Source organism: Vicugna pacos, chromosome 20, assembly GCF_048564905.1.
Source record: "Vicugna pacos chromosome 20, VicPac4, whole genome shotgun sequence".
NCBI lineage: Eukaryota > Metazoa > Chordata > Mammalia > Artiodactyla > Camelidae > Vicugna > Vicugna pacos.
The window spans coordinates 3,282,981-3,427,159 of record NC_133006.1 but is presented as its reverse complement, the minus strand read 5'-3'; the positions used below and the strand labels follow the sequence as shown (position 1 = coordinate 3,427,159).

Below are 144,179 nucleotides of genomic sequence, written 5' to 3'. Positions count from 1 at the left end.
CCAGACAGAAAATAAAAAAGGCAACAGAGAAATTAAATACTACAATAGAAAAATTAGATTTGGTGGATATTTTCAGAGCATTACACTCCCAAAAAATAGAATATACATCCTTTTCAAGTGAACATGGAACATTTTCCAGGATCGATCATGTACTTGGACACAAAAGAAACCTCAACAAATTTAAGGAGATAGAAATTATCTCAAGCATCTTTACTGACCACAATGCCAAGAAACTGGAAATCAACAACAGAGAAACAAAGGAGAAAAAAAGAAAAGCATGGAGATTAAGCAATATGTTATTGAAAAAACAATGGATCAATGAGGAAATCAAAGCTGAAATTTAAAAATACCTTGAGACAAATGATAATGAAAGCACAACCACTCAAAACCTTTGGGACACAGCAAAGGCAGTGCTAAGATGGAAGTTTATAGCGATACAGGCCTTCCTCAAAAAAGAAGAACAATCTCAAATAAACAAATTAACCCACCACCTGAATCAATTAGAAAAAGAAGAACAAAAAGCCCCAAAAAGCAGCAGAAGGAAGGAAATAATAAAGATCAGAGAGGAATTAAATACAATAGAGTTTAACAAGACCATAGAAAAAATCAACCAAACCAAAAGCTGGTTTTTTTGAAAAAGTAAATAAAATCGACAAACCTCTGGCCAAACTCACAAAGAAAAAAAAAGAGCACAAATTAGCAAAATAAGAAAGGAAAATGGAGACATTACAACAAACAAAATAGAAATACAGAATATCATATGAGAATATTATGAAAAACTATATGGAACCAAACTGGATAACCTAGAGGAGATGGACAAGTTTCTGGAAACATACTGTCCACCAAAACTGAATCAAGAAGAAACTGAACACTTGAATAATCCAATCACTAGAAAGGAAATAGAAATAGCAATTAAAAACCTCCCTAGAAATAAAAGTCCAGGACCGGATGGCTTCACCGGGGAATTCTACCAAACATACAAAGAAGAACTCATACCAGTCCTTCTCAAACTCTTCCAGACGATTGAAAAGGAGGGAATACTCCCAAACTCATTCTATGAAGCCACCATCACCCTGAGACCAAACCCAGGCAAAGACACTACAAAAAAAGAGAATTATAGGCCAATATCACTGATGAACATAGACGCCAAAGTCCTCACCAAAATTTTAGCAAATAGAATCCAACAACACATGAAAAAGATTATACATCATGACCAAGTGGGGTTCATCCCAGGGACACAAGGCTGGTTCAATATACGCAAATCAATCAGTGTAATACATCACATCAACAAGAGAAAGGACAAAAACCACATGATCATCTCAATCGATGCAGAAAAAGAATTGATAAAATTCAACACCCATTTATGATAAAAACTCTCGCCAAAGTGGGTACAGAGGGAACATATCTCAACATCATAAAAGCTGTATATGACAAACCTATAGCCAGCATAGTTCTCAACGGTGAAAAACTCAAAAGCTTCCCACTAAAATCTGGGAGAAGACAAGGATGCCCACTATCACCACTCCTATTCAAGAAAAAAAACTAAAGACATTTTATGATTAAAGGAACAATACAAGATGAGGATATTATAATCATTAATATATATGCACCCAACATGAGCACCTAAGTACATAAAACAACTACTAACAGAGATAAAGGGTGAAATTGATGGGAATACAATCATTGTCAGAAATTTTAACACCACATTAACATCACTAGACAGATCTGCCAGACAGAAAATAAATAAGGTAACAGATAAATTAAATGATACAAGAGAAAAATTAGATTTAGTGGATATTTTGAGAGCATTACAACCCCCCAAAGTAGGATATACATTATTTCCAAGTGCACGTGGAACATTTTCTAAGATTGGTCATGTACTTGTCACAAAAGAAGCCCCAACAATTTTAAGAAGATAGAAATTATCTCAAGCATCTTTATTGACCACAGAGCCATTGAAACCAGAAATCAACTACAGAGAAGCAAAGGAGAAATAAAGGAAAGCATAGAGATTAAACAACATGCTATTAAAAAATCAATGGGTCAATGATGAAGTCAAAGTTGAAATTAAAGAATACCTTGAGACGAAAGTGAATTCACAACCACACAAAACTTATGGGACGCAGCAAAACAGTGTTAAGGGGAAAGATTAGGGCGATACAGGCCTTCCTCAGAAAAGAAGAACAATATCAAATAAACAATCTAAGCCACCAGCTAAAAGAACTAGAAACAGAAGACCAAAAACACCCAAAAGTCAGCAGAAGGAAGGAAATAATAAAGATCAGGGAGGAAATAAATAAAATAGGGTTTAAAAAAATAAAGAAAATAATCAATCAAACCAAAAGCTAGATTTTTGAAAGAGTAAATTAAATCGACAAACCTCTGGCCAAACTCATAAAGAAGAAAAAAGAGAGAGCACAAATTTGCAAAATAAGAAAGGAAAATGGAGAAATTACAACAAATAACATAGAAATACAGAATATCATATGACAATATCATGAAAAACTACATGGAAAAAAATGAATAACCTAGAGGAGATGGACAAGTTTCTGGAAACATACAGTCCACCAAGACTGAATCAAGAAGAAACCGACCACTTGAACAAACCGATCACTAGGAAAGAAATCAAATTAACAATAAAAAAACCTCCCTACAAATAAAAGTCCAGACTGGACAGCTTCACTGGGTAATTCTACCACACATACAAAGAAGAACTCATACCAGTCCTCAAACTCTTCCAGAAGATTGAAAAGAAGTAATATTCCCAAACTCATTCTATGAAACCACCATCACCCTGATACCAAAACCTGGCAAAAACAACAGCAAAGAAGAGAATTACAGACCAATATCACTGATGAACAGAGATTCAAAAAGCCCTTACCAAGATACTAGCAAATAGAATCCAACAGCACATTAAAAAGATTATATATCATGCTCAAATGGGGTTCATCTCAGGGACCCAAGGGTGGTTCAACATATGCAAATCAATCAATGTAATACTTCACATCAACAAGAAAAAGACAAAAACCACATGATCATCTCAAAAGATGCAGAAAAGCTTTTGATAAAATTCAACACCCATTTATGATAAAAATCTCACCAATGTGGGTATTGAGGGAACATAACTCAACATCATAAAAGCTATATATGGCAAACCTACAGCCAGCATAGCACTCAAGGGTGAAAAACCCAAAGCTTCTCACTAAAATCTGGGACAAGACAAGGATGCCCACTGTCACCACTCCTATTCATCATAGACATGGAAGCCCTGGGTAGAGCAATCAGGCAAGTAAGAAAAGTAAAAGGGGTCTAAATTGGAAAAGAAGAGGTAAAAGTGTCACTATATGCAGATGACATGGTACTATATCTAGAAAACCCTGAAAGGTCCACACAAAAGCTACTAGAGCTGATCGAAGGATTTATCAAGGTAGCAGGTTACAAGATTAATGTTCAAAAATCAGTAGCATTTCTTTACACAAATGATGAATCAACAGAAAAAGAAGTAAAGAAACAATCCCCTTTAAAATAGCACCCAAAGTAATAAAATATCTAGGAATAAATCTAACCACAAAGGTTAGAGAATTATACACAGAAAACTATAAACCATTGGTGAAGGAAATTAAAAAAAATTTAAAAAATGGAAAATTATCCCATTCTCTTGGATTGCAAGAATCAATATTGTTAAAATGGCCACACTGCTCAAGGCAATCTACAGATTTAATGCAATCCCTATCAAATTACCCCGGACATATTTCATAGAACTAGAACAAATCACAATAAAATTTATATGGAACCAATAAAGACAGAATTTCCAGAGCATTAATGAAGAAAAAAAGAAAGAGCCTGGAGGAATAACTCTCCCAGACTTCAGACAATACTATAGAGTTACAGTCAGCAAGACACCATGGTATTGGTACAAAAACAGACATATAGACCAATGGAACAGAATAGAGAGCCCAGAAATGAACCCACAAACTTTTGGTCAACTAATCTTCGACAAAGGAGGCAAGAATATACAATGGAATAAAGACAGTCTCTTCAGCAAGATAAACATAAGACAAGATACAATAAACCTCCTAGAAGAAAATACAGGCAAAATATCTGACATACATGTCAGAAATGCTCCCCTAGGGCAGTCTACGCAAGCAATAGAGATAAAAGCAAGAATAAACAAATGGGACCTAAAGAAACTTACAAGATTCTGCACAGCAAAGGACACCATAAGTAAAACAAAAATACAACCTACAGAATGGGAGAACATTTTTGCAAATGAAACTGACAAAGGTTTGATTTCCAGAATATATAAGCAGCTCATATGACTTAATAAGAAACAACAAAATAACCCAATCCAAAAATCGGCAGAAGACCTAAACAAGCAGTTCTCTAAGGAAGACATACAAATGATCAATGGACACAGAAAAAAAGGCTCAGTATCACTAATTATCAGAGAAATGCAAATCAAAACTACAATGAGGTATCACCTCAAACCAGCCAGAATGGTCATCATTCAAAAATCCACAAATGTCAAATGCTAGAGAGGCTGTGGAGAAAGGGGAAACTCCTACACTTCTGGTGGGAATTCAGTTTGGTGCAGCCACTGTGGAAAACAGTATTGAGTTTCCTCAAAAGACTAGGAATAGACTTGCCATATGACCCAGGAACCCCACTCCTGGGCATATATCCTGAAGGAACCCTACTTCAGGATGACACCTGCACCCCAATGTTCATAGCAGCACTATTTACAACAGCAAAGACATGGAGACAGCCTAAATGTCCATCAACGGATGACTGGCTAAAGAAGTGGTATATTTATACAATGGAATACTACTCGGCCATAAACACTGAAAATATAGGGCCACTTGCAACAACATGGATGCTCCTGGAGAATGTCATTCTAAGTTAAGTAAGCACGGTAACAAGGAATAAAGAGAAGTTACCTCCAGGTACAGTTATTTTGATTAAAATATCCATACAGAAAGCAAGTCACCCCCACGACTGCTGCCAGGAGGAGCAGCTGAGTGTAATAACCCAGCCAAGCAAAGTAGATTCCGACCTTCCCTCTGTAGAATTTCCTGCAGAAAGACAGAAGGTAGTTTCAGAAGACACACATAATCTCTCTGTAACTTCATCCTCATGTTAATTTCTTTTTTCTTTTTTTTGTGGAGGGGGCATAATTAGGTTTATTTATGTTTTTAAATGGAGGTATTGGGGATTGAAGCCGGGACCTTATGCATGCTAGGCATGCACTTTACCACTGAGCTATACCCTCCCTCCATCATATTAACTTTTGATTCTAAATCAAGGGGTCTTTAAGTTTAAACTTCTGACTCAATTCACACTTAAAACATTTGCGTTTTCATAGCATCCCCCAAATTCTACCGTAAAATAAGAAGTATTTTATGTATTATAGAAGTACAGATAACTGGTTCACCTGCTGAAGAGAGATAAATGAGAACAGAGCAAAGGAGGGGACGAGGTCGACTCTGGAGCAGATGCAGGGGATCATCACCACTCACTGGACAGTCAGGCACATTCAACAAATCCCCACAAAGTTCATTCTTAACAGGCTTGACACAAGTGGACATAAAAAAGTGGCTCAGTCATCTGCTCCTGCCTTATTTCGGGGACTTCCCTGGAGCAAATGCATCGTAAACCGCAGATAATAAGGAAATGTCTGATAATGATAACAACTGGGAGTCAATGTCTCTCTGAAAAAATATTTATAAATCTCATTGTGGGAATGGGAGAGGGCAGGAGGGATGTGACTGAAGATGGTACTGCCCTGTATTCTTTGTATCTAGCACGTCTGTTATTCGTAGGTTTTAAAAACTATTCAATGTTTCTCAGCTAATCTGGAGTAGATGGAACAGGCCAGGGAGGCAAGATTAGAAGAAAGGAGGTAGGGCATGGAGCGGTGCCAGGCTGGTCCTGAAAGGGAGACAGACACAGACAGGCAGACACAGATGGTTTAGGAATGAGGCAGAACAATCAGACGGCGGCTCAGGTGTGTCTTGCTGTTGCTGATACTTCCCTCAACTGGCTCATTACTGACTCGGCAGTGCTGGGTAAAACCTGTAGATTTCCTCAGCTCTGAGTTCTCTCTGAGGCTTCCGGCTCAGTCTGGAGCTGAGATGAGTCCCATGGGCTTAGCCTATGGGGGACTCAGCTCTGAGAACAGCCTGGAGTCCTGGGAACTTCACGCAGGAAACCCCTTGGGCTGGACCAGCGCTCACAGGGCTGCTGTGAGACCAGCTCCATCATCAGAGACCTGGGCGTGGACCATTCCATGGGGAAAAGGGCTGAGCCCAATGCCAAATCAGATAGGAGAGACAAAGTGTATTCATTCTCATGTGACTGGGCTTTGTGGCCTGGCTCAAAGATGGCAGGCTCAGGATGGTGTCTGGCAGAGAAAACCCTGGCAATGGGTTTGAGATGTCTTGGACTCTTTCTTGTTAAGCTTTTTGTAATACATTCTTATCAACTTTCCGTCCTGAAAATGCCACATTCAAAACTGAAAGAATGTTAGAAGCTGCCTGTTCCAACTGCCCAATGGTAAGCACACCCTGCTACAGTTAGAGAGCTGGTCAGGCAGCCTCTGCCTGCATTTTAACAGTGACGGGGAGTTCATTATTTACAAAGGTTACATGTCGGTAAGAAGGTCAGACAGAATTTTTGAACCTTAAACAGATGTCTGCACCCTAGTCCTTGCTGAAAGGCTAGGAATAATGAGGATCCCTTCAAATGTATTTTGTCTGATTGTTATCCATCTCTGTCAAAAACACCCCAATTCTTAATATCAAATTTTCAAAATTCATCTTTGATTTCTTTTTATCAAAGTTATACCATACATTCATTAAAGAGTCATATAGTTCTCGAACACCGATTCTAAAAAGGAGCAGTTCCCAACAACCGCCCCATTTTCTGGCCAGAAGCAACCACGTTCAACTCCTACTGCTGACTCCTGGAATAATTACTCCCTATCTCTGACTAATATCCTTGTAACGCAGCCTACTGACTTTTTCAGCTTTATGTATCACCTATTTAACTTTGTATTTTGGAAAATGAGGATTAAGCTCTCTTTCAAACCCCATCTCATCTACACACCCAAAACTTCATTCTTCCAACCTTTTGATACAATTACATTATAATTTTGATCAGATCAGTAGCCTTGCTTTACATTATTAACTCTCTGTACAGACTGTTCACAGCTGTAGCAAGTTGGCTGCTAGGCTTACTTTTTCCTTCCCTACTTTGTTTTTCCTGGAGTTAATAATTGTCTTGGTGGTTCATAGGTTAGATTTCTGTGCACTTAACAATTCAACCCCAGACCTTCCCCTAATGAATAACTTTCTCAATACTTTCCAATACATTGTGTACAAATTTCATCTCCTTGAATAAATCTCTTCCGATCTCCTTCAATCTTGATTAATGACATGCTAGTCTTGTCACAGAACTCAAGGGGCCACTAGTGGGAAGCAACAAAAGGAACACATGGACCAGGGGCAGGGAACAGATCAATATATTTTCCTTAGCAAAACATACTTAAAATAGTGGGAAAATTGTTTTCTTTACAAACACAGACACAAACACCAAAGCCCATAAAGAATGATAAAAGAGCCGTCAAACCCATTGCCCTGCCATCAAACTCTGCATAACAAAACAAAAATAACAAAAGGAAAATATCATATAAATATCAATCTCAAGGTGGATAGGGTACACTCAGTGGCAGAGTGTGTGCTCAGCATGCATAAGGTCCTAGATTCAATCTTCAGTAACTCCATTAGAAAAAAAAATTTAAAAAGTAAAGAAAAATGTATCAACTTTAAATATTTAGATATGTACAAACATCCTCTTTTAAAACTGTGTTCTACAGGATAACCCAGGTTAAGGAGAAAGTGCCTCTTCATGACTGTGATCCTGCTGATAATTGAAGGAGGAAATTAGTGTATGAACACATGAAATAAAATCCCTTATAAAATAATGACCCCAGGTGACAATCATTATTGGCTGCTGTCATCACAAAAAAGAGAGTCAACTGGAAATTATGTACCTTATGACAGGAGTATAAAACTTCACATAACAAGTATTCTTGCACAAAGTTGAACCTCAATCAGATCAAGCTTTTAGGGGAGGATTAAATCACTTAGCTAAAGCAAATACATAGGATGGAGAAACAAGTCTAACACCACAGGGGGGAATGAAATCAGCTAAACAGGAAATAGAGAAACCCCTCAGGAATTTCAAGGAAAATGAGAAACAGGAAAATTTTTTATTAGAACCCACTTGAGAGATATGCTAGTTGCAATGTCTCAATCTAGTCTGGATCCCGATTTCAACCCCAAAACTACTTAAGAATGTATTTTTGTGACAATCAGGGAATTACTTTGTAACCCTAAATAAAAAAGGAATATTCCATTTGTATTTGAAAGAGACCTTGTCATTTCACTAATGAAAGATTAAGCTATGTAGGATTGTCTTCAAAATGATCCCGTAGTGGGGGAGGGGAGGAGGTGGAGATGAAAGATGCAACAACAGTGACTCTGAGTTTATAATTCTGGAGCTGGGTGACTGATACAGGCAGGCTGGCTGTGCTGTTCTCTCTACTTCTGTAAATGTTTGAACCTTTCCATAAAATGTGAAACAAACAAAAAGACTTCAGTGTTTTAAAACCCTCACTTTGAAGGTTAAGAGGTTTGCCCAAGTAGGTGGGCACCTGCATGGGGCACTGAGATTAGGAAGATCAGGCACCTGGCTCCAGGCCGTCCTGGGCCTACCTTGACCCTCCTCTTCTCCTCACAATCCACAGCCAGCCCATAACTGTATCCTGTCAGTTCCACTCCCCAAACGCATTCATCCCTGGCTCCCACCATCTCTCATCTGGCCCAATCCAAGAGCCTCCTACCCGGCCTCCCTGCTTCCTGGGTCCCTGCCATTCATTCTCCACATTATCTTTGCAAAATGTGAGAGAAAATTACTTCAGTGCTTAAACAACCATGACTGCTTCTCACTGCGTTTAGAGTCTACACTTCTTTCCGTGCTCCTGATGCCCTTCTAAGCCTCGTGTCTCATCCCTCTCACCAGCGCTGGCTCCAGTATCTCCTCAAACCTGCTGAGCACATTTGTGTCTCGGGGCCAATGGACAAGCTGCCTCTATTCCTGGGGTGACTTTTCCCAGATCCTCAAAGTCCAGCCTCCTTATCACCATCTCAGCTCACATGTAACCTATGCAAATATAGCTTTCTTGACTCACTTCCCCCCAAGTCTCCCATCTCAACACAGTGTTATTTCCTTCATTTCAATGTGACATTGTTTCCTTATTTGCCCAATTATTTTTGTTTGCTCGGTTGTCCTTGGCCTCCCTCTCCCCAGCAGCCTTGCCCAAACAGCATAAGCTCCCGTGGAGCAGTAGGCACTGCTGCTCTAAGACACATGCTGAGCGCGACATTACAGTCACGTGGTGTAGTGAAACGGTGTCGAACAGCAGATACAGCAAAGCAGTGAGAATTTCTCTCTTATTTTATGATTTAAGTGAAATCTAACATTTACTCCTGTTTAATGAAGAATTTGGTAGGTCTTTGGTCCCAGTTCCTGGAGGGCAACACCTAAAGCCTTGAAATTTCCCAAGATAGGAGTTTCTTTGCTATTCATGGTGGAACGTTGGATGGCTTGTGTTCATGAGATGACTCAGGATGGGGACTGGCCAGCCAGAGACACCAACCATGTGATTAGAGGAGTGGGGCTTTGAGCTTTGTGACAAGTGAGTGACCACTAGGAGAGGAAGGGGCTCAGCGGTTAGGGCTAAGGAAAGGTTTGACTTAAAGTTAGGATTTGGGTTAGCCATGTCGGTAGTGACCCAATAAATCATGTCTTTGTTATAAAGCCTCCAGTAAAAACTTGGGGCAAGAAAGCTTAGAGCTCCTGTGAGCTTCCTGGATGGTAACACTCTTGGAGGACTGTCAACCTCAAATGCCATGAGTGCAACCCTGAGCCCTTCCCACTGGAGTGCTCTCCACAACAGCTCACCTGAGGAGATCTAAGGGCTGCTTCTTCTCTATGCTTTGAGGAGGATCCCATTCCCTGTACAGAAGGCCCTGTTCTCTGGGGCAGCTGAGGTCCTCTGACGGAGGCTGAAGTTGCACTGGGAAGCAGAAGCAAACAGGTGACCATCACTATCACCACGTGGTCACATGTTCTGTTGATAAAATGTGGTGGTAACACTTCGTGGTCATTTGTAAATAAGGGGCCATCACTTGCCAGAAGGGATGGAGGTACCATATAATTTTTCATAATTCTCACCCAGGATTAATACTAACCCTTTGAGGGTCATTTGCAAATATGGGTGGAAAGGAACGCTTGGATGTTACAGTCCTGGGGCCACTGTGGGTACCTGGGGAGACCCTTGCAGATGCTTAATGTCCTGCAACCGGACCAGTCTCCCACAGCAAAAAAACTAGGCCACCCAAGTGCCCAAACTACTGCAGTACAGGGACACCTGACGGTCCAGCCCCCTCCTTGGACACCCAGAGGAAGCTGGACTCTGGCTGGTTGGGGGCAGGGTCAATTCTAGATCCCAGGCTTTTTTGTCCCCACAATTCAGTAGTTATTTGGTGACAGCACATGGAATATAAACAACAAAGAAACTTGACATGATGTTATATATTTAGCTTACTCAAGAAACAAAATTTAAATCCAGTCATTCTCCTTCCCACCTGACCTACTTTCCTTTCTCCTGTACTAGAACCAGATTATTACCCACCCAGCCTTAACATGGGTCCTGACTCCACTTACCTCCCTCCCAAACACGATATGAGATGATTCCTAAGCCTGGATGTGGGACCAGCAATTACAACAGGCTTTAGTGGAAAAGAACTGGTTGTGCGCAGATGCCAAATAAACACTGTAGAATCCTGGTGTCCCACATTAGTAATCATGACAGCTGTTTGCAAGTGTCCCCAAAGTTCATTTAAGACTCTCACTGCTTATTTTGCTGGGACATAAATATGAAACATGTGGACTGCTTGGCTGGACTGCTATGCTGTGTCTCGGATCCAGGAAGCTCAGTGTCTGCTCCCTGCACCCAGCTCCCTGTTGTGTTCATGCATGTACATCAAGCAGCTGTTTACTGTCCATTTTAATACCTTAAACAGTGCATTTCAGTATTGTCTTCATCCACAAATACGTGTACCACTCAGTAGTAACGATCAATCTCAGTATTTGCTTTCTTTGGTCTTAGAGTCAGATAAATAGATAGCAAAGATAACAAAGTCATAGAGCTCTATGATATAGTATTTCCTTTATTTCAAGACAGGATTTATTTAAAGAGCTTAGATATAACATCCTTACATTTATGCCATCATTAAGCGTCTGAAGCTGTTACATTATAAGCAGTTAATTTCAAGTGAGATGTTATCTGTTAGAGAAGCACTGCTGAATTTGAGGGGTTGCTGTCATCTCAGACGGAGTCCCTAAAAAATGTCAACTCTCTGCAGTATTGCCATCATGACAAGAACCCAGACAGATGAAATTTGGAAAGTCCTGTGGCTTTCCAGTGCAGACAGAAAATGGTATTTCAGAGGGAAAAGCCTGAATTACAGAAAATGATAAATCAAATGGTCTAACATGCATTTCCGTTACAAAGAAATAATACTTCTTTGGTCGATAATAACATCTGTCAGTAATTATGAAAAGAGCTGACAGATGCATAGTACTTAATATTAGCCAGGGCTATTCTAACATTGACACAGATTCATTAATCCCCACAGCAACTCTACGAGGTGGGTACTACAATTTTCCCCATTTTATTGATGAGGAACTTGATAAACACAGAGGCTAAATAACATTTACATGGTCGACAGGGAGAAACCAGCACAGGTATTCCAGCTTGAGTCTACACTCTTGGCCACTTCTCTTTTTTTTTTTTTTTGGTGGTGGGGAGATAATAAGGTAATTCTGGTGGGGGGTGGGGAGGTAATTAGGGTTATTTGTCTATTTTAGAGGAGGTGTTGGGGGCTGAACCCTGGACCTTATGGTTGCTAAGCATGCACCCCATCACTTGAGCTGTACCCTCCCCTCTCGAGTCTATGCTCTTAGCTGCTAATCGTCACTGTCCCACATGGTAACTCTGGGAGAACTACAGTTCATTCATTCACTCATTAAACTCAGCCTTCCCGGTGCCTGGGATTCAGCAGTGAACAAGGCAACATGGTGCCTGCCTTAAATGAGCTTGTCGCCTCCTGACATATTATCTTCATTTTTCCCAGGAAGAAACAAGGTCAAGAAGATTAGCCTTTTCCTGTGAACACCTGAGGAGACATGAGGTGCTTTATTTCATTTCTGCCATTTGATACACCATGGGGAGGGAAAGCTGCCTTGCAGATCCTGGAGCTCACAAGCCTATTAATCCCAAATTTTTTTTTTAACAGTGTCCTTTACTTGATACTTGATCTGAGAAAGGATGAAGTAAACCTAAAAAGATTCTAAGAGAGCGTGTGGTTTATACAGGGTAACTAACCAGCCACTGTTTACTATCCTAACAGGAATCTGTAGGCATATTTCTTTTCTTTCTCTTTTTTCCTTTTCATGGGCAGCTTTTAAAAACCAAACCAAACCAACCAAACCAAATCACTGATAATTCAACAGCAGGTTCTAAATCACCCCCAAGACAGCAGCTAAACTTGGTTTAGACTTACGATGCGGCTTCTGGTGGCTGGATTGAAGAATGTATCTCTATCCTGAATATAAAAGTCATTCACGGAGCTCTTCTCAAATAGGGCAATGAAAAGCTCTTGTTCCGGTTGTTGATACTTTCATCCACTTGAAGGACTTTCATCAAACAGCTGAAGTTACCAAAGGCTGAGGACCTGGTTTTCAGATCATTGGGCTTCAGAGGCAATATTATGTGAAGTATCTCAGCGTATGTGCAGAACACCTCCCACAGGGGGTGTACTTTTGCAAATACAAGCTTGTCATCCAAAATCTATATTGGGAGAATGAAAACACAAACCAGGAAACTATTTTCACACTTTTAGTACACAGATTTTTCTTACGTTGCTGGTAGTTAAAGCACTTGTGTAAACACACACATATGTGGCACTTGTAAAAGTGAAGATATAATAAAAATAGATTTGCAAACCATCATACATTTTTGCCTTAAAGATAATTTCTTGTTTGAAATTACTGAAAAGTTATTTGAAATCGTTACACTTCATTCATAAAATAACCAATGTTTTAGATGAAGAAAAGCAAACTTGTTAATTTTTGATCCAAATTAGTAACTAAAAATAGAAACACCAAAATATTCTTTGCAGTGATATTGTAATGACAATTTTTTTAATTTCTGAAACCTAGGACTATTTACATATCTGTTCAATATAGTGTTAAACAGCCATTAAAAGGGATTTAAAAGAATTATATTTATTGATATGGAATACATAATAAAAGAAGAAAGCAAAAATTATGTGAAATAATAACGTTCCTTTTTGGAAGGGAAAAATATCTTCATTTGAACAAAAAAATGTTTAGAAGGATTTTAAGATCCTTTATGTATAATTAAGGTACAGATGATTTTGAATTCCACTGTTCTTTCATTTTCAATTTTTGGGGGTAAATTTTTATAATAAAAAATTTTAAAAATGTTCTTGCATAAATACAATAATAGATATATTTATGACTACATTCTCTGGCTATTAAAAAAGATATCCTAGCTTTGGATCTGAAACATACATTCCATAATGCAGATTCTGACTGACTCACCTCCCAGCCCACAGAGAAGGCACGGCTAGTGTGACATGTTTCAAATATCATTCCAGGTATCATGCAGGCTCCCAGCCAATGGCTGAAAAAGAACTGACACCGATCTGGTTGCTCCCAGCTGCAGACCATCACAGATGAGGTTAGATTCATACGCTCATGTTTTCTCTGTCAAAAGAAATCAGAAAATGTTAGGCTTTTACTTTCACCAAGGGAACAAGAAGTTGTTTGATTTTTTTAATGCAAAAAGTAACAACAAACCAATTTGAACCTGATGAAAAGACATTTGCTCAAAAGAGCACAATAGCAATGAAAGTGCTCTGGCTGACAGGGACTTGTTAGATTCCCGTGAGTGCTGGACTCCTCACATGGATTTCCCTTGGCAATCCAGAAGGCCTGTGGTTGTCCCCATGGGTTTGTGGCCATATATGGCACACAAAAGTCTCTGGCTTTGCCACAATTTCAAAGCCTTTTTTGGCTTATGAAAAGTTTTGCACTCAAATGGAGTTTTCTTGAGACCACACACTGATGTCATTTACCAGAGTTATAATCCAGATCTGACATTCTAGACTCGTAAAATCTTGCACACATTCAAATGGTTCAGGTTTGGATGTGTATTCACCTCTGGAGGCCTGGACCAAATTCGATAAAGCCACCCGGACAAGTTCAGCAAAATGCAAAGAAATTTTTCTCTCTGCAAGACTGATATGTCTGTGAAGCTATAAAAACTTCTGCATCTACAAAATTAGGGAACTAACTCATCAATAACCTATCTATCCATAATGCATGGACATTTAAAAAAATACTGTATTTACTCCTATTAAATTCTATCTGGCTTTTGCCAAATTGTGTCATAAACTGTAAGGAAAGTATATAAATGTAGAGAATTTTTGACCTTTTAAGAGAAAAAGGAACCCTCCTACTCGGTTTTAGGGAATGTAAATTGGTGCAGCCACTATGGAGGACAGTATAGAGGTTCCATAAAAAACTGAAAATAGACTTCCGTGTGATGCAGCAATCCCATTCATGTGTATATTTCTGGAGAAAAATATAATTCAAAAAGACACATGCACCCCAATTTTCACAGCAGCACTATTTACAATAGCCAAGACACTGAAACAACCAAAATGTTCACTGACAGATGATTGGATAAAGAATTTGTGGTATATTATATATATATATATATATATATATATGTATATATACATATATATATACACACACACATATATACACATGAACACACACACACAACGGAATACTGCTCAGCCATAAAAGATATATTAATGCCATTTGCAGTAACATGGATGGAACTACAGCATATTATGCTAAGTGAAATAAGTCAGAGAAAGAAAAACAAATATTCTATGTATTAACTTATATGTATATCTAAAAAATAAAACAAATTAATGACTATAATAAAACAGAAATAGACTCACAGGTACACAGAACAGACTGGTGATTACCAATGGGGAGAAGGAGGAGAGGGGAGGCAGAAAGGGGGTAGGGGATTGACAGGTAAAAAGTACTACGTATAAAATGGATAGGTTACAGGGCTGTATCATACAGCACAGGGAAATATAGCCATTATGTTATGGTGATTTTAAATGGAATATAATCTATAAAAATATTGAGCCTCTGTGTTGTACACCTGAAACTAATATGATGTAAATCAACTACTCAATTACAAAATTTTTAATCAAAGTCTTCTTTTCATACTATTTGCAATAAGTTAGAAGCCAGCACTGTCAATAGAAACATAGTGCAATCACAATTTTCCAGTAATCACATTTAGAAAATAAAAAGGAACAAGTAATAATTATATTTATGCCAGAATATCCAATATACTATCATTTCAAAAGTGTGATTAACACTTTTAAAACTTATTAATAAATATTTTACATTATTTTTGTTGTACAAAGTCTTGAAAATCTATTATGCATTTTCCACTTATAGAACATCTCATTTCACAATAGCCACAAGTGCCTGGTGGCTACCATACTAGACAGAGTAAATTACACCATTCACACTTCTGATAAATTACCTGCTCCTACTTATTTAAAAAACTTGCAGAAAAGGCTTTAGATATTCCCTATATCAAACAAAGCAACCTTGACGGGTGGGGAGTATCTTCATTATAAAGTGAAAAAATAAAGGTAAGAGAGCCATGGTTACATGTACGTTAATGTAACAATACCTTCTTAATTCATTCAGGACTTTACAATCTTTCTTCATATGCCAAGGATTCACTGTCACTGCACAATATTTTTCACTATTATTATCTCTGGAATTGAGAGGCTTCCGATTACCCTGCTTTGTGCATCTGTACATAAAAGAAAACAACAAAACAGAGAAAAAGACCTTATTAAAGATAATTTAGGGGGGAGGGTATAGCTCAACTGAAAGATCATATTCTTAGCATGCACAAGGGCCTGGGTTCAATCCCCAATACTTCTTCTAAAAATAAGATAAATAAAAACCTAACTACCACCCCCTGCAAAAAATTAATTAATTACTTTAATTAAAAGTTAAAGAATGATAATTTAGTGCAGGCTTATCAGGCTACAAGAGCTACAATGAATGCCCCTCCCCCCATTAATTTAGAAGAAGTCTCACATTATTTCCCAACATGAATGCTAAAATATAATTCAGAACACTTTCTGATGGTCAGCATGATTTTAACAAAAAAGTAGATAATTACCTCCCTGGTGTCAAAGATCTTTCAGAGATGGGCACAGAAAATTTAGTAAAAATGATTTTGCAACTACCTTTGAAAGAAATGCTGAGAAATGATCTTTTTTGTTGGAAATTAGTGTGCTTTTACATTCTGCAGTAGGCATACGTGTTTACAAACCAGGCAGGAACTGGATCATATTTTACACATACTTTAGAAACTGATTTGAATTTTGCTCTCTACCTGCAAGGCTATTTCTTAGGTAATAACATAAGCTGGCCAATATACTAAATTTTGTTTCCCTGTTTGCTTAATCCTCACAACAACTCTGTAAGCTGCTATTATTACCCCCATATAACAGATAAAGTGCTTGAGGCAGAAAATAATTTGGGTAACTTGATAAATGGTGGAGCTGGATAAGACTGCAGCCAGTCTGACACACAAGTCCATTCTTCTCACCAATGTCTGATACTGCTACCTACATTCAGCAATGACCACTGATTTCATATTTAAGTGTGTCATTTCTAAAAGTGCAAAGCTATATTAGTACTGCTGTGTAAATTATTCTTTTCAGATGTTATTGCCAAAAACCAAAAACAAATAAAATCAGGGTTCCACTGAGGGGAGGGCGAACTGCATATGGACGGACAAAAGGGGAATTTTTGAGGTTAGAGTTGCACAACTCAAGATATAGCTAAAATGGCTGACTTGTACAATTATAATGTGTGAATTTTATGGCCTGTAAATTACACCTTAATACAGCTATCAAATTAAGAAACTGGGATACCAAATTAAGACTAAAACACACACATATATATATATATCACACAAAGAACAACAGGCAAATATCATTATTTACTGCACCATTTTCCTTCATGCAACTTCCTTTCCTCACCCGTTCCTGAAAGGATGATTCATTTTTAAAATAGTCTTTTAATTTATTCAGCAAATAATTTTTGACTGCCTACTATGTACCCAGGAATAGTCTAGGCACTTGGAATAGATCAATAAACAAAACAAAAGTCCTGTCCTCACAGAGCTTGGTTGGAGTCTAGCTGGGGTGGGGGGTGGAGATGACAATTCACACAACAGAGTAGCAGAGGAGGTGGCATGTTAGGAAAGAGAAACCATGGAAAAATGAAAAAAGGGCAAGGTAAAGAGAGTGGAGTATATGGGATGAGGGTGATGTTGTATTAAATACCAGAGCAGGCCACACTGAGGACTGAGGTTAGAACAAGGACTAGGAGGTGAGAAGTCCCAGGTGGACGGAATAACCATCACCAAGGCCAGCGCGCACCTCGCATGTTCCAGAATGGGGGCACGGCTGGTGCTACAGAGAAGGGTCAGTGCAGATCCTGTACGGCCTTGGAGGACGTTGTAAGGACTGACTGTGGCTTTTACCCGGAGTGAAATGGGGAGGCACTGCAGAAGGACGACACAATCTAACTTAGGTTTTCAAGGCTCACTTGACTGCCGGGTGAGAATAGTCGAAACGGGTCAGAGATGAAAGGTGGGAAGCCTCTGAGAAGGGCTGTGCAGGAGGAGAGGACAGTGGCTCAGGGCAGGGAAGCAGCAGTGGAGGCAGGAGCCATGGTGAGAAGTGGCTGGGCCCCGGATATGTTTTAAAGTCAGTGTTAAACCAGATCTATTGACAGAATTCATGTGGTATGTCAGTGAAAGTCAGAATAACTCCGTTTTTTGACCCAAGCAGCTGGAAGGGTTAAGTTTCCACTAACTGAATGGGGTAGGCTGCAGAAAGGACCAGTTTTGGGGGTAGGAGGACCAAGAGCTCAGTTTTTACACATGTTGGTTTTAAGATATCAGAGTTCCAAGTGAAGATGTCAAATCAGCAGAAGACTGTAAGAGTCCAGGGTTGGAGATAAAAAGTCTAGCGGGAGACAGAAATGTGGGAATCATGGGTCACACAGGTGGTAGAGGAAGACATGAAACCCAGGTACTCAAACATTAAGATAACCTGGCATTAACCATAGAAGTTGTCCTTGAGGGCCTGCCTACTAGGTGTGGATAACAGTCCTATTTCCCGACCACTCGAGTTTTAAAAAGGAACTTACAAATGAATTCGTGCAAGACACTGCCTCCAGTGGGTGGGTCCAGAGCTGGAGTGGGAGAATGGGATGGTGCACGCTACTCCGTATGGCAGAATGTGTGTGTCTGTGTGTGTACACATGTGTGTGCACGCAGGGGGATGAGATACACCTGGCTTAAGAAAAAGAGCTTGTAAGTCTAGAAGCTGAAAGATGAAAGAATATCCAGATCTGGTAGAGGGAACAGGGGAAACACGGTGTACTGTAAGACATATCCCCATAATGCGACTTCCCACCATCCTTTCATCAGGAACACAGTTGGAAAGGGGGGAATTATGTAGATACGTGCGATGTACACAAACTTTCTGACTATGTAACACTGAATATCTACATATGTAGCAAGTTAATGATAATTATATCTTCTTCAAGTTTAACAAGTTCACAACAGAGGGAAAATAAAATACTGAGGACTGGTAGAAGTATCATAGAAGGCCATTCAATGCTCAGAATGGAAGCAAAATCAGCTTCACCCCACAAAGAATGTCATTAAGAGTCAAGAATGTTTATATTTGCTTAAGAAATTGAGAGTTACAACTTCCTGCTTTAAAGAATTAACTTTAAGACAGATACCACACTATAAGCAACGTCAATACTGGTGCTTTCTTAAAGTTATTTTTAGATCCTGCTTGTTCTGATGTACTCCAGAAACTGCAAAGAAAACCTTCTATTCAAAGGCTTAAAGGAATAAAAAAAGAAATAACACTGCATTCTTTAAAGTGTTCTCTGTACTGAAAGTCACTTGCAAATGCAGCACTCTGCCACAGGTCTACATTTTTAACAATAAAGTCCTTTGCACAATATTTCAATTGCTATGTGACCTTGTGTCAATCTCTCAATCAGAATCAGAAGGGAGTACCAGAAAATGACACATCAGGTCTAAAACTACAGATGTGGGAGATGAACGTACACCAGGAAACAGCTAAGTGGGAGTGTAAGGTTTACCTTTTAAGTTACTGTAAGTGCAGTTACACCTGCTCCCTGCTTCCCCTGTGAAGTGAAGAACTAGTCTTTTCCAGAAAAGCTCTCATTCTGAGAACTGTCTTCTTTAAAATATTCGGAGATTCTCTTTTAAGGTTCTTTCACTTTTAAGTCTTTCCCCAACTCTACATCCTATAACAAGTGTAAAAATTATCCTGTAGCCTATTGTTACAGAACATACTCTACAAAAGCTGAGGTTTCCCAGGGTTTGGATCCCAGAACTCTGCTACCAGATAATCCTAAAGCTTTCCTTCCATAACAGACTCTTCCGCCAATTCCCAGCTGTGGGCAAATTCGGCTTCTCAGATCAGGTAACTTTCTAACTCTGCCTACGAACACTCTGCTGCCAGGAAAGGAACTCTCAGACAGAAAGCACACAATGCCCCTAGTGAGGGTTGCCTCCTTCAATCAATCAAGATGCCATCGCCAAGCAAATATTTAAACCTACTGCAAAACATCTGAAAACATCTTACAAACAATATAGCTTGTATAGATGCATACTATTTGCTCTGGAATAGTGATTTCCAATGGAAGGAACAAAGGACCCCATGACCCTAGCAATTTTTTAAAACTGCACATAACCATCCCTCTTCACGTGAGGATTCAGGCAAGCCCGTCTTACAGGCCTAGGTGTAACAGAATGACAGCACTTCTAGAAGTAGGGTGAAAAGCAGCGAGGAGGACTTCTAGTGAAAGGGTGTGATGTAATAGGCCCCATCGCCCACTTACCTCCCACCACAAGACAATCATCTCAGATCAAGAACAAACAATTTGGGAAACAGGTTGTTTATGTTTTTATGGTTTTCTGGTGGAAATAATGCTCTTAGTCATGTGAAGTTGTGACTGCAAAATTGAACAGGGGACCAGACATTTTCACATTCAGGACACAAACAGCCCCCGGGTAGCCACCATAACTGCTCTCCCCTTTGCCTGTTCACCCCAAAAGCTGCAGGACTCTCCTGCTTGCAGTGACACCCACCACTTCTCACAAATTCATACCAAGTTCACGTCAGCAGCTGGTGGTGTCAAAGTCACCATTTGTACTGGTATGTAGTCCCTCCATTACTTTATATCCCTTCTACTTTCTCTGTTGTCTTCCTAGCTACACTTGCATTCAGAAACTGATTACCGCACTAACATTGCCTCTGTAATCAGTCCAGGATATAGGAAGTAGAGATTCAACTGTAACCGGTCCCAGAATACTTGTCATGCCACTCTAGTGTCCCAACAAAACACTCTGGCATCCCTCATCTCACCCAAAGAACCACCGCATTACTTAGAGGTTGTAAAACTAGAGGGCTTTCTCTACTGGGAAACACTGTGGCTTGTGGTAGATTTGTGATTTTAGGTTTTGCAACTAGTTGCAGGCAAAAAGACACGGTCCACAAATTTTCTTCAAGCGTTTGGAATTTAAACTTTTATTAGATATAGAGCTGGCAGACTAACCATAATCTATGTACATATGGTCATATTATCAAACAATGTTCATGTCTGCCTTACAAACATGTAAGAACTTGAATTACACCTGCATCCTGTAGGCCTTTAGAATGGGAGGTGAAGCATCCTGTGAGTTAAAAACCTCCTATCCATTCACAGAACACCTTAAAGACAATATCACATTAATGCCACTGAATACATTAGTAGAGTCCATGTATGGTTAAGTTACATCTCCAATTTCTCAGAGCTGGAAAGGAGATGTCTAGAAAATCTGGAAAAGCCCAATTACCAAAACAGCTCAAAAGTTAAAGCAGACTCCTGCACCTCCCAGAGCAGAGGGCGGAGGGGGCATTGCCCACCACCCTGTCCTCCCCCAGGACGTGGCATGTGGGGAAGCAGGCAGGAGTCGGTGGCTGGGACTCGGAGGTGGAGAGGTGATGAAAGCAAGAGTGGACCTGCTCTGGTCCTAGAACAACAGAGCTGTAAAAAGCTCGGCTTCAGTACAACCCGCTCCCTCTCCCACGTTCCCTCCCACCTACGTGACAAACAGAGCACAGTCAGGCACTTTCTGCCCATGACGGTGACTACTAGCAGGAAAGGGACCAGGATAAAAGCATGTCCTATAAAAGATCAGTCTGATTTTAAAGACTATGTTATAAACAATGAACAGCACTGTCAGATTGGGACACATGTGAGGCACTCAAATAGGGAGGAGGAGTTTGAGGATCAATTTCCAGCACTTCCATGTCTTTTATCACTCCTATTTCTGACCTTTCCTTTGCCACTTTTTGTAGCACTGCCATCACTGGCAGGTAAAGAGTCAGCAATGTGACTTGGCCGTTTGGCTGATGTGGCTTCATTTCCCAGCACTGGAATGAAAAGGCACTGGAAGAGGATCAGCTGGAAGATGTGAACTGCGGTCCTGGCCTGTGCCAAACACTAACCAGGTGACCCTGGGTTAGGCTCTTAGTCTCTCTGGGCTTCCGGCTGTTTACTTATAAAAGAAGGTTTTGTCATTGCACAAATATATCCAATATGAAATGTAACGTGAAATTCAAACATAATGACGTCTCACCTGCTTGCCTCAGGGAACTGTACAAGAACTGAACACTATGTGAATGTAAACACAGTCTTAAGAAAACTATTGAGGTAAAGCACTAAACGGAACATGGAAGTAAAGTTTTATGGATTTTCTTGGCTTTCTTTTTTAATTGCAACACTGAATTAACAGTTATTAGCTATAATCCACACCACCACCCCTGTGAATAAATAAAGTAGGTAAGCACTGCCTGGGTGCCTGTTATTGCCCGATGCTAAGCAGGGTGGGGGGTATAAAGGAGGCTGAACAAGTGAGTCTTCTCCAGTTACCAGCTAAGTGAGGAGACACATTGGAAACCACCCAGGAATGGTACCAAGTCAGAACTCAAAGCCAAGATTACAGGCTACTGATCATAAACAGTGCAGGAATACAAAGAGGAGCTAGAAGTATTTGGAATAAATAGGGAAGACTCTATTAAGGGGATGGGGCTCCAACCAGTTCTCAGGGCAATTCTAATCTGTTTTAACTGAAGACTGGATAGGAAAAGGCTGGTGACTCCTGGTTTTTAAAAAGGCACAGGTTACCCTAGGAGGCTAAGTTACATAATGATTGGAACACATAAGGTAAGTCCAAAATGATGAAGGGTCGAGACTACCTGGCTGAGATCTGATTGTGGTAAGTCTTTGACTTGACTCTAGATGTTGGAGCATCAAAACTGTAGGTTGACTGAAAGAGGGGGGAGAGAATATCCAAGAATTCAGCAGAAGGAAAAATTCATGTATCAGGGATGAAAGCTCTTCATCAGAATATCAGCAGTCAGTATAGACACTTGAAACCAAAAACATACATTTCCAGAAGCCGACAATATGTGGAGGGTGGTGAGAGAAAGATAAATCAAAGGCCATTCTAAGCCTTTGGGTATTCAAGACCGGAAGAATGATTATTCCACTGAATAAGTGGAGACGCTGCAAGAAAAAAGATTATGAAATCAGCTTTAGACATGTTGAATCTGACATATGAGCTAAGAGTAGGTTTTCTCTAAGAAGCTCAAAATTCAAAACTGAAGCACAGATCTAGAATACAGGCTTAAGATGCAGATGGACAAGACATGATAAATCTCTTAAAAGAAAACATAGGCAAAACATTATCTGACATAAATCTTAGCAACGTTCTCCTAGGGCAATTTTCCCAGGTAATGGAAATAAGACAAAAAAATAAACAAAAGGGACGTAATTAAACTCATAAATTTCTTCACAGCAAAGGCAACCATAAGTAAAACAAAAGGAAACAACAACCTACGAATGGGAGAAAATATTTGCAAATGATACGACTAACAGAGCCTTAATTTTCAGAATATATAAACAGCCCATGCAACTTAATAACAAAAAAACAAACAACTCAATCCAAAAATAGGCAGAAGACCTAAACAAGCATTTCTCCAATGAAGACACAAATGGCCAATAGGCACATGAAAAAATGCTCGATATCACTAATAAAACGAGAAATTCAAATCAAAACTACAATCAAGTATCAGCTCACACCAGTTAGAATGGCCATCGCTCAGAAATTCATGAATGATAAATGCTAGAGAGACTGTAGAGGGAAGGGTACCCTCTTACACTGCTGGTGGGAATCCAGTTTGGTGTAGTCATTATGGAAAGCATGGAAATCCCTGAAAAAACTAAAAGTAGACTTACCTTATGACCCAGCAATCCCACATCTGGGTATATAACTGGAAAGAACTCCAATGTGAAAAGATACCTGCAGCCCAGTATTCATAGCACCACTGTATACAATAGCCGAGACTTGGAGGCAAGCTAAATGTAGCAACAAATGACTGGATAAAGAAGTTGTGGCATATTTATACACTGGAATACTACTCTACCATGAACAGGACAAAATAAAACCATTTGCAGCAACATGGATGGAGCTAGAGATCGTCATTCTAAGTGAAAGCAGCCAGAAACAGAAAAATACCAAATGATACCACTCATATGTGCAATCTAAAAAAAGAGAGAAAAAGACACTCTGAACTCATCTACAGAACAGAAACAGACTTGCAGACTTAGTAAACAATCTTAAGGTTACCAGGGAAAGGGGATGGGAAGGGATAAATTTGGGAGTTCGAGATTTAAAAATGTTAGCCACTATATATAAAAAGAGATTTTAAATAAAGTTTCTTCTGTATAGCACAGAAACCTATGTTCATTATCCAGCAGTAACCTATAATGAAAAGCCGATACAGCCACCAACTGAGGAAGCAAGAGAAGAAAGGAGAGTTAGTTATGTTGGGCTAGAGCCCACTTCTAAAATCCTTGTCAGCAACTGAGCCTTCCTCCCAGGGACAGGCTGACATGACATGTGTCCTGCAAACCTGGGGCAGCAGAGGCCGTCCCCAGGTCTGGCCCTGGGGGAGATGGGAGCAAGTCCACCTGCTCCCCTTGGGGCAGCACCCCTCCCCGCAGCCCCCGGCATCTGACTGCACCGCGCCTGCCTCTCAGGAACCCACTGACTTGAAAACAAGTGATCCACGGACCTGGGGCAGCGGCAGGGAGATGGGCAGCGACCTGGCAAGCTGGTCGACTTGCCTCCATCTCCCCCATGGGCTGTCCAGGACTCGGCCTCTGCTGCTCCAGGCACAGTCCCCAGGTCAGCCTGCTTCCGGGAGGAGGGCGCGGTGTGGTCGAAGGCAGTGGCGGGTTATGGGGTCTGCCCATGGGAGCCCGTGGATTTGCTTCAAACCCCCCAGCGCATGGCCTGGGCTTTGCCTCTGCTGCCCCAGGTTCATGGAACTCAGGTTACAGGTCAGCCTGCTCCTGGAAGGCTGGTGCTGTACTGTCAGGGAAAGGCAGCGGCTGCGATGGCGGGATTGGGGCTGCCTTGTGGGAGCGCGGGGGTTGCGACCTTTTCCCGCTGCTGCTGCAGCCATCCCAGCACACTGATAGCATCGAGCCCATCTCCCAGGAGCAGACTGACCTGTAACCTGAGTCCCACGAACCTGGGGCTTTGGAGGCCGCCCCCAAGGTCAGGCCGCGGGGAAGATGGGAGCAAATCCAGGGGCTCTCATGGGGCAGCACCCATTCCATCCGAGGACTCGCGACCGCACCGCACCCGCCTGCCAGGAGCAGGCCATCGTCTGCATCGGAGATGCTCCGGAGACGTCCGGTGCCCTCCCACCTCCCTGGGCTGTGCTTGCTCTCCTAAACCCGGTTATAAGCGGCGGCAAAAACGCGGGGTTCAGGAACTACTAATACCGGGGTTACCACGAACCACAGCGGCGGCTGGGACCCGCCTCATTGTCCTAACGGGACGCGCGGCCGGGATCTCACCTCCGCACCCGTCCCTGGGCGCCTACTCAGCTGCACAGCCCAGGCGTCACCCGCCGGCTCCCCGAGCAGCGCGCCCCCACCAGCACCCCCTTAACTGCCCGGCAGCGGCAGACGAGCCGCGTGCAAGCGGCGGCCCAGACCCCAGGCCGTGTTCCTCTTCCTGGAGCTGGTCCAGGAGCAACCGGCTCCCGCCAGCTTCCACGCATTCTGGGCGGGTTCCGGCGTCCACGCGTCTGTCCGTCTGCGCATGCGCGCCCCTCCTTCTCCCCCCTGCAGCGCAAACTGCTCGGGTGGGTCTCCTGCTTTACCGGACCTGGCCGCTGGGCCGGGAGGAGCCAGGTGGGGCCCCTCCTGCTTGTCCCTCCGGGTCTCCTTCCCCAGAGCCTTCACCCCGCCACTGACTGGGTCCTGGCACTGAACTAGGACCACAACTGTCCTGGGCCAGGCCACTCCCCGCCAGCCCCACTTCCCCTGCTCACCTACCGCTCCCTGTTACTACCCTCCCACCCCTGGCCCGGCCCAGTCTCCCAACAGACCTTGAAGACAGGGCTCCTTCTCCTCACACCGAGGTCCCTGCCCTGACACTCCATCCTGCTAGGTCCTAACCTATGGCCCCTAGACCCACCAGCTTACCCCTCATGCCTCAGCACAGGAACCCCAACAACCTGAAACTGTCCCCCTCACCTCTCAGCCAGGTCAGTTCTACTCTGAGCGGGCCCCACACTCCAACCTATACCCCCTCACCATGGGATCCCCTTCACTCTGAGTGCACCCCTACCCTGAGCTCACTCCCTCACCCCTCACCCTGTGGTTGGGGTGGGGAAATCCAGGCTCCAGTAATGATGACTACTGCCACCAGTGGGGGATCCAGCCTAGTGTGTACCTTCATAGTTAATGTCTGAGGCAACAGGGCGAGGCAGGCTGGATTGAAGGCGGTTCCAATTCCCGCCCTGGCACCCTGATCCCCAAACCCTGTGTCTCATCTGACCCAATGGGTCAGGGTGATCCCAGGCTTCCAGCCACTGGCCTGTGGGCCTTGGGTGGTTGATGGTCCTGATGGTGATCTGGACCCCTAGGGCGGAGGCACTGGGCATGCAGACCATTGGGGTGGGGGAGTTCAGAGTTTCCACTTGAGCCCAGGGATAGACAGCAGATGGTGGGCTGTGTGCATGGAGCTGTGTGCGTGGCCTGGGCTCAGCCCAGGTGGGTGCAGGGATCTTGTTCATTCATACAAGGCCAGAGGGAAGAGGGATGCTAGCTTTTAAAGCGTCAAAGTTAGAAAGCTAAAACTGGAGAGCAAAGTAGGAAGGTGCAATGTCCAGGCCACCATGGATCCTGCCACGACGCTGGTCCCTTGCATCAAGGGAGACTGGCAGTTGACTGGTGAATGAGACATCCCCTGCTGTGGTAGAGTTTACAGGAAATTGAAGGGATTTTGACAGGTAATTTTAATCCAATAATTGTCACTTTCTCTGCGGGAGATCAGGTCCAATGTCATGGGGAGTCTGGCAGGGATCCTGCCTGAACTCCAGCCTGGGACAGTGGAGGACCCACCCAGGAATCATCCTCTTAGCTCTCACCAAAAGTCGCTGTAATAGAGAAGAACAAATCTGACTCCATATTGGATTTGTTCATTTTCCTTTAACCCTCTGCCGTGTTTTCTAGGCTTAGTCTTGCTACCCCTGCTCCTTTTGTAAAATAATGTTGCCTTTAGCCTGAAATAAACAGGAGAGCCTATTCTCAAAACTCTGAGCTTTAAGGATATTAACACTTTTGCACTCCTATAAAGATAACAAATTATTGTACTGTGTCTGTATTACTCTACTAATTCAAAAAGGATTAAAATCCTATGTTAATGTGACCCATACATTACTCATCTATGGAGTAATTAAAGTACATTAATCCTATATTTAAAAGAATTTAAAGCCTTCTCAGAACTCACTTCCATGTCAGTTCCGTGGCAGCAGAGGTTCTCCAGGAGGTCGTGTCGCTTTTGAATCAGCATCCAATAGAGGTGAGGAAGAAGTACCAGACTTGGACACTGAAGACTACAATAGAGGAGAGATTCTGTCAAGAAAAATTAAGACCTACATTCACAGAGAATATTCCCATATTCATGGAGCAGAAGGCTTCATTCTACTAAGATGACAGTAGTCCATGAATAGATCTAAGGATTCAAAATATGCCTACCCAAATCCCAGGTGGTGTTTTGCAGGAATTGAAAATCAATCTAAAATTCACGTGGAAAATCTAGGGGCTCAGAATACATGAGTGAATCTTGAAAAAGAAGAACAAAGTTAGAGGAATGGAAAGTCAGATGGAACCCATGGTTAATAGAAAAGCACTTTAGCTGAAGATACCTGAGATTCAGTAGATGTAGAAGAAAACCTGTCATGGAAGCCAATTCTCTCCTCTCCCTTTGCCCTGTTAAGTTAGGTTGATAACAAAGCTTTTAACTTTCACCATTTAACACGGTAGTTACTTTTCTGGTTGGCTCCTGCGTGTGTATAAATAAACCGTTTCTCTTGTTCATCCCCTCTTTACTTCTGTGGGCTCTTTGGGAGGGCTCTGGATGATGGGGACCTGCTCTTTTCTCACCTTCTTTAATGATATCTTTTGTCCATGGTGAAGTGATCAAAAAAAAGAAAAGTCTCATTGGTTTTGGGTCAGAATTGGAACATGTATACCTTTGGAGACCCCCTGGAGGAACAAGGGGGTTCAATACTGCTGGGAGAATTTACTGGTTGTCTTGTCCAAATTCCTAACAAGACGCTATTTGCAAGGTTTTATTTATTTATTTTCTTTTAAGATTCTTACCATAAAACAAATAACCTATCTAAACCTCTTGGATGATCAAATAGAAAGAAAAAAGGAGAATCATGTCTGGCCTAAGAACACTTCCTTAAAAAAACGAAAGGACAAAATCAGACAGAGCAAAAATTAAAATCCATTTATACCATCAACCCTCCCACTCTTTTGTACACTGTCCTCATGTAATCTGCCACATGGCGCCCTGGAGAAGGACTTTTGCCCGGAACTCGTGCTCATTTTCAGATCTCGGCCAAGCGGGAGGTTGGTCCCCAGGGTCTGAGAGGGGTTATTTGTGAAATCTTCTCTGCTGAAACCCACCAGACTGAAGGGAACTGTGCTCTGAGGGAGAGAGAGCACACTGAGCCTCTGAGGAGGGGTCTCTGAGATCATCCAAAAGGCACACAGCTCTAACTCTGGACACGGGAATTTTTGATTGGCATCTTAGTTGGAAGTATCCTCCTGGATAGAAAGAAGCAGATTCAAGATGTTGCAATTGGATGGGCAGGTCGGCCTCTTGAATTTGTCGATGAGGAGGACACGCAATTCTCTGCAGAAGTAGGAACACCCATCCCTGCTCTGTTGACTTCATCTACAGAGAAACAGAGAAGTGGCTCTAGGGGGAATTCAACACCCACCAACACTTCTTACCGACATCAAAGTCCCCATTTTATTCTCCTCTCAGGTCTCTGCACAAAAACTGTGGCTCAGCCCCATATATCACATACCCATCACCCTGAACCACTCTGTGTCTGTGTCCAACTCGAGCATTAAGGCCTGTGTCCATTACTGTCAAATCGTGTCCCCCTTTCAGCCCGTCTCCCGCCATCATCCCAGCCCAACCTCGGTGTCTCTCTCCAGGTCAGCAGCACTCTTCCCACTGGCTTCCCATCAGCTTACCTTGCCCTGCTTCCATTGCTTATTCCCCATATGTTACCGACAGCGGTCTTATTAAAGTATGAATCGGATCAAGTTGTTCTGCTTTGCAAAATACTCTCGTGATTTTCCATTGTGTTCAGAGGGATATCCAGAGTCCCTACCATGGCCCTGTGTGATCCGGACCCTCGCCCGTCTCTGCAGCCTCAGGTCTCACCGTTCTGATCCAGCCCATCTTCACCGCCCAGATGGTCCCCACCAGGACAGCTGTGTTTGTAACTCCAAGTCTCGTACTTACACTTCTCCCGGCCTGGGAGGCTTTTCTTGTCTGTTACCTACGTGGCTTATTCTTTGCTTCATTCAGGACCTTGTTCAAATTATTTTACCCTCAGAGAGGACTTATCTGAAAACATTATTTAAAATAGCACGCACATATGTCCTATTCAATCATTTTCTCTCCTAATATGTTTTATGTTTCTTTGTGGCAATTATTAGTACTTGGCAGTACATAACATATTTATTTGCTTACTGGTTTATTGTCTATCTTTCTTACTAGACCTATATTCACGGAATCACAAATAAATGTTTTAAACAGTAACTTTCAAACCACCTTTAAATGAATTCTTTTATAAGGTGAGAATTTCAGAGATTTCCAAGGGTTGCTTAGGGGAAAAAAGAGGAAGGATTCAGGTTGAACTAGGTAGGTTATTAAGGACCTGGGAGTTGGTTATGTATTTTATTCATAGTAGTGTGTACCTGTTAATCCCAAACTCCTAAGCTAGCAAGACTGAGCTGATTACTATGTATAAAATGCTTTTTCTCCTTTTAAATTTGGATTGTTTGAGATCTCTTTTCTTTTTGTGTTTTTTTCTTTTTTTAAAAAAGACTTTTTCTTAATTTTATTTACATTGAGGTACTGGGAATTGAACCCAGCTCGTACTCTACCACTTGAACTATACCCTCCCCTCCAAAGACAATTATTTTTATACTTGGACAATACCATACTGAATTAAGAATTTTTTACTCCATTTTCCCTTCAGAGAGTTTATAATGGAGGGAGAGAGAGTCAGAGGAAGCCCTGGGCCATTCCTTCATTCTCAGCGGGTCACTACACAACAGAGGAGCTAGGCTGTGGCCAGGCCCAGCTCACCTTGCTGCGCTGAGGGCCGACTCAGGCCACTTCTCTAAACAGAGGTGTGTTAGAAGAAGCAGAAAGCCAACTAGTGAGCAACAATGACAAAACTGACCCACCTGCATTTGGACATCATCTGCTCTGAAACGAACGTCTTAAAGCTCTTCTTCCTATTAGTGGATTGTTTTCAAAAATATTCCCAAGGAGATGACTCTCACTCTATTTTTCTGGATTTCTTGGGCCTTCTATGACTTTAACTGCAGACTTGATTTTCTGCACAACGTCTGCATTGAAGCCAGGCAGAACACGTGAACAGACCCTGCAGGCCACGGCTGAGGCCTCTGATCAAAGCATCCGTGTTGTGCAGAGCCAACGTTCATGGGACCATTTTCATTACTGATGTAATTAGCTCTCATCCAAGTGTCCCACCGAAAATGTTTATAGATGGAAAGTGGTCTGACGCAGGTGAGCAGTGGGGATGTGGGATGTAGATGGCAGACAGACTGGAAGGAGAGATGGGAATTATTTCCTCAGGTTTCAGTTTGGAAGATTTCTGATTTTCATATGGACATTAAACTGGGTCAGGCTGAAGCACCATTTGCTCTAAGATGGGTGATGTACACGTGTCCCTACAACTTCTAAAAATATGTTGAAGTTTGATGTGACACCCTAGGGGACAGACAGCTTAGTGTGACACCTCCGTTCCAGGATGCCTATGATCTCGGGCTCACAAAGAGGAAAAGAATACACATATCTTGCCTGTGTAGCTCTATGTGAAATTATTTTGACCATTGACGAATGGTGTAAGATCAGAAATCATGTAGTCTTTCTTACGTTGCAAAGACGACATTTCTTCTTGATGAGTCAGCAGACTGTTTCTGATGGCCCGGGGTCTGTGCCAGACATTAACTGTCTAGACAAATATCACACAGCCCCCCATCCCTCAAGGAGATCACAGTGTGTCGTGGAAGAGACAAATTTAAATAGGTTTTCAAAACAATGTGTTAAGACTCACTTGGCATCATATATACTATATGTTCAGAGGGGCTCTTGCACTGCCTTGGGCAGGGTTCTAGAAGGTAGCGAAGGTGTCAGAGAGGAAATGCCTTCAGCAATGACATCTGAAGGATTCCAGCCAATCTCTAGACCAGGAGAGTGCGTGTTGGGCATGGGATTCTCGGCAGCTTGCGTGTCTCGTGCAGAGGTCTGGTCGTATCTAAGAACACTTTGCACTTAGGGAAGGAAGGTCAGTGAGGCTAGAGGCTGTGGGGAACTAACGGAAGCTGAGGCTGAAAAAAAGCAGCAACTAGGTGACGAGAAGGTGTGACGTTAAATCAGGGAGCATGGACTTCCTCACACACGCAGCGGGGAATTCTTTGGGGTTTTAAGGAGGAGAGTGACACAGAATAGTCATTAAAAGTGAGCAAAGTGGATTGTTCACTCTAAAGAACAGCACTGGGTAGACTAGCAAGTGATGGGAATTAATGCAGTGGGGAGCGAGGGGCGGGGACTTAGTTGGGGGACATTAAGGAAGAGAATTGTAGTACTGATGGGGGTGAGGGAGTGGAAAAGTAAAGGAAAACTCCCAGATGTATGTCATGGAAAACAGATGGGATAGTGATGCCATTGTTTGAAGAAGTACACCTAGTTCTGAGCGAGTGTAAATCCAAACATACAGAGCTTGAGATTTTTATGGGCTAATCAAGTGGGAATGTCTACTTGTCAATTATAAGTATATTTCTGGGACTGAAATGAAATGTCCTTGCTGGAAAAGATTTGACAGATAATCAGTGGACAGAGAGAAGTTGAAGCAACGGGAATAAATGCCACCCACTGACATTTTTATCAAAGAAAAGGGAAGGAGGGCACTTCTGGTTCGGAAAATATGGCAGACCGGAAACTTGAAGACCCACTCACTAAAGACACATAAAAACGTAGGACACAATGCCGCTAAACTTTTCTTGTTTTTTTTTTTTTTTATTTTACAGGCACCTTTATTGTGGTATGATTCCTGTATAGTAAATTACACATATTTCACATGTATTATTTCATCAATTTGATAGTTGTCTACACCCAGAAAACCATCACCACAATCAAGATAGCTAACATTTCCGTAACTCCCCAAGAGGGACATTTTTCCAATTCCCATATTTATCCCTTCCCATCCCCTTCTCTCCCTGGTAACCGTAAGTTTGTTTCTGTACATCTGCGGGTCTGTTTCTCTTTTGTAATTAAGTTCATTTGTGTCTTTTTTTAGATTCCACATATAAGTGATATCATATGGCATTTTTCTCTTTTTCTGGCTTCCTTCACTTAGAATGACTATGTGTACGTCCATCCATGTTGCTGCAAATGGCATTATTTTGTTCTTTTAAATGGCTGAGTAGTATTCCTTTGTATAAATATACTACTACATCTTTATCCAGTCAGCTGTTGATGGATACTTGGGTTGTTGCCATGTCCTGGCTATTATAAATAGTGCTGCTGTGAGCATTGAGGTGCATGTGACTTTTTGAATTAGAGTTTTCTTCTGACATATGCCCGGGAGTGGGAAGGCTGGAACATGATTTAAGTCTATTTTCAGCTTTTAAAGGAAATTCCACACTGTCTTCTCTAGTGAAAATGCAGCCCATTTTGTGAAAACAGAGCCATGCTCAGAAAGTAACGGGTATTTCTAGGGGCCAGACATGAAGCACAGTGAGTGTGGCCTGTTCAAGAATCAGAGGGCAGTCTGCCAGGGCTGGGGGAGAGTGACAAGGGAAGTGTGGTACAGGTAGGATTCAGACCACGTGGGGACCTGACAGGCTGGGATAAGGAGCCTGGACTTCCAGTCATCCCTTGGTAACCATGGGGCACTTGTTCCAGAACTCCCCCTTGACGTCAACATCCATGGATGCTGACGCCTCTTGTATAAAATAGCATAAGACTTGCACGGAACTTATGTGTACCCTCCCATGTAATTTATATATATATATACACAAACATTTTTTATTGAGTTATAGTCATTTTACAATGTTGCATCAAATTCCAGCTTAGAGCACAATTTTTCAGTTATACATGAATATACACGTACATTCGTTGTCACATTTTCTTTTGCTGTGTCCTCCTGTGTACTTTAAATCATCTCTAGAGTACTCACGGTATCTAATACAACATGAAGGCTCTGTAAGTAGTTGTCAGTGTATGGCAAATTCAAGTGTTGCTTTTTGAAACTTTGTTTTTCCATATTTTCAAACCACTGTTAGTTGAATCTGCTGGATAGGGAGCCCCTAAATACGGAGAACCCCCAAGCTCTTCCTTTCCACCTCCTAAATTTCCACTGCAAGCACTGAAGGAGTCCAAACATAGAAGAGCGCCATCTACCTGCTGGAAACGCTGAGGAATTCCTTCAGCGTATGTAGCGCAGGACAGAAGGTACAGGGACAACTAGTGGGAAAGGAGGGCCTGCCTGGAGAGGAAGGAGGAAGGACCGCAGTGGAAGCCAGCTCATACCCTTACTGGAGCTAGCTGATAGCAGTGAGGGACGCCGAGGAACTGGAGGCACGTCACATGGGGGGCGATCCTGGCCACCATGTGCAGGGTTCGCATAGCTGGGTCCCAGTTTGCAAGATCAAAATAACAAGGGTGGAGAGGGGCTGCCTCAGCCCTGGGATCCTGACAACGGCCACAGCGCTGTGACTCCAGCTAATGCGGCTCCCCTAGTAAGCCAGAAAAAGGAAACTCTGAGTCAAGATATTGCATATTCCACCACAGCCACACGGATAACTAGATCTCTAAGCTGACAAAATGTAACCACCAGTAACAGGAATCTTTCCTTTTCTCTTCATTTGGACCTTTGGACAGTGAGCCTCACATCTCTGAAGGGGACCATCTTTAATCCAAAAGAGAGCTCACTTTTTCAGGAATAAGCATGGAGTAAAAGAGTGGGGTGATGGTTTAAAGTGGAAGTCAAAGTAGAAGCCCATCTGAGAAATGGTAAAAACATGCATCTCAATGAATCCGAGTTATGGCGAAAAGAAGGAGGAAGGTTAAGGAAATCTCTATCCAGCAGACAAGACTAGCCAGTTATAAAAAGACAGGACTTTAAATCAAGAAAACTTTTTTGTTTTTTTGGTGATGAAAAACAATGCCATATTTTAAAACAAGTCTTGGGCCATCAACAACACGCTGAGACCTGTTGAGAAGGAGAATATAAAGCTACATATAGACATGAAAGGGTTCCAAGTCCATCACTGGAAAAAACTTAGCCAATCATGTGTCCAGTTGATTTGAAAATCCTGATAAGTAAATAACTCAAAAGTGGGAAAGACATGGTATTAAATTGTGGTAGTGAACAATGAAATGCAAGAAGTTTATACTATATTTTCATTGTTAATATAACAAACTGAAAGCAACTGTCAAAAAGTAGTAACTAGAGGACACATACACACACACACACACACACAAATACACGCACACACACACAATCTGGAACAGCAAAGAGGTAAAATATGCTAAATTTATCATTATTGTGGAACAGGATCTAATAGATTATTTCATTTTTGATAGTATTATAGGAATACTGGTCCAATTACATATAAAGTTATGAACTTAGAGATGATTTATAAATGTTTAGAGAGAATTTTCATGAAAAGACAATATAGCTTCCAAATCATTGAAGAGAAAATTAACAATAAAAAAATTAATCAATCCAGCTAATATGGAGTAAAAGATACCATATTTACCATCCTAAATTAAACCACAAAATGGATAAAATATATGAAGCAATTATTTTTCAGACACGTGAACACGATCATCCACTAGGTCCCTGTCCTACCACCCCCATAACAAGGCTGCTAGGCCTCCTACTACCATCACAAAGAATGTCAACCAAGGGGCTACATTTCCTTCCTCTGCTCCTACTACAGAGCCAGTCCTGAGCAGCCCTGTTCCAGGTTTTGGCAGGCCGCTCCCAGAAGTGCTCTCGTGGGCCTTGGTCCCTTTTGGCCACCAGCAAAGGGATCAAGGATGAGCAGTGAGCCTCCTTCCTCATCCAAGACCTAGGAACCTATCTAACTTCTGAGCAGGGCTTCACTCTTGTCTGTTGTCTTGTACTCTCCGCCCGGCTTCCCAAGTCCGCGGCTTGGGCAGCCTGCACGCTGGCCACAGACCATCAGAATCTGTTCCCCCGCCAAGAGGCCACGTGTGATCGTGAGCAGGGCTCCAGGCCTCTGGAGCAGCGTGGCTTGGACTGCGTCCTGGCCCTGGGCGCTCGAGCTCCATGCCTTTGGTTGAGTCAGTTAACATCTCTAAGCTAAGTTTCCTCATCAGTAAAATGAAGACAAATCAATATGGAAAAAAAAATCAGAATCGCGGGGGTAATAAATTTCTGGTGACTGAAGATTTTTTAATTTTGAATTATACAGCGAAAGACATCATACAAACTTTACTACTTCAGAATTCTAAAGGACAGCTTCTACTGTTAAAACTAATGCATGCACGTACACACAAACACACGTGCAGACACACTGGCTTTGCTCCACATACTTCCCTACACACACATGTACATGGACTCATGTACCACACAGACACCTACCATACACACAATCACACACGTCCTCAGGCGCACACAGAAACATAGCATACACACAACCACAGACATCCCCAGGCGCGTGCACGCACAGCCACACACACACTCACAGTCATGTACAACACAATTCCCCAGGTGCGTGCGTGTGCACACACACGTCATACACACCTTTGACGTTATTCTAAATCAATTTACAATTGAGGGTCTCAGTGTCCATTGTTTTATCCTCTCAGAAGATTCTGGCTTCGGAGCATGAAGCAGGAGCCCCTCCTCTCTGGAGACGGTCTTTGGCACTTACAGTCTCAGTAGAGCCAACATAAATGTTCTGGACCTTTGGAAGTGCAGTTCCAGAGCATACCTGGGAGCTCACATCCTATATATCTAAACATTTTAAGTGCAGTAGGTTAAAGTCCTACCTTTACAAATATACATTCATTATCAGGGGGAAGGCCAGGTTCAAAATTAGAATTCCCAGACTCAGGGGAGTCCTGCAAAGAAAGTGAGTGTGTGGGGAGAGCTGATTCCAAGACTCTGATCACTAGCCTGACTCTTTTCTTCCCAATGCTGGGTCCATTCCTTGCCATAAGGAGCCTTGGATGTGCACAGGGGGACACTCAGAATTCACTTCCGGCTCTGCCTATAACCTCCATGCAAACAGCTGCCCTTTGGCCTCTCTGTGAGTCCTGGGAATCTGAATTCCGGGGAGAGCCGGTGCAGGCAATAGAAATGGATCAGGGGCTGCTGAGGCAGGGCATTTGTGGTCCTGGGTTTCTAGAGCACGGGAAGGAGCCAATGACCATGTCCCCTTGGCCCTGTTGACTCCACCCAATGGAGGGTGTGGCCAGAGGAAGTGTCAGGGCCAGGGGGACCATCTGCAGTGCAGGACTGAGGGCAGTGGGCCCCCTTGCCGTGGTCTAAGGCGAGAAGCCCTAAGGAAAGATCTGAGGATGCTGTAAAGTATCTTCATTCCCATTAATTATAAAAATCAAAAGCTTACCACAGGCGTGCGTGGGAAAGGTTTTGTTCTAACAAGGGAAGGGACTTGCCAAGGTCTGGCCATAGAGGGCTGGTGGGCTTGCCAGGTTGATGAGGAACCAAGAGGCCGTTAGACTCCCCTGGGTCTAAACACTGCCTGAATTCCTCCAGGTGACACTTAAATGCAGTGAGACATGGAACCCTCTCAAGTTGTTAAAATATTCATGGTGAGCCATTCACTCTCCTCAGTCTTGGCTATGAAAGCACGATAAACACAGGTGGGAATCTCATCAGCCTGTTGGATGGTTCACTGTCCATCAGGCGCCCCCTCTTGTAGGAGCCTTTATCACATCACTCAGGGCTGATCCATCCCAGGATTACAGATGATTTTCTGCAGGTGGCACCACTTGCTGGTGACACGAAGGAGGCATGTTAGCCACCTCCCAAACACTGAGGCTTCTCCTGGGAGGAGCCTGCAGACCCCCAGTCCAGCCTCTGCACAATGATGCTCCTCAGTGTCACTCCTGGCTTGCTGCCCTGGCCAGAACCTCACTGGATTGTCGATAAATGTCACCCAAATACCATATCTAAGCTTGGGGTCCAGATATGATCATGGTTCTTATTTTCTTCCCATCGATGGATTGTTTGATCTTCGTGTAATCGTGTCGGCAGGAAGGCCAGTACCGCCCTCTTGGGGCCTCCCCGAGCCGCCTCTGTCTATAACTGTCCTAACGCCCCAGGGGATCGGGTCTGAAGCCTGGCACTCAGACACGAAGATGACAGCTGGAGAGACAGGAATCCACACCTGCTGTGGCTTCTGCTGAGGCTCGATGTGGCCATACAAACGGATCCCACAGGCCCTGAATTCACTTGACTCACTGCAGGGATGCTCCCACACTGCCGCGTTCCCCCCAGAGACCGAGGGCTTTCTGCTTGTTCCGGAAGGCCCCACCCCCGAGGGGACACTGGGTCCAGTGGAACATCCAGCCTGCTTCCCAGCCAGCCCTTAGGGCTTTCGTGGGGCCTGGAACATCACCTAACCTCCCCTTAGGGGCCCGTTTGTCCTTTCCAGCCAACAGACCTATGTCATAAGCACTTTAACTCACCTGAGGGTGTTTTCCTCACTTCAGGGGCAGTGAGGACTGGGTTTCTTCACACTCCAAGTGCCCCCGGTCTGGATGCAGACAGTCTGGCTCTCCCCCAAGTCCTGCAGGTCCCGGCCACACCTGCTGCTGGTCACTGAGTCTGTGCTTTGTTCTCTTCCAGGACAAGAGGTGCACTCTGCCCCCTGCCCCACCCCCACCAGCGGTAGCAGAGGCGGTGGACACCCAGGTGAGCTGGGGCCTGAGACCGTGCCCGTAATCAGTGCCCCAGAGGCCGCTGGTGACTAGAGGGACCACGCACGGGGCAGAAGCCAGCATGCGAAGGGAGGAGAAGGAAGGTTCAGGATAAGGAGATGAAAGGGGGAACGGATAGCACCGTGAGGACCACTACCATGAAAGGGAAGAGGAAAGATAGTGACAGATGGAGTGGTGTCGGTGTTAAAAGATGTGGGCATTTTTTAAAGATTTTATTAATTACCAATATATATTGACAGATTTCTTATTTTATTAAAGATTATGTGCCATGTCATATAACGGGATATAGTATGATATTATTTATTAAATTATACATAATAGAAGATATACTAGCATATTATGTTCTGTTTATTTATTAGCAGATAGTATATAATACATATGTAGGTGTTTATATACATAATATATAATTCATGCACCTATATAACATATAACACATAACAAATAATATAAGATTATGATTAATGTATAATATAACAAGATTACATAACAATAATGATGTAATATTATCCATTGTATGTCTTGGTTCATGAAACATTCTCATCGTAGGTGCCTGTCAGAGGTATTTATGTATTAAAATTAGTATTATAAGACACAGCTATGAACTTATCACCCAGCATCATAACAGGAATATTGACAGTGACATACTGTGTCCTCTTTCCCTATCCTGCTCTTGGCCTCCTCTCACAGGAAGTAACCAGCATCCTGAATCCTGGCTTACCATTCTCTTGTGTTATTTTCACACACACAATATTTAAGATCAGTTAAAACAAATGAACTGCAGGTACATGCAACGAAATGGATGAATCACACACTCTATGTTAAATTAAAAAAGTAAGCCCTAGAAGGTAGCCTATAGTGTGCTATGCTTTTAACTTTGTCTATATATGTCAACTAAACTCATTAAATTAAGAACAACTACAGCTAGATTCTAGGTGGGAGAGAGACAGATAAAAGGTGAGGTGAGCATATTTGCTGCAGGTGAGCGAGTTCCTTTCCAGTAACATGTCATTCTGTCTGAAGCAGGAGGCAAGGCCATCTGCTGGGAGTTAGGGAAGAGACAGAGGGAAGCTTAGAGGTGTACAGAGAGCAGAGAATGTTGACACGACTGAGTGATAAGCGGGGAAATGTGCTCACTAGAGAAATCCTGGAGGATTGCCTGGCAGTGGCAACATGGTGGGCATTGATTTGTAGTCTTAGAAATCTGTGCTGGGAGAGCCTGTTGCCTGCAGGCTCAGAACAAATAGAGCTGAGTGAACCGAGATGGAAGTCGTCCTGGTGAGGAACTGAAAAGATCAAGGGTCAAGGGGGTTTTGTTTGTCATAAAGAGAGGGCTGACTGTGGATGCAGAGCTGGAAGGTGGGGAAGTGGAAGTAAGAGGAACGTGGACAGGTAGGAAAGCAGAGGAGTCAGTGCTTAATGCCCCAGTGAGGGTGAAAGAGGGCCAGGGAGGCTGGTGGAGAAGCAGCCGGACGGCTAGAGGTGGGCACTTCAAGGAGAGAGGCTTGACCCTGGAAGGAGACAAGCCCGGTTATGAGCCTGGGGATATGGTGAATGGGGGGTGGCTGGCTCAGGCTGACGGAGAAGAAGACCCTAAAATGATCATACTGGGTGGTGGAGGGAGAATCAACTTTGATGTCTTGATGGTAGGAGGTGAGGCAATACAGAGCTGGTGGTCCAGGTGCTCCTGAATGAGGCAGATGAGCAGGGAGGCCAGGGTGGCAGGCACTTCTAGGAAAGGATCTGGGTTTTCCAGGAGCTCCCAAGAGAGGAGGAGCAATGATCTGAAGGTGGAAAGTGAGCACAAGGAGGTCAACCGAGGCTCCTGATCAAACGGAGGGTGTGAGGGGGCAAAGTGTCAACTCCAGAGATGGTTACCCAGGAAGCAGGGACCACGGGTGAAGTGAGGGGACACTCAGAGAAGAGAGGGAGGAAAGTATTCTGGGTGTAGGGGGAAGAGAGGCCCCAGGACAAAGGAGCACAGAGGCACAGTGATGAGGATGGACTGGCTCTATGGTGACACTGAAGGGTTGGCTGGATCTTTGTCCTGAGGGCTTAGTTTGGGGGGACTACTGGCCTCATGAGGACTCCCCTCTCAGCAGCCTTCACAGAGGCTCTCGCTACTGAGAGCTGTGTGGCCACCACAGTTCCCGGAGGGGCTCTGCCTCCATCTTCTCTTATCAGACTTTCCTGCCCAGCCCCTGACTGCCAGCGAGGGAGCCTGGGCCTCGCAACTGCTTCCCGTGGAGGGACAATGGCTCCTCGGAGAAGCAGGCTGATCTTACTTTTCTCCGTAACCCACGACCTAGCAAAGGGCCAGCCCATGTGTGGGCCATGTAGGGGCTCGGATACTTACCGAACTAACTCAAAGCAGAATAATAGCAGAGCTGGAGGAAGTGACCACTGAGCTCACAGAGTTCACTGCCCACACCCCCATTCAACAGATGAGGAAACAGAGACCAAGCATTGAAGCAGCCTTGGCCAAGGTCACGCTGCTCTTAAATGCTGGCCTGTGTCGGGCATGCCAAGTCATGAGCTGCAGTGAAGGGGCTGAGAGGGGGCTCTGGGGCTAGACAGCTTGGATTCAAGTCCCAGCTCTGCCATTTATTAGCCGTGTGATTAATGAATGTCCTTACCTTTAAAGTGGAACTCATAGTGGTGCCTACTCATTGGATTGTCGTGAACACAGCGTTCCTGGAACAGCAGGACAGAGTTCTGTAAGGGTTTGATGTTGCTTTGGTTACTATTATTATCACCAAGTGAACCCTGAAATGAAGAACAAAAGCAGCAAGAATTTTTATTTTAAAGGGTTTTAAAATCCTCTGATGAATGTTTCATTTCATCTATTCAAGTTTGCCTTTGACCCTTATTAACAACTACACAATGGATGACTTTTGAGGCAATCTTGCTTCATGTCTTTTATTCTCACTTTCGACACAGGCTGCTTAACAGGCAGCAGTTTTTTTTCCAGGAAGAGGGACAAAAAGTTAAAAATGACTCAGTGCCTCTCGGTCCCCAGTGAGTTGGTTGTGACCTGTCAACCCAGCTTTGGGGAAGTGCCCGATCCCCCTGGGCTCACTGAGCTGCCCCGCAGCCTCCAAGGGGAGTCGTACCCCCACACGAATCCAGTCTCTTGGTTCCTATCTTTGCTTCAGATCCCTCAACGACTGCCCATGCTCCAGGGCCCCATCTGCCCCGCCAGTCTCGCCTGCTGGACTCCAGGACACTATCCTGGGTCTCAACCATCATCTGTTCCTATGACCGCCCCACTACTCTACATTTTGCCCTTCAAGTGTGGGCTCCTGTGTCTCGCCACACAGCAGGGGTCTCCCTGTCCTCCACCTCGGGTTACTGCATTGTCCTACACGATGCCTAGCGAAACCGTGTGGAGGCAGGAAGAATACAGAATAACAGGTGCTCAGAGGGGCTGCCTTTCCCACTGCAGGGGCCCTGGAGAGCTTTCTCCCAGCTGGTTATTCACAGGCGATGAAGCTGTGGAATCTCAATCTCACCAAATTAAAGGGCATCATCGCTAATTACAAAAGCAATCATTTCTTCAGTAGCAAAAGGAGAAAAGACTTTGTGTTCCCCACCTCCAACTTTTTTCCTCCACCTTCAGATGTTTCTCATCTCTGGGCAAGGGTAGAAAGCAACTCACAGAATATTATTTTTCAATGTTTTTTCCCACTCTGAAGATTGCTTTCCCAGAATCGATGAAGGCTAGAATGGTTTAGCTTTCCTGGACTGAGTTTTCAGAAGCCTGGGGGGGGGAGGGGAGAGGGGGAAGGGAGATAATTCAGCAATATTGAACCTAACAGAGACATTAAAAGCTTCTATTCTAAACAGAAAGGAAGCAGGATGCTATAGAAACAGGACAACCATAGTTGGAAATGCAATAACGAGTTACAAGAGAATAAACATAAAGATGTAAAAATGAAAAAGGACATCAAAATAAAAAAAGGTGGGAATGGGAGAGGGGAGCAAGAAAATATAGATTTTTTTTTCTTTCTTTTTTTTCTTCGTTATTCTTAGGATGTGTTGGAGCCTACGTGATTATCAGTCTAAAGGAAATAGATATAGTAATGGGTTGATATATTTGAAGAATAAGGTAACCACAAATCAAAAGCATACAATAGAGTCACAAAAAAACCAAAAAGAAACAAAATCAAAATGGCTTAAAGACTTAAATATTAAACAAGACACTATAAACTTCCCACAAGGAAACATAGGCAAAACATTATTTGACACACATCTCAGCAATGTTTTCCTAGGGCAATCTCAGCAACCCAAGCAACAGAAATAAAAGCCAAAATAAATAAATGAGACCTAATTAAACTTATAAACTTCTGCACAGCAATAGAAACCATAAGTAAAACAAAAAGACAACCTATGGAATGGGAGAAAATATTTGCAAAAGATGAGACTGACCATGGCTTAATTTCTAGACTATATAAATAGTTCATACAACTGAATAAGAAATAAATAAACAACCAAATCCAAAAATGGGCAGAGCAACTAAACAAGCAATTCTCCAATGAAGACACACAAATGGCCAATAGACATATAAAAAAATGCTCAATATCGCTCAATTATCAGAGAAATGCAGCTCAAAACTACAATGTTATCATCTCACACCAGTCAGAATGGCCATCATTCAAAAGTCCACAAACGATAAATGCTGGAGAGGTGTGGGAAAAGGAAACCCTCCTACATTGTTGGTGGGAATGTAGTTTGGTGCAGCCACTGTGGAAAACAGTATGGAGATTCCTCAAAAGACAAAAAAAAAAAAAAACTTATCACCTAATCCAGCAATCCCACTCCTGGGCATATATACAGAGGGTACCTTAATTCCAAAAGATACCTGCACCTCAAAGTTCACAGGAGCACTATTTAAAATGGCCAAGACATAAAAGCAACCTAAACGTCCACTGACAGATGACTGGATAAAGTTGTGGTATTTAGATATAACAGAATATTACTCAGTCGTAACAAAGAAGGAAATAAGGCCATTTACAGCAACTTAGAGGGAACTGGAGATTATCTCACTAAGTGAAATAAGTCAGACAAAGACAAGTATCATATGATATCATTTATATGTGGAATTTTTAAAAAGTGATACAAATCAACTTATTTATAAAACAAAAACAGACTCAGACTTATAAAGCAAACAGGAGTTTGGGATTAACAGATACAAATTAGTATATGTAAAACAGACAAACGACAAGGATTCAGTGTAGAACACAGGGAACAATATTCAGTATCTTGCAACCTATAATGGAAAAGAACCTGAAAAAGAATAGACTATGTATATGTACAACTGAATCACTATGCTGTATACCTGAAACTAACAAAACAGCTGTATATCTGAAACTAACAAAACATTCTAAATCAACCACATTTCAATTTAAAAAAATTGATAAGCTCTAAATACCTTTATTCAAAGAAAATCTTGAAGTCTTCCCTCTTACAAAACTTAAAATGTGTAGCTTGAGCAGGACCAAATTATACTGGATGGGCAGTTACATACCTTCTCCAGCACGTCGCCCATGCTACACACACATCGTTTTCCTACAGGTAAGAACAGCCCTGAGTGCACAGGGAGCGAGTCCTTCTGGGACAAGGTCTGTGGCAGTGGCCTCCTTGTCATCGCTCCATCTCACCAGGAGGCCAGGATTTTCAGAGGTGAGGGGATATAGAGCTCATACACTTCAAATTGATTTCCCGAAAAATCTATGGAAAAACCAAATTCACCTGCAGTGTGGGAAATATGAGCAAGGCCCCTAAGCAGACTGACAAGCCCAAAGTAAGATGACCTGATGTTCAGATCGGAACCAGAACAACGACCATCTGGCCCCAGTTAAATGACCACCGCCTCACCTGCAATGAACTGCTCATACTCAATGTCAGGGATGTATCTGTTGAGACTTGGGAGGTCAAAGGAGTCCGACCAGGGAATCCAGACCTGGTTGATGTTGGGGCTCTGCCAGTGGTAGAGGTGGCCCCAGCACCGGCTCCTCCACCTTCAGCAGGGTCTTCAGGAGGAAGGCAATGTGGATGCAGATGTTCCTATGGAGGCTGAAGCCCTCTGGAAGGTTGAAGTCAAACAGAAGGTACCTGGCAGGGAGCAAAGGAGAGCGGGTCTTCAGGGCCAGGCCTCTTCACAGGAATCCCGGCTTAGATAGAACAGATACAATGGGAATCCCTGCACAGCCCATGGCCTAGACTCCAGACACATTCAGCAGCTTCTGGTTTGTAAAGTGGAGGCAATGCCCGCCCATTTCCATGTGGCCAATTACTTCAAGTCCAGGAGCAGTTGCGGAAGACATCTTGGCGTCCGTCTAACACCACTAAGCACCTGACTATCACCTGAGCACCCGTTCTCCAGGGGCTCACAAACTTCTTGTTCTACAGAATCCTATACACTCTTAACAATTACTGAGAACCCCAAAAGGCTGCTATTTATGTGAGTTAAATCTATCAATATTTCCTGTGTTAGAAGTTGAATAAGAAGTTAGAAAAAGTGCATCAATTCTCTTAAAAATATTAACAATCTGCTGTATGTTACCATTAATACTCTTAAACAAAATATAATTCTATTTTTCAAAACAAAAATCATTAGTGAGAAGAATAGCAGTGATTTTAATTTCTGCAAATCTATTTTGGACTGGTGAGAGCTGAATTCTCCTATCTACCTCTGCATTCCCTATTTTTTGATATCACAGGCCAAGTTTTCCCTGGAAAACCCCACAGGGACTCGGGAGAGTAAGAGTGTGCAAAATGCAGGTGACATCCCGGCGTTTCTATAAAAATGGTCCTGCACCTCAGGGGCCTTGGATACACTTTGATAACTGCTGCCCTATCCTAGGTGAGACTCTTCTACACTAGAGCCAGGCAAGGGTCCTGGATTCTGTAATGAGTTACCGCCACCACACCCCTCCCTTCTCTGTGTGTTTCTCACAACCTCCTTTACTGCAGATGAGGATGTAATCCTCAGCCAGGGCCTCTAATCCCATAAGACTGCTAACTTCAAGAGAGAGGGTCCCATCTACCATCCCTACACCCCGCATAGTTTATTTTGACTTAAGCCCTAGATAACTGCTTATCGGCAATGACCCTTGTGTCTTATTCCTGAGGTTGACTGAAGGAACCAACATCTGGAATGAACTGAAATTTCCCTGCAGATAAACAAGGCTGATAAACCACCCCATTCCAACATTTGATTCTGGGGCTCTTCAAAACCCGGGTAAGGCCCCGCTTCATCTAAGATGGGTTCTACGCCTGCCCTTCCCGGGGGGTTCTGGGAGGACGCAGCCACCAAGGGAGACCCAGACTCGCGGCCCCAGCCCCAGGGCCTAAGGGGGAGGAAAGCTTGAGGCTGTGCCCAAGCCCTGCCCCGCCCCGCCCCAAAAGTCTCCCCGGCACCACAGCCCTCCCCGGCCACCACCCCAACCCCGATCCCACCACGGTCCATGTCCACCGGTCCCGCCGACGGCGCGGACGTACGTTTACCTTCTGTGGGACGCCGCCCCAGACAGGATGTCGGCCGCCTACTGACAGGGTCAGAACTAGTCGCCTGGCCAAGCAAGCCGCCAACCCCAGCAGCAAGCACCGCCATGGTCCCAGGCAGCTACACACTTCCGGAGCCCGCTCCCCGCCCCAGAAGCGCACTGTGGCCCATGCGGAGCGCGGCGCCTGTAACCATGGCAACGCCGCGGGGCCCTCCCCTAGCGCTTGCGTCGTGCGTCCTCCCGAGTCTAGATGTGCGAGGGCAGAACTTGCGGAGCCAATGGGAGCCAGGGCACGGCCAGCACGGGGGTGGGGGAGGCTTATGGGACAGCTGGGCGGGGCCGGGGAGGGCGGGGCCGCGCGGATATCCTCACCTGCAGGTGGCGCCGGCCGGAGGCTGGGGCGTTGCTGCCACCAGTGGGCGGGGCAAGGGGCAGCCGGGCAGCCGGGCAGCGGGGCGGGGGCACCCTCACCTGTCTGTGTGTGGGGATTAGCCTGGGCTCCGCGGCCTCCCCTTGCACCGGACGTGGACCCAGGCTGCCGGTGGGCAGGATAGAGGACTGAGCCCAGGCACGCACGGCTGGCCAGGTAGGGCACCTGAAATGCAGATCCGCCAGGCCCGCTGCAGGCCTTGAATACGCGCTGCTAGGCAGTTTCCATGAAGACGGGATCTGTCATAAGAGGGGAGGTAGGGCTGGGGCCCCAGATGCCGGGTTGGGTGCAGTCTCAGAGGAGAGACACGCTGAGAGAGCGCAGAGCGGCCCCTGTGTTGGCTGGGCTAAGAGTTTGGGGTATAGGTTGGGGGTGGTGTGTGCCTTGCTCTGTGGTCTCCCCAAGAACCCTCACTCCAGAGAAAGGGGCTCTGCTCCCCCCACATATCACTACACTCCCTGCCTTCTCCAGCACCACCTGGGGTGTGGTCATGTCAGGGCAGGGAAGGCCCAGGGAAGGGGCTCAATCAGGGGGAGGGGCCACTCTGTAGGGATGCTGGACCTGACAGCGATGCGGTGCTTTGGAACTCCCCTGGGATGGGTTTCTAGCCAGTGGGATGGAAGGGCCTCTCCTTCCTGGGGTGCAGTTGGGGAAGCTAGATCCATCATGATTGTCAGCCCTGAAAATGGAGGCTGCAGTACATCCATTCCTGGAACGAAAAATCAGGCCCCTCTGGCCAAGGTGACTCAGAAAGTCATTCAGCAATGTTCGGGGTCCCCAGTTTAGGCTTTCAATTAGAGCTGAGCGGCTCAGGAGGCCAGATCCCTGTCCATGGCTCCAGGAGTAGGCTTTCTGCTGGGGGACAGGATCCTCACAAACACCTGTGTCTTTGTGGGTCACTCCCCTCTGACAATCTTGGAGGCAGGGTGCAGTTGTGGGAAATCGTGTTTCCATGAGGAGAGGGCCACCAAGTGTTGGGGGCACAGGAGACAGTGAGAAAGAGTCCCACAGCCTTTCTGGAATCAAAAAACTAGCAAATGTGGAAAAGTGCATAATTTGTTTTATTGAACAGGCTGCTTATGTACGTTTGGAGGGCCAGGTTCAAGGACTCTGCATCCCTCCAGGACAATAGCCTCAAGAGTAGAACAGACAGAGTATGAGGAGATGTGGGGTTTCTCCCAGGAATGAGGCAGAACAGGGCTTTCTGCAGATTTGCAAGGAGACCCCGACCACTGAGCATGGGGTTACAACCCCACGTGACCCTTGTCGTGTTTGGGCTCTGGGTCTGGCCTGATCATATATTATTCCAGGTGAGTTCCAGAAACTCAGAGCGTAGAGCTAGAGGGCCTGAGCTTGGAACCCAGTGTGGAGACGGAGGGTCCATTATCCTGAGTCCCCTCAGCCAAATCAATGTAGCTGAGTTCCAACACCACCCAGGCCCCCAGGGTGGCCGTGGAGGGAGAGCAAACCTGGCAGGTGACCCAGGGGTCCCACTGCTCTTCCTCTCCCTTATCTTTGTTCCCTTTCTCCCCGGAAGGTGTGATTGTCTCATGTCATGGTGACAAGCCATCTCTCTTCTCTGTCAGGTGGGGTCCCCACCCCCACTCAGCCTTCTCTCTGCATGGATGCTGAAGGACCAGGCTCACTTGAAGTTCTGAGCTTGAGCAGTAAGTTGGAAACAAAGAAACCAATGGAAACAATGAAACAAGTCATTGTGGCAAAGCTCCCCACCACAGAGAAGCTGCCCTGAGTGGAAGGGAGGGTGTGGGGATGCCCATTTGTTTCCTGTCTCCCAGTGCTCTTCATTTTCTTATTGCAGACCTGCATGGTTACAACAAAATGATCTGCAAAACTGAAAATATTTACTCTCTGGGTTTTACAGAAAAGGCTGACCAGCCTCTGGTTCCCATACCGGTCAAGTGATTGGAGTACCTTTCCAGTTTGCAAACATCTGGGCAGACCCAGGTTTACAAAATTCTTTAAGAGTAGTTACGGAGATTTGCTGCTAAACATTTTTTACTGCTGTATACTTCTGAGCTGAGGTTGTGCTGTGTAATTCTTAGCCGGGATTTTCTTAAACTGTTTCTCTTTTCTTATACCAGACACCTCTAAATTCCAAGGGGAATGGGATGTTAAGGAAGCCATGGAGTTTAGGAAAAAGTTACAGATTTAATTTCCACATAAGCATTGATGTATCCCCATCCTAGGCAGTATCGGTTCTGCGGTATTGATACGGGAACTAAATAGCAACCAAATTTATAGAAAATAGTGGGTCATTGGGTACACAAGTTCTTCTTTTCAACATTTTTGTAATGTTTACAGTTTAAGATGACCATTCCTGAGAAACAGGCAGCCTCTTAGAATGAAATAGCATTTTACCTGAACCATATTCAATTTTTATTTTGTAGACAGCAGGAAGGGCAATCACACATCCAACACTTGGGGACCTCAAAGATAAAATGTAACTTTCTGAGAGCACACTGCCCCCGTCTCCCCCTGCTCTTTTCACTGTCCCATTGTCCCTGAAGGCTCTTTCGTAACTCATGCTCCTGACTCTAGTAGCTCTTCCTCCTTGTTCCTCAGCTGGTAAGTTTACTTTTCTACTTTGACCAAGCAAACTGAAGCCAACAGAAGAGAACTTTCACCAGCAAATCCCAGCACATCCTCTCGCCTTCTGATGTCTGTGACCTCACTCTCGCTGCCCCACCTCTTATTACAGGTGACATCGAAAGCCAGATCATCCAAAAGTCGCCATGGGGGCCATCCATCCAATCTTCTCCAGGCTGTCACTCCCACATCAATCCTCTCTGTCACTACCTCATCTATTTTGTTCTCCTGCTAGTTGTCTCCTATCAGTATATAAAAGTCCATCCTCTTAAAAGAAATGAACAGCACTCCTTGACCCTGATTCGCCCCCACCAATTGCCAACCCATGTCTTTGCAGCAAATCTTTAATGAGTAGTTTAAACTCAATGTCTGCATATTCTCTTGAGCCATCCCATTTTGCACCCACTCTGGCTGTTCCCCTGATCCCTTGCTCTATGGAAACTGCTCTGTCAAGGCCATCAGTGACCCCACATTGCTAAATATAGTGGTCAGTTTTTAGTCTTCATCATGCGTGGCCCTTTGGCAGCATTTGACCCAGCTCTTCCATCACTCCTCCCCCGTGTTCCTGCTTTACTTGGCCTCCAGCCCATCGCTCTGCTTTCGATCCACTGGCTGGTCTTTTGCCAAAGTCTCCTCTTTTTTCCAAACATTTACTGCGAATGTATCCCGGAGTTGGGTCCTGCGATACCTTTGGTGGAAGCAACCAGAATTGGAAATTGACATGCCCTCAATTTCTCGATATGTCCAAATCTCCCTGATTGGCCTTTTCCATTTGGAACTCTCTCCCTGATACTCATATTCTTTTTCTTTCATTCATCTTGCTTTCACATTCATACATGTGTTCTACTGTGTAAATTACTTTTCCAAATTTTGAATCAGTCCATACATATCATGTAAAATGCTCAGATCTCTATTATTTCCACTAAGATGCTCATTCTACCTTAGAACCTTTCTGCATTTCTGTATTTATATTAATAAAGTGAATAGTATTTCTACAAGCCCCATAGTTAAACAGTGTGTTTGTTTGGGGCTATTATGTAACATGAAATAATGATACATCAACATAGTCCTTTTTCATTTAATTTTATGTAGCACCAAGATGAGGTTTTTGCACTGAAGACTGGTTTTATTGAAATTTTACCTATGTTATGGACAGTCAGTTTATGTGAAAGCCCTCATTTCTCCCCTTTTCTGATATATTTTCCATTTGGCCATTATAACATATAACTTGGCATGAAATAAAATTCCAAATTCATTCACATAATAAAATTAATACATTTAAATTACATTTTTTAAAGTTAAAAAGAAAGAAAAAAAAACCCAGACTCCTCTACCTATTAGGAATTTTGGTAGCAATATCTTATAGACTCCTTAACCATGACATTGAAGAACTGAGCTGATTCTAGCCCCTTTCCACCTGCTCAACCCCATCTTGTCCAATCCCCTGTGGATGGAGAGGACATCCATCCCATTTTCCAGGTCCAGATGTTGGAACCATGTTCTTTCTCTCTCTTTCTCTTACACACACACACACACACACACACACACACACAGCAAATCCATCTTGTTAGAAAATTCTGGCTACTCTGTCTTCATTAACCACCTACTCCCTGTTCCCTACCCTCCTAGGAGCCACCTTCAGCCACTTCTTGGACACCAAATAGCCTCCTTCTTCCATCTTTGTTTTTCTACAATCTCATCCACACAGAGTCAGAGGGAGCCTATTAAAGCATACATTGAGGGGGTCGGTGTAGCTCAGTGATAGAGCCCATGCTTAGCATGCATTAGATCCTGGGTTCAAACCACAGCACCTTCACGAAAATAAATAAATTACCCTCCCCTCCAAAAACACCAAAGCAAAAGCATAAATTGGACATCACCCATCCCATCAAAACTCACTAAAAGGGTCACAATTTCATTAGGATCCAGAGTCGTTCCAAAGTCTTCCAGGACCTGACATGCTCTGCCTCTCCGCCCACACTCTCCCCCTCAATCTGGGGGCCTCTGGCTCCGGCTCTTCCTTCTTCCTCCGGATCTATGCTGCTTCAAGTTCATTACTCCGTGAGATCTGCCAGGATTGCCTTGTTCCCTCCTGTCTGCCTCGCACCCCACCGCCATCACCTGAGTTTGCTCATATCACTCGTATTTTTCCCCAAGCTCTTGCTACCCCCAACATGCTGCCTGTTTCCTCTGCTAAAACTCTGAGCCCCCAGTGATGGGGTGTCGTGTCTATTTTGTTGACTAACAAAGCCCAAGAGCCTTGGGAACGGGTCTAGTTACTAGATTCCCATACGTAGTAGGAGCTTATACAGATTTGCTGAATGAATGCAGAGGTCCTGGTCCAATCCGATGGAGCACTTCTGTATCCTGCTCAAAGAATAACTCTCCTTTCCCCTTGAGAGGGGGTGACCACTTCCTTGTTGATCAAAGGCAAGGTCTATTTTCTTTATGCTGTTAACCTTAGGCGGGGAGAATGGGGGATCTTCATTTATATTTTAAAATTTGATTCACTCTGTAGTTTGTCTTCTGTCTATGTATTCTTTTGTGAAACTGTTTATGAGTGATCATTCTTCCATCAGATTGAACAGGATCCAGGGGGAATTACCAAGCCTGTTCCATCGGACATCCTGTGTGTCATGTCCTGTGACCCAGTGGATGCTCAGCACATAAGTGAACCGACAGGAGTGAGTGAAGAGATGGGAGCATCTCATTATTGTGGTGGCTGCACTCTGTCCGATGCCTTGAGATTTGGGGGTTTACAAGTGCGGAGGGTAGAGTTCAGGTCCTCTGTGATCTTCCTGAGTGCCCTGGCCTTACCCATTCACCCAGCCCCCTCTGGGCAGCCAAGGCCAGGAGCTGGGCTACCGGCGATTCTGCTGATCATTAATCCACCTCACCCAAAGTCCGGGGGTAGGAGAGGCCAGCACAACTGGTTATAGGCTCTGGAGTCAGGTCCTTGGAGGAATTCCTCACTGAATGATGTTTTGGACCTTTTATTTTTCTCTATAGCCTTCAGCTGAAGAAACAGATTGCCTTAGATACATGAAAGGTGAGGACACCTACTATCCCCATGGAGACCAGGTGGGGCTGGGATACTGCTGTTTGTACAGCCGGTGGGCTCGTGTTGCTTTGGGCATCCCTGTGCCTGAATTCCTGCAGTACACTCGGTGGTAAGGATGGGGGTGCCTGGCAGGGAGGGAAGCGGGTCGGGAGACTGCACAGCTGGGGTGATGTTAACCTGGGGTGAGCGGGAACCTGCTGATGCATGGCATCTCGGTGTAGGGAACTCTCCACACTCAGAGGGGTTCCCACTCCCGCCGGGGCCCTTTGATCAGGGTGCTGGGCTGTCAGCACAGCAGGGTCCCTGTGAGGATCATGGTGCCTTCAGGTATTGGGAAGTGAGGGGTCAGTGGCACCTAATGTGTTTCCTAATCTGCAAAACTGGAATGATGTTAACCATCCCGCAGGTTCGTTGATGGGCTGGGACACACTAGACAACCAGGAGCTAGAATTCCTCTGTCCCGATTGTTTTCCTTCCTTCCCACTATTTGCTCTCACAAGCTCAGTCTCTGTGTCTCTCTCTCTTTCACTTGTAACTTTCTCTCCTGCTCTGGTTTCATTTGATTCCCACCCTCCTCCCAATCCCCAGATGAGTGAAATTAATTTCTGTGTGTCAATTCCAAATTCCCGGGAAAGATGCTCTGTCCCCTCTGGATTTGTTGTGCAACCAATCAGTTGCAGCCAGAGGAGAGAGTCCCTCTGTGACCAGTGCAGGGGCTCTGCCCAGCCACCCAGCCACCACTGTGGGAGCACATAGCTCTCCGAGGAGGAGGTACTGGCTGTGACTTTGTGTCACTAAGTGTGAATTTATGTCTCCACTTGCCCCACCTTCATCCTCCTAAACAAAGATGAAAATTAAACATTCCCGAGATTTGTGTCATGGAACACTCAGGGTGGGGGCTAAGAGGGCTGGATTCCCTGCTGAGGGTAAGGGGCTGCAGTGACTCCCCAACGAGAGCTTGTGAAGGGAACAGCACCAGCCCCACCGGACACTTAGGGCGCTGAGTCTGCGTGACATTGAGTCAGGCTTCTGACCACAGCTCAGGGGTCTGGTCCGACTGGTTAGTCTCTGAAACCAACCAGCTTTGGATTCTTCAATCCCTTCATGAGGTTTTACCTGAAGTAACAACTTCTGTATCTCTGAAGACAAATGATGAGTACCCTTCACGTAAGGCATTTGCACAGCCCTGTGCGGGAATTTGTGCTGCACGGTCTGCCCGGCGCGCTGACCGAAGTTGGTATTTTACTGATCTTAGAAATAGTCTGGTTTCCTGATGCACTGTTTCACTTAACAAGCAACAGAAGCAACCTCTGTCTGATAAAAGCAAAAAGGGACTTAATGAAAAGATACTGGGAGGTTGCATGGAGTTGCCCAGACCAGAGCCGACCCGGGGGCCGTAGGAGATGTTGGGGAGCCCTAGGCACCCGGCTGGGCAGGGTGTCACCGGGCCCCCTGCTGCCCCAACAGGGACCCTCCTCCTCCTGACCCTCCACCTCAATGCAGGTTTGTGTCCCGGCAGGGCCAGGTCACACTGAAGCCACCAGCACACACAGTAGGGGAGTTGTCCCCGTCTCAGCTAAGGGCGTGCCTGGTGTGGGGAGAGGCCCAGTTAGAGGAAGGCGGTTCCCCTACTGTTCCGAGTTAGGGTGCAAGTGAGTGCCGGTCACTCAGGGGAGCCAGGGTGGTCTGACCTCATTGTGGTGACTATGCCGTCTGAGTTCACTTATTACTTTTTAGGTTGGAAGGCCCAAGAGGGAGAAAAATTGGAGGTTCTAGTACTTATTTTATATTTCCCATGTACCAGGTATAGTAAGCAAGCCACTTGGGACAAGGCCCAGAGCAACCACGTTAATAGGCCATGGAGCAAGTCGTGCAGTCAGGCCCCTGCAGCCCCGAAACCCATGTCCTCATCAGCTCCGTAGTTACCAGTGGATGTTGTAGGGATTTATGGGACTGTGTGCTCCTGTGGGGGCTGGGATGTGTGTGTTTACATCCACATCTTCAGAAATTCGGCTAGAACCACAGCCACTGATTGTGTGCATGGAGGCAGAGGAGGGGAGGCTTGTAGACTCTAGTCCAGCTTGTGAGGAGCTCAGAAGTTGCTCCTTCTCTCCTTAAAATACCAGAGCTGAGGGAGCTGAAAACCCACTGCTCTTCTTAGATCCACAAGAAAACTGAGGGGGAAAGCTGCTCCCAACCCAGAGAGGCAGCCAGGCAGGCTTAGAAAGTCACAGATCCCAGGGCAGAACCGTCTTTTGTAATAACCCCGGGGGCAGGCAGATTTAACAGGTCCCTGAGGCCAGCGGGAGGCTCAGCGTTGGGAAATCTGAGTGTGACAACTCCAGGGGGCCAGTCAGATGGGCCCCCTGCTCTTTTCCATGCATTTTACCTCCAGGAACGTGTCCTGTTCTCAGAATGAAGGTCAGAGGAAAATTCCTCATGCTTCCTGCCTGGAAAGGAGAAAATAACTCTATTGAAATACACCCAGAACATTCTGTTTCATTGGGTGTAGTTGTTTTTTGTTTGTTTTTTTAATGAAAAATTATTTTACCAGAGCCTAACCAACCTGGGAGAAGGGAAATCCCTTCTGTCTCACCCAAATTGGGGTGGGGGGAAAGAGACACACTTGTGGAGGTCACAGCTCAGGGCACAGGCTCATTGAGAACTAATCACAGGACTGCAGATGCCCTGCTCTGTCCCACTCCCCCAACACCTTACCTCCATGACAGTAGGGCCCCTGTGTAATAACAGGAATAAAACTAAAGAAGTAAATGTCTCAGGAGTGTCTAGGGAAAACCCAAAGACAGCGGGGAGATGAAAACAAGGACACTCAGGCTGTTTTAGCCTCTCACACCAATAGCTGTAGCAAACTACACACAGCCCAGCCCCAGTAGATAAACAGACAACCTCACAGAAGAAATTATTTATTTTGGTTCTCTTACCCAGTGCATTCCATGGTGCATTCTCGCCTAGAATTGAGTGGAAGCAAGTCCATCTCAGAAGGGACATAAATGAAGAGGGATGGCTTCCCAGACTCTGATTGGCAGAGAGAGCACCAGCCTGGGTGAGAACACGGTGAGGGGTGGGGTAGGGGGTGGGCTGCCTTCTTCCCCAAATAAGGAACCTTCCTGAGGCCAGCACAGTAGGAGGGAGGGCCATGGGGTGGAAGCAGACAGACTTCTTCCTGAGAACTGATGGGATGCCTCAAAGGGACCATTCAGGTGCCCAAACTGGGCCCTGAGGGTGGAGCCAGTCGGTCTGACTCAGAGCCCAGGACTGAGGTGGGAGCACAGCAGGCCGGTCTTACTTGGCCGGCTCCATTTCACTTCTCCGAAGCCCTGTGTAAAACATGAAATGTGGACGGCCTGGTGAGCACAGCTCTGCCCTCAAGACCTGTTTCAACTCCTCTCTTCCCGGAAAACAGCATCTCTAAGCCCGTCCTTGGTGACCTCACAGAGATCACCCAAGTGGCCCAGGCTAGTGACCGGGAACATGTACCTTCCTGCAGGCAAACCCTGACGTCCACTGATGCATCATATACTGGCAAAGAGTGAGTCCCTGTGCATTGGTCTAACAGCTGCCAAAGGCCCAAGAGGTGGTGTGTGGGACATGCAGGGGTGCAGGAGTGTAGACAGTGCAAAAGTAACTGATGACAGGCGTGCAGGGGTTGTGGAGGGTGCAGGCAGTTCAGGGGATGCGGGAGTGGAGGGATGCAGAATTGCAGAGAGTTGCAGGGGTGCAAATGTGCAGGGAGTGTAGGGATGCATGGAGGTGCTTAGGAACGTGGCCAGGATTAGAAAGCAAGTGCACATCCTTGCAGTCAGCCTGACCCTGGGAGGCTAGTACAATGCTTTGGGGCGGCGGCGGCGGCGGTTGGGAGGCTGCCCGGGCAAGCCGGTAGATTTCTTCTCTTCCCTGCAGCCTGGCCTGGGGTGGGGCTTGGCCGCCAGAGATTCGCCAGATTTTGGACTCCAGGTAAGCTTGCTCCTGGGAGGTGGGGCGGTTAGGTCAGGGGGCGGCGGGAGCGGCAGAGGGGCGGAGCGGGTCTGCCCCTGGCGAACTGGTGGAATAGCTGCCTTGTCCCGGCTGCCGGGCCTGGGAGCGGCCTCTGCTTCCCCAGGTGGCCGGACACACCTGCCCCCTCAGCTTGCTGAGTGGGGAGCGGAGGCGGTGTCGTTAAGCTGCGGGGCCCACGGGGGGAGGGGTCTGCCGCAGGGAAGCCGGTCAATTCGCTCCGCTCTCCCCGCCGGCGGAGCCAGGGGCGGCTTCTTCTGCCCTAGAGGCGGGACGCGGGTCTCCAGGTGAGCTTGCTCCTGGGAGGTGGGGCGGCGGCGGCAGGGGGAGGGGATGTGTTCCAGGGAGCTGCTCGATTTCTTCTCTCCCCCGCGGCCTGGCCTGGGGGCGACCTCTGCCGCCGGAGATTTGCCTGAGATCCGACTCCAGGTGAGCTTGCTCCTGGGAGATGGGTGCGGTGCGGTCAGAGGGCCGGTAAGGTGGTGGCTGAGGGCATAGGGAGGCTGCCCCGGAGGAGCTTGTGGATTAGCTCCCTGTCTGCACTGCGTGGCCTGAAGGCGGCCTCTGCTGCGCCAGGTCCCGGGACACCCCTGTCCCACTTTGTCTTGTGGGGGCGGGAGGCAGGGTAATAAGGGTGCAGGGGTGGCGGTTGTCGGGAGCCTGCAGCGGGGGAGCGGGCCCATTTGTTCCCATCTTCCCCGCGGCTTGTCCTGGGGGCGGCCGCTGTTGCCCTGGGTTACGAGACACGTGTATCCTAGAGGGCCTGACCCCGGGAGTTGGACTTGGTACGTTGGGGGTGGTGGCAGCAGCGGCAGGTTTTCCCGTGGAGCTTGTCCATTTGCTCCCACTTCCCCCCATGGTTTGCCCTGGGGTCGGTCCCTGTTGTCCCAAGATCGCCGGACGTCCATCTCCAGGTCAGCCTGCTCCATAGAGGAGGCCACTTTGAAGTCAGGGGCAAGAGTGGTGGCTGCTGCGGGGGTAGGGGCTGCCTTGGGGAGCTGGTGGATTGGCTCCAGTCTCCCTGATGGCCTGGTGTGGGCGTGGCCTCTCCTGCCTCAGATCACCAGACACACCTGTCCCACTCAGCCTGCTGGGGGAGGGGCGCCCTGGGCGGTGCCTTTAAGGTGCGTAGGTGGCGACGGCGGGGGTAGAAGACATGCAGCGCGGAGCCTGTCAATTTGCTCTCCTCTTCCCTGCGGCAAATCCTGGGGGCGTCCTCTGCTGCCCAAGAAGCCGGATGCCCGTCTCCAGGTCAGCTTGCTCCTGGGAGACGGGCTAGATGCGGTCGAGGGGCAGAGGCAGCTGCGATGGCCGGCTGCCCCGCCTAATGGGGCCACTTCTTCTCCTCTCCCCTGACCTGGCCTGGGGACGGCCTCTCCCCCCCAAGATTCGCCTGACACCACACACCCGGTCTGGTTGCTCCTGGGAGGTGGGCGCTGTGAGATCAGGGGGTGGAGAGGACAGGGGCTGCCCCTGGTGAGCTGGAGGATAAGCTCCCATCTCTCTGGAGGCCTGACGTGGGGGCGGCCTCTGCTGTCCCTCATTCCCAGGTCACACTTCTCCGGGTCATAATTCCCCGGGGTTGCAGTATGGTGCGGGGGCATCGATGTGTTGGCGGGGGTATGGAGCCTGCCGCTTGGGAGCTGGTGGTTTAGCTCCCATCTCTTCCGCAGCTTGGCCTGAGGGCAGCCTCTGTTGCCCCAGGTCGCAAAGCAGTTTCCCTGACAGCTTAGCCACCGGAGGTGGGCAGGATGGGCTGATGGGGTTGAGGCAGCCGCCAAGGCAGCGACAGAGGGGGCTGTCCCTGGCCAGCTGGTCAATTTGTTCCCATCTCAACCTTTGCTGCCCCAGTTTCACAGAACTCCCTTCTCCAGTTTATTCTTCTCCTGGGAGGTGGGCGCAGTGCATGCAGCCCAAGGTCTGGGCTTTCCCCTTGGGAGGGGCAGAACTCTCTTGTTCTCCTTTGTCTTTATTCTTCAGCAAAGTGGTTACTGGACGCAATTCTTAATTCTGAGAATGTGTAGCCTGTGTTACGGAAGAGATGCTGGACAGTGAGTTTTCTGGGAGGATTTTCACATCAGCTGATGCCCCAGGCAGGCAGGAAAGCTATTACTCAGAGCTTCTTAGTCTGGAGTTGGCTGTGGCCCCGCTATCCTCACCACGCTTTTTAAAAATGTGTTACTCCCCTCTTTTTCCTAGGTGACATTTTAGGTTATTGGGTCACAGATTGCTGGCACACTCATCCCTGTTCTCAAACATCTTTTAAACATGGGTGAAGTGATAAGTAGGGGAAGATGATTTACTGAAAGGTAAGAATACTTAAATTCGCATTAAAGCTACATTCTGTCAATCTTTCTCAAATGATTTTTCTCTGATTCTAAATCCACGACCTAGTGAATGTTGTACTCCTGTGTAAATCATTGATCTTCACATCACATTTGTTGAGTGGTCAACGAGATTTGTTAATTAGATTATTCCTGAAAGGAAAAGTTCTGGCTTTTCAGAATTCCTTGTCTGATGTCACCCAGGCAGTCACAGTAGAAGACAGAGCTGATATAAAAATCCCTCAGCTGCCTGAACTGCAAAGCTTCTGGGATTACTGATCCCTGAAATGCAGGTGACTCTTGATGATAATCTGGGGGATGGTTTATATGATCAGATTCTTCCAGTCCTATAAATGGGTTCCATGGCCCCAGCCCCGGGAGAACTGGACATAAGGGCCATATCGTGAAGGGTGGGATGGGAAGGCAAGGTGTAAGAGCTGGAATCACTGAGCTTCCACATTCACTAAACACAGACTCCAGAGCCTAATTGTTGTCAGATTCTGTTCTGGATTTGAGACTGTGTTCATACATGATTCTTGCCCTTCTGGAGTCACTGCCTGTGTGGAAGTAACCTTTACATAGATCTGTGGAGGATGACAATTAAGTAGATGGGCTTTTATGGTTCTCAGAGTGCCCAGGCTTGCTCTTCCAGGCACTCGTGGGACTAACGAGAGTCATGTTATTCACTCATTCACCGATTTATTACCCTTGAATTGATCATTCGTCCCACAGTAAGTGAAACAAGGGATCAGGAAGCTGAGTTTTGTCCCCTGTCCTATCACTGATTGTATCTGTCAGTCGGGCCCCCTGCGTATGCATTGTGAAATGGTGGTATTTCGTGCCCAATGGGGCAGCCCTGTCAGTTCTGAGAATCAGGGTAGACACGTGGGTAGGACAGCACCCTGACACACATGGCACCCCCCCGCCGTGAGACAGCATTGTCGATGCTCAGGTGACCCGATGTAGACCGCGGTGCTAAACCTGAGCATGTTTAGTGATCCTGGTGGCTATGGAAATACAGACTACCGGTCGCTACCTCTGGAGACTCTGAGGGTGTGCACCCCAGAATACTGCATTTTAAGAAGCAATTTAACGAATCCTGATGAAGAGATCTGAGTGTCCCACTGAGAAACACTGGTGTGCGAGGCACCAATATTGAGGATTCTCAGGGAACGATGTCTTTTCAGGATGGTCCAAGGGCCCTCACTTGAGACTTTTGCCTTGGGTTTAATTGTATGTGTTCAGAAGAGATGTCTTTCACTTCCAGTGCTTGTCAGCATGCTCTGTGCAGGGATTTGCTCTCAGTAGATGGCAAAAACTATGACTCTTCAGGTCACCGATCTACAGTGTGAACGATATTTTATTTTGGTTTTCTTTATAGCAATGTAGAGTCTCCCGAGAAGAGATTCAGACTGAACAGCTTTGTGTCAGAATTTGGAAGACTGCTGCTGCCCAAGGTGTTCTCTGGCAGCGCAATGACGAATCTAGGCCCCTCTTTCACTGCTACATCAATGAAGTGGACCACTTGGACAAGGCCAAAGCTGGTATCCCTACCATAGTCCTTTACAGTGATATTCGGCTACAGGAAGTCATCAGATGCAGCAGGTGGCCAGAGGAGGGGCCGAACAGACTCATGAAATGTGACATCCCCAACTTCATCAACACGGACCAGAACTCTTCCTTTGGGGAAGATGATCTCCTGATTTTGTAACTACCGATTGTTCTAGAAAATAAGCCAGTTGCCCAGAACTCACACAAAGACTTGAATTGAGAAACGTGCTTTGTCAGGTATCTTTCTGAAGATGTGAAGTCTGTCTTTGTATGGCAGGAAGTCCCCTTTCACAAAACTGTATGTGTTTGTGTCTGAGAGAGGGAAATGGAGACAGACAGAAAAACGAAGAAGCAGAAGAGAGCCCCCTCAGAAGAGAGCTAGTTAAGGTGAGTTTTTGTGCCTTTAATAAACATTTGGGGTTTTGGGGGGAACAAAGTATTTACACTGTCTTATTCCCCTCGTTGGATACCTTGGCCCCGTCCTCATTGTCAGCGTCCTTGAACGGGGGTTGGCACGGTGCGTTTAATTTGGCGCTGCCACTTCCACGCTCTGCCTTTAGCACGTTGCTTTGCCTGTCAGGGTTGTTACCATTTTAACTGTAAGGTGAGGAGTCTAGAGTAGATGATACACCCCAGCTCTGCTGTTTTGCAAATTTCTGATTTCGTATTCGGATGAGGCTGGGATACACCCAGAGCAGTATAAACCAGGCCCTACCTCCTGCCTACTGCTGGGGCACCCCTCAGGTCTGTGCCTTCTACTCAACCCTTTACTGAGCCCAGCTTTTGTCAGGAGCCCAAGTGCCTACCGGGATGGCAGGGGACTTGTCTTTTGTGGTCACGGTGGCCTACAATTCTATTGGTTGTGCTGAAACAACTCTTCTGAGATCCTCCACCCACCCTTGCTCACACCTAAGGACAGCCCTACGGTTCCTTTCCTAGGAGGAGGATCAATCCATGGTGCATTTTATGACAATCCTGTCCCCAGGAATGCAAGGAAGTTTATCAGCTGAGTGAGGGGAGGTGCCTCTGTGTCCCTGTATCTCTGTCTGCTCACAGTTCCCTGCCACCGGCTACTGAACAAGAAAAGTGCTATTCACCATGCTGTGTGTTTTGCAAATGTGTAGGTGATGGTCTTGTGGCTCGTGTGTGGGCTTTGATTTGGGAGGGTGAAGGGCTTATGTATACCTCATCAACATGTATTCGAGGTGGCCTGGTGCCACACAGATTTGATTCATGAAGGCATCAAGCCTGCACACTGGTTTGGAAACAACTTGGTTTTGATCATTCACACTGCATGCATGGCTCGCTGCTAATCTGTGGGTGATTTTTTCATTTTAGATTTATTCACCCCGTGTCTTGCATAAGCTGATAAATACATTTATTTCACCAGAATATTCTCTGATTCTTTGTTTTCACACAACCAGGTTTTTTAATTCCTTTAAAAATGATTCTGTGTTTATAATGCCTCCTAATTTCTATCATCTCTATGTTCCCAGTGGCCTGAGCCATGCACCAGATTTGATGCCGGAACTGTTCCACCAAAAGAAATCCCTTCGCCGTAATATCTTTTGAGGAAAATATTATTCTTTAAGGCTCTAACAGTAAATCGTAGAACAAAGCATGGAACATTTCTTGTAGTTAATATATGTTCGTGCAAAAAGAAATGATATTTTTATTAAACAATGTTGATTTTAATAACTTTTACAAATGTGAATATTGTTATTCATAATTTAAGTAACCACATAAAATCACAGTTATTTATTATGAAGATTGAAAACTATTTACACGGTCTCTTAATTAGAAGTAGCTTTATTAGAAGACTGAAGGGTATTTAAAAGACGGAAAAATACCCATGATGAGAGCATCATTTTTATTAACTAAATATCAAGAACTCGGCAGGGTTAAGATTTAACCCTCTGCAAGCTGCCAAGTTAGCATGAGGTAGTTTGTGGATGCTGCCAGAAGACAGGACACTCCCCCAGGATCAGAGTCAAAGGACTTCCTGCCAGCACAGCAGGCAGCCTGTGGTTCATGTTCATGTTGGTTCCTGAGTTCCTTTCCTATTGCTGTTGTAACAAAGGACCACAGACTCAGTGGCTTAAAGCAATACACATTCATCTTCTCACTGTTCTAGGGTGCAGAAGTGCAAAGTCAATGTCAGTGGGCTAAAACCAACATGTGGCCAAGGCTACGTTCCACACCGAGGCTCTTGGGAGGGATTCATCTTCCTACCTTTCCCAGCTTGCATAGGTGCTCATACTCCTTGGCCCAGGGCCCTGTGTCACTGTGACTTCTGCTGCCACTTCACATCTCTGTCTCTGACCAACCTGCCTCTCTCCTCTAAGGACCTCCCTGATGACGTTTGCTTTCCCACAGTGATCTGCCATCCCAAGGTCCTTGACAGTCACACCTGCAGAGTCCCTTTTGCCATGCACAGTGACATATTCCCAGGTTCTAGGGATCAGACCGTGGACATATTGGGGGCCATTATTCTACAAAGTTCTTCCCTTTGGCTCCACTGGTTCTTGTCCATCCCACATGCAAAATGCATCCACCTCATCCCAACACCCTCCAGAGTCTCATTTACTACACCATCAACTCAAAGTCCAACATGTAGTCTAACTATTATCAGCTCAAAAGCCTAAATATTTTCATCCTCATCACCTATGTCAGGCATGAGTGAGACCCTGGGTGTGATCTTCTCTGCTCAAAATCCTGCAATGGCTTCTCATTTCACACAGTGAAGAAGCGAGAGTCCTTATGGTGACCTTACAGGTTTCCTCCCCCTCCCCTAGCTGAGCTCATCTCCGGTTTTCTCCCTGGCTCACTCTGCTCCAGCAACACTGGCCTCCCTGCTGGCCCTTGGGGACATCAGACTTGCACCCACAGGCCTGTTGCCCTGGCCGGTCTCTGTCAAACTCATATGCTGAAGTCCTAACCGCCAGGACTACAGAACATGACCCCATTTGGTAATAGGGTTGTTGCAGAGGTCATTGGTTAAGAAGAGGTCATTAGGGTGGGCCTTAATCCAGTATGACTTGTGTCCTGATAAAACGGGGCAATGTGGACACAGAGACATGTGTACATGGGAGATGACGTGATGAAATGTGGAGAGAAGACGGTCGTCTCCAAGCCAAGGAGAGAGGCCTGGACCAGCCTCTCCCTCCCAGCCCTCAGGAGGAACCAGCACTGCTGACACCCTGCCTGCAGACTCCCCGCCCCCAGGGCTGTGAGACAGTGAGCCTCTGTAGTTCCCGTCACCCAGTGTGCGGTGCTGTGTTAGAGGAAGCTCAGCAACTAGCACCCCCTTCTCATGGTCCTCAGTGAGGCCTGCTCTGGCCAACTCATTTTAAACTGGAAACTGCCTTCCCCTTGTCTCTGCCCCAGAAACCCCCTCTCCCTGATCATATTATTTCTATCACCTTCTAGAATACCATATATTTCACATGACTGTCACGACTGTAATTTATGTTCTGCTCCTCCTCAGTCCTACAGGGACAAGGATCCTTATTTGTTCACTGACGGACCTCAGGTGGCTTGACCAGTACCCGTGGTACAGCAGTCAATACAAATTGGCCGGATGGAAGGAGGGATCGTTCCTTACATTCACAGGTGAGTGAACGAAGATTCCGGGGGATTGAGTGTTTTGCTCAGGCACAGAGCTGGTAAGTGTCAGGCCAAGGTGGGTTTCAGGTACCTATGAACCTGAGGGGGGCTTGAGTGATTCCCTTTCCATTGATTAGTATTTCTCAGGTGTCTCTTTTTGTGGCTCTAACTTTTGACCTCTTTCTGTTATTCTTCTAAGCTTTCAACCAGTTTTAAGTTTTAATTCTGCTTTGTCTCAGGTAAACAAATGAAATCTGTAAATATTTTAACTCATTATTTCATCTAAATACATTGTGATTCGTGATGATGTTGTATTTCTGGCCTCTTGTTTTGTGATTTCTATTTGCTTTGCTCTGCTTTTCTCCTGCCGGTTATATCCCTTGCAGTCATGGTTAAGAGCATGGCGTGTAGAGGCAGCCTATCCGGGCTTGGTTCCCTCCCTTGCTAACCATGTAACCAGGATATGTAATCCCTTTGAGACTCACTTTCTTCATATACAAAAAGTGGTACTATCCACCTCAAAGACTGTGAGCATTAAGTGATAAAATGGATGGAGAACTTAGAATAGTGACCGGCCTATTTTGCATTCTTCATTTTGACTTCTTTATTTTTATTCTCTTTTTAAACAATTACTTTAGAGATTACTGTTGAATTTTAATGAACACCCTAGATATTGAAGAATAAAATGTTACTTAACCCATACATTGAATTTTATATACCAAATGATATCTGTATTTTGTTTCCATAAGTTCTGTTTAGTTCTATAAAAAAATTGATCTGCTTTCTTTTACATGATGTCCTGATTGTTCATTATGTTACATATGATTCATTTTGTCTTTTAATGATTCAGTCATACTTATTTTATGCTCTCTCTTAGATTGCTTCATAATTTTAGGCTCTGGAATATTAATCATCCTGTGTTTTCCGGTGAGCTCTTTCTTCCCTGTGGCACTTATTTCCTTCTGTTTATAGTTGTGTGTCTGTGTGTGTGTAGAGTTGTGGGAGTTTCTCTATAGTGAGTACAATTTTTTTCCTATGATTGTCCCTGACATCCTGGTTTATAAAGTTTCCCTAGAGAACAATTTTGTGTTGCTTATCCTAAGGCTCCAGGTGATATGATCAACCTTGAATTATATTTTTCAGTTTGGGAATTCCGGAATCTTACGTGGAGTATCAATTTGGATTCCACATTCATATAAAGCAGGGGCGTGGAGATTAGACTTTTTTAAGGGAGATTTTGTTTTTCCCTAGAGAACCGGCTGTTTCACCCCTTTCCTGCGTGCACAGGTGGAGAACTTTGAGTCTTCCTTTCAGTGAAGAGGCAAGTCGTCCAATACGTCTTATGCAGAGGTTTCTATAAAGGAAGACTCTTCTACATCTGGTATGGACTATTTTTCCTAAATGGACATTGTATCCCTATTTATGTGCAGATGAAAACCCCTTCCCTCCAGGGTGCTGTGGCATCAGCTCACAAGATTACCATTTTGGCGTTAAGTGTCCTCTTTTTATTGTCACCTGGGAACTTCTCTCTCCATCGTTATCTCTGTGTTACTTTTGTTGTATTTTATCCGGCATTACTGAAAGTTTTACTTAAAAGGGATCCTAATTAGCTCTGTTTACCTGTTTCCAGAGCTGAAAGCTTCAGTTCTAGAGTATCTGTTTGATTTTTCTTAAAAATACATTCCAGTATATTTCTCTGGTGAAAGTCTTGACCCTGTTATCTGTTCTCCCATCATTTCCTTATTTTCTTGATTATATTAAAAGTGTTTTATAGCCTTTATTGGTAACTCTGATGCCTACATCACCTGGGGGTTTGCATCCTTTGTCTAATATTTCTTATTCTCATTTTATCCATCATATAGTCTTGACATGTTGCATGTCTAGAAATTCTTTATTACATGGCAGACATTGCAAATGAAAAATCCATATCTTATCTTCCGTAAGAGGTTTTCTACCTTCCCGTTAGGCAGACAGGGTGAGAGACTGATCATCTCACTCCAATAAGGCCCTGAGTTGTGTCGACAAAAGTGCCTTTTTTCTTAAGACAGCTTTGAGGTATACTTGGCAAAATAATTTTCACATATTTAAAGTGTACAACTTAATGCTTTTTGACATAAGTATATCCCCAAGAAACCATGACCACATTCAAGACAGTGAACATACCCATCATCCACAAAACTCTTCTCCTGCATTTTGTTGTCCCTCCCTCCCTCCGCGTCTATTCCCCTGGAAACCATTGATCTGCTTTCTATCACAACATACTGGTTTGCATTTTCAAGATCGTTGTATGAATGGATTCATGCAGTATCTACTCTATGTTGTCTAACTTCTTTCATTCAGTGTAATTATTTTGAGAATCATCTGTGTTGCTGTATTAATAGCTTATTTTTCTCATAGCAGAGTATTGCTTAATGCTGAGTTTTTCCTGAATAGTTTATTGTGAACAGTGTTTGGTTAGACCATCCTTTGTTTCTCCATTTACTTCTTGATGGTTGCGTGGGTTATTTCCAACTTGAGCTATTATAAATAATATTGCATTGGATATTTGGTTACAAGTCTTTTTATGGACATACACTTTTATTTTCTAAAGCATCAGATGAGAAATATCTGGGTTATATGGTAGATAGGTGTTTACCTTTTTAAAAGAAACTGTTAAACAGTTTTCCAAAATGGTTGTGCTATTGTAAATTCCTCGTGGTGTGTATCAGTTCTGGTTGCTCTACTTCCTTGCCAGCACTTTGTAAGGTCGGTCTTTCTAATTGTATACATTCTAGTATATATGTGAACTAGTATCTCACTGTGGTTTTTAAAAGCATTTCTATAATGACTAATGGCATCTTTAATCAGCATCTTTTCATATGCTTATGATCCATCTGGATATCTTTACTGAAGTGTGTTTTCTGGCCTCATTCATTCATTCATTCAGGTGTTTGCATTATTATTGTGTTTTGAAATGTTTTTATTCTGGATCAGACACAAAGAGAGACCTTTACCAGATATATGATCTGCAAATAGCTTCTGTCTATGGCTTGTCTTTTCATTTGCTTAGCAGTGTTTAGAAGAGCTTTGAAGAGTCTTCATTTTTGTAAAGTTCACTCTATCAGTTACTTTTTAAAATAGATGGTACTTTTGGTGTCATAGCAAAGAAATATTTGCCAAACCCAAGGCCATAAAGCTTAAGCCTATGCTTTTTCTCCTAGCTGTTTTATAGTTTTAGATTTCCTATTAAGATCTATGATCCACTTTGAGTTAATTTTTGTATATTTTGTGAGGTGTGGATCAAAGTTCATTTTTTTTTTTTTTGCGTATCACTGTCTAACAATTCCAGCACTACTTGTTGAAAAGATCCTTTTCTCCACTGCATCCTTTTTGAGAATCAATTGTCTATATAAGTATTGGTTTAGTTCTGAACTTTCTATTCTGTTCCATTATTCTATTTTCCTGTTTTACACCAACAGCATACTTTCTGATTACTGTAGCTTTATAAAAAAATTCTGAAAATTAGATAGTGTAAGTCTTCCAACTTTGTTTTTCTTGTTCAAAGTTGTTTTGGATATTTGGGATCCTTTGCATTTTTATATGAATTTTACAATCAGTTTCTAAATTCCTTACATCCTGTTCTACCAAAATTCCACCCATGTCTTTGGCCATCTCCAAAGCCGCATTTTCAGAAGTCTCTCTAGATCCCAGGTGAAAGGAATTTGTCTTTCTTCTGGCTCCATTCACATTTCATATTATTTGATTACATTTATTCATATTTGGCTGTATGTACTTGTCTGATCTTTCCAGCCATATGGTAAACCTCTCAAAATTAGGAATCTTGACTTGGTTCCCTATATCTGCTGAGAAAACTAGTTCTATGCTTTGCAGCAGTGAGCCCTGCATTAAGAGGTATCTGCAGCACACATCTAGCTCATTGCTTGCATATTGTCAAGAAATCCTGCAGATTTAGAATTGTTTATTGATTGTTGTCTCCAAGACGTCTCAGTCTTTTTTTATTTCTATTGCTACTGCTGCAGTTTCAAAGAACAATGGCTAATTATTTTCCAAGTATCAAAACATACTGTAATTGAGTTGTGATGTAAATTATGTGCTGCTGTGACTTAAAAACCTGCTTAGTGTTCAAAGGCTCCTTCACTCATGGAAATTTTGGGAGAATGACATATCTTTAGAGATAGCACTGCTGACTTTGGCGACCTGAGCAGCAGTATCTGAACTCACTCCTGCTGTTTTTCTAGTGTCCCATCTAGCCCTCCTCCAGCCCTCCATGGGGGGACATGCAGTTCTGCCCTTGAAAAGCCTGTTGCTTCTCAAGAAGACTTCCCTATGAAACATAATCATGTCCTTCTTGTGGGGACATTCAGTCCAGTGACCTGACAGCAGGGGAAAATGTTTAGTCTGCTCTTGGTAGAGCCTAAACTCTTCCATACGTATTAGAAGCAAATCCAATGAGGAAATTGTGTTGGCATCTAACAAATCAGCATAAATGTCTTATGAGGAAGATCAGCTTCCCCATCCCACTCAGGCATCATGTTGATGTGACACTCACCTTGGCTAACATTTTCTCCTGTGTGCAACGTAATTTTCAAGACATTATGAATGGCTTCTTGTTTTTCTTCCCTGGTCTTTCTACATTCACTATGTCTGGTGAGATTATATGAATCCTGCTTATTTTCAGCCCAGCAATTACCCTTTTTAAAGGATCACGTGTTTAAAAGGCTAGTGGACAATTTGTTAGAAGATAAAATTCCTTAAATTTTGGTCCTGGAGTTGAATCTTGGTTAGGGGTGAATGAAAATTCCCATTAAAATTTTAAATTCAGTGTTACAAAGTTTTAAAAATAGTTAAATATTAGTCAATTTCATTAAACACTTTAGCAGTTATTTACTTTTAAGCCTGTTTCTGGGGCATTTTTTTTTAATGATTCCCTCTCTTTATTGATTCCGTCTTTATCAGAATCCTTGAGAGGCCCTTGTCATCACTGTCAGTATCATCATCATCATCATCATGGAACTGATTCCTCTGGACGATTCTAGGAAAATAAAGAGATCGGTGGAGTTATGTGTAGGTCAGTGTGTGCATATACAATAAGAACAGTTATCAGACATTAGATGCAAGAAATCCACTTTATTTAGAGAAGAATGTGGTCATGAAATCCTGATGTGGTGAATGAAGGTAGCAGTGGGAACAGAATAGTCAGTGGAAAGGAGGAGGAAGTGAGCGAAGCGGGGAGCATAGATCCTTGGTTAGCCGATCATCAAATTGGTGAGAATGAGGGGAGTGTGTTGGCAGAATCATGTCCCTCCCCCGCCACAGGTTAGCCAACTGTGACATGTTTCTGTACATGGTAAAAGGGATGACAGATTATATTAGGAGAAAAATCTTAGAGGATTTCTGCCTTCTAAATTGTCTATTAGCCTTTTAAACCCGTGATACATTATTAAAGATTAGTGGAGGGCCACAAATAAAAAGGATTCATATAATCTCACCACACATACTGAATGTAGAAAGACTAAGGAAGAAAAACAAAAAGTCATTCATAAGTGCCTTGAACCTTAAATTGCTCATGAGAGGAAATGTCACACAAGGTGAATGTCACAGCCACATACATAATGCCTGAATGGGAGGGGAGAAGGGGATCCTGAGATGAGACAATAGGGTGAGTAGCCTGGATTGTCCAGGTGGGCCCAATGTAATCACAGGGGTCCTTAAAATGGAGGACATAGCCCAGCTGAGTTTAAACTCAGAGGGAGGTGTAGCCATGGAGCAGTGTTCAGAAAGGCTGCTGGCCATGAAAATGGAGGAAGTCGTGGGGCACAAGCTAAGGAACTTGGGTGACCTCTGGAAGCTAGAAAAAAAACCAAAAACAAGGAAACATTCTCTTCTAGATCCTCTAGAAGGAAGGAACCCTGCTGTTAAGTTGAATTTAGCTCAATGAGAACTGTGTTGGATCTCTGACCTCCACAGCCATAAGGTGATAAATCTGTGCTGGTTTAAGTTGTTAAGCTTATGGAAATTTGTTACAGTGGTAATAGAAAAATAACATAGTGGGCGGTAGTGTAAGGGATTAAAGGTCTAGGCTGGGGTGTGGAGAGGATTCTGACATTTATACTGAAAAACAACCAGGTGCAGTGGGAAGGTGTCTTAAGGAAGACCTACCTGGCAGGGCTGTTAAGACGACTGTTTGGAGTGAGGAGAGCATTGGATTAGAGGAATCAATTAAATCTCTACCAGAAAAATAAGGAATAAAATAACAGGGCTTCAGTGTTAGTGGATGCAGGAATGGAAATGTGCAGAGGAATATAAACATTACTTTGATATTAGCTACAGGTTTGATGACTGCATGTTGGGGAGAGTTAGCCGATGTGTGGGCTGAATGTTTGCATCCTCTCAAAATCCATATGTCAAAACCCCATCTCCCAGGGTGATGGTATGGGAGGCGGGGCCTTTGGGAGGTGATTACTAGGATAAAGTGAAGTCATGAGAGTAGAGCCCTCATGAATGGGATTAGTGCCGTTATAAAGGGTCCCAGATTGCTTGCTTCTCTCTGCTCTCTGGCCCGTGAAGATAGAGGGAAGACAGCCATCTTCAAGCCATGAAGGCTATTCTCTCCCAGATACATTGACCTCAGCCTCCAAAACTTAAGAAAAATGCTGGTTGTTTAAGCCACCCGACCCACGGTAATTTGTTACAGCATCCCAGACTGACGAAGACAGGGGAGAATGCCTCTGAGTTTGGCACTGATTGCCTGGAGAATGCTGAAACCCAGGGAAGTGGGCAGCACAGACGTTTACCCATTTAATCCTGGCAACGTTGTACGAGATAGAGTCTACATATTTCTCGCTATTTAAAAGGGAAGGAAAAAGAGGCACAAATAACAACAACAACAACAACAACAACAATAATTTTTCGAAGATTCACACAGAACCCCCTGGAGGCAGAGTGAGAATTTATACTCAGGCAGGCTGACCCCAGAGCCCCTGCTCATAACTACTTAGTCAGATCACCTTGCTTATGTGGATCAATTTTTTTCAAGTGTGATATGAGGGTACTGTGTCCAGTAACTTATAATTTCAAAATACCTCTCTGTAAGGGAATCATTAGTCGCAGGCTTTGCAAACCACAGAAAGCTAGACATACAAAAATAACTCGTTAGGGCAAGATAACCAACAATGTTTTTAAATATTATACTTGCTGAACTTTTGCAATAAAATGTGTATTTATAATTCTGTCTGGCTACAGAATAACTTCATAATCCTGAATGTGGCTGGTGGCTCCCATGGTGGGCAGCACGGGCCTAGAGAATTTAAGTGACTTGTGCAGCCTCGCCCAGGAAGCTTGTGGTGGGATCAGAGCTATAGGCTGGGACTTTTCCTTCCTATCCAACAAGTCCCTTATGGAGGCTTAGAAGCTTCTCCTTTGGTGCTCAGCTGTCTATCCGTACATATGACATCTTGTCAGGTGTCCCAGCCTGCTCCTGAACATCAGCCAGAACCCACTTCTGCTCTTTTCTGGCCAGGTAATACATTCTAGCAACTTCCATTGACTTCTTGGCATCAGTTCTTAGCTGGAAGGGTAGTGGCTAGAGATGTAAATGTGTCCACATGGCAGGGTTTTCATACACATAGCAGGAGTTGTCAAGAGAAGAAAACGTCAGGAAGACGAGTGGAAGCAGGTCATTTAAAATACCAAATGGGTACTTTCAATGTATGTTTGTCTTTCCAAGTCCATACTTGTTCTGCTTGTGCATTACAGACCAGTAAATCGGGAGAGCAGGTTTTGCGGCAAGAAATAGCAACTTTAATTTGGAAAGCCAGATGAGAAGATGGAAGTCAAATGTCCTGGAAAACCATCTCCCAAAGTCAGAATTCAGGATCTTTTTGTATTAAAAAGGGGAAGCAGGAATGCTTGGTTGTTGCAAACTTCGTTTATGAATTCTTTGTTGTTAGAATCTTTTGTTCTTGCAGCTCTTCACCTGGGTCAGATCCGTGTAAACCTCCAACAAACAAATGTTATTTCTATTTTGTAACTTGTTATCTTTATACGAATGGAAAAGTGTTAATTTCCATTAAAGTCAGAGCCTTGAGGATAGCGTCTCCTGTATATTTCAGGCTTTAGGCAACATTGTTTTACAAAAGGTGCAGAACGAACAAGACTAAACCTAGGAAAAAGGGCACAGGTTTAAAGTCAAACGAACAGATCTAATATGGAGTAAGATTTGTTCTTTCCTATTTCAGTAGTGCCATGGAGAAGGCACTTTGGGCAGCTTTTTGTAGGGTCCTGGAGGCTTTCTCTCTCAGCCTCTGGGCTCCTCTATGGTAAACCCTTCACAGCTGTCTGGCCTGCTGGAAAACCACTCCGACTGTTTTGCCCGGAAGATGTGTTCGGTTTATAACTCATATCTACTCCTTGGAAAACAACTCAAGAAAAACTCAGTTGGTTTTCCACCAGCCCTTGGCAAGGTTGAGGGATAGCATGTTATTATTTTATAAAATAAATTAAAAATAAAAATAAAAATAATAATAATAAAAGAAGTCTTAAAAAAGCACTGGGCACATAGGAGAGAGTCAATAAATGTTTCCTGGCTTAAATTAACAGTGATGGCTCAGTGAATCCATGGCTGCTGTATTTGCTGTGCTAGTTACTCCTTTGCTCCATTTCAATTTTTTTTAACTGAAAAAGAAATACATGCATATGGTTAAAAAAATTCAAACAGAGCACAAATTACACAAGTGAAAGAAGTTTTCCCTCATCCTCTGTTCTTTCAGCCCTCCCTGGAGATGCCACTGTTTACTATCCTTTTTGTGCTTTTCCAGATATGCTTTGCATATTCCCACCTATGTATGCAAATTCCTTTAAACGTTTACTTATTTTTAACTTATAGGGGTTTAAATCCTCAAGTGCCTTCTGCCCGGGTAATAGAAAAGAACAAATCTGACTCCATACTAGAACTTTTCCTTTGACTTTAACCCTGTACTCTGTCTCCTAGGCTTCATCTTGCTTGTGAAACAATGTTGCCTAGAGCCTGAAATATACAGGAGAGACTATTCTGAAGGCTCTGACCTTTAAGGATATTTAACACTTTTTCATTCATAAAAAGATAACAAGTTGCAGAATAGAAAATAACGTTTGTTTTGCTGGAGGTTTACAGAGATTTGACTCAGGCGGATAGCTGCAAGAACAAAGGATTTTAACAAAAAAGAATTCCTACACCAAGAATTTGCTACAACCAAGCACGTAGGAAAGGAGCCTGAATTCTGACTTGGGGAGATGGTTTTCCAGGACATTACTTTGTCATCAAGGTCTACAGAAACTTGGTGTTCCATGCCCCAACACCTGGTCTCCCAACTTACTGGCCTGTCCTGCACTGAGGAGAATGAATTTGGACTCAGTAACACTCCTATCTACCCAGCAAGCTGGGCACTGGAAATGAGGACAGCTCTCCCACACCCAGGGACCTACTGTGAGCCCTTGATGGTTCCCCTAGGGTGGGGTGTGGTTTAATCAGGTGGGATGGGGACTATGCACCAACACTCAGGCAGTATGCTCCCTCTGGGGCTCTGATTTTATACCTCCCACTCCCCGCCAGCTCAAAACCTGGGATAGTGGAGCTAAGGCAGAGATCTTGCCTGCCTGTTTCCCAGCGTGTAAAAGGGGAATATGTACTCTTCCCAAGGTAGTTCTGAGCGACAACACCCTCGGGTGCTTGGTTCCCAGAGCAACAGGAAACACATATCTGCGTGGGGGCAACGGACGTGATCCCATAGGGGTTCTGCAGAGGCCTCGACTGAAGGGCTGGACCAAGGAGATAAAATTTGAGCTGCGGGCCTTGAAGTGTTAGAGAAGGGTGCAGAGGCAGGACTGCTGCCTGTTTCGGGGTGCCGCCGGAGGTAAAGCTTATTCTCTCCATCTCTGCTACTCCCCTCCCCTCTCCAGATCCCTCCGTTCTCTCTGCACCTCCTGTCCATCTATCTCCCTCCACTTTTCCCCTCCTCCCTTCCTCGTCCCATTTTCTCCCTCCCTCACTTCCCCAGCTTCTCTCGCAGAAACCAGAGGGTCGCTGGCACGACTGCGCATGCGTAGTCGGTGCCAGCTGGACCGCCGGTTGGAAGCTCCAGCTCAGAGCCGGGGATCGGCCCCAAAGGCTTCTCAGTTCTGTCGCCCTTTAGGCCTTTGGCTTCTGCCCGGGGCCGGGACCTCCGGCTGTGGAAGTGCAAGGTAGGGGCTCCCGGGAAATGTTCAGGCTGCTGGGGGAGTGTGGTCCGCGTGTCACAGCCCGCGATGGAGCGAGTCAACGTGTGTTCAGCTGAATTGCTCGGGCCAGGCCCCTCTGCCCCAGCGCCTCGGTCACACCTGTCCAGGGCCAGGTGTGCACCTGCCGCCTCTCGCCCCAGCCGGGCTCCCCTCAGTCCGCGGCTGGCGTCCCCTTCCCCTCTCCCGCCTGCGAGAACTCTCCTCCCGGGCTTCCTCTCCTCGGCCGCCGACCCGTCCCCACACCTGGGGGGGCTGTGTCCCGCGCGGGCCGGTTCTGCGGACCCGGACGGGGGCGGGCGGCTGGGGCTGGCCTCCGAGCGGGGCTGCCGCACGCGTCCCCCACCCAGCTCTCCCTGCCCCACGACCCCGGGGCTGCCCTCCTCTCCCTTTCCTGCTCCCTGCGGACCAGGTCAGTGGCGTGGGCGCTGCTCCCCGGGCTGAGAGCCTCAGGTTGTAAATACCAGCCTCTCCTGGTGGAGTTGGCAAAAGGGAGCGTCAGTGCTAAGGGAGCTTCCGTCTCCTCCCTCAGTGTTTCTGCCCCAGGTAATTTCCTTGAACAATTTCAGGTGTTATGATGGCGGTGCTTGATGATGTCTCGTGTTTTTATAGTGCGAGGGATTATAGTGGTGAAAGCAGGGCTTGGTTCAGCTAAAAATGAGCTGAAGGCATGAGGTTGTGACATCCTCCAGGCTTCCCTCTCCCAGGGTGAAATGTGTGACCGTAGATTTTAGAAAGATAGTTACAGTCCCTAACTAGTCCAGCCCAGCTAGTGTGTGTTAACAGGAACAGCACCACCAGAGGCGTTGGAGTCCCAGGGACATTGCAGTCCTAAAGAGCTCCTGGCACAGTTTGGTTTGTTTTGGCTTTTTGTTTTTCTTAAATTGTGCAGCAGACTAGTTGTATAGAGGGGAAAATAATTGTCAAGAAATATTTTTTTTCATATAACAGCTTTATTGTGATTTTGTTCACACACCATGAAGTCCATCCATTTAAATGGTACAATTCAGCAGCTTTTAGCATATTCACAGTGCTGCAACCATTATTATTCCAGAACGTTTTTTATCACTTCAGAAAGAACAGTGGAAATCAATGACCTATCCACCCTTCCCCAGTGGTGTTTCTAAAGAAGTTTCTTGGCTGTTCCTGACCATAAATTAACTCGTTACATTCCATGAAAAATCTGGTAGGAATTCTAATAAGAATTACATTGAATCTGTGTATAAAAACAGGAATAATTAATGTCTTTATGGCATAAACTTCTTCTACCAATGAATATATCTGAGACCCTAAATTTTCATCTGTCCAGAGCCTGGCCCATGGGAAGTCCTCACAAATTGTTGGGCTTGTGAATGATGAGATTCTATACATTCTTAGTTGCAACTGTAGCTTTTCACAGAAGAGAAAAGTAACCTCAGTGAAGCCAAGTGACACTCTGATGGTCAGAAAGGGTGACAGTCAGTGCTGGAGTGATCCAGTGGACTTGGTGCTTGCCACCAGAATTCTCCACCACCTACAGCTAAGGGGATTACAGTGTTCTTTTATTTTTTTAATGACTTGCTTTTATTTTTCTAATTATTTTTTATTGAAGTGTAGTTAACTTACAATGTTAGTTTCAGGTGTACAGGAGAGATTCAGTTATAAACAGATGCATATGTATATACATAAGTTTTAGATTGTTTTTAGTACAACTCATTACAAGAACTTGAATATAGTTCCCTGTGCTATATAGCAGATCCATGTCATTTATTTTATATTTATTAATTTGTATCCGTTAATCCCCCCTTTCCTGCCTGCTAAACACAGTTTGTTTCTATGTCCATGTGTCCATTTCTAGCAGCATCGTTTTTCCTAGTTAATATATGCTGCTTGGCGGCTTTCAGTTTCAGTAATTCCATCTTATCTGTGGGCGTTTTACTTCTGGTGGGCCTGTATGTGGTTTTCACACGTGGTAACAGAGATCTGTATTTGGGAGAACTCCAGGCCTCGTGTAGTCCCTGGTACAGAGCACCCACTGAGCTGATGCTTGAACTGGGAAAAAAACACAGTAAATGTTAGAATTTCCACTATGATTGAGACTTCAAAGTTTCTATAACCTCTCTAGCCCACCTTAATTTTGGCTGCACCCATACTGGGTAAGTTGATGGAACTCCATGTTATGGTGATGTAGACACAGGGCGTTGTATGCTTCTTCTCTTTCCTTTTTCTAACACTCATTCTCCTGGGCCTCCCAGATCTTCCCACAGTGGTGCCCAGGGCTGGCTTGGTGCTGCACTCAGGCAATATTTGTTAATAAGGCCCTTTCCTCATCTCTTCTCAGCGTCCGTTTCCTTCTCTGCACAATGAGACCGTAGACTAGGTAGGTGCTTTTCAGTTTCTTTTAAAGCCATGTTTCCTTTGAGAAACAGAAAATGCAAATCTCTCCTCCCATCCCAATTGTTTAGATTTTGATACGTCCTCCAAGGAGTGACAAAGTTCTTTGTGGAAAACTGATGTGATTGTGATTCCAGGTGGCACAGAAAAGACTCTTCAGAGATTTATTGCAGGGAAAGGGCAGGAAAGGGGCTGTATGTCACACTTTCTAGTGTGAGCAGTGGAGAAGGGGATTGGGTTTAAATACGGTGTCTGATGTGGCCTCTCTCTAATCTTGCACAATGTGATAAACTTCTCTCCCTCAGTTTCTTCATGTGTCAAGTTGGGGTGATAGTATTTTAGGGTTTTTGTGAAACATTATACACATAATCCATTTGTGTCTCTTTAGAAACAAGAGCTGCTAGGGCGTCAGTGATTTCTTTGAAAAAAAAAAATCTTGTCCATAGCACTCTGTCTGTGTGTATTTTGAAGTTCCTGGAGGGTGAGTGTTGAAACTAAAGTCCATCGTCGGACAGGTGGCCCTTGGTTCTCTGTGCCCCAGATTGCCCCCTCCTCCCCAGTCCTCTTCCTCTCAGTCCAGGATGAAGTTCCCTTGTAGATTTACACAGAGGTCTTGTGGAAATGGCTTTTCATTTTATTGTTTCACAAAGGAGGGCTGCCATCATGATGTCTGTGGTCAGGTTTTGGTGAACCGAAGGCTATGCAATTGGGGGTTTCTATTTAATAAAAAGAAAAATAAATTACAAATACAAACTTAGACCTAGGTTGGTGAGAAGGGCTCTTGGAAGTGGGGACCACTAGATTTGTTAGCTTCAGTTGCAGTGGCCTCTGGCCACGAGGACCCATCCTCGTGCTCTGAATCTGGAGGGACCAGTGGATTCAGTGGGAAATTTAACTGAGTGTATCTCATGGTCTAGGGATTGTTCTATTTGTGCTGTGTGTTCCTTATTTGAGACAGTGAGCTCATTTAACCTCAATATCCTCTTTAAAATATTAGACTTTTAATTTTGTGATGTAATGTAGATTCCCATGTAGTTGTAAGAGATAATATGGACAGGGCCTATGAACTCTTTGCCCAGTTTTCCTTAATGGTTCGATCTTGCAAAATTCGGGTACAATTCATTACTGACTCACTAACCCTTTGAAGTTTGTGTTATTGCCTTCATTTCTATTCACGATTAAACTGGGACTTAGAGAAGCACACAGGCCTGCCCAGGTCACCCACATGGTTAGTGCAGAGTCGGGTGAACTTGGGCTTGGGATTTCTAGGCAGTACCACTATGATGGTCTATAGCAGGGAGCAGCATTCACTTTGCTTGTTTATTCATTCATTCAACAAACATTTATTGAGTAACCACTGTGGGTCAGATGCTTTCATAGGGTTATCTGATTCCTCAGCAGTAATGAGAATCAGGTTAAGTTTTCTTTTTTTTAATCTGAGAAAATTAGATGTGAGAAGTTATAACCCCCACCAAAGGTAATATAGCTCATAAAGGAGCGATAGTAAATTTCTACAGTCCCCCTTTTTATGCAGGTGGTACCCTAGGCATTTTAATTTGCAAACTTGCGTAATCCAGATATATTCTTGTAAGGCAAGGATTTTTTTTTAATTGAAGTATAGTCAAGTTTACAATGTTGTGTCAATTGCAAGATGTTTTTTGAAATTTGAATTAAAAATATTTTTTGAGGAGGGTAAGTATGATTGTTTATTTGTTTCATTTTTGAAAATGAGGTACTGGGGTTTGAACCCAGGACCTCGTACATGGTAAGCACGTGCTCTACCACTGAACTGTACCCTCCTCCCCAAGGCAAGTTTTCTTACCCATTATTCTGCAGCTTAGGAGTTCAAACAAATTGGAATTGAAATCTTGATGTTTAGATCCCACTGTGGTTCTTTTCTCTATATTCTACTTAAAGGGGTTTGGAAAGCCGTTCCTTTGTTCATTTCTTTATTCAGCAGTTTTGAGCACTGACTTTGCATCAGGGTCTGGCTAGGTACTTGGAAACAGAAAACAAGAAATGACACTGCTGTGCAGGCGCAGCAAGCCTAGACCAAAAGCTGGGTAATGTGATCCGAGCTACACTAGCCATGTGCAGACGCTGAGGACAAACTGTACCCCCGGCTTTGCTTGGGCTTCCCTTGCCTTCTGGCTGGTACACACGAGGTCACCGCAACCCAGAGGGGCGCACAGCCCACAGCAGAGTATGTATATCGATCTCCTCTCACCTCTCTGCAGGGACTGCAGCATGAGCATCCCTGACTACGTGCAGTGCGCTGAGAACGACCAGATTCTCCCCGTGATGGTAAAAGCCGTTGGGATCATCTCAGAGGAGAATTTTTTGGCATCTATAAGCGAATCTCCTTGGTGAGCCAGATCAGCCCGTGCGGCTCCCAGTGGGCACTCTGTATCCACTATAGGCACCACTATGCGCCCGAGAATGGGTGGAGAAACTTCCAGACACATTGCAAGGTCGTGGGCCTTGTCACCATTACCGACTGCCTCTCGGCCAAGGCCTTCGAGAAGCTCCACGTGCAGAGGAGCTGTATGGCACCTCGTTAATGACTCTCAGCTCTTTGTCTTTGTGCTGTATGGGGAGGTGGCCGAGCAGACGCGCACCAACGTGGCCTTCAATCTACGAGGCCTGCAGGCTGGTGGAGAAGAGGATCGAGGACTTCACTGAGTCACTCTTCATCATTCTGAAGTCCAAGTGGCTGGATAGGGCCCCCAACAAGTCTGGAGACAAGATCCCCCTCCTCTGCACCTTGTTGGAGAAGGAGGACTTCATGGGACTGGACACAGAGAGCAGGTAAGCCTACCTGTAGGACCGGCCGCCCTGGCTGTGTGCCGGATTGCTTCCCTACATCCAGGAAGGGATCAGCAAGGAAGAAGGCTGTCTTGTAGCCAAGGGTGGAGGAAGGTGCAGCCCGCAGATTTACAGACATTTCAAAGTGAATCCACCTTTGTTTCAGAGAGATCCTTTTAGGGTTAGTGTGGACACTTCCTCCCGCTTTTCAGCCAGGACCACTTGTGGGACCCCTGGAGTTTCTGTCCAATAGAGTAGCAACAGCCACTGATGCTAGGAGCGCTGAGGAGGAGGCTGGTCTGAGCTGACATGTGCTGTAGGTCAAATGCACATCAGACGCTGAGGCTTGTCTAGAAAAAGGAATGTATTCTATCTTGTTACTTTCTATATTGATTACATGTCAAAATAATTGTATTTTACATACAGTAGAATAAGTAAGATCTGTTCTTAAAATCAGTTTCTAATATTTGTTTTTTTGTTTGTTTGTTTAATTTTTAAATGTGGCAACTGGGAAACTTTCTTTACATGGATCTCATCTCATTTCTGTTGGGCAGCCTGTCCTGGGACAGTCTCATCCCTTTGCTTATAGATGAGATGCTGAATCCCGAGACGCAGAACGAGGCGCTGGTTGAGCTGCAGCTGGAGCCAGTGTCTGCTGCCTCCCAGGCCCAGCACCTGCAAGGCTCAGGCCCTCTCTCCCTGCCCGACAGCCACCATGCCAGGTTAGGACATCAGAAACACCGCCAGGGACTTCCGAATTAACTCCTTATGCAGGGAAAGTTGTGTCACGGAGTATAGGACAGAGCAGGGAAAGGTTCCTCCTCACTTTGCCCCTGTGATTAGGTCAAAGGCCTCACTTTGCCTCGGAAGTGCAGACGAGCTCTTCGGGGCAGCCTACCCCCTCACCCTCTGCTCTGTTTCCCATGTGTCTATCGTGTTGTCCCTCGGGCAGTAAAGGTTGAGATGCCTTTGCCGAGAGGTGGTTCCACTTTGCTGGGGAGAGTGAGGAAAGTTGTATCCCCCCGGCCTACGGCCTCGGGCTTTGAGTTTGGAGAGCGCTCATGGCGGTCCCAAAGGTGACGGTCGGAGAACCTGGCACGTACTGCTGGGCCCACTGTGGAGGCGGTGCTCTGTGATTCTTGAACATACCTAAGATCAGATCCTACTTTCTGGTTGTTGGTCAGTTGGAGGAGAAGATTCCAGAGAATTGATAAAAAGAATGTCCAGACCAGCCCTGTGAGTGAGAGGCACAGGGGACCCGAGTCCCACCTGCGTGTGGTGCCTGGCGGGCTCTGGATGAATTTTCAGTTCCTCCCCGGACATGCCTCTGTGGCTTAAGGAAGGGGCAAGGCATGTCGTGGCCATGATCTGTACTTGTCCTCACAGGGCCCTGTGATCTACATGTCCGCACTTCCCTTCTGCTCCTTGGAGATTAGGTGGCAGGTTTAGGAGCCTGGGCACTGCTGAAGGCACAGCTGCCAGCACCGGGCTTCTCCCAGACTGACTCCGTTCACCTCACCTGTCACCTCCTGCTGAGCCCCCAGGCATTAGTCAAGGTAGGTACATCGGTGCAATGTAAGCAGGGACCACCTTATCCCCCTGCACACACTGGTGGGTGAGCAGTGGAAGCCTGGAGCCCTGCCCCAGCCTCCTGGACAGTGCTTCCTCTTTTGTCATAAGAGGCACTGGTGACATTTTTGCTCAGCAACTGCTTGGCTCTGAGTCTGTAGACCCACCAGAGAATGCCAGCTTGTTTTTGCATTTTGAAGTCTGCCCTTGGGATTTGGCGGAGTAGCTGGATGTGTGCTTAGCCCATAGTGGAAGACACTGTCCCCATTGTTTACCCAGAACCTCGTGTACCAGGCATGGCTCTCGGCATCAAAATACAGCAGCGCATTAAACCTCCCTCCAGGTGGGTCTCTCTGTTTTGGTACAATAAGCGCCCAGCCAGCATCTGAACGTCAGTGAGATAACGCGGCCAGTGAGCTCGGGTCAAGCACGTTCTTCTCCAGTCAGTTTTACTCCATTGTTGCTTTTACTATTCCACAGTCATTAATTTATAAAGCAATGCTTTGGTGCAGGATCAGAGCCTAATTCTCTCCTGCTACTCTTGGTGGCAGTGAGTAAAACTGTCCAGCCTGAAATGCGACAACATTTTGTAGCTCAAAAGCTATCTAGATGCATGTAGGTGGAGTTTAGGTTAGGGGAACTGATCACGTTGGTGTCCCCAGCAGCGCCGCTCCGCACAGTCTCCTGCCTTCCCTGGAGCAGGAGGTTAGCGTGGGTCTCACCGTCCCCGCGTCCCTGGCCTCACACACTCAACTAAGCTCTTGTACAGGCTGTCAAAGTCATTTTTGTTCTTCTGTGTTTCTAATTTTCGCTTGTTCCTCTTTTCCTTTTTCTTTGTTTCCTTCTTCTCTTGTACTGCCCAGTGAGGATGTTGTTGCGTCTGAAAAAGGTGGGCTGTGCACAACCTGCATTGGAAATAGCCAGATCGCCCACCGTACTGTCTACATCGCTTTAAAAAGCAAAAACTTAACAGCTGACTTGATTCATGTATTATCCTAGTCATCTATTTATTTTGTAATTTTTTGGAATATTTGCTTTCTTAGCACATTACCCACTGGTGTTTGATACCTGTTAAAATCCTTGCTTTGAGGAACCTGTTTGGTCCTCCTTATATTTGGTGACAAATGCGCCCTTATTAAATTTGTTTGTTTTCAATAAGTGAGATGCGAATTGATTTAGGCTGCTGCTGAGGGATACTTTTCATGGAGTATTTAAATTGGAAAGTCAAATTCTGCAGCATCTTGCTTGATTCGGGCTTTTACACAAACGTGCTCGGCATGTGGTTCCTGGCTGTCGCTGTGTGACGTGCGTGACGACGATTCCTGGCCGGCGTTCACTGGTGAGGAAGTGGCCAGCTCGGGGGTGAGCAGCTGCAGGGGACGCTGTTTGAGGAAGCAGTCACTTTTTTTTTTGCATTCAACTTCCCCGTGCCATTTAGTTTACTTTGCCTTCATAAAGGAGCAGTATCGTGTCTAAAATCCATGCCACTCTTTTGTTCCCTTTATGAGGCTGGTTTCTCTGAGTATTAGGACTACATGGCCTTCTCCGAAGAGGCTGGCTCACCTGTATCTGGTGGACAAATGGACCACTAAAGGGGACCGTAGGTTCCACTCTGTTTCAGCCAGTGGGCATTCATAGCCGGGTCTGTGGTTTGCCTCAGTAGCCATGCTGGCCTCCCTGCACCGGCCTTTATTTTAACCCATGTTGGCAGTAAATAGCTGACTCCGTGTCTGTTGCAGCTGACGTCCACCACTGACGGCCGTGTCGTTAGTTTGTGGTAGTGAGACACCAACACCCCAGTCAGCCATGAAGGAAGATGCTTTGGCCGACCTAGGACGTTGCATTCTTACCCCCACCAAGGTTCATCTCACCCGGGGGGAGGGTTTGGCCACCACCATCATGCTGACCATGAGGCCTTGTTTCTTCTTTCATGCTCTGGTCCAAATGTCGACTCTGCGTTTTTCATTGACTTGGTCTCGCTTGAGACAGGCCAGAATTTCTGAATGAGTCCATCACATTCTGGGTGGGGAACAGAACAGAAGTAAGTGTCGCAAGTTGAATGAGTTTAGGCTGTCTGGGTTTGCAAATGCGAGCTGGGATCTGTGATGACTGGGCTGTGCCCTGGGCACAGGCCTTTCCGGTGGCTCCTGAGAGCCCAGGGGTCGGGGTGAGAACATCCTTGCCTGGGCTCCTCCATCCTCTTTTGCACACTGGCAGGTGTGTCTGCTCACTAGGAGCTCCCCAAGACCTCGGGCCCTTCAAAGCTAAGACCACGGAAAAACCTTGAGTCCCTTCTCCTGGGCCTCCTTTGTGAGAATTTAGTGCCTTCTGAGGTGACCCTTGCCAGGAGATGCCTCCCCCTCCAGGGAGCACCCTTCAGAGGATTGTGACTCACTGCACACTGCTGTGAGCTTGTGGGGTTCCGGCCGTGGTCCCTGCAGAACCAGACTTGAGATGGGCTTAGCGACGGAAATAACAAGACTGATTCCAGGGCAGGGCTGGGGGGAGGGAACAGGGGAAATTTAATGTGACCTCAAACACCTAGATGTGTGCTGGGGCTGTTACTAAAATGGGGAGCCTGGGAGGTACCTGCCAGGAATCGAATTCCAGAGTAAATGGTGGACATGAGGCATTTTTAAGGTGCCATTTGTCATCCAAGTTAGGACTTCAAAGAGGCACTAGGGTCTATGAGCCTGGGGATCAGGTGAAGGTGCTGGACTAGAAATACACGTTGGGATTCGTCCTTCTTAGCTGGTGTTCACAGCCTTACATGTGGGTTAGCACTTCTCCAGAGGTGCAGACTGAGGGTGAGGGAGGGCAGGGCTGTGCCTCGGTTTGAGGAAAGCCCAGACCATGCAGCTTTGGTGTGTCAGTCAGCGGCGTTTGGGATTTTCACAGCAATGCCATTTATCCTTAAGGGGACGGATGGTGGGCAGGGCCAGCCAGGAAGAAATCTGAAGAGAGGGTCGTGGCCACGTGTGTGTCTTGGGACATTGCAGATTCTGCAGGGTCCGGGAAGGTAGACTACTCAGAAGCTGGACATGGAGTGGGGAGTGGGGAGAAGGTAGTCACACTTACTTTTGAGGGAGGGAGGGAGGCCTAGGGAGTCCCCACCCTACCGGACTCACTTTCCCATGTACAGAAGGCAATCATACAGGATCTGAGATGAAAAGGGATGGGTGCTGGGAGGGGAGCCAACGTGGAGAATGGTGCTTGGACTGTTCTAGAATAGTCTCCCTGTATAATAGAGTTAAAACAACCCAGACTCTAAAGAATATTGATAGTAACTGGGGAAGAGGCCGTTTTTCTGTCCTCCTAAGGGTAAGTCATGTATCCGGGGATACACAGAAGAATCGGGCAGTCTCTTGCGGGGGCTTGATCCTTACCAGAGACAACAGTGCAAGTTTAAAGGGAGATAAGGGCAGCGGAGGGAAACTAGCCAGGCCCCGTGTCAGGTACCAGTCGGCCGCCCTAATTGGGTTTTCCATTCACATCCATCCCTCCCATGTGGGCGGTGGCAGCCCCCTTTTGCAGATTGGGAAGCCTTCTCAGAGGGGTTAAGGAATTGGTCCGTTTAGTGGCTAGTAAATGCTGTAGCAGGATTCAAGCAGGGCCTTGTCAGACTTCAAGGGCATGTTCTCTCTACTAATTCCTGTTGTACCTGGAATGGTGAAGTGAGTCACTTTCGGAGCCTTTCAGAAAAAGTACGATTTAAGTGCCTCAGGACTGTTTCACAAAGCTCAGCGTTCTTTGATGGTTTGGAAGCACCGCAGTGCTTTACACCCTACAGATGAAAGGTTTTACTCCTTTGACGATGACGTGGTTGCAAATGACGTACAGGTGCAAAGCCAGACTTAGCAGCTTCTGAAGGGAAACTCTCCAGTTCTCCCTTGATAGGCTGTCTTCCGCGGGATGTAACTCTGCTGCAGCTTAGGCCTGAGGTTTTCGTATGGAGTGAGGGTTTGATAACCAATGTTAACATAAAACCATCAGATGGAGAAAATCGACGTTGGCAATTTATTTTTGGGTTTCATTAGAAAAGATGCATTGTTGGTTAAAAGCCCATATAACGTATGAAATTGAGTACAGAACATTGCATTTCTTACTTTCTACTTAGGAATGTGTTCTATTGTAAGGTTGTCTGCTTTGAAAATTCAGCTCAGACACTATGGCCCCTGTCAGTGTGTTGGTGTGATTGCATTTACACAGTTCATGTAATCTGGGCTTCCTCAGCCCCAAACACTGCAGTGCAGAATCATGGGATGTAGCAATCACTTAGTTACACAAATACTTCTGAAACTATATGATTCCAAAAAAAAAAAAAAAACGGAGAGAGAGAGATTGCCTTTATCAAAGTTTCTTTGGAATTTAACAGCATACTGTTGTTGAGCAGCTCTGGCTTGCTTTATATATGAATATATACATTTCTTTGCATTTAACTTGGTTCTTGGACTAAAACACCAAGCTCTTGCTTTCCATGAGCCACAAAAATCGTAGCCAAATGACACATGTATGAAACATTTTATTCTGTTTTTCTGAGAAAGGATCCTTAAATTTGGGACTTGGGCTCTGATTTTGCTTTTTGCTCTTCCCACTCCTCTTGTCATCTCCTTTTTCCCACGTGGCCTCCAAGATGTCATGGTCTCAAAGGAGTGGGTGGACAAACACCAGTTGATCACCATGCAGTGCTGCTGTAGAAGAATCCCAGCCAAGAGCTAAAGGGTATTATCAGAGAGGGCTTCCTGGAAGAAATGGGCTCTACATTCAGTTCTGAGGACAGACTAAGAGTCAGCCAGGAGAAGGAGTCAAGAAGGAGGCTCATGTGGCAAGTGCAGCGCGGGCAGAGGCCTGGAGGCTTGTGGTTGGGGACTCGTGGAGACTGCCCTCTGTGGTCCAGGGTGGAGGGTGCCCTGCTGGGGAGGACACTGGAGAGGGCCTGGGAGGAGGGCTTTGGAGGAGCTTGGGTTTTACTAAAACTGACACAGGAGGCAGTGAAGGCTGTCAGCAGGAAGTGACCCTCAGGAAAGGTACTTCTGGTTTTGCTTCTGATATTCTACAGAAAGAAGGGCCGGGACGGGCGAAAGCAGGTATGTCTCTCCCTTTGAGACCCACCCCGTCATTAATTTATTTATAACACGTGCACTTCTGAGTGTCTAGGGTAGAGAGGGTGGACCAACATTAGTAAGCAAAATGCATTAGCTTCTTGGGAGCTTAGCAGTGTCAGAAGTTGACTTAGCCTAGAATATTCTAGGAACAGAGGAACAAAGTGGGAAGGTTGGAGTGAGGGAAGGCTTCCTTGACAAACAGTCAAAATGAGCCTGGAGGCAAGTGGGAATTAGGAGCAGGTCAGGGGGCCCCTGAGGTCACTGGGGACCTGGGTACTGAGGTGAGGCTGGGCAAGCAGGGTCAGGGGTGGGGCTAGAACTCTACCAGGGAGCCTCTGAAGGGTTTGAAGTGGGGTTGATGTAATCAATTTTGTGCCTTGGGAAGGCTGCCCTGGCTCTGTGTGTGTGTGTGTATGTGTGTGTAGCGGGGAAGAGGAGGAGGGTGCCACCAACTGGCGGGGTCATTAGAAGACCAATCTCAGGCTGGGAGGCGACCAGTGGGAGAGGTGTCTCTGGGCTGCTTGGGGACGGCAGGGGCAGTATGTATGCCGGATTTCCTTATGGGGAGGGCTTGTTAGCGGGGTCGCTCTAGCGATACCTTGTGGCTGGAAGAAAACAGATGGAGGCCACCAGGTGGACTTTCTTCTCTCCTTCCCTGCTTTGTGTGATGATCTTAGCTCAGCCAACATATGCAACAGAAGAGCTAAGTTCCAGGGTAGCCCAGAATTTTGTTGCACTCGTTCGAGTGAGATCAGATAGGACATAAGTTTGTGTTCAGATCTGCATGTTCACTTAGCTAGAAACGTCCCGTGTTTTGGATTTCCATAGGGGTTTTTATTCTTGATAAAAATTGCTTTCTTGGTGAGAGGAAATTTAATACAGCTGTGGTTTTACTCAAAAAGAAATCATATCTTTTAAGAAATTTAATATTTAAAAGAATCGGAATATTTAAAAATGATAAAGTAAGGTTTTGGTGTAGTTTCTTTGGTTTCTGGGTTAATGTGGAGTTAGAGCCTTTGCATTACTTAATAGCACATACTTGTCAGTATTTAAAGAGCTGTTAGTGGGCTTACCAGGCCCCACCTCTCAAAGAATCGCTAAAGTTTGCTCTGAAATAGTGAAGTCATAAAGCTATTATTTGCAGAAGCCAAACAGTTGGTTTATAATCTGCAGCATAGCTCCCTTTATAAAATAATAATAGGATCAACATTAAGAAAGTAGAAGATAATTGATTTTCTTTTAAAGCTGAAACATAAACCTTCTTGTGCTAATGTTGCAACTGGAAATTTTGAAAAGAAAAATCCTACTCTAATAACATCTACGTGGAATACATATATGCTTTTCACGTTTGTAAAGAAACTGCCCAGTAGTTTTTGAAGTCAGGAACATTACACCACAGATACTGGCAGTGACGGTTGCTGGTTTTCAATGAAAGAACCTAAATTTGCCTTCTTAGCTTTTTTTATTTTTTTTGTAGTGAGTGGGTTGAGTAGTGCTTTGTCAGTATGATTTTGGGGCAATTTGGGGGCTGAAGTCATGCACCAGCAGTGAGATATTTCCATGCATTTTACTTTCTGGACATCAACAGGACACATCTGGGGTTTGTACCTGCAGGCTGGGATGCTGCATGACTCCCTGATCCATCACCGTTATGTCCTGGAGCTGCTGCAGTCAGTGAATGGTTTTCTGTGGCTTGGAGGTAAGGTGGTCTGATGCAGATGATCAGATGTGTACTTAAAGTACTATTACTTGAAATAAGAGAAACCTAGAAACATGGCTCTAACAATACAGGATAAGGGAGAATTGTCTGAGCTGCTTGCAGTGGGGAGTCTTCTCAGGTGACTTCCTCACAGTGATCCCTTCCAATATCCGCCCCAGCCCTGCACGGTAGACCTGCTGAAACAAGCAAGCACTTTGCTCAGAAACGCAGTGAATTTCCTTGTGCCTCTGTTGGTTGGCTTTTTTTTTAAAGCACATCTTTCCCTTTGTTTAAGTGCCATCCCTGCCAGTCACCTCTTACACTCATTCTTCTGGACCTTGGAACATACATAGCTGCTGAATGGATGAACAGAATGTAGTATCTCCATGTAGTGGAACATTATTCAGACGTAAGAGTGAATTAAAAAAATAATAAAAGGGAAGATAAAAAGGCCTCCTACTCTGGGAAGTCCACCCTGACTGTTCAACCCGCCCTTTTCCCTTTGAAACCCAATCCCTTATACTCCACTCTACTCTTTTTGATAGTACTTACCACCTTCAAATAAACTTTAACGTTTTCAAAAAAAAAAAAAAAAGACAGAGATGCTGATACCACTTCAACATGGACGAGTCTTGATAACAGCACGTTAAGTGAAAGGAACCAGACACAAACGGCCACATATTGTTGACTTCAGTGATCAGAAATGCCCAGAAAAGGCACGTGCAGAGGCAGAGAGCAGGTGATGGTTGCAAGGGGCTGGGTGGAGGGGAGTTAGGGAGTGACTGTTAGTGACAGTTGGTTTCTCTGGGGTGATGAAGTGTTCTGGAAATAGATGGTGGAGAGGGCTGCACAACCGTGAGTGTGCAGAAGGCAGCTGAGCGCTGTCTCTGGGAGTGCCTGTTGTTGGGGCGGCTTTATTTTGTTCTCATCCTGCAATGTGAAGGGTCATCTTCTGCTGTGGCTGTTCTACTCCTGTGAGTGGTGAGGCTCAGAGACTTTGCAGAGTCATGTTTCTTTTTTTCCCCTTGCTGAGTGTAGGCAAAAAAGTTTAAGCCTGAGAAAGTGCTCCATCTGCAGATATGTCTTTCGGATTAGTATGGTGTAAAAATCTTGACAGCTTTTTAATCTTTGAGGACAGTCTGTGGGGGTAAACAGCCCATGAAGCTTGGGTGAGACCTTGAAAATCTGTGCTTCCCTCCCTGACACGGGTGGGGATTTCACCCCAGTTCAGGCAGTGAGGGGCCCAGACTCGTGAGCGGAGTTGACAGTCGTGAATATTTACGTGTATCCACTGCTTCATCTTGGATATTAATTTCAAGCTGAGTCAGTTTGTGGCGGCAGCCTCATCCTACATCAGGAATTTATCTGCTCTTTGAGGTGAAGACCTGACAGACTTGATTATTTAACAGTCTCCCTTGAATTGATATCTCAGGTTCCTTTGTCAAAAGCAAAACAGCAGAAATACAGACGTCCTTCAATGCCAATGTGACCTGGAACGGGTTTAGTCTCTGTGCCTCAGTGGCCTTGTGTGAGGGTGGGGAAGATGATAACAGTGCCTCCCTCAGAGGGGGTGGTGAGGGGAGAGTGAGAAACGCAAATGGAGGACTTACACGAGATGCTCATGAATGACAAAATTTAGTGCTCTCAGCCTGGTGAGGCCTCAGGGGCAGAGATGTCAGAACAGAGCAGTCCTAGCCGGAGCTCGATCCGCATTGGCAGCTTTTATGATCAGTATCACCACTGTGGGTTATCAGGTAGTTTTAAGACTTGGTAATATGAATCCATGAATAATGTTAGAAGACTAGACATCTCAGATCCAGTTTACATAGTTCTCAAGATTTCCTCTGAGTAATGGATGGCTTCTTCCCCATCTTAAATCTGAGATGAGTCTCTAAAGAAATTCTGTATTCCTCCATCTTTTTGCTTTAATTCTCCATTTCTTAAAAACAAAGTTTTTAAATGGAGTTAATGGGGACTGAACTGAGGGCCTCATTCATGCTAAGCACATACTCTCCCAAATGAGGTATAATCTCCACCCTGATTTTTTTTTAAATTTACTTTCTTCATATTCAGAGGTCAGAGGCCTCTAATTCTTTATCTGGAGACTTGTCCATGAACCAGTAAATCTATAATTAATGGACAAAACTTAATTTATTAAAAAAAATCCATAGAATATTCTGCAATCCACCCAAAAGGAAATGCTAATTGACATAAAGTGTTTCTCCTTTATGGGGATTTCTACTTTTTGGTCTAGCTTAATTTATTAACAGCCATCCTCATCAACATAATGACCAAACTTGCTCTAAGTGGACACCTACCTAAGGCTAAAATGTTTTCCTCATGTTTTACTTCATAGCAGATGTTTGAGGGTAGGTATCAGTGTCTCCTTTTTTGCAGCTGAGGGATTGAGAGATGGGCCAGCTTTTCCCAAATCACACGCAGCTGGCGGTGGCTAGCTCGGTGCTGGAATCCAGGCTGCACAGGATGCATTCTCAATTTCTCCTCTAATCAGCCTCCCGTTGAGTGGTTACCCGAACTCCTGTGAGTCCATAAATGACCGATTTTAGCGATCTCAGCCTGATGAGGCCTTCAAAGGAGAGACACCTGTGAGAATGTGAGATAGAGTGGCATAAATTAAAATTGTACATTTCACAAATGTTTTATTCTCAGGTAATGACTTAAAAAGGTACTTTTTTTATTTTAATGCTTTGTAAGCACTAGAAACAAAACCTTTAAAATAATTATTGTGCAAAAGAGAAGTTGGCTTTGAAAGTCGAACCTTTGCTAATGATGTTACTTGTTTTTCTCTAGTGGTGCTTATTGACTGAAAAATTTACAAAGACTGAAATGGTTTTATGTAGTCTTAATATGGAAGAAAAGATTGTCAGTGAGTATTGTAAATCCTTACTCTTTTCTTTCCTGATGATGAATATGTTAGTTGTTTTCATGGCTTAAGTACATTTCCTCATTTGTGAAATTTGAGTAATATCGTTTAACTTGTCTGACTGTGAGAGTTAGATGCCTTGTATACAAAGCACCGTAAAGGTGCTTAATAAAAATGTGCTGTCACAATGACCGATACTTTAGAAGGATCAAGTCTGAATACTAAAAAGAGTGGCTTATTTCTGATGCATATTCAATATGTATATATATGATATATGTGAATATGACTTAAAGTAACAAGGGTTCAGTTTTTTTTTTTAGTGCAGTATGAAGTTTTAATGAAATCTGTATCATTCTAGTGAGACAGGGACTAGTTAAATTGCCTTAAGCAGACGACCTTGAAGATTATTTACACAGAATGTGTATTGTTACAACTCAGAATTCATGTTGCCGTGTAACCATCCACTCAGATTTTAAATTCGTGGGATTCTGACCAGAATCATTAAGTTTAGAAAAACCCACATTGATCATTTTCAGGGAATAAGCTTCTCTATTTAGTGATTAAAAAAAATTTTGATTTTTTTTCTGCACTCTTAACAGGTTTTAAAATATAAAATTTTTATTTGACATGTCACTTTTGTAATAGAGAGAATAAAGCTCATGCTGTTTTAATATGTAAATAAATGTTTTTGCATTTCAACAAATGTGTTATTTCCTGGCTCTTTGAGAAATATTTTGCAAGATACTTAGATTACCTACTGTTGGAAAAATACAGACGTGACTTTTATGAATATAGGCGTAGTACAGATATGTTGGTTTTTTCTACAGTGCAAGACATGAGGCCTAGGAGAGCTTTGCTGCTGATTGCCAGGAGGAAAGATCCAAGATCTCAGTCTCCCCTCCTGTTAAATTAAGTAGATGGACTGAATTCTTTCCTCTTCTAAGATGAGTTTCCATGAGCCTATGTCTTTTGTTTATATTCAGGAGTATTAGAAATATCATATTAAATACTGAATACCCCTCCCTTCCCCCGAAGCAAAGTGTAGTGTGTGCTAAATAAGCTTTTAGTTATCTGATTCTCGTTTCTCAACCTACAGGCAATTTTTGTGTTGCACCTTTCCAGGCAACCTGGAAGGTCTTTTTAGCGATAGGTGGCGCTATTGCACCTTCTTACTCTCTTAATTTTCCTGTTTGTAAAAGAAGGCTTAAACAAAGTTATTTTATTTTGATTTCTTTCCTTAATGCTTCAGAATAGCACAATGTCCATTATGTCTGTCTACCTGGAAAAATTATTCTGCTTATATCTTAGTTTTATTCTATCATCTCGCTGTGAACATTTTAGACTTGCTGTGCAAAGAATGGCAAAATCGGACTTTTCTTCCAGTGTTAGAAACCAGTGAGCCGGGATTTTATAAAACAGCTAGAAGCGGCCTCTGGAGCAACTTAAAGGTAAAAAGTGTGATGAGTTCACTGAGTATTGACCCTGCCGCTGTGTGTTATTTGGTGGTAGGGGATTTGGTACATATACGAAGGGGTGAAGTGCTTTGACTTGGGTTTGCGTGCACGCGCTGCCACTGAGCCACGTGAGCCTGAGTCAGTTTCTTCTGAGTTTTTCCCTCGCCTGTGATTTGGGGATGCTCGTATCTGCTTTGAAGAATTGTGAGAATTAGTAATTATGTAAAGTGTTTACCACAGTGGGTTTGTCAAGAGGGCTCTTAAACTTTAGCTGCTGTTTTGTGTGAAGCCATCATTTGAGAGTCTTTGGCAACTACTAAGAAACAGGAAAATAAGAAAAGCTGGTTTTATGATGAAAGGTATTTGAGGAGGTTCCATAATTTCTATACCTATAATTTAGCATCACCAGAGTCAGAACTGTTACACAGTCGCCATGAACCAACGTTAAGCCACAGAATTTTTTGTTACTTCATATATGTTGGGGCCTCAGGGGATCCAAAAGTTATACACATGTTTTCTCCAGCAGCCAACTGAGAGATGACACAATAGACAAGGCAGGAGATAAATGTCTTCTTTGTTACTGATGAAGTCACATTCTCCATGAACTTCAGGGCTGTGGGAAAATGCGTGTCATGATACTGTGTCGCAGAATTAGAGATTCACCCTGTCCCAGCTATCTCTGTGCCACAGCGAGCCTTCCCTTGAGAGGACCTGCCCCTTCATACACAGGGCTATCCTGCCATGGAGCTGAGCATCCCGGGTGCTTCCAAAAGGTGGTCAACACTGGAGGGAAAGGAAGGGTTTCACATGCCCTGCTTGTCTCCCCGGACTCACACATCACTCTGTTAGTGTGACGAGGTCTAGCTGTGGGCCAGAAGTCAGGGGTGTGAAGGGAGAAGTACTCTCTATGGCCCAGAGGAGTGGAAAGAGGCATCCCCTCCTTCAGTTTAAACAGGTGGTGGGATGGAAGAGAAGGGTGTACCCCAAGTGTTTATAAAAGGAGAAATAAGGATTTCCTTTGGGACTTAGTCTAGCCAGGAAACACAGAAGACGATTAGAAAGGAGACTTGTAAACCACTGTATTTTTAAGTTGACATTTGTTGAGAACCAAAAATGTGCTACATTCTTTTCTGAGGGTTTTACAGAAATGAATCATTCAATCTTCTCAACAAGCGAGTAAGGAAGGTTTGATTGTTATCCCAGGTTTACAGTGTGGAAATTGAGGCACACAGAGGGTAAGTAAGTTGGCCAAGGTCACAGAGTTAGTAAGTGGCAGAGCTGGTATTTAAACCCTGGCTGTCTGGTTTTGAGGCTCCCAGAGATGGGCTTTGGGTGTTTAGATGTATCTGCATCCCTGGATTTCTGTACGCCTGTGCATCAGTAAGCCCAGAAAGGACAGAGAAGGGAGAGTTATACAGGTGCTCAAAGTCATGTCTCGGCCACTGTCCACGGAGTGTGCACCGTGATTGGCGTTAATTGTTTTCCAGGCAGTAGATCTGTTTGTATAACAGAAATTTAGTCCATTGAGTTAATCTAGAAACCCTTCCTGCTCTGCTTCTGTCCACGCTTGCCATGTGACTGCCCGGGATTTGGCCATTGAGGAGAAAATGTACTCATGGTTGAACTCTGATATCGCAGTCTGGTTCCTAGTTTCACGTCTTCTGTTACATTAAGTTTCTGGTTTTCTTGCATCAATGTATCATGAGTTTGGTTAATGTGAAACCAGTCCATGGGAGCCCAGGGGTGCTGACGTTATGATTTCTGAGCACGTTGTGGCACTTCTAGCCGTGCAGACCTGACTGGAGGATGTCCGCCTTCCTCACTGATTTCCCGCAAGAACACGGTCGTCTCCCACCCCCGGATATGAGGCTGGGAGCTCTCTGAGTAGGCCAGTCAGAGTCCAAGTCCAGCAATCAGAAAATGATGAAGTACCTGGAAGTGGGTTTAATAGAAGTAAGGGGCTTCCAGGTAGTCCGATGGGTTGTTCGAATAATTTGGTGAAAAGCTCTCCACTGTCTGTGGTTTAGCTGCTTCTTTGCTGTTGAAAAGTCTGGATTAGATGAAGCGATTTTAAAAAGCAGAAAGGAGTGATTTCAGGTGGTACATCCACACCGGGCAGATGTGATGGATGACCGCCTGTGTGAGGCATATACAGAATCTTACAAACTTCATAAAACAGCTTTAAAAACTCTGCCATCTGAGTGCACTTCATATGGGGTCCAGTTCATCACTGGTCGTGCTGTGAGGGCAAGTAACTGATGATGGCATAAAGGACATGGAGGCATAAAAAAGGTCTCAGTAATGTTCCCTTTTTAAAGGATGTGGCACAGTGTAATATATTTGAGCTGGTTTTTCACTGAACAATTTTTAGTGTTTTCTGTGACTCCCCAGTTCCCCAAGGTTCCATGCAGCTGGGTGTCCCCTCAGTGCAGCTCTGTCAGCGCTTGCCCTGGGGTGACGTGGTGTCACGGGGAGCAGGGCGGTCAGCGTCCCCAGCTCCTCCGAGCTCCGTCTCCTCATCCGCATTGCCGGGTTTCTCATCCGTGTCTACTTAGAAGGGTTGCTGAGAATCACACGTGATGTTGATTTGTGGTTGTCTCTGTGATTGGCATATAGTCAATATTTGATAGAAACACTTGTTTTATTATTGTAATTACGGCTCCTCGATTGCAGTGGTTTTTAGTCTATTTTTTTATAACTATATTCTTATTTTTAAATATGACCTTATTTCTATTTATTTTTTTGGAGGTACTGGGAACTGAAGCCAGGACATTGTGCATGCTAAGCAGGTGGTCTACAACTGAGTAACACCCACCCTCCTTGTCTGCACTTAAAAATAAATATTGCAATACACAAAATAGCTCTTAAACACCATCATAGGACCTAGTCTCTGTATAGGCAATTGAACACGTATACTATTTCAATAAGAATATATGTTGTTCGGACATACATTTCTGAATCTGTTAATGTGCTTAAAGATGATCATAGCTAGTGATAAACACGAGACTTGGATCCAGTACTTCTTAGGGTCTGTTTTGCCATCATGGGAAATTTCATTCTACAGAGAAGGCTAATTGGGTCTCTTTGATATTTGGATGGTTTAGCAGATGATCAAGGCTTTCAAAAGCTGACAGTTTTGTATTTTAAACAAACTACAAAGTTATCTTCTAGAAGTTGTAAGTCCTAAGCTTGTGAAGTGCCCAGTAATCCAGGGGGAATATGTCTGTGTCTGTGTGAATGACTGTGTGTGTGGTTTCAGGAAGGTAGAAAGAAGTTCCATATAGACTTCTGATATATTTCTCCTCTACTTTAAGCTGTAGGCTTATATTTACACAAATAACTTGATATGCTTTTGTCATTTGGCATATTGGTGGAAATAAGTCGTTCTCATACTTGTTTCAGAAGGGCTGGGAAGCATGAGCTAAGAAAACGGGAGGAGAAAGAGGCAGGGAGGCTCTTCACACTTCATGCATAATATGAGAAACAGTAACTTTTCTTTTCTCTTTTCTTCTAAAGCAAACTGGCACTGAATTGTAACCTGCTATTACTCAGAATTGCTTTTCTGATCAGATACAAGTGCCTCAGATTTTTCAAGGTAACATGAATGATGAAATGTGTTTTAGCAGTTATCTTTAAAAGTAGTTTTATTTTTCAAGTAAAAGCCTATAGCCTGTTCTTTCTTCCAGCGGTACACGAAGTTCTCATTGATCCAGGTACATGATTTATGTGCTTAGTTTCTTTGGGTTTTTTGGGTTTTTTTTTCCAGTGCTTGTTTCATTGTGGTGTGAATGAATGTTTAAAATTTCTGGATTTTGATCTTTAGAACATGCTGATTTATCAGAACTGTTAAAAACCTGATTGTTCTTTGGTCCTTGTTTGGTGGGGCACCCTATTGGTTACTGTTGTCTGTTAAAGAGGGAAATTCTTCCTCTAGCCTGCAGATCATTAAGTGAATGGTTTGCAGTGTGCCTTTAAATTTCATTGAATGCGTTGAACATGATTGTCCAGTGAATTTTGAATTGACTCACAGTAATGACTTTGTTTCTGTGGCTTTTGCTCCTCCCCACAAGAGTTTGAATTCTCTGTTGCATTTTGTATACGTGTTCTTCACAGGGGAAGACATTTTGCATTTTTTACAGAGGTGGGTTTTCCTAACCCCTCTGAATGCATTTTGTAATTGATACAACAATAATCTGTTATTGCAGTGCTTAATTATTTCATAAACTAGTTTTTGGCTTAATCAGAAACAATGACAGAGTGATAATAAAAAATAGGAAAACCTTCCTTCCTTTGAAGAATAGTAATCAGGTGGTCAGGCTCACCCATGCTTTGTGCCTGACACACTTACTCTCATGTCATTGTGTATCATGATTCGGAGATGGAGTTGCTTTAGGTTTATAGATTTTTCTTTAAACATTTGTGTTGAATTCTTTCTCGAGGTTGATGTATCCTGTTGGGTTTGTTGAAAGTTGAGAAGGGAAACAAATGCGTTTTTTTGGTTTCTGGAGGCCTGAGTTGCTCATGATAAAAAGCTGAGGGTGGGCTGAGAAACAAAGTGACACTACCTCTCCTCCCAGATGAAATTGATGAACAATGAAATCAATTAAGTGTATCGGTATTTGACCAATAGAAGTTAGCGAGACCAAACTGGCTAGTTATGCCCAAAGAAAGTACTGAATTCACCTGCAGAATTAAGTGCTTTACCAAGAAGCAGCAGCTTAGAGCAATCAGAAAAATCAGTAAAATGATGAGATATAAAATGAATATAATATCTTTTATTTCTGAAATGTTTCTACGTTAAGTTGTGTAGAGCTAAAATTAAGTTTCAAGAACCAGGAGTTAAGAATGTGGGTGGTTCTGTATGATCGTTATTCAGGGATGTGCCTAGACCCTGCTAGAGTGGCTGAAGCTGGCAGGAAAAGGCCTAGAGCCAGGATTTGTCACCCTAGGGTGTCCTCCAAAATGGTTACATGTGGGAGCCCATGATTGGGTTAAGAAATTTTAACAGACACCACCCTCCTGTCAACTTTAAGAAGAAAAATATATGCTTAGTAAGTGCTTTGCAAACAAGCGCCTGTGCATCGTCACTGCTGTCTCCTTGCCTTAAAAAGCAGAGACAATGCTTTGCTTGCGAAGTTGTGGTTTTAGATAGCACTCAGCTCATTGCAAAGCAATGACCCAGGCCCTCAGCTATAAACGCTGGGCTTGTGTGCAGTTAGATAGTCTATTATCCCCAAAACAAGGACCTAGCTGGTCTGGTGGTCTGCTGTGTAATTCACATATCTAAAGAATATATCTTACTCCCCTCACCCCATGACTTCCCTAAAGATATTCTAAGCCTTTGTACTCATGTTGGATTCTACAATCTCTGTCTGATCCCTTCTTTCCCCAGGTTCCTGTTTAGTATCAACACTGTAGCTGTTAATGACTTTTTACTTTGATTATACACAATAAATATGGGAGAATTTGAGAGGCTCGTGGAGTTGGCTCCCTAATCCCTCTCTATTTCTTGACTTTTTCCACAGAGTCTTGAGTAATCATTCCGTGTCGGTAAGAATTCTGCCAGCCAGAACCCACAGTTCCAGGTGAGAACTATGCAGGCTTTATCTCTCCTAACCGAGGGAGAGAGAGAAGATAATTGAAATATGCTCCCCTCGTGGTCCCTTCCTGCCCCAGGGCCACTCCAGTTCACCTGCAGCCTTCTGGCCTCCGCTCAGAGGGCCTCTGTCCCAGGAATGACCGCAGCCTTTTCTTCCCTTGTCAACATTTCCTGTGCCTTTCGGAAGTTGGTCTCTTCTCTGCAATTCAACCCTGGCAGATGTGATGGTGGTCAGCGTGCTTGTGGGCAGTCACTTGGGGACTCCCAGGAGCCATGCTGTTTCTTCAGTCTCTCATTCGGGGTTACAGAACAGTCGAGCCCCGAAGGAAGCCCATTCACGTGAGGTCAACAGAGTATTTCATCACTTTCATTTTATTTTTAAATTTTCAGTGGAGAAATAGTTTGTAGCAAACTGTTCCAGATATTCGGCCACCTGCTTTCCTCACCACCTTTTCCTTGTTGCCTCTGGTGCTTGTTTTAAGAACCAGGTTTCTCCTCTGGACATTTCTAGCAGCTGGGCTTGCTAAATCCTTGATCTGCATTTGAAGCAGAAGGCTTCTTGGTGATGTCAAACTGATTTTCCTATTTCTGAATATTTCGTGAACACTCAGCAACAGTTTCAAGTGAATTTCTCTTGTCCAATTTTGGTTAACTCACATTTGCTGATCTTCTGCCTTCATGCTGAGGGCAGTTTCTTCTTCCTGTATTAAAAGTTAGCAATTTGCATTTACTATTTGAAGGTACTGGCCCTAGGTTCTTTTTCCTTAACAGTTTTAATACAATTCACCCATTATCATGTGCAGCACTTTTTACTCTATGCCCAGAATTATGCATCTAAGTCAATCTCAGAACATTTTCATCCCCCAACAGGAAGCCCCATATGCACAAGCAGTCATTCCCAACTTCCCCATCTTCCCCCAGCCCCAGGCAGCCACTCTTCTCTCTGTGTGGGTTTGCCTGTGCTGGACATTTCATGTAAAATGAGTCATTTCATGTAAATGGAACCGTCTATTGTGACTGACTTCTTTCACACTGAGTAACGTTTTCAATGTTTGTCCACGTTGTGGCCTGGGTCAGTACTCTATGCTTTGCTATTGCTGAATTATATTCCACTGTATGGCTGGGCCCCACTGTTAACCCATTCATCAGGTGATAGTTATTTGTGTTGTTTCTGATTTTTGGCTGTGATGAGTAATGGCGCCGTGAATATTCCTTTAGGAGTTTTTATGTGGACATTTGTTTTCAGTTCTCTTACGTGTGTGCCCAGAGAGCAGAATTGCTGGGTCATTCATAAACCAAATGTTCAACTCTCTGAGGACCTGCCAGGCTGTTTTCTAAAGTGATCACGCTGTGTTACATCCTCACCAGCAAGGGCTGCGCGCTCCGCTTCCTCTGTGTCCTCATTAGTGCTTATTACACTTTTTTTTATAACCTATTGTAGTGAGTGTGAAGCAGTTTCCCCTAGTGGTTTTGACTTGATTTCCTTTATAGCTTATGATATTGAACACCGTTTGATTGTGCTTATTGGTCATTTGTAAATTTTCCTTGAAAAATACATTTTCAGATCCTTTATTCACTTCTTAATTGAGTTTCCTTTTTATTGTTGAGCTCTAGGAGTTTTTTTTTTTTTTATTTGAAGATACAAATTCCTTATCAGATAAATGATTTTAAAAAATTTTCTCTTGTCTATTGTTTTTTCACTTTCTGGATGGTGTCCTTTGAAGCAAAGTTTTACATTTTGATGAACTCCAATTTATCTCTGTTTTCTTTGTTCCTTGTGCTTTTGGGGTATTATATAAAATCTGAGGTATTTTATTTAAACTCTTATATATAAAATAACTTAATTCTTAGGACCATTCTAGCAGGCGGGTCCTGTTTTTGTCCCTAGTCTATGGATAGGAGACTGTGATGCAGAAAATTTCACTGACATATCAGTGTCACAGCTACCCAGTGCTGTGGGAGTTCAGACCCTCATGTTTGTCCCCAGCATCTGTGCTCTTCACCACCATGCTCCACTTCTTCCTGGAATCGTTATTGAAAAAGTCTTTCCTTTTTTGATTTCTTGTTAGTTTGTTTTCTCATTGGGGACCTCATCTCCTCATTTTCCTTTCGGATATCAGTGTAGCGTTATTTTAGGTCTCATGTAGGCAGAAGCATTGCTGTCAGTTAACTTCTTTATTACTCACTCTCCAGTGATGATTGTTGCTAATTGACCTAATCAAGTCATGCTTAAGTCTTTCCTGCTCATGACACTAAAAACAGAGTCATGTCTTACAGAATGCTCAAAGAAAAATGTACTTGAGTGATTTTATTTTTCTAACCAATCAAATAAAAACCACGGTGTTGACACAGATTATAAGCCTTGCAGAATAGGGTCACTGTCTTCCTTGGGTTTCATTTGTTTGGTCACAGTGTCTGGATAGTGCCTTGCTGTCCAGCAGTTTTGTTAGGATACGTTGCTCGTGAATCATTGTAAGGACAGAATTTTGACAACAGACTGTGTTGTTCATTTCACGAGGGAAAAGATCATATAGAAATACTGCTCAGATCCATTTTAAAATTAAGCTTGGAATTTTGAGAAGAGTTCAAGAAAACATACAAAGCTCTTTTTCCCAAATTTTAGATCTATCTTAGATACATTGTGTTTACATAGCAGAGCAACTTATCAACTAGATTTGACAAGAGGAGTGTATTATTGATTATTTGTTTTAGTTGAAATATTCTAACTTTCATAAAGTAATCAGTGCCCATAAATGAACAAATATGTTTGTATTATTTTGCAACATAGGAGCAGATTTCATATGTTTCTATATAATATATATGACTGTGTGTTTTAATCTGTCTGTCAGTGTTTTCATAGTTTTTCAGCAATGTTGTAACTTTAGAATTCTTCTGAGAAAATCACCCGCGATTCTAGTGCAGTTTGTACCGTGCATCCTGTCTTTTGCATGGGATTCCACTGTCCCCTCAGTGAGGACTTTCCTCTCCTATTGAGTTAGTAGCAGAGTTAAAGGATCTGTGATTTCTAGGCCTTCGCTCTCCATGTGTTTGCCTTTGGCTGTCAATCACGATTTTCCCTTTCTTGAGTTTTCATTGTTCCATTAGAATTTTTGAAAATAACTATTAATATGTTGCATTGGTCTCCCTAGAGACTTGATGTGTTTGTGCTTTTCAGTTTTCAATTTATGAAACATGTAAATGCACTCTTGTTTTTAAGTAGTCCTTTTTCACTAGATATTTGTTTACCTCTTTATAGTTAAAATATTTTTTCCCAATGAATGAATCGGTGTGCATGTTTTAAAAGATACCTTTCTTTTTATTGTTCTTATTGTAACAGTTATATTAATTGTAGAGAATTTAGAAAATAAGGATAAACACAATAATAACTTAAAAATGGCCTCTAACCTCACCTGGAGATACAGTTGTAAGGTTTGAAATTGAGAATTACAAGTCCTCTCAACTTGTTCTTCTTTTTCAAGGATATTTTGGTTACTGAAACCCTCGAATTCCCATATGAATTGTAGCAGAAGCTAGTCAGTTACTGCAGTGGAGGCAGCTGGGATTGTGATCGAAACCACGTTGTATGTATGAATCGCTCTGGGGAGCATTGCCATCCCAAGAGCGCTGTCTTCTGATCCAGGAATGTGCGTGGTGTCTCTGTCCATGTATTTAGGTCTTCTTTAATTTTTTTCAACAATGCTTTGAGTTTACAGAGCATTATTTTACTTTATTTTTCTTTGCCTTTATACTGAGTACAAGTGTGCAAGGTGCCGGGATCAGAAGTGTATTTCAGCCCCGCGACTTGCTGCCACGATGAACGCTGCACTCTTACTTGGCCCTCTGTAAAATCTTGCACAAAATAGGACGTCAGTAACTCTCTCGAAGTAATGATAATATGATTGTTGATTGATGTTTAAGGGTCCATGTGATGATGTCTTTTTCCCAGCCTTTCCCCTCTTCTTAACTATGCCCTTTCTCTTCCTTTCCTCCAACCTGGGTTTCAGCCTGCCTGTGGCATTGATTTTCCCTGCCTGTAGATTCTTCCTTTCACTGGTTCAGGATAATGTTACATATGGGCTATAGAAACATGCTAGATGACATGAAAGAGCAAGTCCATTGCATGCTAGTATTTTTAGATTGAGTTATTCTTTTATCGATTGAAATTAAATCAGGCTGACCCCTTGAGCCCTCCCATGAGCGCTTTCCGCCTTCCTACATGTGATACTGCTCTTGTTGCTTTATGTTCCCTGCCCCCAGCCTTGATTTTGGAGTTGAGTAAGTCACCATCAGTGAAGCCCTCTCTTTAAAAGTTGAAGAGAACATTTGCTCCTTCTCTCTCATTGGGGACTTGGATGAAATGAGTTACCAGATAAAGAATAGAGCCCCACCTCAATCTGAACCCCGCTCTTTCCGTTCTTTTCTCCAGGGGAAAAAAGTACAATTCAACAGTATAAAGATTGATTGTGAGCTAATGAGACAGACAAGACAACCGATCATTTATTAAATATCCTTTCATGTTAGAAACAAATGTATTATACACACAAACAGCACACAAAGCACGGTAGTATCATGGTTACAAACGTGGGTCCGAGTTCAAGTCCTGCTCTGGAGTGACCAGTCCTGTGAGATGGAGAACTGGTAGGTCGGCTTAGCCTCTCCAGGACTGGTTTTCTGTCCTGCAGAGATGGGGCTCCCTAGGCGTCCCCCTCCCGTAGAGGTGCTGTGGGGTGTAAATGATGCGCGTGGGCAGCCTGAGCAGAGCTGCTCGTTCCTCGTAAGTGCAGGATCGCATAGCTTTTGCTGTGACGGCTTTATGACCGCCCTGTGTAGACTCTCAGTGCTCCGAAGGGATGCCTTGTGGTTTGGAGATGGGATTCTCACTTCTGTAAATACCCAAGGATAGTGTTATTCGGCCTCGCTGATTTGAATCTCTTCTTTAGAAAGTACATAATGTAGATATATTTTTCAAGCATGCATGCTTTTTTTCTTTTACTATTTAAAATTCTACCCTCTCATCTCTTGGTGTGACTTTTCATGGAATCCAGGTAACAGCCCTAAGCTACCTGCCTCTTCACACTTCTCCGTGGTGGTTTCCTTCCCTGACTAGAAGAGGGTTTTGCATAGGAAATTTTATTTGTTCCCCTTTTCTTGGAGTCTGTCTGTCTGCCCATCTCTCACCTCTCAGTCTGTCCATTTATCGACCCACTGATTCTTCTGACATGTTCCAAAACGCATTTCAGGCAGCTTACAGAAGAACAGATACCAAATAAACAGGTGAGAAAATGAGGCCAAGTTCATACAGTGAAGCTAGGAGGCGAGTCTTTATGACGGTTGTAGGCGTGAGACACACGCCTCTTCCCTGTGACTTACAAGATGGACAGCAAGAGTGTGCCTAAGGCTCCCAGCAGACACAGGGAAACAGGGTTTGTGGGAGATGCTCATTGACCGTGAAATAAAGAAGTGGCTGAGCTACTTAGGCTTAGAAGAATATTTTGAATGTCTTCCAAAATCAGAGTATTGCATCTTTTCTTTTGTGAGAGTTCTACATATAGTTGGCTACATTCTATACCTGGAAGTTTCTCCAAAACTGCTTCCCATGTGAGTCCCATGGCTCGGGAATGGGGTGGTTCTGCTCATTGACGGGGGTTGGCCAGAAACAGAAAATGAGAGCCTCAAAGGAGCCTGGGATTTGTCAGTTATGTTTTGTCACTGCTGTAGAGTTCAAAAAATGCTTTCACAGTTTCTCCCCATCTGAGGCGGTAGCATGCTGTCTTACCAGCATCAGGAGCTCAGGGCCACGGGATGGTGTGGGCTGACTGCACTGACGTCAAGACAGCTGAGCTAGTCACTGCAGGTGTGGTTCTTTTACATACTTCATTTCATGTTCTTTACTAGAATATTTCAATTAACTGAGTTAATTAACAATAAATAAATATGATCTTTGTTGAAAAGACATTTATAGGCAGAATATAAGCTGTGTAGACTTTAAAAACCGTTTCATTACTGAAATTTCATTTGGGAAGATACACAGTTTATCTTATATATGCCTCTCTTAAAGTAACAAGGAAACCAGACAGGAAAGGCAGAGGATGGTTTCTGTTCTTCCTCTCGGCTTGCAGGTGCCCTCACGCCCAGTAGCATCAATCCAGACACCAGCACTGACACTGGCCGTGCTCAGAACTGCCTCAGCTCTGAAGACACTGCTGACAAATAGAAGGGGGCCGCGCCCTGTTACAGCAGGTGCTGTCACTCTGTGGGTCCTTATGTAACTGCGTGTTGTTAATCAGGATCGCCCGTTGTACATTGTGTGACGCTGCTGTCTTGTCTCCTACTTACTTGTTTCTCTAAGTGTTCATGTATTATTCTCCAATGCGTGGTATTACACACCTGAAAATCCTTTTTTCAGATGAAAAAGAATGTGCATTTAAAATAATAAGTCTGAAAAAGGGGGCAAAGTTGCTATCCTGGTCCCGCTATTCAAAGATAATAATTAACATGTTAACGTCTTTTTTCTGTTCTTTTCTTCAGTGTGTATCACCTCTGTCATAAAAAACCAGCAAGCACTCTGTGCCTGTTTACTGTGTGGACACCTCCATTTTCCATTCGGCTTTTTATATGTTTTTCTACAATATTCTATCTCCAATGGAATGATTTTTGATGACCAGTATAGGATTCTGTCTTGTGGAGGCATCATCCATTTTACTTCGGACTCCAATAAACTTTTAAATTCCAAGTATACGTAACTGAAATACTGAAAAGAGAACTGTGGTGGTACCGATAGGCTCCTACATCCCTTCCCGTTATTTCGTGAGAGTAAAAGCTGTTGAAAATTTGGTATATATATTTCACGACCTTTATGCCTATGACATACATATATACACACATATGAGAATTCTATGTATACGTGTGTGTATATATGCTTTATTTAAAAATGAGACCATACTGTATGTTTTTCTGCTGCTCACTTTATTCACTCAGGTGTATATCATACACGTCCTCCCACTCAAGACTCACCCAGTCCTTTCAGAAAGAGTGGAGGGGTCTCCTGATGTGCGGGTGTGGTCTCTTGTCCACGGACACATTTGGTGGGAGAATGCTGTGGACAAGGGCCTGGACCACGGCGAAACGCCGGCTCCCTCAGTGCTCGCAGGTCGCCGTGATTTACCGCATCATTGTCTTGATGGTGGACATTTAAGTTTTCTCCATTTTCCACTGTCAGAAAGGATGTTTGATTGGCATCCTTCTTGTACAGACATTCCTGTGATCTTGTATGTGTATTCCTTTAGTTAAGACTTCTGGAAATTTAGTCCCTGGATGTGACATTTACATTCATCACAGACTCCTTTCAAGTGACTCTAGAAATTCCTTCTCCAGTGGGGAATGAAAAGATGTACAATTACTTATGTAACCAATTCTCTATTGCTGGATATGATTTCACTTCAGTTTTTCTTCCCAGCATTGTAAACAGTGCTGTTTAAATGCCCTGAAAAGTGCATCTTTTTGGACTGATTTTTTTTTCCTAAAGGAAACGATTCCTAGAAGTGGTGTTGAGTCAGTGTGTACGTACGTTTTTCAGAGTTTACATATCCATTGACATGTCGTCCTCCGAAAATGTCGCTCATGGTTTGTTCTTCCACAGATGGACACTAGCTAGAATATCTATTAAAAATATTTGCGCATATGATGAGCAAAAGTGCTTTTTCATTGTTTTAGTTTGCATTTGATGACCAATGAGGTATTGAGCATTTTTTAATCATTAGCCATTTGACTTTTTTAAAATTAATGATACCTTTTTTTCCTTTGCACGCATTTAAGTGAGGAAGCTTCTTGTTGCTTTGTGACAGTTCTCTATGTTATGAACGTTAACCCCTTGTCTTCATCGACATGTATCACAGAGCTTTTTCTTGTCATTTCTTGCCTTTCATTTTGTTCAGGAGGTTTTATATTTTGGTTGTGTCTCAAAATATTCTTATGATAGTAAATGTCTTCCTTATGGGTTTTATCTTTGACATTATTAGAAATACTTTCTTATAATGGAATAAATTTCTTCTGTAGGTTTTTTATAATCTCTAACATGGAGATGATAATAGTACTTTTTAATGTAAGGGTAAGTTGAGTTAATAAGAGCAAAGTGTTGTATTTGCTGTTATTAGTACTTTTTAATATTTACATCACTGTCTGTAATTTATCTTCTGCTCCTTATGACAGGAATAGGATTTATTCTTTCCAGGTGATTCTCTGATTGTCCCAGGACAATTATTGAAGACATACTTTTCTCTTTGATTTGAAATCCCACCTGTACAAAATACTTATGTACACTAGAGTCTCTTTTTGAGCTCATGGTTCCTTTCTGTCAATCTGCCTTTCTTACTCCAGCACCATATGTTACATATTGTAAAAATTTATATAATAATTGGCAGTCTGAATTTTTTTTTATTATTTTCTTCCATCCTAAATTTTCTTGTCTAGTATTATGACTTTATTATTCCTGAAGGATTCCAAAATATTTTATTCAAGTTAAAAAAAAGTCAGATTGGCGTTTTCATGGGAATTTTTAGTAAGTTTTGAATTATTCTAATGGGAACTTACATCTTTACAAAACTGCCTTCCTCCATGCAATTTGTTGATGTCTCTACATTCCCACCTCTTACTTTACCCCTCAGTAGAATCCTGAATTTTCTCCATTTAGAACATGGCCATTATTTTTGAATTTATTCCAGATTATTGTTTATGTTTTTGTCAATTTTGTAAGTGAGAATTTTTTGCTATTATATTTTTAAATGCTTAAAACTGACATTTAGAAAGGAAGATTAGGTTTGTAAATACTCACTTTGTAACTTGTCATTTAAAATTGTAAGTATTAAGTACTTGTTCCACAATCCTTTCTTTTTTGCTTTTAAAAATTTGTATCCAAGATTCTCAAAATGGTCATAGCTAAGTAGTATAGGTGGGGCGAAAAATGGAGAGAGGTAGTGAGGCTCATGTACAAACTGTGAGGAGTTTCATGGCTACCTTTAGGCTGGAGAAGCCACAGAAGAGACCAGGTTAGACCAGGGATGGCTTTGTATGCACTTGAAAGCCAGCTTTCCTGCCTGTATGGTGAAGCCTGGTGGGCGTGGCAGGTAGATGATCAAGTTCTGATCAAGGTCATTGGCTTCACAGAGCGCTGTGTGTGTGAGAACTGGTGACCATTGCCATGGGAAATGCTTGGTGCCAGGAATACTGCAGGGGAGTTGGGGAGCCTGTGTGTTAAGGATTTTCCAGTCCTGGGAGTGGGAAGTTCAGACTCTGCATTCAGATCTGAGTTTGAATTCATCCTCTTTAGTTTACTGGTCCTCTGACTTTTGTCAAGCTATACATCCTGTTTGAACTCCTGTCTCTCAAAACAGGAGAATTACGGCCTGCTGCTTGAGTGTTTGATCAGGGTAAATGATTTGTGTCTATAAGATGCCACGTACAGTCACAAGCTCAGTGAGAAATGGGCTGTCGCCTCTTCTTCTGCAACTCAGTGCTCGGTAAGTCATCAGGGGAAAGCGAGTCCCTAATTTATATGTGGTGCAAGGAAGAACAAAAATAACGTCTTGCCTTTCCCTGGCAGTATTCTTACTTCTTTGCTTCATGTACCTCTTTCTTCCTTTACTCTTCTCTTTCACCTCCTCCACCAAGTGCCTGAGACTCTCTCAGAACACCAGATTCAAATTACTTTACATGTTGGCTCATACCCATGAAATGACAGTGACATAAAAAAAACTGTACACATCCCAGACTTGATTGTATTTGATTTACACACACACACACACACACATCAGGCTACCTCCCATTTGCTGAGGGAGAAGGACCACTTTTTCTGAGTTTTCATTTACTGAGCGTGAGAGCAAAGTCTCTTGAGCAGAATTTCGCCTGGCTTCATGCATGTTTTTTTATATTGGATTTCTGCTTTGTGTTCATAGAAATATTCTCCTATTATATGAGAGGAAGTGGAGACATAGATATTCTGCTGAGATATTGGTGTCATCATATTTGAGTTTTAAAGGACTTAAGACAGCATAGAGTCGTAACTTTTTATGGGTGAGAATCCATGATGGTGTAACTTGGACAACAACCTGGGTCTCCTGCCATCGTGTCCACGCAGGTGAAGAGGCAACTGGGTGGGGGATGGCAGGGATCCTTCTTGCTTGAGTTCCAGGGTCTTGTTAGTTTTCATTGCTCAGCTGCCTTTAGTTTATGTTCATGTGGCCTCTCTTGGGATAGACTGAGTTTCTAATCAGCAAAAAGCTCTAGACCCACTCATATTTTCCAGAGTTTTTCTTCTGACCTGCTGACACTTTATATAAATGAGACCTAACAAACTACTGGATATAAAATCCTTATTGTTATTGTTTTCCCTCAAGTTCCATAGGAATGGGGTGCTGTCTCAGGCTGTCTAAGGCTAGATCTGAACAAATATAGGGTGATAGGCTGTGCTGCTGGACCCTCCCCAGTCGAATGGGATTTCCACTTTAGTTTTTGGAATCAGGTAGATCAAATCTTGTCTTTACCAGTTATTAACTTTGTGACCTTGGGGAAGTAACTTTACTTTTTTGGGTTCCAATTTTCTTTATCTGTAAATAAGTTCAGTCTATATTTTAGGGTTTTTGTTTTAGAATTGAATGAGCTAATTCCCTCATTTATACCTAAAGTAATTATCGCGTGGTTGTATGATGGTGCCTTGGTAGTTGATTCCTAAGGCACTCGGCAGTGAGAAAGGGGGTGGGGCCCCCTGGATCAAAGAGTTTATATTCCAGGATATGCTTGTAAAAGACTGCATTGCATTGGATTTTTAGTAAATGTCCATTCCTTTCCTAATCCCCATTGATTGTGTATATATCTTTATACTAATATATGAACAATTGGTTTTTGCAATTTAAATCTTTGTAGTATTTAAAGAATGTAGCTATAACAAAAATACGTGAAATAAAATGATTTGACTTTTATTTTCCTTTCAATAGGCAAAACAAAATAAAATAGAAAAGAAAAGAAAAAGTATTGAAGGAGTAGAAATAATTTTATTTCCGTGGAATTAACTCCCTATATAAGGTTTTTCCGTTGTGTTGTTAAACAGCATATAAAATTGACAGGTTGTGACTTCAGTGTTGATAGCTAGGTGAGTATACTTTCTTTTTGTGGTTGTCTTTGATGAATTATTTGCACTAGATCATAAATGATGTGCATGTTACATATTGGAAACAAGGAAACAGTGGATAAATACTACCTCCAATGCAGTCATTTTGTTACCGAGTCCAAACTCGTTCTGCTTGCCACATGACAGGCCAATAAACCGGGAGATGAGGTGTTGGAGCAAGGAATAGTGACTTCACTTGCAATGCTGGCAGACCCAGAAGACGGCAGACTGATGTCCTGTAGAACCATCTTCCCGAAGTCAGAATTCAATCTCCTTTTATAATAAAAAGGGGCTGGGTTGTGGTTGGTTGTTGCATACTTCTTGCTTCATGAATTGTTTGTCCTCTGAATCCGCTGTTCTTGCAGGTGTCCATGTGGATCAAATCATGGTGCCCCTGTAAAACCTCCAAAAAAACAAAGGTTATTCTCTATTATGCAACTTTCCATCTCTACAGAAGTGCAGATGAGCTAACATTTTTAAAGATCAGGGCCAGAAGAATAGGATTTCCTGTAGATTTCAGGCTAAAGGCAACTTTCTTTTACAAATGGTGCAGATCTACCAAGTCTGAGCCTAGAAAACAGGGCACAGGATTAAAGCCAAAGGAATAGATCAAACATAGGGTCAAAATTGTTCTTTTTTATTACAATTCCCTTTTCAGCTTCATAGATAATTTTAGTAAGAAACATGAGCAATTTTGTATTTTTGCTTCTTAATAACCGATAAGTGGGCCAACTATATTTTTGTAAGCAGGGATGCTGTGCGGGCCCTGGGGTGACAGCAAACTCTTGTTGGGGTGGCCGACCTTGCAACATGTCTGATGCCCCGTGAGTGTTGGTGAGGGTCCCCCTAGCCAGGGGCTCTCTTCAGGAACCAGCATATGGGCATTGTCCTCTGGAGACCTCTTTTTCGGCTGCAGGAAATTTTTTCAGATACTGTGATTGAAAAATCACTCCAGCTGGGGATAGTTAGGGGAAAAAGGAAAAGGAAAAGGGTTTGGAGTAGAGTAGAAGAGTAGGACATAAGATCACGGATCCTGAGTACTTGGCAGCGGGGCCTCGGTAGAGAGGGGAGCACAGGTGGTGAGGGGCCTGGCTCCGGAACCAGCTCCTGTACCTGTCCCCGCGCCCAAGCCACATAGGTTTTAATTGACCTGGGCCACCTCTCTGGGCTGGATGTCACCCTGGGCAGAACTTTGAGATTCGAAGGTAAGGGGTGGGCAGCACTCACCTAGGGGGTCACTGAGGACTTCGTTCAAGTCCACAGTGCCTTTCTGGTCATGTGTCTTCACTTGTCCTTTATCTCAGGATCTGAGGAGGAGGAGCAAGGAACTCGGGGAAGGATCCAGGAAGATATCCGACTGTGTTAAGAGAGGACAGAAAATGTGAAACGGGGAGTGAGGACACTTGCAGCAAAATAAAATGACTTCACAACTATTGCTTCAGAGCTGCAGGTGTAAGAGAGCCTAAGCCTGTCTCAGAGTGCAGAGGACAAGCGGAAAGGAACGGCAAAATTTCCACTGACAATTGAAATTTTGTTAAATAGCCTGATACTGTTGTTTGCATCACTTGAATGAATGCAGGCATATTTCTTTGGGCAATTACAAGTTCACTCAACCCCACCAACCCCACTTGCCCCCATCGGGGATGGGCTTTCTCAAGCACAGTGCCCCTCTTGCTTGGGTGGGCCACGCTGCTGGTCCTCGCCTGGGGCCGGGCTGCTGCAGGGCACTGAGTCCCCGAGGCATGGCCTGTGAGACACGACTGGAACATCTCTGCCCTTGACTGGGGGCCTCCGTTTCCCCTGCAGTGTAAGAATGCCGGTGACTGAGTTAGAAGCATGCTTCCAAGCTGTCCATGTCCTCGGCATTCAGAAGCGGAGCCTGGAAGCTTCTGAGTTTCTCCAGGATGAGGTCTACTTTCACCTTCGGCAGGTGAGTGCATGTCCTTACACAAGTGGAGGAATTACTGCAGTTTTCCTGGAACTTTCTCACCACTAGTCCATCTGATTTATCTGTGCTAGGATTCAGTATGGCCTGCTAAAGAATCTGGAGTGAGATCTTGAAACCCTGATGAAGAGGATTACTTATTTCATTTCTCTATATGATAGTCTTTTACTTTTAAAATTCAGAATGATTCTTTCAGGAAATTTTGGTGGGGTTGGAGAATCAAGTTTGCTGTTAACATCTTTGCTACCTGTTGCTTTATGCCTCTCACCTGTCTTCTGTCACTTGTGAGGCGGTTTCATTTGTGATTCTGTCCGGGTTGTTCATGTTATAAAATATAAATTCTATTAAAGTACAGTCTCTCCAAAGATACTCCACAAATACTCCTTTAATCTGGGTGTGGTTTTAAGAAGACAGAATCATTATAACATATAATTGCAAGTTGCTAGTGCAAAATCCTCAAATCAATAGTCTAGGTAAACATCTAAAATCTTTCTAATCTACCTTGGATTTGTATGGATAAGTGAAGCAGCTTGCTAAGAACACAAGACCAGGTTTAGAATACAGGGTGGTGTAGCTCAGCCGGTCCTCCCAAGCTGATGCTCTGCCAGAGGGTGGGGCCGAGGGAAGAGGGCGTGTCCTGCCCTCCCTGAGCTGACAATTTTATAGCAAAGACCTTCAGCAGGTGAAGAAATTGGGGTTTCTTCTAAGAACAGTGAGTTTGAAAAGAGTCCCAAAAGCACGGGAGTGGCACAATACCATTTGTCTCAAGTAGGGGAGAGTGGCTGTGGGGCCACTTGGGAGACTCTTGAGTCCAGGTGCGCAGTGTTGGTGGCTTCCACTAGAGCGGTGGGACGGTCATTGGGTAAAAGCGAACAGATTGAAGGCACGTTTAGATGGTAAAAAGTAAAGGATGAATGCTGTCTGTGAATGTAGGATGGAGTAAGGCCCAGGTTTCTGTGTGAATTAATGAGGTAAATGATGCTCCTGCGGTGCTCTGAGGAGGAAAGTTGCAGAGGGAGTTCTGGGGGATAACTGAGGAGTTCAGCTGTGGGTAAATTTAAAGGCTGTTAAATGTGTGGTCTGGGAGCTCAGGTGAGAGCCAGTAGTGAGCAGGGGGAGGGGAGAGGGACTTTCAAATCATTTTGTCTTGTGAACATACAAATAAATATGAGTAATGACTCACTTAACACCTCTATATTCTGGATTTAAAGCCCAGTAACATTTTGCTATTCAGACTGCAGAGGTTCTTAATTTTTTTTAATAGAAATAAATAGAAACAAAATATTGGAGTTAAGGAACATCTTAGAATTGATGTGTGTCCTTGTTTGTATTTTTATACCTCATCTGTTTATAACCATAATCTACAAAAAGTTAGCTTGCTTAGCATAAGTGTTAAACAGGGAAGTGACACACACTGTTGGGGGTTGAAGCTGATTTTCTTGGGCAAATTATGTAGTCTCTCTGTGCCTTAGTTGCATCTTCTGTGACTGCCCCCGGGCCCCTCATCACAGCAGATTTCCTAGAGTAGATGTTGGGAGGGAGGCTGCTGAAGGGAATAAGAAGTGGCAACTGCTAGGGATACTGAAGACAGAGACAAAAACAGGTTAAAGCCGATATACTGAGGAAAAATATCCTCAAAAGAGAAAGAATCCCGCAGTGTTTTCAGCCACTTAGCGTAAGAGAAACAAAATCACGTGGACCCAAAGCTCTCGAGCATATGAGTATTGTGGGTGGGAGGGTGTCATCAGAAAAGTGTTGAGAAAAGGCCTCTTCTTTTCCCTTGACGTTTCCAGTAAGGATGGGGAGCAGAAGTGAAAACCCCCTGCTTCACAGTTGAAGATGCTGTTTTGTGTGAAACTGACCAAAGTTTGGAGACCAGTCATCACCGGTGCTGGCAAATGAAGAGGCTTGTGGATTGGGTGGGGTATTTGCTGTGACTTCCAGGTGACCTGTTGGCTGGGGGCTGTGAGGAGGGCAGTAGGTTTACAGGGTGGCCCGGGCATACTCCCTGGCTCTGATGCTGCTGGTCTGATTAACAGACCTGGGCACCCGCAGTCCTAATGGGGCAGCTCGGGATGTGGCCTGGGACACCTGCCGTGCTGAGGGCGAGAAGAGGGCTCCCTGAGGGGGTGTCCCTGCGGAGAGTGTGAACGTCCTCCTGCAGGGGAGGAAGAGCCTCTGAGCAGGGGGCCGGATGCACAGGCAAGACCAGCCTAAGCACTGAGTTTTCTGGGAGCCGGAAGTCATACAGTGGCCCAAACCGCCTTGTTCCTGCGAGACTGGAGGGAAAAGATACTGAAAAGACAGGCTAGAGTCAGACCCTGTGTTGGGTTATGAGTGACAGGAAAGGACTATTCAGGCAGGCATGAGAGAACCCTGTGGGCTTCCCAGTTGGGGCGTCACGCCGAAGGGAAGAACAGAGATATAGACTTTGCCACTTATTAGCGGTGTGATTTTGAGCAATATCACCCCACCTCTCTCTATATATCTTCATCTGTAAAGTGACAGAGTGACAAGCTCGTGTCATCAGAAGCCTTAGTTTAGCTGTGATCCTCTTTGTCCAGTCCTGTCAGTGCTGCCCTGCAAGGTTCTGCAGCGGCTGCTCTTACCCTGAGAAGGGAGGGCGTAGAGGGACATTGTAGCGCCCGAGGGCAGGAGGAGGGTGCTTTAAAACCAGTCATGTAACCGCCTGCAGCTGCAGACCTGCAGGCAGTTTGGTTGACGGTCCTTGAGAGGACTTTGGAGGCCTTAGGTCGTGGAGAGGACTTTGGAGGCCTTAGCGTCGTCTTAAGTCTTGTTTTCCCTTGGGGTCCGGATTTGCCTTTGCAGATTGATGTTGAAGCTTTGGGCTTCTGGTAAAGCTGTTTTCAGAGATGAGTATATACGTAAAATATCGTATAAAATAAAGTGATTTATTTAACGTGTGCGACATTGCAGCTGTTGGGAAGAGCTCTGTTGGCCTGGTCTCCACCGAGTACACCAAGGGTCAGCAGAGCATTCAGGAGGGCAGGTAGCCTGCAGTGCTGCTGCGGGGTTTCTCCCCAGCAAGGCGCTCTGCTGAGTTGACTCTTCTCTGAGTTTGGTTGCCAGAGGAGCAGACAGAAAGTTAATGAGTTCTGGAGGGATTGTATAATGACAGGAAGAATGAGGGAACCGTAGTTTTTCGGGACTAGAACACGCTTTTGGTTCCTGATTCAGTGTGTTCCATTACAGAATTGATGAGTTGTGTCTATTCTGGGAATTCATTGAAATAAACGTTCAGCCTAAATGTTAAGGGATTTGTTTTATTTGGCTGGAGGACTCGAGCCGGGATGACAGCCTCTCAGATCACTCTGAGGGACTGCTCCCAAGAGGTAGGGGAGGAGCTAGGATATATAGAAGCTAATTGGTAATTGGAACAATAAAAAAATTGCTTGTTATCTAAAGAAAACCAGATATCTCAAGTTCAAGTATTTAGTGCTTTTCTATATATGGTGGGAAGCAAACATTTGGGTCATTGAATTCATTCCTTTGGCAAGCCCCTGGCTATCTAGGGCCAGTATCCTGTCCTTTCTTACTCTGAGTCCGCTCAGAGGGCACCTCTGTGAGTGGCTGAGAGGCCGGGCTTCAGGCCTCTCCTCGCTGGAGCTTGGCAGCAGCCGCTGATGACTTGGATTCAGCATTCTTTGTTTACTGACATGGTTGCAGTATTTTCATTCACAGTGCTCCCCCTTGGTCTTAAATTCGACCAATATTTTGAGAGACATTTCATGACCAATTTTGTCCCACGGTGCTACGATGGCTCATTCCTAGTTCAGGTGAAGAATCTTCTGAATTGCCATTCAAGGTGTTAGATTTTTTTATTAGGCCTTGTTGATACTAAAAGTTTTCTGGATCACCTGTCTTACTAGTCTATTATGATCCAGGAAGTGTTTACCCTTCATTGCTCATTCCCATACCTAGAATCACACTATTATATTTATTTTATTCAAAGTTATAAATTCTATCTTTTTCTTCAAGATGTTTAGCAATCATCAATCTTGTAGGCCTAGTTACACATTGGGAAATGTAACAGACAACAATTTTATAAAATAGACAGGATATAAGTAATACAACTAGTAACGTTAATAAAGTCACGAGTAAGAATTTAATAGTCGAGAAGTTGTATTTTTGGGTTAAAATTTTGTGTTTCTGATTCAGTTTGATCTTATGAGAAAGTTCATATTTATTGTCAGGCTCACAGCAGGTATTAATTGGCCAGGTGAAGTCTCCCAGCTTGTAAGATCAACAGTGGCCTAAGCAGAACTATAATTTCTTTTGAGAATAATGTTTCTGAGGGCTATCTAGTTAGAGCCTTGTAGTAGGGAAACCCACCAAGGTAACACAGAAGTACTAGACATAGGTAATTTATCATAAGCTTAACAATTGGAGTAGTTCATAATCAAAGGTTGGAGAAATTATCAAAGTAATTGTTATACAGGCCTGGTCCGGTGCCTTCGGTCAGCTGTCTAGCTCAGATGTCGTCTTCTTCTCATCCTGGCCTGGTAGCTTTTTCTCCAATTGGGCATTGCTTTAACGTGAGCAGTGCTCTATTGGCCAGTGCATTGCAGGGGCTGTTTCTGATAGGAAATGAATCCGAGAGTCTGTTTCCTTCAGCTTTGGTGTGTATGGTCTAGTTAAGAGTGCCTGATAAAGGGCCCTTCCATTCAGGTTGGAGACAGTAATTTAAGTCATCCCTCTTCCAGTATGTATAATTCCCTGGCTGCAGGTCATGGGGCATTGGAACTTTACCTAAGAATAGAATACTGAGCTTCACAAACAAACCTACTGTATCCTTTTCATAATTCAATTAAACTGTACAGCAATGTGACATTACAGCAAGGAATGATCTGGGAAGTGTCTTAGTAAATATGGACCTCAATTAACAAAACTAGAATTAGTATCCACTAAAATATAATCTTTTTTTCTCTCTAAGGTTACCCTCAGTTTTCTCAAATAAAACCAAATGAAGATTAATTTCTTTACAAGTGAAGTCTGATTATTTGATAATATAGGCTATTTTAAATTGGCTGTGTTGGAAGTTTTAATCCGGAGTCTCAGGGTAGAATGTTAATAAGGTTTGCTAAGTCCAAGAAAGCCACGTCAAGGCTTTTCATGGGTTTCTGCCTTACAGATTTAGGTAAATCCTTTTCTCTTTAAAATCCTTAAAATACCTTTATAGTCCTATATCTATTAGGAGATGAAATTCCTAATTTGTCTGATAGAGCCACTGGGGACCTAAGTGTTTTTAGTCTTTTGAGGGATCAGATAGAGAGAAAAGATAACTGTTCCAAGTGTGATTACATAGGTATAATTTATCAAATTGCTGTGAACCATAACTAGCTTAAGGAGAAGAGATTCTTTATGTCTGGGAAACAGGTTAAAAGCCAGTAGTATTTCAAACAATATCAAAAATTATAACCATATTCACCAGTTTACTCAGTCCCATGTAACTAATTCTTTTAATGAGAGTTTTCATTAGAACTTTAAAATTTCTTACCCAGTTTAGTTCAGTGCTATAGTTTGAAATTTATTAGAAAACAGTAAATCTCCTTGAAGAGCAAGCATTTTGCAAAACCAGCAGAAGAAAACAATTAACTGTCTATAAATGACAAAGTTTTAAAAGCATGGTTAAACACCGTTACACTATAATCGATAAAGAAACCTGTTCACTATAACCATAATTATCACTGGTAACATTTCAGATATACCAGAATTTTAGGGAGTCCATATAATTTCTACAATATCTATATTAATAATATTTTCTTATTCAATATAACCTTAGAAGTTTTATGATTCATTTGACTATTCCATGTTATTTAAAATGCCAAATGAAAATTTATAGTTTAAAATCTCTCTTTGGGATGTTTCAGGGGCCCTCTGTAGCATCCCAAACTTAACTGGAGATTAAAAGAACTTTAATTAGAATTTGATATTTGTAGAGCTTGTTAAAAGATTTCAGAACACTTGGTCAGATAAACATATAGAACACTGTAAAGTAGTACTAATTCATTAACAAGAAAATACATCAAAAGTAAAGGCAGAACAGATCAGCTAAGTGGTATAAGTAGTTTTACAATCTGTTACTGAATGTGGATTAACATTTTAAGAAAATTTTTTCCTCTTAACAGAGAGAAAACCAAATCTATTCTTGTACCAGCTTAGTTCTAAGTTTCACTTACGTTGCCCAATTTGATTCTAAACTTAGCCAATTCTGACCACGTACAAAACACTTTCCTCAGGTTACCTTTTCCACAAGACTTCCACAGATTTCTATACTCATATTAGTGTGTCCCTTATTTTCTCTTCCATTCAGAAGTAACCAGCTTCAGGAGAAAGTCACTATTTTTCATTAACAAAATATAATTCCATTCTTATATCTTCCTTTACACATTTATATTACTTTCCTTGGATACTGAGATCATTCCCTTAATAATAGAGACTTTTTCGGTGTGGCACCAACCATTTATTAATATTTCTAAACACCTTTAGTTTCACTGTAAGAGGAAGTTAAATATTAAGTAATTCATATTTCAATCTTATTTTATCTCAAAGTGGCATAGCTATTTAATAAATCCCATCATTTAACTTAATTTAGCACATCTCTAGAATTTAAAGATACCAAACGTTTAGAGATTATCTTAAGCATACATTTTAAAAATATATATTAAATATTTACCCAAAGCTCTCATCTCATTTGCATTTAATTTACTTAAAATTTTACCACACCACATTAATACTGTCTGTTTTTTTTGACAAATCTGCAACAGATATAACAGGATTTTATTTGACTTTCATTAAACCTAGGTACAGTAAAGGTATTATACTTAATATTGATGACTTTAAAGATGTCTATATTAATTAGAACATACTTAAACTAAACAATATCAAATATTATCTTAATATTGAATATTTTCCATTTCATTCGATGCTGAAAGTCAATTTGTTCAGTTTTTATCTTAAAAATACTTAATTTTTAAGTTCTTATTTTTTTACGTCAATTAAGCAGAGCTTTTTCACCTTGACTTTTTCTTTTAGCAGTAGAAATATCTCACCACTATAATGTTTACGCTGGCTTATAATCAGACAAAAGCTAGAGATCTCATAGCTTCACTTTAAAACTTACTTATAAGATAGGTATAATAAAAGTTGCAGTAAGCTGAATTTGCTTGCTCAAATCACTAAGGCATACTATTTATGAAACAGACAGTTAAGATTTCTTCACAACGTCTGAAGGGCCCGTCAAAGTTCTGAGTTCTAAAATGCCAAAAATTTCTTGGCCTTAAGTTCTATTTCTTTGAGGGAATTAGGCTCAGTCTAAGGTCACTGTTTGTTGTATTTATATTTCTGATCTGCAAGACAAAGACACTCTCTTCCAGGTCCCCAGAGAACTGCTCTGTCAACCAGACCCAATTTTATCTCCTTAATTGACATTTTTGTGTCAGTGAGAAGAGCTGTAAACAAAGAATTCCATGTTTTAAAACTTTAAGGTTTACTGTATCATGTCTTCCAAAGCTTGCATAAGGCATTTAGTAAGGTCTCTTTTCCTTGAGTTATAAGTTAAACCCAGGGTAATACTCTAATTATATTTTTTTATTAGCCACTCAATTTTAGTTTTTATATTTACGTTATATTGGACGGCTCATGTATCAATATTGGTTTCCTTTAATTTGTTCAATTAATATTTTCAGAGGGACAGATATGTGCCCAGCCTTATAATACCAAGAAGGGGAAGCGTTTTTCCACTGAAACATATCTATCCCACAACACAAGCAAAAGGATTGTATAAAGACCATTTAAATATACCAATTTCACAATCTTTTATCTCAATTTTATTAAATCTTATACCTTTAATTTTTATATTTATTAGGTTTAATCAATAATTCTTATTTCTAGAAGGAGTGCCAGAAGCATTCTTTTTTGTGCATTGTATATAATTTTATAGAAGTCTCTAGGATGCCCAAGTTTCAGCCAAAGAGCTTAGGCACTTCTCAGTTTTTAATTTCATTAATTGGTCTGTTATCCCATTTATTGATCAAGTATTTCAGTCTATATATACATATATTTTAAACTGTGGTAAATAAAACTGACTTGTTTGAACTTTAATGTTGGGGGGGGGAGTAGGTGATTTTTTGGTCCTTTTTTTTTAACTTTACGTAGCGTAGTATCAAAACCGTGTATGTAAATCCAAAAATGTCCATTTTATTTATCTCATTCAAAATAACCATATAAAAATATTTATCCATTTGGGATAAGCTACTTACCTTTTTTTTAATGACATTTTTACAATCTTTTTTCCAGTTATTCAATTTAATTAAGATTAATTATTCTAAGTTTTTATTAGCATCTCTAGAACCATTTATTGGGAAGGAAAAACACAAATGTAGCTTTTCAAACCAGTTTTTTTTTAACTAAGTTCTTAGGTTAACCATTAGATATATTTTCCTACATTTAAACTTGATTTTAATAGGTACCAATAAAACAGCTGTTTATAATGAGATCTCTTTAAACTTTCACCAATTTAAAAGTTTTTCCAAATTAAAAGATCCATCATATGGCCATCAATTTATATATATATATATAAATATATAAATATATAGTGATTTGAAACCAATAAGATGAAGTGGCTCTTCCACATGATTGTCGGGGTGTTGCCTAAATAAAATTCAAAGATTTTCTCTCCAAAAGCTAAAGGCCATTGTGGTCCAGGCTGATGCAGCAAAGTGTAAGATGGCAAAATATCTGAAAATTGGTACAATCAAAGAATTGTTGAGAATCCCAATTTATTTGCGTGGCCACCATATGTACACAATACTTGAACCTTTTGTATGGCAGAGTCCAAGGTTTCCTTTAAAAAATAAAGTAAACATATATATACATACATACACACACTTAATACACCCAGAGAAAGATAAAACATTTACATTTCAAGGACACAGGAAGAGAAATCCAAGTTCCCCCTAAAGGGGATTTTGTTTTTATAAGTTCAGAATTCCAAAAAATGTTTTTATCAGGCTTGTTAATTACTTTCAGAGTGAGTTTTTTTTTTCTTACTCCCAATTATTGTTGTAAGTTTTGTATGTACATAAACCTGGCTGGTGTAATAGTTGGAGACAGGCAATCTGTCATTTCTTTTTCTTTTCTTTTCTTTATTTTTTTTGTATGTTCTATTCCCCATTGTAAGGTCGGGTTCCCAGAATAAATTTGTTGGTAAGATTTCCCACAAGGACAACTCTGTGGCATGAAGTCTTTGTCACTACCACTGCTGGAAGATTCTCTGTCACCCGAGAAAGCTGTTACGAGCCAGGAGGATGGTCCGAATTTTCGAGTTGAAAGGTTCCTCATAAGAGTTTTACTTTTATCCTGAAAAATTCAATGGTTGTAACCAAATTGATGAAAATATTAGACCAGCCTCTTACCTAACCACTCAGTCCTGAACCCAGTGTCTTTGAACTTGGACTCACTCGGGATGTCTCCCCTGGGTGAGTATTTTCCTCATATATTTCCACCAGCCCCACTTTGGACATCTCCTCAAGGTGGGTATTTCCTGTTATCTTTCAACCAGGCCCCACCCAGTATGTCTCCACTGGGTGGGTAATTCACCCCAATTTCTTTCAACTGGAGGGCCACGTACCTGTATACACCGCCAGATAAAACTCAGGATTATCAACCAATATGTGAGATCCGAGAACCAGGAGAGACTCACCCAAATTCATCTGGACTCCCCGAGGAGACGGATGGCACAAAGGGCCACTGCTGGTACCAAGGCTCCAGTTACTCGGAGAGTCCAGGTGGAGAGAAGTCTGCTCTGGGTCCCTTCAAGGTGTCCAAAACTGTTGACTGACATACATGTGCAGCCTAAAAGTTAAGAGTTATGTTTTATTTGGCGGGAGGGCTCGAGCCGGAATGACAGCCTGCCAGATCTCTCTGAGGGACTACTCCAAAGAGGTTGCGAAGGAGCTAGGATATATAGGAGCTTTACAACAAAGACCAGATTGTTGGAACAATAAAAGATTGCTTGTTATCTAAAGAAAGCCAGGTATCTCAAGTTCAAGACTTTAGTGCTTTTCTATGTATGGGAGGAAGCAAATATTTTGGACTCACTGAATTCATTCTTTAGACAAGCACCTAGCTATCTAGGACCAGTAGCCTGTCCTTTCTTATTCTGATTCTGCTCAGAGGACACCATTGTGAGTTGCTGTAGCGGCTGGGCTGCAGGCTTGTCCTAGCTGGGGGGTGGTGGAAGCCTTTAATGACTTGGTTTCAGTATCCTTTGTTTACTGTCATGGTTGCAGTATTCTCATTCACATTGTATTATGTTCGTTCACAGACTGATTATGGATTATCTGCAACCTTGGAAAGCAACCGAGATGGAATTACTGCAGGTACCTTCTACTTCAATAAGCAGTGTGCAAACATATGCATGGAGGAAGCATACACTGGGATTTGGTGGTGTAGGGAAGGGTTTCTGCACATTACAGGAGAACTCAGTGCAGAATTCCTTAAGTCCAATTTTCTTCACTGTAGTGGTTTCTGAGAACTGTTTATGGTAATTAACCAACACTGACAAACGGTGGCACACATTGCGTTTAAGAGATGGCCGGCTTCAAACTTCAGTATTGGACAGGTGGAATTCATAAGCAAGTGGTCAGGTGGATGGGATAGAGATGGAGCCAAGGCCTGGGCCCAGATTCCGGTTTAAATCGCCATTTTTTCACCATAGGGCCTTGGACTAGAATGTAAACTCTCTTAAATTGTTGGAGAATCTGTGAAATGGGCATGATAATATTCGTTTCTTCCTGGGATTGTTGTAAGTTCTAAAGAGTATTATAGCACACATGAAGCACTTAACACACTGGCACTTAGCAGTGTTCACTGTGTGGCGCCGCCCCGCTAAGCGTGTGTCAGAGCTGTAAAGGCAGCATTTGTCTGTTGAGGATGCACTGGTAGCCCCTTGGCTAGGTTGTAAATTTGGTGATTTCCTTTAATCCTTGTAACTCTGTGTGCCATGGGCAGTTATTTTCATGGACAGATGAGGAATCTCATGATAAAGAAGACTGTGTAATTTGCCCAAAGTCAGACCATAATTTTGGGTGCAGGGGCCTCGGTTCAGCATGGGCCCCTGGACCTTGTGCCCTCTCTGTTCAGCACCAGAGCCAGATGTGGGGTAGGCTTTTTCCCTGCCCAGAATATCCGGCAGGCCACAAGACACACCTGGCCCTGTGCTGCTTGATCAAAAACTCCGAAGGAGAGGCAGTTACATAAGGGATAAACATAAAAAGAGATGACAGCAAACTGTGATCAGCTATGAGAAGGAAAGGAACACCTCTCGTCATGCAGAGCTGGAAGGTTTCCCATCGGGGCTGCTCTTGGGGCGTTCATCTCAGCTAAACAAACTCTGCTGCTGCACCAAAGCAGGAAGGCAGGGCGCATGTGGCCAGGTAGACAGGGCCTCGTTGATCGTACTCATTCCCTATTAAGTGGCAGGTGTCACAGGCACTTAACTAATAAACAGATGTTGGCCATAATCATCACACACTTTGCTTGGTAGTTTTATTGGCCCCAGCTTTGAGATGAGGTCATTGAAGCTGGGGAGTTTGCTGCATGCCAGTGATTACCTTGGAAATACCCCCACTTGTCTTTCAACCTAGACTGGTGTGGCTGTCATGCCCCAGTCCTGTGAATGGCATCGTGTAGCTTCTCCCAAGTGGCCCAAATTACTGACATTGATATGCTTAATTCGTAGGAAATGATATGTGACAATAAGAGAAAAAGGTAGTAAGAAATTGTTTGGAAAACTAGAAAAGAACCTATTGTTCCCCAGCTGGGGGAGTGTACCCTTTATCACTCACCCCACTCACTGCCTGTCACATCCTCCCTGCAGACTCCGTGTTCAGAAGCCACTCTGAGGCTTTGAGGAACATTTTGCCTCATGACACTTCTGACTAGGACCTACGACTTCTCTGTCCCTGGTTAACTCTCTCTTCAATGCCATTTAAATTTCTTGCAGGATCCTCCGCTCAGATGTAAGAATAGCCTCTTTAAATTTCTTGATGCAGCTCCTTAATGAAGATCTTGGGAAGGAAACCTAGCCAAACCTGGGAGGTATGCACATAGTGACTGCAAACTCAGCACTTTGTGAAGTTCAGAATCAGAGGGGTGGGTGACTCAGGAAAGGCTTTTTTAAGGTAACAAGGGGAAAGTGAAAGGACGCAGGCTGTGTGAGAAAGAAACATCTTGGTCACAGCCAGCAAGGCACCTGGGTTCAGGATGGAGTTTGGCGAGTGCAGAGTTCTCACAAAGAAAGAAGTGGTGTGATGGGAGGGAGGACAATTGGGTACTTTATTGGGGAGGAAAAAAGTGGGCAGAACATTTCCTGGTTGAACAAGAGGATTGTGACATGATGTGCTTGTATTTTGGAGAGAAGGGTTTTGTGGGGACAGGCCTAGGATTTCGCTGTCTGGCTGGGGAGTCAGCACAACAGAGAAACACAGAGAACCAGGCAGACGTCAAGGCCCATGCTGGGGAAGAGGCTGCCGGCCAATTGGAGACCTGGAGGCTGCTTTTGTCCCTTAGCTGGGGACTCAGACTTCCCTTCACAGCCCTGTCCTGTTGATACAAGAATAAAAAACGTTGGGCATGAGAAGGGCTGTGTCCCACGCTTTGGTTGAGCCCCTGGGATGTGCCCCACCAGATTTTGTTCCTTGGCTTCATGCAGTAAAGTATTCAAGAGCAAGCCAGTGTTGAGTAAAAGTAGATTTATTCAGAGAGATACATTGAAATGCAAGAGAAACTTCACGAGGTTTGGGGGTTTGATGCTCAGTTTAAAAGTAGGTGCACACTCCACAGACAGAGTGTGGGTCTTCTCCGAAGAGGGTGAGAGAGTGGTGACCGCGAGGTGGCGCTGTGTTGCTTGTTTTCTTGGGCTTGGTGGTTCCATATGCTAATAAGTAGAAGGACCAGCCTTAGGGCAAGGGGCTGGGATTCCCAGGGAGATGGCCATTTCCCACCCTGTGACATTTGGTAGCTAACTTTGGGACTCCATGGTGCCTGGGGCATGTTATTCACCATGTTACTATTACAATGGGTGTTTACTGAAGCTTAAGATCTGCTAGAAGTTAAATCTCTTCATCCTGAGCCTCAAGGCCTATTGGGGGTTGAATCCTTCACCATTTTGATGTTAATTGCTGTGGCCTTCCTAGAATGACTGTGCTCTGCCCCCTTCCATCCCATCTCACTGTGATGACACAGAGACAGCAAAGGCTGGGCCCTGCTTGTGCTCCTGCATTTAATGGCGGGATGGTTGGGGTGGGCTTATGATGACTCTAAGTGGTGAGAAGTATGTTTCAGATTTTCCCACGTGAGACATGGGGACCTGACAGCAGCCACCGCAGATTTATTTCACGGGCATTATCGCTTGTGTTGTTACAGAAACAACAGGCCAGCCAAGAGACAAGAATCACTCAGAGGGTTGGAGTACTGAGATTTATTACGCTGGCGGGCTCAGAGGGGCTTCTGTTCCGAAGCTCTGAGCACCTCCAAGACCTGCATATGAGGTTTTATAGGGTTAATTACAAGTATGGGGCTATTAGCCAATAAGGCTCAAACAACAAAAAGCAAGGAATCAGTGCACTGAAGCTTATCAATTTGGAAAAGATCACATTATTGACAATTGTTGACCTTAGATTTACGATTTAGCTTATGAACCCAGTAAACTGACACTAAACTTCAGGTTTACCAGGTAGCCCAGCAAAACTTAGATCAGTAAACCGACACTTATCACACTTAGATTTGGGACTGAGCTCTTTAGCCCAGCTGGGCTTTTCCTTCACTGTGTCACTTATCTTCTCTATTTTTCTTTTTTTCTTTTTTTATGTATTTAATCCAAATTTAATATCAGGGTTTTTTGGGAAAGAAATATCTCTTTTTCTTTTCTTTGGAACTCTTTTGGGGGGTGAGGTAATTAGATGTATTTTTCTGTTAGTGGAGGCCCTGGGGCTTACATTCAAGACCCCGTGCACCCTAAGGACACGCTCTACCAACTGCCCCATCATCTTTTTCTTTTTGCTTTAGCTGCCAAGAATCTTACAGCTGAATTCCTAGTCAGCCTTTAACACTTGCCCTGACTTCATGGAATCAATTTTTATGAGTTTATCTCCCCCTGATTTCATTTAAGTATTGAATCTCCATTTTCTCTTCACTCTCAGTTTTGCCTTTTTTAAATTATGGTTGTTAAGCTATGTTTAAAAAAATTGTTTAAATTCTCTTTAAGCAAGAGTCTGAATGTAAATAAATATGTAAACAAACAGCACAATTAAATGCTTTTATATATTCTAAGCTGTTTAGTAGTTACTTAAAAACCGAATTGAATATTAAAGTGACAACATTTTAAAATTATTTTTTAATTTTTTATAAAGATATAGATGAGTTAAAATATGATATTAGTTTCAGGTGTACAATAGATGCTCCATTTATATTTACTGTAAAACATTGTCTGTATTCCCTGTGTTGTAAGATACGTCCCTCAAGCATGTTTACATTACACATGTTGCAGTTTGTATAAGAAAGTTGGGTAACGCAGAGTCTGGGACGTGGCTGTGTCTGACCCAGGTTCACGCAAACCCTGCCTGTCAGAGCTCAGGCCCTCACTCCTGTCTGCAGGGGAGCGAGTGGAGGCAGCTCTCATCAGCGCTGGCACCACCCTCTGAGTGGCAGTGACAGCAGTGATTCTGTGTGGACGTGCAAAGTGTTGTTCCAAACGCTTTACATGCGTTTCTGCAATTAATAATTAAAGCCCTCCTGTGAGGAAGCGTTTTAAGTTTTTAATGTATAATACATTTTATTTTGATATTGATAGATTTCAAACCTCCGGAAAATTTACAGGAGTAGTATAATAAACGCTTAGATACAGTTCACCTTAAAGGTCACTATTTGGCTTTTTGTGTCTGGCTTATTTTAGCATAAAGTTTCAAGGTTCTTCCATACTGTAACCTGAATCAGTACTTTGTTGTTTTTTTTTGATAGTATCCTTTGTCTTTGTTTTCGTTTTTGGTCTATTTAAATATATTTTCATTGAAGTCTAGTCAGTTTATAATGTTGTGTCAGTTTCTTCTGTACAGCACAACACTTCAGTTAAATAGGAAAATACCTGTATTCATTTTCATACTCTTTTTAAACATACGTTACTATAAGATATTAAATATATTCTCCTGTGCTATACAGAATAAACTTGCTGTTTATTCTTTACATACTCAGTATCTGCAAATCTTGACCTCCCAAATTATTGCTTGCCACACCCTTTCCCCTTTGGTAACCATAGTTTGGTTTCTATGACTCTTTGTCTGTTTCTGTTCTGTAGATAAGTTTATCTTTTTGTTTCTTTGTTTTTTTTTTCTTTTTAGATTCCACATGTGAGCGATCTCACATGGTTTTTTCCTTTCTCTTTCTGGCTTACTTCACTTAGAATGACATTCTCCAGGTCCATAGATGTTGCTACAAATGGCATCATTTTATTATTATTTTATGTCTGAATAGTAGTCTATTGGACAAATATGCTACAACCTCTTTATCCAGTCATCTGTCAGTGGACATTTAGTTTGTTTCCATGTCTTGCTATTCTAAATAGTGCTGCTGTGAATATTGAGGTGTAGGTGTCTTTTTTAATTAGGGTTCCTTCTAGATATATGCCCAGGAGTGGGATTGCTGGTTCATATGGGAGGTCAATTTTTTTCTTTAGAGGAACATCTATGCAGTTTTCCACATTGGCTCCACCAAACTACATTCCCACCACATTATAGGAGTGTTCCCAATTCTCCGCAGCCTCTCCAGTATTTATTATCTGTGAACTTCTGAATGATGGCTATTCTGACTGGTTAGAGGTGATACTTGATTGCAGTTTTGATTTGCATTTCTCTGAGAATGATATTGAACATTTTTTCATGTGCCTACTGGCCATTTGTACGTCTTCATTGGAGAAATGTTTCTTTAGAACTTCTTCCCATTTTTGAATTGAATTGTTTGTTTTTCTTTCTTATTAAGTGTAAAAGCTGTTTACATATTCTGGGAATTAAGCCCCTATCAGTTTCATTTATTGCAAATATTTCCTCCCATTCCATAAGTAGGTTGTCTTTTTGTTTTGCTTACTCTTTCCTTAGCTGTGAAAAAGTTTGTAAGTTTAATTTGATCCCACTTGTATATTTTTGTTTGTTTTTCTATTGCTTGAGTAGACTGCTCTAGGAGAACATTGCTTAGATGTATGTCAGATGTTTTGCCTATGGTTGCTTCTAAGAGGTTTATAGTGTCTTGTCTGCATGTTTCAGTCTTTAACACATTTTGAATTCATATTTGTGTATGCTGTGAGGGAGTAGTCTAACTTCAATGATTTACATGCAGCTGTTCAGTTTACCCTACAACATTTGCTGAAGAGGCTGCCTTTACTCCATTGTATGTTCTCACCTCCTTTGGCAAAGTTTCAATGACCAAAAGTTTGTGGGCGTATTCTTGGTAATTTTGTTTATCCGTTCATTGATGGATGGATAATGTTAGTAAATTTTGGCTACTCTGAATGATACTGCTATGAATATTGATGTGAAATTTTTTATGAGAATATATTTTCATTCTGTGGCTGTACAGTTGGCCCGCCATATCTGTATTTTCCACTACATGGATCCAAATGGCTGATTGTAAAAGGACTCGAACATTCTTGGATTATGGTATCCAGGGTGTGGGGTTCCTGAAGCCAACATCCCGAGAATACTGAGGGATGACTCTATATGTAGGTGTGGAATTGCTGAGCCATATAACTCTAAGCATTTGAGGAAATACCAGACTTCTCCAAAGAAGCTGCACCATTGTGCCTTTCCACTGGCCGCAAATGAGGTTTCTCTGCCTCCTGAACGACATTTGTTATTGTCCATGTTTTGGTTATAACCATCCTAGTGGGTGTAAAATGAGATCTCATTTTGATTTTGATTTGACTAGTGATGCTGAGCATCATTTCATATGCTTATTGGCCATTTGTATATCTATTTAAATTTGTGGTAAATTTAAAATTTGGGTCTATTTTCTTGTATTGTTCAGTTGTAAGCATTTGTTAAATATCCTGGATGCTACTCTCTTATTAGATACATGCTTTGCAAAATTTTTCTTCTACTCTGGACATTGTCCTTTCACTATATTTTTTTAAACTTTAAAACAATTTCTTTACAGGGGAGGTAATTAGATGTTTTGATTTATTTTATTTTTCTTGCTAAGCACACACTCTATCATTTGAGATACCCATTTCCACTGTCATTTCACTTTCTTGATGATGTCCTTTGTAAGAAAAAGGTTTTAATTTTGATGAAGTCCAGTTTATCTGCTTTTTTCTTCTATCACTTGTGCTCTTGGTATTGTATCTAGGAAAACAAAGCCTATCCTAAGACCACAAAGATTTATACTGTGTCTTCTTTTAGAAAGTTTATAGGTTTAATTTTCACATTTCTGTCTGTGATCTATTTTGAATTAATTTTTATTTGTTATATAAAATATGAGTGTTCAGATTCCAGATTGATTCTTTTGCCTGCAGATACCCAGCTGCCCCTGTACCATTTGTTGAATAGACTATTCTATCAATGGAGTGTTTTTGTCCCCCTTGTGGAAAACTGTCTGGAATTGTAAGTTTTTTCCCCTTGGTTTTTATTGTGTCTCATAGATTTATTTATCCAACCTTATGCCAGTACCATACTGACTTAGTACTATAACATTTTAGTACCCTTTAAAGTGAGTCCTCCAACTTTACTCTTCTTTTTCAAGGTTGTTTTGACTGTCCTGGGCCCCTTGCACGTCCATATGAATTTTGGGATCAGTTTTTCAATTTTGCAAAGAAGTCAGCTGGAATTTTGATAGGGATTCCACTGAATATGTAGATCTCTTTGAGGAGTCTTAACATTTTTAATAATATTTTCTATCATTCCTTGAAAATGTGATATCTTCCATATATGTAGATCTTTTAAAATTTATTTTAGTGATACTTCAAAAATTTCAATGTACAGATCTTATAAATTTTTGTTAAATGTATCTCTCATTTTATTTTTAATGCTGTTGCAAATGGAAAGGCTGAGTTTCTTATGGGTGGGACTATATATCAATCTTCTTATTTCTAGAATTCCTTCACAGTAAATACCCTAGGTTTATATTTGCTACATAAATCTGTCCACAACTATTCCCACCCCGTGTTATAAGAAACCAAGACCCAAGTTAAGCTGCCTGAATACCTATGTGGAAGTGAGAAATGAGACCCTTGGGTGGGGCTTTGTGCAGATGATACTGAGAGCTTATTCAGGATGGCTTCTTCATAATTACTTTTAAACAACCCTTTCAGTGTATTTAGTCAGATATATTAAGAACATGCCCTTTTGATGTGCGGAGTAGCTAAGACTATGATTTTCAAATAATTTCTAGTGAGAGTGTTGTACTTGAAACCTAATTTGCATCAATCTTTGAAGATTTATGTTTCAGGAGCTTTGACTAAAGAACACCTGTCTTTATTATATAATGACAACTAAATGTTCAAGCATCATGTAACAGTTTGAGCAAACTGCCCCCGTGCCGTAGTGCTGGGTGACTGCAGCTGTAAATGGAGTCAGCGCTTACCTCTCCCAGTACGCTTGTGCTGATCTGCTCAAAGGGGTTCGTCTAAAATTTTGTCAGTAGTCTGTTGGACAAAGTCATAAAACATTGATTGAAAGTTGCTGGAATGCAATATATTCTTATTAATATTAAGTAAGCACATATTGAGTGCTTACTGTATGATGGAATTGTCCCTCAGCCTCACATGAATATTATTTCTCTTAAAACTTCTCATATTTCCTTGTTATTCTCACTTTACAGATAAGGAGACTGAGAATTAGGTCTTCTCTATTTTGGAGGGAGATCATTATCAATGATGGGTAGTTGTAAGGAAAAAGATATCGATTCATCCTAAGAAAACATTTTTCTAAGAGTCAGCAATGAAAAAGTTGAACACTGAAGAAGGTGATGATTGTTCGAGTGAGACAAACCCCGGGTTGTACGGAGTCAGCATCCCTGTCTGCATACGGCACATGTAGTGCTACGTGGTGGGTGAGGTGGCGCGGCTGCGCAGGGAACGCGGATGCCGGGCCATTGGGCTGTGCTCAGGCCCGGTGGGACTTTCTCCAAAGGGCAGTGGACCGTCATTGACAGATTTTAAGTAGGGGAGTGGGGTGCTCTCGTAGATCACTTCTGGCTTGCAGAATGCTTGGAAACATTTAGAAGGCTTGGCAGGAGGTGATGTGATGAGTCAGAGTAGGGTGGCTGCGACGTGTAGCAGTGTTCAATTTTCAAGTGGTTTTCAGTCCCAGGCTTGTGGCTCAGTAGCCGTGTCACTTTGGATGACGCACTCAAGGAAGTGAAACAATTTATCTAATCAATTGAAGCAGTGATGTACCGACCTCCCAGGACTGCTGTGGAGATCCAGAGATAACATATGCACAGTGTGCAGCGTGGTCTCCAGCACAGAGTCAGTGCTGAGTGAGTGCGAGTGAGTACCTGGTAGGACAGGTGAGGGTGGTGGGCCTCGGTGACTGAGGATATCTGGGCCCTGAAGGAGGGGTCCATTCACATCTGTGAGTGATGGGCCTGAGCTGGGAGACACAGGGAGACCTTACCCCCTGAACAGGTGCCCTGGGCAGGACGACTATGGGAGGAGCACCGTGAAGTCAGCTCTTTGCTGGTGGAGTTGGAGGTGCCCTTGAGACATCTAAGTGCAGTGTCACGAGCTCATAGTGGAGGTCTGGGCCCGGGCTGTGCATTTTCCTATAATCTCAATCCCTGAGGACGCCGAAGTATTGATCACTTAACGTGAAGACATACTTTACAGGACAAATGAATTGTAGTATCATGTCTGTCATCAAAGCTCACGTCTCTTTATTCATCAGTCACTTTGCTAATTAGGTGCTTACAGAGCTCACTTCACCGTCCTCCCCTGGGCTCAAGCTCCACAGAAAAGAGCTGGTGAGTCTCCCTCTTTTCCAGAAGCAGACACATTTATCTGGTAGCCTTCTGTAACTCGCCAGTCTTAGGATATTAGTTTGTTGTTTTAATTCTATTTTCTGATGGCCATCTCCTGACAGGAGAGACTTTTTACCTCATGGACATGTTTCAATTAGCTGTTACTGAGAATTGCTGATCTGATACATAGTGCATGTATTATATTAGCTTTGTAGTGTAGCTATCATTTTTCTGTCTTTGCCCTTTAATTTTGTTTGCCCTTTCAATGTTCTATCTTATTTGGGGCCTTATTTTTTTTAATTAAAAAATATCATTTAACTGTTAAGAAAGGCAAAGAAAAAATGCACATGAGTGCTAAATTTAGAAAATGTATAGTGTGTTTTCTGTCTCGGCAATGGAGGGTTCTAGAAACTCATGAAAACCTTCATTACACAAGTTCCTTAAAATGCTGATTAAGAAATAAAACCTTCCTTCCTCATCTTTCAAACTGCACAACTTATTGTCAAGAAAGAGAGGGGAAATCCTCAGAAGCCAAGAAAAACGTGACAGCAGGGATTCTGGGAGATACGTGAGCCTTAGAAGCCCTGGGATGCCGGTTGGCTCCCGAACTGATTTTCAGTTGCCTTGACAGGAGGGCAGGAAGTGAGCCCGAGGCCTCTCACACTGGGAGTTTGATGGCTGATCATATTATAGGCCAAGCCCATCCCGAGAATCTTGGTTTACTAAAGGTTGAAATAGGAAAAAAATTCCTCAGTGCAAGAAAGTAAGGAAAGTCAATTTTGTTGGAAGAGGGGAAAAATAACAAATCCAAAGTAAGGATATAGTTTAAAGCTCTTCTGGCATGAGAGTGACCACAAACTCCTGGCAGAAAAGCACAGCTACTCCTTGATTGAGAAGATGTGTTTTGAATGAATCAGTGAACATCCATTCTGAAAAAGACATCCAGATTCTTGTGGATCAAGATACTGGACAGCAAACACCTCTCTTCCAAGGTCTCATTCAAATAACCAGAAAGGTTTTAAAGGAAAGTAGCAATAATCATAGTTCTATTTATTGACATTACTATATGCTATTAATTCAGAGGTGACTATGCAGTTGTCTCCTCTTTTATGAACCTTACTTTCTCTTTGGGGAGACAAAATGACATAGTTGTGTAGCTTGGTGGAGGGAGGTGTTCGTCTGTTGCAATTAGCCAGGAGAAGAGATTAAGAAAGCAGTGAAGGGTGGGTGAACTTTTTAGCTGAGGACAGTCTTGTTCAATTGGCTTTTAATTGCTGGCTCAATGAGCTGTCACTGGAGGGAATAGATCTTACGGAGGATGGACTTAGCTTAGGCCCCTTTAGAATGGACAAGTGAACCTGGAGAAAGACAGTCAAATCTGTGCAGACATTAAAGTTCCCTTGAACTTGCTCCATCCCTGAGCCAAAGATAGGACAAATATGCAGCACTTCTTGAGGAGAGAGGAGTGGTTTTTAAGGTTCTCCAAGAATAAATCCCAGGGAACCGATATGGCCAGTTGTCAAACTGTGACTTTGCTCTTTGGATGGTATACCCACCAAGGGTATTGGCCTTTTATAGGCTTTCATTTCTCTTTATTACATGTCAGGTGATGGGGACGTGGGCACAGGTGTTTGACACCTTGTTGAGTCGACTTTGAGTACCTGCCTAGAAGCACGGGCACAGTTGCGGCTGTGTCATACATCTTGCAGCCCATCCCTTTCCCCGGCTCCGTGATCACGGCAGAGTGGTTCCTTGTTGACCTGTCCGTCTCCTCTGTGACATCATAACCCATGAAAAGACAGGAACGTATTAACTCGGCTTTGTTAAAGTCAAAGGAACAGATCAAATATGGAGTCAGATTTGTTCTTTCCTATTTCAGTAGTGCCATGGAGTAGGCAGTTTGGGCAGCTTTCTGTAGGATCCTGGTGGCTTTCCCTCTCAGCCTCTGGGCGCCTCTATTGAAAACCCTTCATAGCTGTCTGGCCTGCTGGAAAAACACTCTGTCTATTATGCCCTGAATAAGTTTTCAGTTTATAACTCATTTCTACTCCTTGGAAAACAACTTAAAAAACTCAGTTGGTTTTCCACCAGCCATGGGCAGGGGTGAGGGGTACCTTCTTATTATTTCATAAAATAATAATAATAATAAATAGTAATAGTAATAGTAGTAGTTGTAGTAGTAGTAGTAGTAGTAGTAGTAATAGTAATAATAATTAATAATAATAATAATAATAATAATAATAATAATAATAATAATAATAATAATAAAAGAAGTCTTAAAACAGGACTGAGCACATTGGAGAGAGTCAATCAATGCTTCCTGGCTTAAATCAAAAGTGATCACTCAGTGATTCCATGGCTGTTGTATTTGCTGAGCTAGTTATTCCTTTGCTCCATTACACATATTTTTTTAACTGAAAAAGAAATACAAGCAAATGGTTCAAAAAATTCAAACAGAGCACAACTATACACAAGTGAAAGAAGTTTTCCCTCATTCTCTGTTCTGTCTGCCCTCCCTGGTAATGCCACTGTTTACTATCCTTTGGGTGATTTTCCATATATACTCTGCACATTCCCAACTATGTATGTAAATTCCTTTAAGGTTTTAGTTATTTTTAAGTTAAAGGGATTTAAATTCTCAAGTGGCTTCTACCCGGGTAATAGAACAGAACAAGTCTGACTCCATATTAGATCTGTTCTTTGAATTTAAATTTATGCTCTGTCTCCTAGGCTTCATCTTGCTTGTAAAACTATGTTGCTTAGAGCCTGAAATATACAGGAGAGCCTATTCTGCAGGCTCTGACATTTAAGGATATTTAACACTTTTCATTCATAAAAAGATAACAAATTGTAGAATAGAAAATAACGTTTGTTTTGTTGGTCGTTTACAAAGATTTGACTCAGGCAGATAGCTGCAAGAACAAAGGATTCTAACAAGAAGGAATTCCTACACCAAGAAGATTGCAACAACCAAGCACGTAGGAAAGGAGCCTGAATTGTGACTTGGGGAGATGGTTTTTCAAGACATTATTTTGCCATTTAGGTCTACAGAAACTTGCTATTCCATGACTGAACAGCTGGTCTCCCAACTTATTGTCCTGTCCTGCACTGAGGAGAATGAATTTGGACTCGGTAACACTCCTATCTACCTAGCAAGCTGGGCACTGGAACTGAGAGTTACGGAAATAACAGGCCAGCCAAGAAACAAGCACCACTCGGAGTGTTGGAGTACTCAGATTTATTATGCCGGCGGGCTTAGAGGGGCTTCTGCTCCGAAGTTCTGAGCAGTTTCAAGACGTGCACATGAGGTTTTAAAGGGTTAATTACAAATAAGGGGGTATTAGCCAATAAGGCTCAAACAACAAAAAGCAAGGAATCAGTACACTGGAGCTTATCAACTTGTAATAGATCACATTACTGACACATGTTGAACTTGGATTTACGAGTTAGCATGTTAGCCAGGTAAACTGATACTAAACTTAAGATTTACGAGTTAGCCTGGCAAAACTTAGAGCAGTAAACCGACACTTATCACACTTAGATATGTGACTTACCTTGTTAGCCTAGCTGGGCTTTTCCTTCACATGAGGACACCTCTCCTACACCCAGGGACCTACTGTTAGCCCTTGATTGTTCTACAAGTGTGGGGTGTGGTTTACCCAGGAGGAATGGGGACTATGTACCAACACTCAGGCAGTCTGCTCTGTCTGGGGCGCTGATCTTGTACCACCCCGCTCCCCGCCAGCCCGACAGCTGGGACAGTGGGACTAAGGCAGAAATCGTGCCTGCTTGTTTCCCAGAGTGTAAAAGGGGAATATGTACTCTTCCCAAGTTAGTTCTGAGCGACAACACCTGCGGGTGCTTGGTTCCCAGAGCAACAGAAAACCAAGCTCCACATGGGGGCATCTGGTGGAGGGCTGGACCAGCGAGGTAAAACTTCAGCTGCGGGTCTTGAAGGGTTACAGAAGGGTACAGAGGCAGTATTGCTGCCTCCTTTGGGGTGCCCCCAGAGGTAAAGCTTTTTCTCTTCGCTAAGACCCTCCCCTATCCAGATCCCTCTCTTCTCTCACCTCTTCCTGTCCATCTGTCTCCCTCCACTTTTCCCCTCCTATCTTCCCCCTCCCATCTTTTTCCTTCCTCGCTGCCTCACCTTCCCTCGCAGAACACAGAGGATTGCTGGCCTTCCTGCGCATGCTCAGTGGGTGCCAGCTGGACCGCGGTTTGGAAGCTCCAGCTCCGAGCCGGGGATCGGCTCCAAAGGCTTCTCAGCTCTGTCGCCCGGTAAGCCTTTGGCTCCTGCCTGGGGCCGGGGACTCTGGCTGTGGAAGTGCAAGGTGGGGAGCCCCCGGGAAAGTGGTCAGGCGGCTGCAGGAAGGCGGTTCGCGTGTCACAGCCCTCAGGGAGCCAGTCAGCCTGTGTCCAGCTGAATTGCTCGGGCCAGACCCCTCTGCCCACGCCACCTGCCCCGGCGCCCCAGGCACACCTGTCCAGGGAGAGGTGAGCACCTGCCGCCTCTCACCCAGCCGGTCTCCCCTCAGTCCGTGGCTGGTGTGCACTTCCCCTCTCCCGCCCGCGAGTCCTCTCCTCCCGGGCTTCCTCTCCTGGGCCGCCGGCCCGTCCCCGCCCCGTGGCGGGCTGTGTCCCGGGCGGGCAGGGTCTGCGGACATGGACGGGGTAGCTGGGGCTGGGGCTGGCCTCTGAGCGGGGCTGCAGACCGCGTTTCCAACCCCCCCCCTCGCTTTCCCTGCCCCGTGACCCGGGGCTGCCCTCCTCTCCCTTTCCCGCTCCCTGAGGACCAGCTCAGTGGCGTGGGCTCTGCTCCCTGGGCTGAGAGCCACCGGCTGTAAAGCCCAGCTTCTCCTGGTGGAGTCAGGAAAAGGGAGCATAAGTGCTGAGCGAGCTTCTGTCTCCTCCCTCAGTGTTTCTGCCCCAGGTAAGTACCTTGAACACTTTCAGGTGTTATGATGGCGGTGCTTGTTGATGTCACGTGTTTTTATAGTGAGAGGGATTACAGTGGTGAAAGCAGGGCTTGGTTCTGTTAAAAATGAGCTGAAGGCTTAAGGCTGTGACATCCTCCTTCCTTCCCTCTCCCAGGGTGAAACGTGTGACCGTAGATCTTAAAAAGATAGTTACAGTCCCTAACTAGCCCAGCCCAGCTAGTGTGTGTTAACAGGAACAGCACCACCAGAGGCCTTGGAGACCCAGGGACATTGCAGTCCTAAAAAGCTCCTGGCACAGTTTGGTTGGTTTTGACTTTTTGTTTTTCTTAAATTGTGTGGCACACTAGTAGTATAGAGGGAAAAATAATTGTTAAGAAATATTTTTTCATATACCAGCTTTATTGTGATATTGTTCACACACCATGAAGTCCATTCATTTAAATGGTACAATTCAGCAGCTTTTAGCATATTCACATTTGTGCAACCATTATTATTCCAGAACGTTTTCATCACTTCAGAAAGAATAGTGGAAATTAATGACCCAACCACCCCTCCCCTGTGGTGTTTCTAAAGAAGTTTCTTGGCTATTCCTGACCAAAAATTAACTTGTTACATTCCATGAAAAATCTGGTAGGAATTCTAATCAGAATTAAAATGAATCTGTCTATCAAAACAGGAAGAATTAATGTCTTTATGGCATAAACTTCTTCTACACATGAATATATCTGGGACCCTATATTTTCATCTCTCCAGAGCCTGGCCCATGGGAAGTCCTCACTATTTGTTGGGCTTGTGAATGATGAGATTCTATACATCGTTAGTTGCAACTGTAGCCTTTCACAGAAGAGAAAATTAACCTCAGTGAAGCCAAGTGACTCTCTGATTGTCAGAAAGAGTGACAGACAGTGCTGGAGTGATCCAGTGGACTTGGTGCTTACCACCAGAATTCTCCACCACCTACAGCTAAGGGGATTAGAGTGTTCTTTTATTTTTTCTTAATGGCATTGCTTTTATTTTTACTTATTTTTTAAAGTTATTTTTTTTGAAGTGTAGTCAATTTACAATGTTATTTTCAGATGTACAGCAGAGATTCAGTTATAAACATATGCATATGTATATATATTTGTTTTAGATTGTTTTTAGTAGAACTCATTACAAGAAATTGAATATAGTTCCCTGTGCTATATAGTAGGTCCTTGTCATTTATTTTATATTTATTAATGTGTATCTGTAATCCCCCCTTTCCTGCCTGCTTACCACAGTTTGCTTTCTATGTCCATGAGTCCATTTCTAGGAGCACCATTTTTCCTAGTATTATATGCTCTTTGGCTGCTATCAGTTTCAGTAATTCCATCTTATCTATGGGCGCTTTTCTTCTGGTGGCCTTTATGTGGTTTCACACGTGGTAAAAAAAGATCTGTATTTGGGAGAACTCCAGGCCTCGTGTAGTCCCTGGTACAGAGCGCCCACTGAGCTGATGCTTGAACTGGGGAACAAACATAGTAAACGTTGGAATTTCCACTATGGTTGAGACTTCCAGGTTTCCATAACCTGTTTAGCCCACCTTAATGTTGGCTGCACACATACTGGGTAATTTGGTGGAACTTCATGGTATGGTGGTGTAGAGACGGGGCCTTGTATGCTTCTTCTCTTTCCGTTTTCTAACACTCATTCTCCTGGGCCTCCCAGGTACTCCCCCAGAAGGGCCCAGGGCTGGCTTGGTGCTGCGCTGAGGCAATATTTATTAATAAGGCCCTTTCTTCATCTGTTCTGAGCCTCCGTTTCTTCCTCTGCACAATAAGGGCTTGGACTAGATAAGTGCTTTTCAGTTTGTTTTAAAGCCATGTTTCCTTTGAGAAACAGAAAATGCAAATCTCTCCTCCCATCCCAACCCTTTAGATTTTGACACGTCCTCCAAAGAGTGACATAGCTCTTTGTGGAAAACTGAAGTGATTGTGATTCTAGGTGGCACAGAAAAGACTCTTCAGAGATTTGTTGCAGGGAGAGGGCAGGAAAGGGGCAGTATGTCACACTTTCTAGTGTGGGCATGGATTTAAGTACAGAGTCTGATGTGGCCTCTCTCTAATCTTGTACAATGTGATAAATTTCTCTACCTCAGTTTCTTGATGTGTCAATTTGGGGTGACAATATTTTAGGGCTTTCGTGAAACATTATACACATAATCCATTTGTGTCTCTGTAGAAACAAGACCTGCTAGGGATTCAGGGATTTGTTTAAAAAAGAAAAACCTTGTCCATAGCAGTCTGTCGGTGTGTATTTTGAATTTCCTGGAGGGTGAGGGCTGAGTCTGAAGTCCATCGTGGGACAGGTGGCCCATAGTTCTCTGTGCCCCAGATTGCCCCCTCCTCCCCAGTCCTCTTCCTCAGTCCAGGATGAATTCCCCTAGTAAATTTACACAGAAGTCTTGTGGAAATGGCTTTTCATTTTATTGTTTCACCTAGAAGGGCTGCCTTAATGATCTGTGTTGTCAGGTATTGAAGGACTGCCATCATGATGTCTGGTCAGGTGAAGGCTATGCAATTGGGAGTTTCTGTTTAATAAAAAAACAATTACAAATAGAAAATTAGAACAAGGGTGGTGACAGGGGCTCTTGGAAGTGGGCACCATTAGCTTTGTTAGCTTCAGGTGCGGTGGCCTCCTGCCACGACAACCCATCCTCTTGCTCTGAAGTTGAAGGGACCAGTGGGTTCATTGGGAATGTTAACTGAGTGAATCTCATGGGCTGGGCATTGTCCTATTTGTACTGTGTGTTCCTTATTTGAGACAGTGAGCTCACTTAACCTCAATAACCTCATTAAAAATTAGACTTTTTATTTTGTGATATAATATAGATTCCCATGTAGTTGTAAGAGACAGTATGGAGAGGGCCTATGGACTCTTTCCCAGTTTTCCTTAATGGTTCCATCTTGCAAAGTTGGGGTACAATTCATACTGACTCACTAACAATTTTAAGTTTGTGTTATTGCCCTCATTTCTATTCACGATTAAACTGGGGCTTAGAGAATCACACAGGCCTGCCCATGTCACCCACATGGTTAGTGTAGAGACGGGTGGAACGTGGGCTTGGGATTTCCAGGCAGTACCATTATGATGGTCTGTGGCAGGGAGCAGCATTCACTTTGCTTGTTTATTCATTCATTCAACAGACATTTATTGAGTAACCTCTGTGGGTCGGATGCTTTCATATGGTTATCTGATTCTTCAGCAGTATGGCAAAACAGGTAATGTTTTCTTTTTTTTAATCTGAGAAAGTTAGCTCTGAGACGTTATAAACCCCCAAAGGAAATATAGGTCATAAAGAAGCAATAGTAAATTTGTACATTCCACCCTTTTTATGCAGGGGGTACCCTAGGCATTTTACATTTGCAAACATCCGTAATCCAGATATATTCTTGTAAGGCAAGAATTTTGTTTTTAATTGAATTATAGTCAAGTGTACAATGTTGTGTCAATTGCAAGATGTTTTTTGAATTTTGAATTAAAAATAGTTTTTGAGGAGGGTAATTAAGTTTATTTATTTGTTTCATCATTTAAAATAAGGTACTGGAGTTTGACCCCAGGATCTCGTACATGATAAGCTCGTGCTCTACCACTGAACTGTACCGTTCTCCCCAAGGCAAGTTTCCTCATCCATTATTCTGCAGCTAAGGAGTTCAAATAAATTGGATAGAAATCCAGATCTTTTGATCCTACTGTGGTCCTTTTCTTTATATTCTGCTGAAGGGGGTTGGGGAAAGCAATTCCTTTGTTCATTTCTTTATTCAGCATTTTTGTGCAGTGACTTCGCTTCAGGGCCTTGCTAGGTGCTTGGAAACAGAAAACAAGAAATGACCCTACTCTGCAGGGGCAGGTAGCCTAGACCAAAAGCTGGGTAATGTGATCCGAGCTACGGTAGCCATGTGCAGACGCTGAGGACAAATTGTACCCCCGGATTTGCTTTGGCTTCCCTTGCCTTCTGTCTGGTACACACCAGATCACTGCATCCCAAATGCGCCCGCAGCCCACAGCACAGTATGTACCTCGATCTCCTCTCCCCTCTCCGCAGGGCCTGCAACATGAGCATCCCTGACTACGTGCAGTGTGCTGAGGACTATGAGACTCTTCCCGTTGTGGTCCAACCCGTGGGGATCATCTCAGAGGAGAATTTCTTTTGCATCTATAAGCGAACCTTCTCGGTGAGCCAGATCAACCCGTGCGGCTCCCAGTGGGCACTCTGTATCCACTACAGGCACCAATATGCGCCCGAGAGTGGGTGGAGCAGCTTCCAGAGCCACCGCAAGTTCGTGGGCCCTGTCACCATTACCGACTTCCTCTCTGCCAAGGCCATCTAGAAGCTCCATGTGCAGAAGAGCTGTATGGCACTGCGCTTAATGACTCTCAGCTCTTTGTCTTTGTGCTGCATGGGGTGGTAGCCGAGCAGCCGGGCAGCGATGTGTCCTTTAATCTACGAGGACTGCAGGGTGGTGGAGAAGAAGATTGAGGACTTCACTGAGTCATTCTTCATCTTGCCCATGTCCAAGTGGCTGGATGCAGCCACCAACAATTCTGGGGACAAGATCGCCCTCCGCTGCATCCCGTTTGAGAAGGAGGACATCATGGGACTGGACACAGACAGCAGGTAAGTTCCCCTGGAGGCCAGTCCACCCTGGCTGTGTTCCGGGTTTCTTCCCTACATCCAGAAAGGGATCAGCAAAGAAGAGGACTGTGTTGTAGCTAAGGTGGAGGGAGGTGAATCCCGCCGGTTTACAGACATTTAAAAGTGAATCTGCCTCTGTTTCAGAGAGATCCTTTTAGGGTTAATGTGGACACTTCCTCCCGCTTTTCAGCCAGGACCATGGTGGGACCCCTTGAGTCACTGTCCAATAGAGTAGCCACAGCCACTGATGCTAGGAGCACTGGGGAGAAGGCTGGTGTGAGCTGAGATGTGCTGTAGGTCAAATACATATTAGACGCTGAGGTTTGTCTAGTAAAAGAATATAAAGTATCTTGTTACTTCCTATATTGATTACATGTCAAAATGATAGTATTTTACATGCAGTAGATTAAGTAAGATCTGTTCTTAAAATTAGTTTCTAGTATTTGTTTTTGTTTGTTAGTTTGTTTCTTTGTTTTCTGTTTTAAATGTGGCAACTGGGAAACTTTCTTTACATGGCTCTCATTTCATTTCTGTTGGGCAGCCTGTCCTGAGACAGTCTCATCCCTTTGTTTATAGATGAGATGCTGAATCCCGAGACGCAGAAAGAGGCGCTGGTTGAGCTGGAGCTGGAGCTAGTGTCTCCTGCCTTCCAGGCCCTGCACCTATTCGGCTCAGGCCCTCTCTTCCTGCCCGACAGCCAGCATGCCATGTTAGGACATCAGAAACACCGCCAAGGACTTCCGAATGAACTCCTTATGCAGGGAAAAGCGTATCACGGAGTATGGGAAAGAGCAGAGAAATGTTCATTCTCACTTTGTCCCTGTGATTAAGTCAAGGGCCCCACTTTGCCTCGAAAGTGCAGACGAGCTCTTCTGAGCTGCCTACCCCCCCACCTTCTGCTCTGTTTCCCCATGTATCTATCATGCTGTCCCTCGTGCAGAGGATGGTGATATGCCTTTGCCGAGAGGTGGTCCCTGTTTGCTGGGGAGAGTGAGGGAATCTGTGTCGTCCTGGCCTATGGACTTGGGCCATGAGTCTGGAGAGCGCTCATGGCGGTCTCACAGGTGACGGTCGGAGGACCTGGCACGTGCTGCCGGGCCCGCTGTGGGGGCGGTGCTCTGTGATTCTTGAACTTAACTGATCTCAGATTCTACTTTCTGGTTGTTGGTAAGTTGGAGGAGAAGACGCCAGACAATTGATAAAAAGAATGTCCAGACCAGCCCTGTGAGTTATAGGAACAGGGGGCCCACGTCCCACCTGCGTGAGGTGCCTAGCGGGCTCTGGATGAATTTTCTGTTCCTCCCGAACATACCTCTATAGCTTAAGGAAGGGGCAAGTAATGTCGTGGCCATGAACTGTACTTGTTCCCACGGGGCCCTGTGATCTACATGCCTGCACTCCCCTTCTGCTCCTTGGAGATGAAGTGTCAGGTTTAGGAGCCTGGACACTGTTGAGGGCATAGCTGCCAGCACTGTGCTACACCGAGGCTGGCTCCGTTCACCTCACATGTCACCTCCTGCTGAGCCCCCAGACGTCAGTCAAGGTAGGTGCATTGGTGCAACGTAAGCAGGGACCACCTTCTCACCCTGCACAGACTGGTGGGTGAGCAGTGGAAGCCTGGAGCCCTGCCCCACCCCCAGGCCAGTGCCTCTTTTGTCATAGGAGGCACTGGTGACATTTTTCTCACCAATTGCTTGGCTCTGAGTCTGCAGAGCCACCAGAGAATGCCAGCTTGTTTTTGCCTTTTGAAGTTTGCCATTGGGATTTGGCGGAGTAGCTGGATGTGTGCTTAGCCCATAGTGGAAGACACTGTCACCATTGTTTACCCAGAACCTCGTGTACCAGCCATGGCTCTCGGCATGAAAATACAGCAGTGTATTAAACCTCCCTCCTGGTGGATCTGTCGGTTCTGGTACCATAAGGGCTCAGCCAGCGTCTGAACGTCAGTGAGATATCGCGGCCAGTGAGCTAGGGTCAAGCACGTTCTCTTCCAGTCACTTTTACTCCATTGTTGCTTTTACTATTCCACAGTCATTAATTTTTTAAACAATGCTTTGGTGCAGGAGCAGAGCCTAATTCTCTACTGCTACTCTTGTTGGAAGTGAGTAAAATTGTCCAGCCTGAAATGCGACCACAGTTTATAGCTCAAAAGCTTCCTAGACGCATGTACATGGAGTTTTGGTTAGGGGCGCTGACTACATTGGGGTACCCTGGCAGCTTCACTCCCCTCAGGCCCCTGTCTTCCCTGGATCAGGAGGTGAGGGTGGTTCTCACCGTTCCCGCGTCCCTGGCCTCACACACTCACGTAAATTCTTGTACATGCTGTCAAAATCATTTTTGTTCTTGTGTGTTTCTAATTTTCTCTTGTTCCTCTTTTCCTTTTTCTTTATTCCTTTTTCTCTTGTACTGCCACGTTAGCATCTTGTTGCGTCTGAAAATGTGGGCTGTGCACACCCTGAATTTGAAATAGCCAGATCACCCTCCGTACTGTCTCCATCGCTTTAAAAACCAAAAACTTAACAGCTGCCTTGATCCCTGTATTATCCTAGTCATCTTTTTTATTTCTAATTTTTTGGAATATTTGCTTTGTTACCACATCACCCACTGGTGTTTGATACCTGTTAAAATCCGTGCTTTGAGGAACCTGTTTGGTCCTCCTTATATTTGGTGACAAATGTGCTTTTATTAAATTTGTTTGATTCTTTTGAAGAAGTAAGATGCGAATTGATTTGGGCTGCTGCTGAGGGATTCTTTTCATGGTGTATTTAACCTTGTAAAGTCAAATTCTGCAGGATCTTTCTCGATTCCTGCTTTTACACAAATGTGCTCGGCACGCCGTTCTTGGCTGTCGCTGTGTGACATGCGTGACGGCGCTTCCTGGCCGGCAGTCACTGGTGAGAAAGTGGCCTGCTCTGGGGTGAGCAGCTGCAGGGGACGCTGTTGGAGGAAACATTCACCGCTTTGTTTTGTTTTTTTTTTTTTTTTTTGCATTCAAATTCCCCGTGCCATTTACTTTGCTTTGCCTTCATAAAGGGGCAGAAGTGGGTCTAAAATCCATGCCACTCTTCTGTTCCCTTTACGAGGCTGGTTTTTCTGAATATCAGGACCAACATGGCCTTCTCCTCAGTAACTGGCTCACCTGGATCTCGTGGACACAGGGACCGCTAAAGGGGACCGTAACTTCCTGTCTGCTTCAGCCAGTGGGCATTCATAGCCGGGTCTGTGGTTTGCCTCAGCAGCCGTGCAGACCTCCCTGCCCCGGCCTTTACTTGTAACCCATGGTGGCAGTAAATAGCTGACTCCGTGCCTGTTGCAGCTGACGTCCACCACTGACGGCCTTGTCGTTAGTTTGTGGTAGTGAGTCTCTGACACCTCAGTCAGCCGTGAAGGAAGATGCTTTGGCCGACCTAGGACCTTGGATTCTCACCCCCACCATGGTTCATCTCACCCAGTGGAAGGGTTTGGCTACCACCATCATGCTGACCATGAGGCCTTGTTTGTCCTTTCATGCTCTGGTCCAAATGTGGACACTACATTTTTCACTGAATTTGTCTCGATTGAGACAGGCCAGAATATCTGAATGAGTCCATCACATTCTGGGTGGGGAACAGAACTGAAATAAGTTTCGCAAGTAGAAGGAGTCTAGGCTGTCCGGGTTGGCAAATGCAGGCTGGGATTTGTGATGGCCGGGCTGTGCCCTGGACAAAGGCCTTTCCCGTGGCACCCGAGAGCCCAGATGTCGGAGTGAGAACAGCCTTGCCTGGGATCCTCCATCCTCATCTGCTCACTGGCAAGTGTGTCTGCTAATTAGGAGCTCCCCCAGACCTCGGTCCCTTCAAAGTTCAGACCACGGGAGTAATTTGAGTCCCTTCTCCTGGGCCTCCATTGTGAGAATCCAGTGCCTTCTGAGGTGACCCGTGCCAGAAGATGCCTCCCCCTCCAGGGAGCACCCTACAGAGGACTGTGACTCAGTGCACCATGCTGTGAGCTTGTGGGGTTACGGCCATGGTGCCTGCAGAACCAGACTTGAGATGGGCTTAGCGACGGAAATAATAGGACTGATTCCGGGACAGGGATTGTGGGAGGGAACAGTGGAAATTGAATTTGACCTCAAACACATAGGTGGGTGCTGGGGCTGTTACTAAAATGGGGAGCCTGGGAGGTACCTGCCAGGAATCGAATTCCAGAGTAAATAATGGACATGAGGCGTTTTTAAGATGCCATTTTTCATCCAAGTTAAGACTTCAAAGAGGCACTCGGGTATGTGACCCTGGGACTCACCTGAAGAAGCCGGACTATAGATACACGTTAGGAGTCGTCATTCTTAGCTGGTGTTCCCAGCCTTGCATGTGAATTAGATCATCTCGAGAGGTGCAGACATTGGCTTGGGGGGGCATGTCTGTGCCTGGTTTGGAGGAAAGCCCAGACCATGCAGCTTTGGAGTGTCAGTCAGCGGCGTTTGCGTTTTTTCGACTAATGCCGTTTATCCTTAAGGGGCCGGGCGGTGGGCAGGGCCAGCCAGGAAGAAATCTGAGGGGAGGGTCGTAGCCACGTGTGTGTCTTGGGAAGATGCAGAGTCTGC

General features: G+C 43.8%; 1 protein-coding gene and 5 long non-coding RNA genes across 7 annotated transcripts; 4 read left to right on the top strand and 2 right to left on the bottom strand.

The window, feature by feature from the left end:
* Positions 1 to 12,729: 12,729 nt before the first annotated feature.
* On the bottom strand, positions 12,730 to 25,533 carry LOC140687554 (uncharacterized). The gene is made up of 4 exons (XR_012061936.1): positions 25,312 to 25,533; positions 15,947 to 16,072; positions 13,723 to 13,917; positions 12,730 to 12,976 (listed from the first exon to the last, which is right to left on the bottom strand). It is a non-coding gene; the product is annotated as an uncharacterized lncRNA (long non-coding RNA).
* Positions 25,534 to 39,549: 14,016 nt separating this feature from the next.
* Positions 39,550 to 45,725, bottom strand: LOC140687550 (uncharacterized). 2 transcript variants are annotated; one of them, XR_012061931.1, is made up of 4 exons: positions 45,536 to 45,725; positions 43,904 to 44,140; positions 40,663 to 40,792; positions 39,550 to 39,810 (listed from the first exon to the last, which is right to left on the bottom strand). It is a non-coding gene; the product is annotated as an uncharacterized lncRNA (long non-coding RNA). The 2 variants fall into 2 exon arrangements; XR_012061932.1 differs by lacking the exons at positions 43,904 to 44,140; positions 45,536 to 45,725 and adding an exon at positions 41,685 to 41,741.
* Positions 45,726 to 45,923: 198 nt separating this feature from the next.
* On the top strand, positions 45,924 to 55,607 carry LOC140687555 (uncharacterized). Its single transcript, XR_012061937.1, has 7 exons — positions 45,924 to 46,120; positions 47,502 to 47,631; positions 51,151 to 51,255; positions 51,581 to 51,620; positions 54,579 to 54,696; positions 55,141 to 55,182; positions 55,554 to 55,607. It is a non-coding gene; the product is annotated as an uncharacterized lncRNA (long non-coding RNA).
* A 252-nt stretch (positions 55,608 to 55,859) lies between these two features.
* LOC140687556 (uncharacterized) lies at positions 55,860 to 59,621 on the top strand. The gene is made up of 4 exons (XR_012061938.1): positions 55,860 to 56,075; positions 56,706 to 56,897; positions 57,846 to 57,955; positions 59,352 to 59,621. It is a non-coding gene; the product is annotated as an uncharacterized lncRNA (long non-coding RNA).
* Positions 59,622 to 59,652: 31 nt separating this feature from the next.
* On the top strand, positions 59,653 to 139,548 carry LOC140687545 (trafficking protein particle complex subunit 9-like). Its single transcript, XM_072944673.1, has 5 exons — positions 59,653 to 59,908; positions 63,009 to 63,133; positions 64,379 to 64,508; positions 73,064 to 73,345; positions 139,007 to 139,548. The coding sequence occupies exons 4-5, from the start codon at positions 73,203 to 73,205 to the stop codon at positions 139,290 to 139,292; spliced, it is 429 nt and encodes a 142-aa protein (XP_072800774.1). The 5' UTR covers positions 59,653 to 59,908; positions 63,009 to 63,133; positions 64,379 to 64,508; positions 73,064 to 73,202; the 3' UTR covers positions 139,293 to 139,548.
* Positions 134,700 to 138,753, top strand: LOC140687562 (uncharacterized). The gene is made up of 3 exons (XR_012061947.1): positions 134,700 to 134,933; positions 138,108 to 138,182; positions 138,502 to 138,753. It is a non-coding gene; the product is annotated as an uncharacterized lncRNA (long non-coding RNA).
* Positions 139,549 to 144,179: the final 4,631 nt, after the last annotated feature.

Coding starts and splice junctions, on each gene's coding strand:
- LOC140687545 (XM_072944673.1), top strand. CDS start 73,203: ATGCGTAGTCGGTGCCAGCTGGACCGCCGGTTGGAAGCTCCAGCTCAG. Junction 73,346..139,006: donor TCCGGCTGTGGAAGTGCAAG/GTAGGGGCTCCC, acceptor CCCTCTCCGCAG/GGCCTGCAACATGAGCATCC.